At 45.7% G+C, this 144179-nt stretch overlaps 1 protein-coding gene across 18 annotated transcripts; it reads right to left on the reverse strand.

The window, feature by feature from the left end:
- Window positions 1–5386: 5386 nt before the first annotated feature.
- On the reverse strand, window positions 5387–111062 carry FGFR2 (fibroblast growth factor receptor 2). 18 transcript variants are annotated; one of them, XM_087432721.1, is made up of 19 exons: window positions 110659–111062; window positions 106436–106725; window positions 84680–84946; window positions 83736–83813; window positions 72988–73157; window positions 63265–63372; window positions 62062–62185; window positions 46124–46314; window positions 44857–45004; window positions 41046–41242; window positions 30975–31126; window positions 27951–28072; window positions 25574–25684; window positions 23727–23917; window positions 14459–14581; window positions 13808–13878; window positions 11748–11885; window positions 10047–10152; window positions 5387–7060 (listed from the first exon to the last, which is right to left on the reverse strand). In XM_087432721.1, the coding sequence occupies exons 2-19, from the start codon at window positions 106599–106601 to the stop codon at window positions 6908–6910; spliced, it is 2616 nt and encodes an 871-aa protein (XP_087288847.1). In that variant the 5' UTR covers window positions 106602–106725; window positions 110659–111062; the 3' UTR covers window positions 5387–6907. The 18 variants fall into 18 exon arrangements, with proteins under 18 accessions (XP_087288847.1, XP_087288843.1, XP_087288842.1 ...); XM_087432717.1 differs by lacking the exons at window positions 44857–45004; window positions 110659–111062 and adding exons at window positions 43331–43424; window positions 107383–108409; XM_087432716.1 differs by lacking the exons at window positions 44857–45004; window positions 110659–111062 and adding exons at window positions 43280–43424; window positions 107383–108408.
- Window positions 111063–144179: the final 33117 nt, after the last annotated feature.

The raw sequence follows: 144179 nt of genomic DNA on the forward strand, positions 1-144179 counted from the left end.
GAAGATTAGCCCTGAGTTAACATCTATGACAATATTCCTCCATTTTTTTGTATATGGGACACCGCCACAGCATGGCTGGTGAGTGGAGTATGTCCGTGCCTGGGATCTGAACCAGCGAAACTGGGCCGCAGAAGCAGAGCGCGTGGAACTTTAACCACTTGGCCATGGCGATGGGCCCGACAGAACAATTTTAACAGGCAGCTGCCAGTCTGCATACATGCTCCAGCCATCTTCTCCCATGTAAACTTCTGCAGTACACACTGCAGGAACAAGACTCGCCTGTAGTTGACCAGAACCCCTGATGAACTTCCCCACGGAACAGAAAGCGTGTACTTCAACCTTCCCAACCCTGTCGGGTAACTGATACTCATTTCACAACTCCCAAAGAGTCAGTGGACGGCCCCTGAACAATACACAATCGTAACCTTGGAGAACACTGCACCAGGCCTCCTCTATTTTTCCATGTGATATTTCCTTTTGTCACGGTCCCCACTTTGATTTGCTTGTAACAACATTGCACGCGGAGCCAGAGAGGAGCTTCCCTGCAAAAACCTTCCCGAACTTTGGTTCTGTTCTGGTCTGCCTTTTTGACTCTGGTACTTAAACCATTCACCAGCTTGGTCTTTACAGTTCTAAAAGCGTTGAACTGTCCCTTAAAGCTCATACAGGGCATCACCTGGCAGTGTTTATAGAGAAATGCTTGTTTAGAAAGGGGAACATAACAGGTTGAATGTTGTAAACATAATTTCATGATTTTTAAAAAATTTTGAGCATTACTTTCACTGACTTTAAACTTATTAAATGTTTTTTGTTTAAAAAGCAGGGGGAGGGGCCGGCCTAGTGGTGCAAGCGGTTAAGCGCACTCTGCTGCGGAGGCCCAGGGTTCGCCGGTTCGGATCCCGGGCGCGCACCGACGCACTGCTTGGCAAGCCATGCTGTGGCAGCGTCCCATATAAAGTGGAAGAAGATGGGCATGGATGTTAGCCCAGGGCCAGTCTTCCTCCGCAAAAAGAGGAGGATTGGCAGATGTTAGCACAGGGCCGATCTTCCTCACAAAAAAAAGCAGGGGGAGACACGGCTCTAGTGAAATTCACAACTGACTAGCAATTTCATGAATAAATTTCTTCAGAACTGACAATTATATATATATTATACATATATACACATACACATATTTTTCTTTATGTCTCTATATCTACATCTACGTCTACATCTATAATTATAGACAAATTAGCAGCAAATATTTAAATGCCATAGAGAGCAGGCAGTGTGTTCAGTGCTTCCCATGTAAAATCTCATTTAATTCAACAATCATTTGAGAAAAGGATCATTTGTCACCCGACTTACAGACCAAGAAAATGTTTCCTCCTCTAGTCTTTTTTTTTTTTTTGGTCAGGAAGATTAGCCCTAACATCTGATGCCAATCCTCCTCTTTTTGCTGAGGAAGATTGGCCCTGGGCTAACATCCGTGCCCATCTTCCTCTACTTTATATGGGACACCGCCACAGCATGGCTTGATAAGTGGTGTGTAGGTCCACGCCTGGGATCCGAACCTGCGAACCCCAGGCAACTGAAGCGGAGCACACGAACTTAACCACTATGCCACCAGGCCGGCCCTTCCTCTAGTCTTAATTTATAAATCCATAAGAGTCTCTGTCCCTTTCCAAGGACATCATGCTGAGGATTGTCACTTGCAAGGGATACAGGCAAGATTCAACAAAGTGTCCTCAACTAAGGAATTAGAGGAAGAGAAAGAGCCTAAAAAGACACAACCCAAAAGGAGGCAGTGTCTGAGCCACAGGAGGAAAAATCACTTACCTGCACATGTATTTTAAGCCTAATTCTGTCACTGAGCTGCTACATACCCTAGGGTTCAGCTTCGCAAACAAGAAGAAATCCACTGCCTTTTATTTCAAAGGTCCCGAGAGGATGGCAGGGCCTGCTGGAGTTTCCAAATGATTGACATTGCCCGTCCTCATAGCCACTGTCTTCTCCAGCACCTCATGTGACCTCTGAGATAGGACTAGGAGGCAATTTTGAGGAGCCCATCAAAACCCCAGAAACCCTGAGGAAAAGAGGACACAAGAAGGGCCCCATTCCAGAATGTCACTAAAGACGTAGACGGCTTCTGCAGTCCCTGCCAACCAAGTCACTTCAAGGCTTCCTGAGCATGAAATGTGAGAGAAGATAAACTTTGCTTTCATCTTTAAAAACATCGAAAAATAAATAACATCAAAATGCAGGCTGGAAGAGGGCTCCAACGTGCATACATAAGTAATGGTGCATTAATCAATTCCACTGGGTTGCTCAAGCTCACTAGACTTCATTTGGTATAAAATTGGGGAGATGGGATTAGAGATGAACCAAGCATCCCAGCCAGAAAAAATCTCCATCCCTTTGCATCACTCGGTAGCGCTTCTTTCCTGTCTCAGCCAAGAGGAAAGAGAGGGAATTCATCAATTTCTCAACCCCTCCACTCCATGAGGCTCCACGGGGGCTTCTTGGCTGTCTCGGCCATTTTAGAAGTGGCAAAGCCAGGCCAATTAATTGAAGTTAAGTATCTTGTTCTAGAAAACCCCATAAGGTGTTATGTATCTTGATCCATGATCTGAGTGGTATCTTCTCAGCTATTAAATTCTTAGGAAAACACTTCACATCCACTAGGATGGCTATAATAAAAAATACGGATAATAACAAGTGTTAGTGAGGATATGGAGAAATTTGAACCCTCATACGTTGCTAGTGGGAATGTAAAATAGTGCAATAGCTTTGGAAAACAGTCTGCAGTTCCTCAGAAGTTTAAACACAGAGTAACCATATTACCCAGAAATTCCACTGCGAGGCATACACCCAGGAGAAATGAAAATATATGACTACACTTGTAGTCTTGTACATGAATGTGCCTAGCAGCACCGTTCCTAATAGCCAAAAAGTGGAAACAACCAAAATGTCCATCAACTGATGCATGGATAAACAAAATGTGTTCTATATCCACACAATGGAATATGACTTGGCAATAAAAAAGGAATGAATACTGAGATATGCTACAACATGGATGAATCTTGAAAACATTATGCTTTCAGACACAAAAAGCCATATATCATATGATTCCACTTATATGAAATGGCTAGAATAGGCGAATCCATAGACAGAAAACAGATTGGTGGTTGCTGGGGCTGGGGGAGGGGAAATGGGGAGTGACTGCTAATTGGTCCAGGGCTTCTTTTTGGAGTGATGAAAATGTTCTGGAATTAGATGGTGGTGATGGTTGCACAACCTTGTGAATATACTAACAAAATCACAAATATACAAAAAAAAATTCTCAGGGAGAAGAAAACTAATACTGAGTACAGTCTGCCAGAGCTGAGCTAGTCTCCTACAGGTAGCCCTCATGGTGAGACCACAAGGCTGGTGATAGCCAGTTTTACAACTGAGGAAATGAAGGTCCAGATAGAATCCATGACTTTCCCAACATCACTCAGCTCTAAGAAATAAACCAATCCAATTCTGTCCCAATCCACCATCCATCATCTTTCTCCTGTTCTGTGTAAGGCTGCAGTCTTGTTTTTTTTGGCCATTTCCCAGCCACATGACTCAGGAACCTCAAGCCGAGCCTCAAGTTCCTAATCTGCAATAGCAGTGATCTCTGTACCCTGCCCTTCTAGGGCCTCAATTATACGGTACAAGCCAGCAGCCCAACTTCTTGTCTCCAGAATGGTGGTGTGGTCCTCAATCCACAGCTGTTCAAGTCTGTCCGATGTTTTACTGGTTAACTGCACATTTTAGTTTTCTGTGTGTGGGATCAAGGAACTTCCCACAAGATCTATGGAGGGAAGCTCTGCGGATGGAGGAGCTGAGTAGTGGATAAGGGCGCCCGGTCCCAAGGGAATCCACTGAGCTCTTCTGAAAGCCCTACTTCTCCACCCTGCTCCTCTATCCTCCCCATCCTGCCTAAGCCACCACCAGTTGGACTTTCTATGGTAGCCTCTTGAATATGTCCTTCCCACTGGGAGATAGCACGGCCAGGCACTACCCCTTCCCCACCAAGATGCCTGAGACTCTTAGTTCTTTGCAAATGAACTGATCTCACATCTCAATGACAGTCACACTGTGGTTCAACTAATTCCCATTGCTTTCCTTAGGTCTAGGAGAGAAAGGCCAAAAGACCCAGGACTCCTATCAAGCCCTGCCTCTGTCTAATTGGGGCAGGTCTCAAAAGAGAAGTATTTCCTGTCTTTCTCACAGATCGTATACCACCTTCTTTCCCTTGATGACAAATCTCTCTCTCCAAATAATTCTAAAACTAAAAGGGCCAAAAGCTAGTATAGGATTATAACCTACATTGTCTACTAAAAAGCCATAAACTGCCCCTTTAGTCTCCAAAGTATAGAACATGCACCATTGATCTTCACAGGGAAGAACCAGCATGGATGTGGAGCCCCAGCAGGTCCTTCCTCCAGCCTGGCCAAGGGGATCGCATGGGTTAAAATGCCCTGAGGGCTGCAGCATCATCATCCTGTACGTTTAGGATTGAAGGCTGCTTTCACATATCTTATTTTCTTAAATCCCATTCTTTTGTGGGATTATAACCTTGCTCTACTGATAAGAAACGGTAGCACAAGAGGTTGACAAATGCAGAACAGGACTGCAGGCCACTCTCTTGATGCCTGGTGAGACCCCTGCTCTACCACTCAAGGCCTCAAACACAACCAAGACCAACGATGGCGCTTTTTAACCCATGGCCGCATAAGGTTCTGAGAGCATGGCTGAGGTTCAGGAGAAGTCAGGCTATTGCATCTCCCTTTCCTGGCGTGGAGGCTGGCAAACAGATCTAATGAAACCTTAAGAGTCAGAGATTTGCACTTGCTAACAGGCGAAACACAATTTCCCTCTCCAGATTGTTGGTGGCATGGAAATAAGTAAAATTATTTTAAAATGTGTTCACGTTGTCTTTTTGAAATTTTGAAGCAAATTCTACTCTCTGTACATCACAAGGAAGCCAGCCTAAAAGGCTTCAAGGTCCCCAGATCTTCTGAACATCTCCCCTCTCAGTACCTCCCATCCTTAGAACACCTCCTCGTTTGCAAAGCCCTCGCCCATGTCATTCCTCATCATTTGCTCCTCTGGGAGCAGCCGGGGCCCAGAAAGGAACACAGACTCCCCGGGGACCCCAAGAAGCACCTGAGCCAGGGCTTGAATAAACCTCTTCTGATTTTCTATTGGATCGACCTGTCCCAGGTACTGCTGGTCCCGGCCAACCCCTCTGGCAAGTCACCTGTTTGTAGCAAACAACAAACCTTCCCAGCTCTGCCTTTTGTGCAATCCCACCAAACAGCACTGAGTCAACACCTCGAAGTACAGGAAACCATTTGGTAAGACACGAGGATTAAAAAGATAAGCTGCATGACATTTATTTTGTCTTGTTAACATTAATATCTGTAGAAACATTTTTATTGTCAGTATAAAAATTAACAGGTTTTATTAAATACTTTCTCCAATTTCGTAACACGTAAAATCAGTGTAATCTGCATTCATGTTGCATGGCTATAAGAAAGTGAGTAGGTGTTTTGAAAGCAAAACACAATACTTTAAAACGGAACGAACAACATGACGATATTCTGTCTGACATTGGTATTAGGCCAGATCTGTTGGTGAGGTCCTGCCAGAATTAGACGGAAGCAATCCCTAAAAAGATGGAAGGATCCCCACAACTATCAGCAGAACGACTCAGTGTTTCAATTTTCTATGATGAGACGTGAAGATCCTAAAAGGCTTCTCCACTGCCAATGAATCTGGAAGCCATTATCAAAATTCAGTGAAGAGAATACAGGCTAATCTGATTAATGTTCAACTCAGGGGCAGAAGGCCAGCTGCCAGAGAGAAGTACATTCTGCTATCCTCTCAACTAAGGTCCATCCTCAAGGAACGGATTAAGGCATCTTTTTTAAGAGGACGCTGGTACCATTTGTCTTGAGAAGTCCAGTTCAACCTTACAGGGGCCCAACGACAGAGCTGCATACCCAAACAAAACACCTTCTTATTAATGGGTTCTTTTAATATGGGCATTTAGATGGTTTAAGAACAATTATCTGACAGCAGAGTTTAAACACAAATAAATCAAAATTTCACTTTCTGCAAATTAGTCACATCCTGTAAATATTTCTTTTCAAAGGATCTGATAACTAGTTAAGTCCAAGCAATCGATTAACTAGTCTGATGCGCTGCCTGCATAGAAATGCCACTTAAATTACAAAAAAACACTATAAATGATTAATTGTTTTGTATATTACCAATTCATTAATAAATTAATGTTACACCATTTTCCCTGAAAGCAAAAGTACTTTTCCACCTCTGCTTGGTGAAAATTAAGAAATTCTGTGTAAGAACAGCATTTAGCAAATAGCTATTAAAAAAACAGAAACCAATTTTCTAGGTGCATTGAGACATCCATTTAAAATCAATACAAAAAATAATTCCTTGTAAATATATAATATATATTTATACATAATTTGAATATATTTACATACATCCAGCACCTATATACTGCAATTGTGCTCTGTAAGTGTGTGCTGACATATATTTTCTCCAATTATTACAAAATTCACAAGGAAGGCAGAACGTATGTTTGCCTTGAGTCCGGCTGGTCCACAGCCAGTACCCACAGTGGGTCATGGGCGCGTGGGGGCCCATGGCAGTTCATTGCCCCAGAAACATTCTTCTTCTCCTGGTGAAGATTACAAGTTCCAACTGTATAAATTCTTTACATGTGTGCCGATTACTTTTCCAATTATTTACTCCTCTGATCCATATATACAAGCGGAGACAAGCTCCTGGAGGCATGGCCTCCTTGCTCAGTGTAGCTAGGTTCCTGGTGCTGTCCTATTTGGGGACAGGCAGACAAGCTCATTCATGTTTTAACACTGCCGTTTATGTGTGGATACTGAGGAAGGCATGGGTCGTAACACAAGAAAACAGAATCATCTCCTGAAGAACATGAACTCCTTGTGTCAGGGTAACTAGGAGAATACTGTTCGAGAGGCTGACTGAGGTCCAAGTATTCCTGAAAGAAGGGAAGAGAGACGTTTTATTTCATCTTGGGTCAGGATAACAAGGTGAATACGGTTCGAGAGGCTGACTGAGGTCCAAGTATTCCTGAAAGAAGGGAAGAGAAGACTTTTATTTCAAACGCAGGCTCTGGAGATGTTGATTTTGGAGTTGGGACAGCCCGGGGGCACCCCTTGAAGGTTCAGAGACCCAAGCCCACCCTGGCTCCCACAAAGACCTCCTTGAGATTCCAACTCTATTAACTCGAGGCTACCTTTAACTTTTCTTTCACAACCCATCACAAATGATTGGCAGGTAGGGAGTGCTAAAACCTAGCTGGACTGTAGGCGCTGGGTGGTCAACTCTGCTTGCACAAATGACCTGCTTGCTCTGTGCCTCCTCGCTGGAGCACACAGTTCAAATCGAGCCCCAGCAAAATGAAAAAATGTAACATGTTGTGGATTCTCAGGCCCCCTTTAAATAGGTGAGACCATGAATATTTATTTTACGAATGACATTTTACTATTGTAGTTTCTAGGATAATTTAAGGGGAATATATCTTCATTCAGCGGGTAATTTCACAGATGTGATTCATTACTCTCAGAAGTTCTCCGAGTTGAAAATGTAAACTGGTTCAAAAAAGGCTTGGATATGCCCGTGTATGTTAAACCTATAATGGGCTGTTAAAAAAAAGTTTAGGAAAATAGAGGTTAAGTTTCAAAGTTTTAAAGGTTTGAAATTCAAAAATGGCTCTTCTGCTTCCTAAAGCATCCATTAGTGTTGCTGTCGGAGAAGAGATGGCCCAACATCCATTTCCTCTGACTTATGACAGGGCGCGAGCCCACTGCCTATTCTTGTATGTCCCAGGAGCTAAGAATGGTGTTTAACATCTTTCAATGGTTGAAAAAAATCAAAAGAAGAAAAATATCTCATGGCATTAAAATTATATAAAATTCACATAAAATGGAAATTTTAGGGTCCATCAAGTTTTATCCAGAACACAGACACATTCATTTACATATTGTCTGTGGCTGCTTTCTCGTCTCAAAGGCAAAGTGGAGTTGTTGTGACAGAAACCGTACAGCCCAAAAAGCTAAAAATATTTACTGAGTGGCCCTTTACGGAAAAGGTTTGCAGACCTCTGCTCTGAAACTATGAAATGATCTCTAAACTGGGGGACTTCTGGGTCTCACTGCCTCGACTGAGCTGCCACGTTGGGGTGGCTCTGCTCACACACCCAGAAGCCAACAACTATTCTATGACACGTGGTTTTGCTGAGAGGGGCCAAAAAGTGCAGACCACAGCACAACCAGCCTCAGCGCTATCAGAAAAGAGCCCACAGAATGTTGGCAACCGTACGTTTTAAAAGACAAAAAAAAAAACCAACCCACTATAATTTATCACCAGGGTTGGCAAGAGAAAGAGTCCCTCTCTGAGAATGGGGGATGTGTCAGTTCCAACAACATCAGCATTAACCGCACAACTGGAAACAAACACGCCCACCACATCAAAAGAGAACTTTTTGCTTACAATGATAAAAATGAAATTTTGTCCTAAATGGAACCATTTTTCTCGAGCATATGGTAATGATTTTCAGAAGGAAAGAAACTTCGATTTTTATATCCGTTAGACAACATGGCATTCTGCTTTTTTATTTTAGGATACTAGATGTAAATTTCAGTCTGAACGGGCCCACTTTAAATGTAAATATATAAATAAATAGCATTGAGCATGGACATAGGATCGTTAAAATGGGACTTTAGTGCTTTTCCTAAATGAAGCTATAAATGTTTGGATCTGATAGGGAAAAAGTAGGGATATCAGTGGATTCCAAGTCTAGGGTTAAAAGAACTTATACTGGAAACAACAATTTTGGCAGGAGAAGAAAGTTGTTTTTTTTTTCCCCTTAAACTGTTCCTTTCCTTTCAACTTCTGAAGGTCAGCTGTATTCATTTAAATGCAATCTTTCCCTTTATCAGCCACAGTCAGACACACAAGATAATGTTGCTGGCTTAAGGCTTCATATCACAACATTTGATTATCTTTTTTAAAAAATCACTCTAAAACTATTAAATGTATTATTTAAAAATAAATGCATTATTTTCCCTCTAGAATATCTGGGTGTTTTTAACCTTTTTTGGTGTTGTTAAGACAACTGTGGGGTTTTTTTTTCCTGTTTGAAGGCACACTGCTCTGTAGCTTCATTAAACATCTCAATTCACTCACTAACAATTTCTCTCTCTCACAGGTTTTTTCTGGCCTTGATGGGTTTATCATCTTTCCCGCTCAGATCATACTCTTTCCACGACCACAGAGACCACTCTATCTGCACGCAAAAGCGAATTCAGACAGTGAGCGACAGAAGAGTGCTTCTTTTGTTGGTGTAGATTATAAATATTTTATGGAAAATAAATATTTCAATGAAAGGTACAGGCTTTCACTTAAAAATCGTGTAAGTCATTCATTATAGGAAACTATGTTTACAGACACATGGATGGAGACCACAAGCCACACGCCATTACCAGACAGGGTCATGTAGGACTGTGTCATGTGTTATTAGAAGCTAGAATCGCAGAACTTCATGGCATCTGATCAACCTCATGGGCCACAGGACACCAGCAGCTCACACATTGTACAGGGCACAGAGTCCCACCAGCACTAAAACTCACGCTCCTTCCCAGGCAAATCCAAACGCTGCAGCTGGACAATTCTTTCCTCTCCCCACACACACAGACACACACACACCCTGGACCCACCACTGAAAAGCCACAGGGAGGGGTGGCCTCAAGTAGGGCCCCCAGTCTTTGGTTTCCTAAGTCAGAACTCTCAAAATATAGTTCTGAGAAAAATCAAGATTTGGGAGGAACACACAGTTTAACTCTGTCTGACCCCTGTGGAAAAATGATCAACTGAACCACAGACTCCAGCAAGGGAGACTGCATTTAGAAAGCTGTGCTGGTCTCCCGAGCAAGGACCGCAAGCTTTGGGACGGAGGTTCCTACCTCATTGGTTGTGAGAGTGAGAATTCGGTCCAAGTCTTCCACCAACTGCTTGAACGTCGGTCTCTGGGAGGGCACTGCATGCCAACAGTCCCTCATCATCATGTACCTGGAAGAAATGGGTTTCCCTGGTGAGTTAATTTCCTAAGCACTAGGTACACGGCTACTAGCCAGTGTTAATAGGCAATATGGAGATCCATCCTAAATTACGAAAATGTATCACAGCTTTCCAAGCAACTAAATTAGGAGGTGGTTATTCATTTTCCCAGAAGATTGACTGCTTGGTTCCTCTGAAAGGCACTTTGATTTACAAAAGCATCACTTTACCCAAAATGTTTTAGGAAGGTAGCTACACCATCAGGAAAGACACTTCTATATGCTTTCACTGCTGGCTTCTGGCAGCCCTGCAGCAGTGTCACATCACAGTGGTACCCCTCTTTCACGGCACTTCTGGATATTGCAGGAAGAGCCACACAGCAGCAGGCGGGTCTCCAGTCTTCCCTCCCCACACGCCCCTGCCGGGACCAGAGCAGCTCCACTTTTACCTGCCTGACACTTTGGGTTTTGTTCGAACTATTCTACTGGACAAAGGTTCCTCAGTTTAAAAAAATGAAGTTTGAAAACCACAACTTTAAGGTAAGGTTTTTATGAATTAATCTGCCACCCTGGGCTGCACATTAACTTCCTGATTAACTCTTGGAGAGGCCCAGGTTCCCAGGCCTTATCTTGATTATGGGTTTCGACAGACCCTCTGCATTAGAAAAAGCAATAGGAATGACAGGAGCACAATAAATGCCTTTATATAATAGACTATAAAATGTGGCCATTCATCAGACGTCCACTGTACAGCGAAAAGCACTCATGGGATTACTGATATAAAATCCCCATGAAGCGACACACAATAGACCGTAGTCTCCGGGACAATCACGCTTCTTAGTTAATTCTGGGGGGCTGGGAGGAGAGACTCCTTTTCAAAGCACTGATCTTACTGCACAAACGCATGTCACAAACATAACATAATTCCACTTAAAGTGTGGGGTTGGTTTTTCTAGAAACCAGCTCAAGGTTTTATAGGCAGATCTGGTGCTCTAAGGATGGCACCGGGACAAATTTTTAATCTCTGGGTAAACTATAGGTAACCAGACACTAGATCATTTACTCTGAGGAAACGTGGTCGAGGTCAATCTAGGATAGCAATTTTCAGTGGTCGCAAAGATGCTGCAGAAGCACCCACCCTTCACACACTGTCCTGGGGCCAAGCACAGCCAGTGAGGAAAGGCTGTGTCAGTTCTTTAATCCTACCCTCTGCGAGGGCAGCCCCCCGGTTTTCTAGCTTGTGTATGGAAGGCCAGAGGTGTCTTCCTGTCACTCTGAGGAGACAAGAGCAAGGCACAGCACAGTGGCCCAAGAAGACCACCCCACTCGCTCTGTGAAGTCAGGAGCCCTAGGCCAGGCAGCCTGACACCCTCTGTGATTTAAAGCCCATTCCATACACCTCAGAATGATGTTCCCTCATTTGGACAGTCATGGCTGTCAGTGTAGCTATCTATCTCAGTTCTGGGATTGAGCCCAGAAAGCTTCAGCAATCCTTCTTCTTAGAGCACGTTTAGAAAATCAGGGGCCTCAGAAAACCGAAATAAGTCAGGAAAAGGGTTACTGGCATGGTGGGTCCACCACGGCATCAGGAGAGACAACGGCCCTTACAGTTCGTTGGTGCAGTTTGCCGGCTTGTCCATCCTGTGTCCTTCCTTAAGCAGCTTAAAAAGTTCCTCCACGGGAATCCCTGGGTAAGGCGAGCCCCCTAACGTGAAGATCTCCCACATCAACACCCCGAAGGACCAGCTGCAAAGAAGGGAGAAAACAACAGCGTCACTAACCGATCTGAATCCAGAAACCTAAACAGATCCAGTTAAGAAAATAAACACCCACTCACTTCTACGTTCAAAGACAAATGACCTGAGGCCTCCTGCAGGTCATCCTAGATGCCCTTCCCGCCCCAAGGAGCATCCCCAAATGATGACGAAGTGGGGATGTCCCGATGGAATCTTCTATCAACAGACAAAAAGGTAAACCATCATTACTCTTTTCTTCTCTTTGGTGGAGATTTGGGGTTGTTGTTTTTTCCATCACTCTCAAATAAAGTTATTCGTCTTAAATGCAGTATTAGCAACGTGAAGATCTCAACTCCTAAGCTTCAAGGCTCTTTATGCTCCTGTCTGACTCGTCCACCGGCCTACAGGCCTGAGCTGGGGCTGTGACCTACCAGTATGGACAGTGGACAGAATAAGGCCAGAAAGCTAACTCTGCAAGGTACCGGCTGCCCAATGCGGCCAGTGGAGCATCTGAGGGCACAAAAGGTGCACAACTTACTAAGGTCATCAAGCCGTTGAGCACTGGGCTGGAATCAGCATGGAGGAATCCTGTGCCCCAGATGAGTTTCATACAACAGAAACTGAAAGCTTCTCACAGGGTACAATTTATGCCTGACCTCACAGAGACCCACAGGTGGACTTTCTGAGCCTCGTTCAGGAGACTCACAATTCTTGGGATAATTAAGCAGAGAATCCTGCATTTACCTATGTCATTGTGGCTTTGGAAATACACCCTTACTGACTCTATTAGGGTGAGTTTCAGAAATGAAACTGTCCCCAGTTTTGTGTGGAGGAAAGGCAGCAGCACTCACAGGAAGTTTGCTCGCTGCAAAAATGGGACTCAATGCCTTCCTTCTAGGACTGCCGAAGAGGACTGCTGTGACAGCACAGAACCAATGCCCACCCCAGAAATCCTCCTGCTCATGCAAATAAAAATAGCTCAACTGGGGCCAGCCCAGTGATGTAGTGATTAAGTTCGTGCACTCTGCTTTGGCATCCCGGGGTTCACAGGTTCGGATCCTGGGCACGGAACTACACACATCGCTATGAAGCCATGCTGTGGCGGCATCCCATATACAAAATAGAGGAAGATGGGCACAGATGTTAGCTCAGGGACAATCTTCCTCAGCAAGAAAAAAAATAGCTCGATTGATTTTTTTTTTTTTTTTTTACTTTTTATTTTAGAATAAATATAGACTCACGGGAACTTGCAAAAACAGTACAGAGAGAGCCTCTGTACCTTTCACCCAGCTTCCCACAATGGTAACCTCTTTCAACCAAATTTCTAAACCTAAAATTCCAAAACACCAGTTGAAGCTTGACCCTGAGAGTATTTTTAAGTGTATCATATTAGAAATATTACATAGTCTTCACTATGTTTCTGTAATGTTATCAAGGATGCTAAGACAAGATCAGAATCTTTTCAAAAGATCAACAGAGTGAGCAGGCCCCAAGATCATATAAGCAGATGGTGTCCTACTCAGCCTTCCCCTAGAAGGACAAACCTGGGATGGGGGAGATAGCAGAAACCACCCTCCAAAAGGAAAAGTTTCAGGATTCCTATTTTAAGGGAGCACAGAACATGCCAACAGCTTGGCACATCAGATAGCAGCTTTGTAGTTGTACGTCGTGAATAAGTTCAAGAGGGGGACTTCCGCTCCGGCAGGAGGCGGCTCGCGGTTCCACCTCCCATGCGCTTTGAAGCCAGGCAGATTAGTAACAGAGCATTGGTTACCAGCCTACCATAAAATCCGTCCTTTCTAAGGTCGGCTCCTGCATCGTCTATGAATGTGTGAAATGCAGCAGGCACCAAAGAATGAAGAAAGGCGAAGAACATCCAATACTATTGCAACTCAACCCAACGGAGAAGCCAGAGAAAAGGGAGTTACTTACACATCACTCTGATGGGTGTACACTCGATCAAAAAGAGCTTCTGGAGCCATCCACTTGACGGGAAGTCGCCCCTGTAGGTGTGGAAGAAATGCAAAAACCAATATATTAAAACCAGTTTACTTTAGCAGGCTCAACAGGGCTGTGCTCTGCTTATTTTAAGAGCTGACACTCATGGTTTTCACTGGTCAGTCATTAGAGCAGAAATAAGCTCCAACAGGGACTACACATAATGTGTGAGAGGCACAGATACGGGCACATTAATAAAACGTTGTTTCCTTGGATTCTCATTATCATCCATCTCCCTAGCACACAGACACACCCTGACCAACTTCTAGGCAAAAACTAACCCAGAAACTCCCAAGCTCTAATCCTTGCTAGGAAAGTTCTTGACAAAGAGTTTTATAAAGATCCTAGAGGCTGCTGATTATTCTATATAAGACTATTTCACATTTACTAAAAGTATCTTAAATATAGCCTAAATTTGCTTATTGAGAAGTTTGTACGGAATAAGGCAAAAGAATAGGAATGAAAGGTAGAGGAATGAGCCCTCATCAGTGCTTCTAGCTCTGAGCAGCTATCATCTTTCTTCTGGAACATTCCACACCACCCCACCCCACCCCACTTCCCGCGGTATCACTGCCATAGACTTACATTTGTGGTCTTTTTGTAATAGTCTATATTGTTGATATCTCTGGCCAGTCCAAAGTCTGCTATTTTCATCACATTGTTTTCTGTTACCAAAACATTTCTGGCTGCTAAATCTCGATGAATACACTGAAATAGAGAAAGAACGCATTTCAAAACGCTTCAAGAATAAAAAGGAAACATACTGCTTACAACGCAGTCAGAAAATACATCTTAAGTCGAAAACTGGCATTTCTTTTCTAATCAAAAATACATAAAAAACCAGGGCCCCAACCATTCCACATTCTCTTTTATCTGCAGTTGACCAACAGCGGCATCCTTCATACACGAGCTGTATAGATAGTCCTAAAATCTTTTATCTCAACACTTGCTCTCCTGCCCTTTACAGCCGAACTCTCAGAAGAGCTGGTTCAACTCCAGCATCACATCTTCTTCACCTCCTGGTCACTTCTCAAACACTCTAACCTATTTCCATCCCTCCCCCCCTGAAGTTTATGAAGAACCTCTTGTCAGACCCAAACAACCTCTTCCAACACCTCAATTTTTCCTCCCTGTAGTTCCGAACACTGCTGACTTTTTGCCCATTTTTGAATACTGTCCCAGCATTGAGTTCTCCCCATCTCTCCTTTTGGCCCACTCTCTCTCTCCCTCTCCCCACCCTCTCAGATTCCTTGGCTAGCTCCTCTCTTCCTCTGTCCCTCAAAATAGAGGAATTGTCCCACTGATTTTATATATTTCCATATATTCTCATGGCTCCAATTCTTAGGTACATACAAAAGATCTGCAAATTCCTATCTCTATGCTGACCTCTCTCCTGGGACCCATGTTCTCATTTTCAACAGGCTATGGGACATTTCCACACTGACATCCTTTGGCTCCTCAAATTCAAGGTCTCTACTTCCCTAATTCTTACCCTCTTGGTCTCTCTCTGTCAGAGGTATACACCAGAATTTTTCATACACTCCTTCCAAGTTCTGTTGATGTCAACCCCCAAGTCCCTCTCCAACTATCCACCTGCTCTGTTCCCACTGCTTAGTGCAGGCCATCATCACTGGCCACCCCCTCCCCGCAGATGGCCACGCCTCCTGCCTCACAGGTCTCCAGGTGTCCAAACTCAGCCCCATTGTATCTCCTACGCTTCCCACGAACTGTTTCTGAGAGAACTGGTCACGTCCTTTCCTGGCTTATATCATGGCCAATGCCCATCTGTCCACAGTCTCAGTCCAGTCCTAGCACAACAGAAGAAGTCCAGTCCTGGCCCACAGAAGGCTCACCCTGTGTCTGCCACACACACAGGGGCTAGATGCTCAAATGCTCCCTATAGGACAGCTGGTCTGTGGTCCTAATACCAACTCTTTGGTCTTGGAAAGTTCTAGTTATTATCACTTCTGTCTTTCCTTTCTATAACTGATATGCTTTTGTAAGCTGTTCTAAGTGTTTTAGTTGCATTTTAATACAGATCTTTATCACAAGAATTTATCATGATATATGGTAATTAGTGTCCCAAATCATCGCCCCCTATTTTTGGAAGAGGTAAGGCATAACAAAGAAGCAAGGCATAAACAATCTAAGCACACGCTTTTAACAGAGGTTCCTGGCAAAGGTCACTATCACATGAAGGACGGAGCCCTAGCCATCCATCGACAAAGGTGACATGGGCTAATCTTAGAGAGCCCTTCACGAAACGGCCAATTCAAAAAGGAGAAGCCAAACGATCTCTGAAGAATAAATTAGCAATTGTTTTTTCTGCCCACCCCCAACTATTCCTCGCTTTCATATGCTCCTGTGGCCCCCTAGATGGGCTAAGAACAGAAGTGGGGAAGCAGGAAAGCCCTGTGCCTGGCCAGACTGGAAGCAGGAAATTCAACAGCTCCCAGAAGCCGCCTGGGGATCGGCCGGGGCGGGAGCCGTGTTCCTGGTTTCGGAGGCCTCTTCAAATTGAACTTCCAAGCCCTGGGCCAAACTCTTCGGCAGTGTGCTCCCTGCTGACACGAGCTCTGTGTGTTTGGCAAGCTGTGTGGTCAGAAGAATCTGGCTTCCCATGCACTGGGCTCCGACCACACATTAGGGCTCCACTCGGACAGACACCCCGACAGCGACCTCTACCACCTTCTCGGCAAAAGCCAGACTCTAGCGCCACCCACCCCCCGCACCCCAGAGTGCCAGGAAACCCCGAAGCCCACCCTCTGGGCTGAACAAGAAGAGACTTGGAACTAATACCCAAGAAAAAGAAAATAATTAAAGTCAAGCCAAATTCCCATCATCGACAGAAATCTGAGCCGTTCTCCAGCACAGAGGGCTGACCATTTTACATGAGCAGGGCCTGGGACTGTTTGCTATTGCATTTTTTTAATAGGTGAAGGTCAATGGGTCACTAAGGGAAGGAAGACTAACACCCCTATGACACAGAGAGTGTGCTGGATGCCTCTGCACAGCTGATCGCATGAAATTCCCATGGCAACATATGAGATGGGTATTACTGTACCCACTTTACAGGCGGGGAGCAGAGGCTTGCTTTAAAAAAAAAAAAACAATAACAAAAAGCAAAAAAACCTGCTCAGGTTTAACACCCTGGAGGTTTAACTAGTTTTGGGATCTTGTAAAAAAAAGAAAAATTAGTGTACCTTGAACTAAAAATAACAAGGCTTTCAAAACTTGTGTAAGGCTCAAATACCCCATTACCTAATTTTTTTTTTGAGTTTTTATTTTTTTATTTTTATTTTTTTCCCCAAAGCCCCAGTAGATAGTTGTATGTCATAGCTGCACATCCTTCTAGTTGCTGTATGTGGGACGCGGCCTCAGCATGGCCAGAGAAGCGGTGCGTCGGTGCGCGCCTGGGATCCGAACCCGGGCCGCCAGTAGCAGACAGCAGCGGAGCGCGCACACCCAACCGCTAAGCCACAGAGCCGGCCCCCCCATTACCTAATTGTATTACTGTATACACCACGGTGTTTCTTTATTTGTGTGCCCCTCCACGCACACACCTGAAAGCTGCTGAGGACAGGCACTGCGTGTTCATCTCTACATCCCCAGCACTGACCACAGAGCCTGACCCAGCAAACATGTATTGAGCTGAATTCACAATCACACGCCATCAGGAATGAGCCAGAGACCTCACTCAACAGCTCCTTAAGCGGCTCTCTAACAAGCTCATCACTACCCACTGAGGGAACGGGGGTGGGGAGGCCAGGATCTGAACCTTTCCCTGCTTCTCCATCCATTCTCCACCCTCAGGAAGAAGCCCTCCATTTTTGGAAGCAGGTTCCTTCCAAGGGAAACATTCTTAAGATCTCCATCTACCACTTCAAACCTGTTCTACGGCCTTAATTGCAGGCGGCTGTCAGCTAGGGGCTCTGGAGCCCTGCAATGCCCTAAGGCAACACACCAGGTCTACCCCACCCTGCCTGCCAGACACAGGGCATCTCATTGGTCCTCCCCTCAGTCCACAGAGAGGAGGGATCACCTGAGAGCAGGAGAGGCTGGGAGCGGGATGGCTGGGTGAAGAACCAAAAGGCCACATCTCGGACCAGCCACTCTGTAGACCTCTAAGTCCCCATCTCAAAAATAAGGAGGGTGACTCAGACACACTCGGGCTCAGAGCTTTCCTGGCACTGGCTAACAGTCTTCAGCATCCTTATTCATGAAGTGGGGATTTAATCACACCTACTTCAGAGCTGTTCTGAGGTTATGGCCATACCGTATGTAAGATGCTAGCCCTGCACCTGGCAGACGTTAAGCTCTCAAAAAGTGACACTGATTAGTAATAAAGATAATTACTATCATCACAACACTATTAATAAGGGTATTTTCAGTCTGTCATCCTAAAAGGGATTCATTCACCCTATTTCAAAAAGTTCTTATTCTTAGTTCTCTCTCCACCACACGGAGTAGCTCCACAACAGGAAGGCTCTCAGAGCCCTCAGGGCTGGGGTGCGCTGCGGGAACCACCACCAGCTCCAGGAGCCAGATCCAACACACTGGCTTCTCTCCTCATTCTGAGCAGAATGACACACAGCTGACCACTCCCGTCTTCCTGAAGCTCCTCTGTGGCCTCTGTGAACACAGCCTGGGTTTCCTCCCGTCTCTGACTGTGTCTCAGCCTCCACTGCCATTTCCTGTGCTTTTAGCCAATCTCTAGATTTGAGAGTGTTCTTGGGGTTTGACTCCAAGCTTCCATTTCCCCTCTTCTCTGCCTACTCCCCCTACCATGTCCTGGTCCATGGCTTGAAATTACACCTTCCTTTGCAGGCTCCCAACGTGTGGCCCCGCCCTCAGGGCTGAGCTTCAGCCTGCAGCTTCCTGCTCGACATCTGCCCTTGAATGACTCTCAGACGTGTTCAAGACGCACCTTGGATTTTCCACCAAAATCTATTTCTGCCATCCTCATCCCCCAACCTCCTCCTAAAGTCTTCCTCATTCTGGTAAACTGCACCATCATCCAATTTCTCAAGCTGGAAATTCTTGATCCTTCTTTCTCTTCTTCCTATATCTAGTCAATCCATTAACTATCCTGATAGCCAAACATCCAAACATCTCCGAAATCAATCTACTTCTCTAGGGTCTTGGAGCCAATCACCCCAGCCCAACCACCACTGCCTTTCCCAGGACTCAGAGCTTCCCACCAGCCATGCGGGGATCAGCAGCAAGAGTGACCTTGAGAGCACAAACCTGATCATGTTACTCCTCTCAGTGACTTCCTAACGTGCCGAGAGCGTGGTCCAGCGTCCTTGCTGGGTCTGCAGGGCCCTGAAGGAGCAGGGCTTGTCTCTCTCCAGCCACATCTCACACCCTCCTCTCCACACGCTGTTTCCCTCCCTAGAAACTCTGCACAGCTCATCCCTGTGCTCACCGCCACCTTCCCTCCCTGACCACCCGCGTCCCCACTGCTCCTCACCCACACCCCATTTCCTCCACGGCACGTGTCTCAGCTTTTCACATACTTATTTTCGTCCCCACATTTATTGTTGATCTCCCCTGCTGTCACCCATGGTTCCTGCTCCAAGAGGTCAAAGACGATGTCTGTTCCAGCCACCTCATATGGAAGCCTGACCTAGGGTGGGAGCATCAGAATCAGGAATGCTCAGGAATGTTCATTAAGGGATTAACAAAATGACCAGGCCAGCCTCCTACCACTTTGGTATTAGCAGCAGCGCCCTGCTGAGTCCAAAAATGCTTCCCCCTCTCCCACAGAGGGAGGGCACAGAGTAACCAAGACCAGAGGGTCAGAACAGGCAGTCTGCAGACAGGCCACACTCTGCAGTGTTTTATTTAGGAAGATTTCAAAGTTACGGGAAAGGTGAAATAGTACAATGGATGTCCACGTCTGCCAGATTCACAGGTTATGCTTACTTGCTCTTTCTCTCCACGCTCAACCTCCCCATACATAAATACACACGCGTGTGCACACCTTTTATGGCTAAACCATTTAAAAGTGAGTTGCAGACCTCAATGATACTTGATATCTAAATACTTGAGCATATATCACCTACCTTAACACAATACCCCCAAATTTAACACTGATACGGTCATGTTATCTAACAAGCATACCTCATTTTATTGCACTGCTTTATTGTGCTTCACAGATATAGTGTGTTTTTTCCCACAAAATGAAGGTTTGTGGCAATCCTGCATCGAGCAAGTCTATTGGCATTATTTTTCCAAGAGCATTTCAAACTTTTTCATTATTACTATATTTGTTATGGTGACTTGTGATAAGTGACCTTTGATGTTACTGTTGTAACGGTTTGGGGCCACTACAAACCACGCCCATATAAGACAGTGAACTTAATCTATAAATGTTGTGTGTGTTCTGACTGCTCCATCAACCAGCCATTCCCCTGTCTCCCTCCCTCTGCTCAGGCCTCCCTATCCCCTGAGACACAACAATATTAAAATCAGACCAATTAATAACCCTACAATGGCCTCTAAGTGTTCAAGTGAAAGGAAGAGTCACACCTCTCTCACTTTAAATCAAAAGCCAGAAATGATTAAGCTTAGTGAGGAAGGCATGTCGAAAGCTGAGAGAGGCCAAAAGCTAGGCCTCTTGCGCCAAACCATTAGCCAAGTTGTGAAGGCAAAGGAAAAGTTCTTGAAGGAAATTAAAAGTGCTCTCCAGTCAACTCATGAACGCGAAGAAAGCAAAACAGCCTTACTGCTGATACAGAGAAAGTTTTGATGATACGGAGAAAGTTTTGATGATCTGGATAGAAGATCAAACCAAATACAACATTCCCTTAAGCCAAAGCCTAATCCAGAGCAAGGCCCTAACCCTGTTCAATTCTGTGAAGGCTGAGAGAGGCGAGGAAGCTGCAGAAGAAAAGCTGGAAGCCAGCAGAGTTTGCTTCATAATGTTTAAAGAAAGAAGCTGTCTCCACAACATAAAAGTGCAAGGTGAAGCAGCAAGTGCTGATGTAGAAGCTGCTGCAAGTTCTCCCGAAGATCCAGCTAGGATAATTAATGAAGGTGGCTACACTAAACAAGAGATTTTCAGTGTAGACGAAACAGCCTTATATTGGAAGAAGATGCCCTCTAGGACTTTCACAGCTAGAGAGAAGTCAATACCTGGCTCCAAAGTTTCAAAGGACAGGCTGACTCGCCTGTTAGGGGCTAATGCAGCTGGTGACTTTAAGTTGAAACCAATGCCCATTTACCATTCTGAAAATCCTAGGGCCCTTAAGAATTATGCTAAATCTACTCTGCCTGTGCTCTACAAATGGAACAACAAAGCCTGGATGACAGCACATCTGTTTACAACAGGGTTTGCTGAATATTTTAAGCCCACTGTTGAGACCTAGTGCTCAGAAATAAAAGATTCCTTTCAAAATATTATGCTCATTGACAGTGCACCTGGTCACCCAAGAGCTCTGATGGAGATGTACAGTAAGGTGAATGTTGTTTTCATGCCTGATAACACAACATCCATTCTGCAGCCCATGGATCAAGGAGTAATTTCAACTTTCAAGTCTCACTATGTGAGAAATACATTTCATAAGGCTATAGCCACCATACATAGTGATTCCTCTGATGGATCCGGGCAAAGTAAATTGAAAACCTTATGGAAAGGATTCACCATTCTAGATGCCATTAAGAACATTCACGATTTGTAGGAAGAAGCCAAAGCACCAACATTAAGAGGAGTTTGGAAGAAGTTGACTCCAACCCTCGTGGATGACTTTGAGAGGTTCAAGACTTCAGTGGAAGCAGTAACTGCAGATGTAGCAGAAACAGCAAGAGAACTAGAATTAGAAGTGGAGCCTGAAGATGTGACTGAATTGCTGCAATCTCTTGATCAAACTTAGATGAGGAGTTGCCTCTTACGTATGAGCAAATAAAGGGGTTTCCTGAGATGGAATCTACTCTTGGGGAGGATGCTGTGGAGATTGTTGAAATGACAATAAAGGATTTAGAATATTACATAAACTTAGTTGAAAAAGCTATGGCAGAGTTGGAGAGGACTGACTCCAATTTTGAAAGAAGTTCTATCGTTGATAAAATGCTATCAAACAGCATCGCATGCTCTAGTGAAATTGCGATAGCAATTTCACAATAGGAAGAGTCAATCGATGCAGCAAACTTCATTGTTGTCTTATTTTAAGAAATTGCCACAGCCCCCCCAACCTTCAGCAACCACCACCCTGCTCAGCAGCCAACAACATCGAGGCAAGACCCTCCACCAGCAAAAAGGTTATGACTCACTGAAGGCTCAGATGAAGGTAAGCATTTTTTAGCAATAAAGTATTTTTTAATTAAGGTATCTACATTTGTTTAGACATAATGCTGTTGCACTTAATAGACTACAGTATAGTGTAAACATAACTTTCATATGCACTGGGAAACCAGAGAATTCACGTAACTTGCTTTACTGCGATATTCGCTTTATTGTGGTAGTCTGGAACCGAACCCGCAATATCTCCGAGGTATGCCTGAATACAGTCCACATTCGAATTTCAACTGTTCACAAATGTCCTTTATTAAAGCTGTCCCCCCACCTCCCAGCCCAAACAGGACCCAGTCCAGGATCACACATGTACATTTAATTGTCCTATCTCTTAAGCCTCCTTTAATCTGGAACTGTCTCCCCAGCAGTTTTTGTCTTTTGTGACGTTGACATTTGGAAGCAATGTCTTGTCTAATGTCCCACATTCTGGATCTGATTGTTTCCTCATGCCAAAGACTTTTCCACTGGCAAACTCCCGTGTGTACGTGCACATGCCCACAGTCACAGATATCTGAAGAAGCCTTAAACTCCAGACTCTCTTGAAAATAAAAAACAAAAGAAAACAAAAAACAGACCATGTGGCAGCTCGGGCCATGTTCCTATGTGGCCACAGACAGCAGGGCTGAGGCGAAGCTACACCCCTCACCCCTGCCCCCAAATCCCTACACTCTGTGTGATGTGACAGGGGCTGCCTCATTCATCACATGACTGGCATGGTCACGACCCAGCCCAGGCCCCCAGGTGACAGAGGGTCCGGGTCCATGTGTGCTAGAGGCTCTCACTTCTCTGGGGACCTGAGAATTCCTGAAGCTCCATCAAGCTCCATCACAGGCAGAAACAGGCCCCATCTCTGCCCAAGGAGGTAGGTCGACACCTCCCCCTCTCCAAGTGTGGGCTAAGGAAGGGTGCCTTGTCATTCAAAATACCCCAGAGGCCATCTGGGCACCTGTCTAACTGCTTTCAGAATAACTTAGATGCTTCGAGTTCCACTGCACAGAGCATGCTCGGAATGCTGGCGACTCACCTCAGGGGACCTGGCCAACTTCTAACCGCAGTGGTCACCCCGCCAAATGAGACAAAATAAACTCGGATAACATCCAGGACTCCACGTTACTAAAATACCCCTTCACTTGATCTTTATTCTTAGACTATTTAATGCCGTTTCAAACTCAAAACTGTAAACACAGCACTCAGTCTATGTCCAAAAACTCAATAACCACAAAACGAAACCAAACATCACCAGAATTAGAGGCAGCACTCCCTAAACCAGCTGTTCTCTACCTGGAGAACTGAATCCGGGGAGGGTCACACCCAGCGCTGTCTCAGAGAAGAGACATTTTTCTACTCATCTCTGCAGTGTCCTTGTAGGTTTATGGGGCTGCTTCGGCTTTAAAGAGTTCGTTAAACCCTAATGTGAATAACGCAATAAATATTTTCCAGGTTGTCGAAGACATGCAAGGGCTTGATTTAGCAAATGAGCATGTCCAAACTGCCTGTTGTCTTCAAAGACATTTTCCACTTGAATCCACCCAACCAAGGAGAATGTGAAGGACTCACTTTTTGGGAGGCCAGGTACTCCATGCCTCTGGCCAACTGGTAGGTGCAGGACACCAAGTCCTTGAAGGTCATCTGCTCCTCGGGAACACGGTTAATGTCATAGGAGTACTCCATCCCAGGCGGCCTCCGGGCTCGGAGGTATTCACGGAGGTTACCTTTCGAGGCATACTCAACTATGACGTAGAGGGGGCCTATTGACGGAGAAGACAAGCTTGCTAAGTCAGTGAACCCAGGATCTCCCCTCGGCCAGCTCAATAAAGCAGTTTTACTTATCACAACCTAGTAATTTATTTTTTTACTTATTTAAACATACAGAAAATCATACACAAAAATATAACACCTACATTCTAATCTCCTCAAAATGATAACCGACACCTGCTCAAGACAGTCTCAAAAGTCTTTAAGAAATAAAACAGAGACACGGTGAGCATCCTTCCCCTCTCACTCCCATTCTCTCACCTATGCCCTCTTAGAAAGCAATGGCTATCACAAATTTGCTCCTTCCAGTTCCTTTTAACTATTTTACCTATATATATGTATCAACAAACAATATATTATTTTTAATCACATAAATGAATAATAAAGATAAAGCTCTGCCTCATTCTTCCCCTACATATTATCCTTGTAGAAGCCAGTTAGGCTGATAAAAATAAATCTAGATCTGAGGCCTGCCCGGTGGATTGTGGTTAAGTTCGTGTGCTCCACTTTGGTGGCCCGGGGTTTGCAGATTTGGATCCCAGGCACGGACCTACACAGTGCTCATCAAGCCATGCTGTGGCAGCATCCCACATACAAAATAGAGGAAGATGGGCACAGATGTTAGCTCAGGGCCAATGCTCCTCACCAAAATAAATTAATAAATAAATCTAGATCATTCCTTTTATCAGCTACACATATTCTGTAATATAAATACAGCCCAGTTTATTGATTCAGCCCCTATACTCGTGGGCATTTACATTGCTTCCAGGTTTGGGCCATAACAGTGTGCAATGAACATTCCTGTGCATGTTTCCTTACCCACTTGTGCAATCAGTTCTCCATGGTATAGACAAGGGGTTGGCGAACTACAACCCGAGGGCCAAATTCCGCCCACTGCCTGTCTTTGTAATTAATTTTACGGGCACACGGCCAGCTCCGTTCACGTCTGTATTGTCTGTGGCTGCTTTCTCACTACAACAGCAGAGACGAGCAGTTGCCACAAAGACCGTAAGGCCCACAAAACTGAAAACATTCACAATCACCCTTTACAGAACAAGTCTCCCGACTCCTGGTACAGACCTAAAAGGGAAATTGCTGAGGCAGAAACATAGGCATTTTCAAGTTTATTAATTATCATCAAACTGATTAGCTACCCAATGAGAGAAGGCAGGGGTCTCTCTCCCCTAAGGAAGATGACGTATCCCTTCACACTACTTTCTCTTCCTGAAGCTATTCTTGGGAGCCCAGCCACTTGCTGCCCACAGCAGGACATGGCTCCCTCAATCCCCATTTTGTCAACCAAAACATAGGATCTTATTTTGAGAAATCCCTCTTAACACTTACAAAACAAAAACAGAAGGAGACTGCCTTTTCCAAACACCCTCCAGGTTATGACCTAACCAGCAGGACCCTATAGGCCCTCATCCAAAGTCGCCCAACGCCCACCTTGCCCCAGTCCCCTAGGTATGGTTACCAAGTCCCCTTTACGTTCATGGCCGGGAACACCCTCCCAAGGGGATTTTAAAGAGAACTTTAAACATGTACTCAAGGCGCCCTAGGAGCAAGATCCAAAATCCCACCGTTTCTAAAATGATACTAACATTGAGCTGCAGATTATTTGAATGAAAGCATTTCTTCCTCTTACTTACCATCCTGAGTACAGGCTCCGAGAAGATTTATGATATTTTTGTGTTTTCCAATCATTTTCATCATCTCCATCTCTGATACCAGATCAGAAAGGTCCTTCTCTGTGGCATCATCTATGAAGATTAGCTACATTAAAAATCAGTTCATTTCCTCTAACCTGTTGGTTGCCACTGCTAGTTGCTGAAAACTTAGTTGAAACAGCATGAAATTGAATTTTAGAACCAGAAAGGACTTTCCAAATCATCTCCCCCATTTTATTGGTGAGGGGGCAAAGGCCCAGATGGGGAATTACCTTGCTCCCTGTTAAACAGCTAATTTGGGGTCAACAGGGTGAAAAGTCAGGACTAGAACACAGGCTTCTGACGCTAAGGCCACTTCTTTTCCAGCAAACCTCACAAACGTGGGGGTGTTTGACTCTACTGGGAAATAATTCCATCCTCTGGCAGATCTAAGGTGCCTGAGAAAACCACATCAAACTTCACAGTGCCTGAAAGCAAGTCTGGGGACATCAGAGAGGAGGAGGAGGCTGGGGGCATCACATCACCACAGACTTCTCCAGAGCAAGTGTGCTAACGCCAGCCCTTGTAGCCCTTAGAGCATTCAGACTGGGCACCCTCTAACTGTGTACAAAAGTGTGTGTGCATGTGCATTTTGAGCAGGTGAAAGTCGGTGCCTTCTTTGGGCTTCTCAAAGTGGGCTGTGATTCTCATCCTAAAAAAATAAAAGTTTTATAAACTTCTGCTCTAAAATTTCAAGCAAGAATGGCTTAGGTTCTGCAAACATGGGCTTACAGTTAGCTGTGCCCCTCTTCAAGCTAATTCAAAATGGAAAAATCTGGACTTAGTAAAAAAATGAAATAAGGGCATGTATAGGAGCCATGTTGCAAAGAGCTTTTTAGCTTCACAAAAGGAAGAGCGATACAATTGACTGGAGCGGAAAATCCACACTGACGTGCTTGGAGGACTGAGCTCCTGCCGTGCGGGGAAAGGGGGCACGTGTGTGAGCACACTGCTCAGGGAGTTCTCCTCCAGGCTCGGGGCCACCCTCTGGCCGTAAAAAAGGACACTGCACAAGGGCTCTGGGCTAACGTCCGTCTCCGTCCTGAGAGGGAAGGCCAGCCTGGGCATAACCAGTGATAGAACGCCCAGAGCTCCCTTTCTGCGATAAACCCAGGTAACCCGGAGCTCATAACCCAAATCAGAAGTTCTGCCGAAAGAGACTCCAAGTTTGGGCCTTCCCCACACAGCCCAGCACACCTGCCACACAGGAGAGCACCCACGGCAGGCCCAGGCCATGCAGGACACAAGCCGGGAGGCTACCTCTGTTGGTGGAGCCGAGATGCACGGGGTGAGAGGGCACAGTCCTCCCTGGCGGCAGACTCCAAGGTGGGGAGCAGCTTAAAACACCCTACTTTTCCTTGGGGGCCATTCAGATCAATAGCTACAAAAAAATCACCATCTTTTTGACTATTTCCACCCGCGACTTCCTCTCGGGGACGAGAGGAAGTGTTAACTTCCACGAGTTCCATGAGAACTCGCGAAGTGTTAACTCCTGGAGTGCCCTCGATGTGTCAGGCACCCCACATCCCGAGAACAGACCTCTCTGCCTCAACACGTGGGAAAAACTCAGCTTGGGATGTCTTTCTGAGATCCCTACAACAGGATATATAATGTGACCGTTTCCTATAACTCTTCTCATAAAAGAATACTGCGAGAAAAAGAAGTTAATGGTTAAAAGCTCTTTAAGCTCCCTGGACACAGGCATGAAGCAGGTTAATGTAGAAATGTTCAGATTCCCACGAACGCCACTCGATGTTTATATCTTGGGGTAATTGTTTATATGTTCCAGAAGGTTCTGCCCCAGCACCAAGCCTGGTAGGTCCCTTTTAGCTGTCTCTCCTACACCAGTGTCATTTCTACTTTGTTCCTTTTGCAAATGAGAAGATGTGGCCTCTTCTCCCTATGCCGCCTTGTTCCCTCCAAAAATGCCAATTTTCCTTTATTTGTGAGTTAAGCTTTGGGTCCGGAATCCAATATACCAACACTTGTCTAAATTAATCAGTGATGTGCAACATGATACTTTCTAAGCACATACAAATATAGAGAAAACAAAGAATCACAGTCATCCCCAAGAAGTCGAAAAATAACATAGTCTAGAAGGCTTCCTAACAAAACCGGCTTTTCTTTTTTATAAGTGCACACAGCTCAAGATAAATAGTCTGTCCAAGATGCTGATTTATACTGAAAACTTCTCAACCCCCGGGTCAACTATGTGCTCTCTGACCCCCTGCCATGATAGAGTTCACATGCCACAAAAGGAACATTCTTGATAAGACTTTCCACCCTCCTCCCACCCCCACCTATCCCCCTCCCCACTCACCTTTCAACATCTTCACGGCCACAGTGACTGCTTCCTTGGGCTTCTCTTTGTCGATTCCCACTGCTTCAGCCATGACCACTTGCCCAAAGCAACCTTCCCCCAGAGGTTTGCCCAGCGTCAGCCTAAATGTGTAAACAGGGGATTAGTGCACAGCATCTGGTGAAGGGGTGTAGCGAGGGACATTCCAGAACCAAATATAAAAATCTTTCAGCGGCCTGCATAAGCATGGAGCATTTATCATATGGAACTAATGAGACGGGGTACACACGTGCTTGAGTATTTTCTTAGTGACGTCTTAGAGAATGTCAATTACTGGTGGAACAGCTATTAAATTTCACATTTGTATTCTCGATTTATTTTCTTTATGGACAGTATCCTTGCTAGTGAGGCGGTCGGCTTTCCTAAGTGCTAACAATGAGGAGCTTTTGATCTTGAGCCAATCGAATATTTGTAATTTAGAATGTCTCAAAGAAAACCTTAAAGCTGTTCTTATTTTTTGTCTCTGTTAAGAGATGTCTCTAAAATCAGTATTATTCAAATACCAATGGATTTTATGGTCACATTCCTGACCAAGTTACACGATATAAATTGTAAAGGCATTTCAAGGAATATCTAATTCTTGAGTAAAGGAAAAAGAAAATTCTAGAAATTGGGGGGAACTTTTTTGGATGTAACAGTTTATAAAGCCTTATAACTATCCAGAATTAATAATGAAGAAACTCCAAAGTGAACATAAACTAAATTTCTAAGCCCAGGAATTCTAAGTACATCATACGAATAGTCACATATCCTCCTTGGGCATTCCAGAAACCAACAGACTGGAGAAGTCTTTGGAATACTTATGAATGTGGTTTTTTCACTTAAGCATAATACAGCAAAGAACTGAGCTGCCATTAGTACACAGTATTTATGGCACGTACACAATGGTTTGCAAAAGCTAAGCAAAGATTGTGGTCAGCATATGCTATGCTGAGGTCATTTGCTTCTATCCAGAACTAAAATTAAATTTAATATCTTGGCAGAAAATAAACATTTGCATTGGAAAAATGGTTAATTTATGTCCTATTGCCCCGCTACTCCAAGCATAACAATCCTTTCTTTGTATAACTTCTGCCTCCGATCTAATAAACTGCTTCTAAATAGCCTTCATTCATTGGAAATCTGCTCCACCTACGTTTGTGCTAAAAACACTGTTTTGAAATGCTTAGCACTCAGATTTTCCGCACTCAGGGTACCCCCGGGTGGGAGCTAACAGTTCGGCACATACAGACTCCCACTGTTGACTGCTGACTGCGGGTGTCACAGGTGGCAAAAACTAGGGACTGAACCTGAGAGCCGCAGTTTCTTAAAATATGATCACAGCTCCCCAAGTCAGTCCTATATACATAGGAATGTGCACGTGAACCCACCTACTTGTATAACCAAACCAGGGAGCTGGGAGGGCTCATGAGAAACACCCCCTTTCTCTCTCTACATTCTACAGGTAAAGAAACCATTCTTTGTGTTTTCTCTGGCGCCTCCCCAGTAAATGTTCAGTAAACAAGTCCTGAAAGAATGAATGAATGAATGGTCTTTTTACTATACTATACAAATGAGCTGGAAATTACTTGCATTAACACTAAGAGAATGATATCTGTACAATTATTTGGCTCTAATTTACAGTGCACATTAATAGCTCTAAATTGGCTGTTGGGAAACAAAACTGGTTGGAGTCATGTGAATCAAGATTACAAGCGCTGTGTAAGCTACCTCTCCGTCCCAGTAGAGCTCGTCATATTCAGTCTCTGGAAGAGCTTATCTGTGTATTTCCAAATTTGAGTATAGTTCTTTCTATAGTAACTAAACACTTCTCCGACAATGTCAGGGAGATACTGCAGATGTCAAGACAAATAGGCTAGCTATACAAAAGCCAGTCAAGAGTTTATTCCAGTTGATTTGACGCAGATGTATAGTCAGTGACTTCCACCTTCCATTACTCTCAAGCTATTCGGACTCTAATTACTATAAGAGGTACCCCAGAAGCAGGCTGACGGCCCTTCAGCGACCACCATACTTCACTTCTAAAGGTGGGTCTGGGGGTTGGTCCCTGCCTAGAAGATGGAGGGCTGGTAGCCCAAGATCTGTCCCCCTGACTTCACCTAGGCACCACTATCTTGCTGAGGTTCACAGTTCAGGGCTCCCAAGTTACCAATACATGTAGGGAAACGGAAGGGAGGGAAACTCACATGAGCCAAGAATTGTGCTCGGTACTGAGAGGTCTGTACCTTCATTTTATAGTAATGAAGTTCAGAGCATCAGGTAACTCACACAAGGTTGCCCAGCCACTGGCTAGCAGAGGCAGAATTCAAATCCAGCCCGACAGAGCCCGAAGTACATGGACTTGAAGCCAGACCAAGAGAGAGCTCCTGACCGTGCCCTCACCAGAGCCCAGCTGGTCATGCTTTCACTGAACATCTGATTGGAACACCTCTATGTCACCCAATAAGGAAAATATTAAGGGCCACAGGAAATTCGATGTCAGGACCATATTTGAAGCTTTTTTGCCCAATATTACATTAATAAACATTAAAAAACAGCAACATTGAGTACAGATTATTAAGGTAATTTATATTCTACACCTAATTTCTCCAAAGAAATGAACTACAGAAGAGTCATGTTCTAGTGACCAGAAGCTGGAATGTCAGATCTGTTTTTTAAATGGGATAATTCCACTTTCATTCCATTTGACTGGGTTTGAATTGTCTAGAAAGTAAAAAAAAAATGCTGACAAGGTACCATCTTGTTTGGGGACCAGCTATGGCTTAGTAGCTCTGATTTAAAAGAACTACTAAAGAGAGAGAGAGAGACAATCAATTCTTTTCTTTTCCAGGAGTTGGTTATTTAGAAATACAATCTCACTCACTCCTACTGACATCATCAGAGCAAGATCTTTGCAGTTAAGGGTCATAAAAAGAAACTGTCAATCCAATATCCCTGTTTAGACCTAAGCCTCCACCCAGGGATGTGCCCAATAGAAGTACTCACTTATCTCTTGGAAACTCCCATTTTGGATCTTCCGGCAGTTCGTACTCAGAGACCCCTGCCAGCATGGGGGTATCTGCTGTTGAGGAGAGGCGTGTTGTTATCCTCACCAGCGGGGTGTTGGAGTTCATGGAGGAGCTGGACTCGGCAGAAACCTGGATACAAAATGCAAAGACACAGATGTAATCCTGGCCCCACCTGAGAAGACTGGAAGGCAGCCAGAGCCCAGCCAGAGGGTCAACTCTTACAAAGGAAGAAAAGTGGAGGCTTGTCAAACTCATGGATGTAGGACCAAATCCATTGGATTCCAACTCCTCTGTCTTCCCATCTATGCAGTACTAGATTTCATCTAAATTATATGTTCCTAAGACCAGATTTTCAAACAACATTTTTAGACAGTGCCTTATCAAAATGTAAATCTTTCTGTCTTAACTCCTCAAGACAGTCACTTGAGGACACAGAGATAGACCCCACAGGCTTCATTATCGTCTTTTTGCTCTATCTGTACCGGAGTCCCAAATAATCAATATCACCATAGACCAGCTCAGATCATGTATCAATTCTTTGCTTATGAAATTCCATAAAAACTTATGAACAATCAGCCCTTCAATATTTTTTCTGTCCTTTGAAATGTAAAGCAGGATATCCCAAGGAACCTGCTCTAGGATTTGAATGTGAGAGGCATCCCAGTAGCTCCAAGTGCCTTTATTCAAAGGAACCTGAGCCCCAGGCACCTGGGGCCATTCTCCGCTTCTCGCCAGTCCATCTGGGAACCGGTTGATGCCCAGGCCATTCGGTAAAAATCAACTGCCTCTCGTCAACTTTGGTTTCAGAAACTAGTGGATTGAACATGGGGGACAAAGAGTCAAACACATCTTTCTTCACAATCACAGGGGAAGTTCCTCTCCCACCCGGCAGCGTGCAAGGCTTCAGTGAGTTTTCTCGTTTCCCCTCTGTCTGCATCTGATAAAATGGTTATTTCTTAAATATAACGTCTTCTCTTTGCTGGTTTCTGTGAAGGAAAACGTGTGCAGAGCCCACTTGAAGGCCACTGCTGAGGAGTACTACACAGTCTTGGCCCAGCCATGGGCTGCTTCAACACCACCTTCTCCTAAATCATAAACAAGACTTTGGCCCAAGAGAGTTGGATTATGGGGTTAAACAGGACCCGTCCATGCAGCCCACCTGCCACCTCCGTTCTGTCCCCTGCATGACTCCCCAGGTCAACCATACTCCCCAGCAGTGCTTACAAACGCCTTTTAAATCAGGGAGGCAAAGACCAAGTGCAGGTGAACCAATTTAGCAGGGATGAACTTGCACAGGGTGGAGCTTGGACCATTCCCACAGGGAACCAAAGACCTACACTTCCCAGGGAACATCCTATTCAGAAAGCCTTGATTCTTTCCTTTGGAAACCCAGATTGCCCTTAATGCAGGTGGGAAACCCAAGAAGATGCCCAAGAACAGATTGAGGGGGGAAAAAAATCATTTTTTGAATAGGAAGTTGGGAAAAAATCAATTTAAGAATAGGAAGTTGGTTTCAGTTTTAAATAAGAAGGAGGCAACTTTTAACACAGAATTTCTACTATCTTTTAAAATGTACACGAGTACATTTCTGAGACTTCTGAGAGGTCTTTGGCGGGGGAGTTATTCCTAAATTTTATCATGCAGATAGTATGAGAAATGTTTATTCATTGTTAGCATCATAAACAAAAGCTTTTTCAAAAAGAAACTGAGGAATCGTTAATTTTGGAGCTGAGAGGTGTCATGGACAAACTAGGCTCCAAGAGGCTGAGGCCTCACACCAAAGTGTCTGGGCCGCAGAAGCAAATGGCAGAAGCAAGGAGGAAGAGAGAAGAAGGTAAATGTGTGAATACCTATGGAATTCACCTCTGCGCCCCACTAATGATACAGATGAGGCAGGGGCCCCACCTTGGCCAAACAGACAACAACTTCAAAGACCCCATCCATAGACTCCACATGGGGCCCAATTCACTGGTAATGCACTGACATTGGCCGCAGGAGCCCTCAGAAACCAGGATCTTTCAGAACATTATCAGGATCTCCACATTCCCCACTGACCACATAACCATCGTGAGCTCCATCCACAAGGAAGGGCTCAGAAAGATTCGGGAATGGGTTTGGCCAAAGATGCTTCCCAAAATCTTAATGTTCTGCATCAGGGCCACGTGCTATGGATGCAAAAGGAGGCTGGTGTTTTCAAAGACAAAAATCTAGAAGATGCTCCCACAAGAAGAGGCAAAAATCACCGCTCACTGTAGTGAGAACTTGTGCTTGAAGATCACAAGCAAGAAGATTCAGAAAACCAGTACAAGTTAGCCTCCCAGGGAGAAAATACAAACCCCAAGTGGCCAAGGTCCGGTAGATTTCACAGCCAGAATAGCCCCTGCAAGTCCAGCAGCATAGCCCATCTCCACTGGACTCGCAGGGCTTCCAGAAATCCATGATCAATGCATGGCGTGCTGTGACCAATGGAGAGGAGGAGGAACCAACGGGGGCACAGTTCTGGGTGAAGAGGTATGTCCCTCTTCCCTGCCTTGTTCTCACAAATCACCACTCTCATCAGGGAGCTGACAGAACATGATGTGGGAAGGCCGCCTTCTTTCCCATGGTGAGGTATGAGAACACAGGATTTAAAAAAAGTTTCAGGAAGGATATATAAGAGACAGCAGTGGCCACCTCGGGAGAGAGAGATTAGGGGTTGAGGGAGAGAGTAGAAAAAGTCTTATTTCAGAACTTTCTAAACCATTTGAATTTCATTATCATGTATATGTATCTCTTTTACATTTAGAAAATGTATTTTTTCTAACAATAAAAATATTTTTTAGGGGCCAGCCCGTTGACATAGTGGTTAATTCACGCACTCCACTTCAGCGGCCCAGGGTTTATGGGTTCAGATCCCAGGCACGGACCTACACACTGCTCATCAAGCCATGCTGTGGTGGCATCCCATATACAAAGTAGAGGAAGATGGGCACAGATGTTAAAATGACGAAATCCTTGCTTTCACCCCTTCCCTGAGCCACCAGGCTGAGTTTTGCAGTATCTCTGCATCATCCCATGCAGGTACCCCAGTGACTGCCCCCAGTCAAGCAGCCAACCCTAGTTGGTGCCCTTCCTCTGCTAATTGTTGATGATGTAGGCCTCCTCGTAGGGTGGCAGCATCCTGACCAACTGCATCAATGTGGGGCTGTGTGGTCCAACTGTCGGGTCCACATCCCAGTTCTGACTCTCGCTAACTGTGAGAGCTTCACGAAGACATCTAACCTTCCTAAACTCGAGTTAAAGGAGACAGGAACAGTTCCTACCCCACAAAAGTTACTGGGAGGCTGAACCCATAAAGTGTGTAGTGCTGAGCCTCGCACCTGCTAAGAACTCAGTTAATATCTGCTACCCACACCACAATCGTTTCTCTTAGCACCTTTTTAGAATCATTTGCAGCCCAGATCCAAGGAAGCTTATAATGGGCACCTTCTCTGGGGAACCCAGAGCATTTGGAGCCTAGGGCTGTTCTGTGTGTGAGATGCTGTCACAGTGCATGCAAAGGGATGAAAGTAAGCCTGCCGGGGTCAGGGACTGACTGCAGAACAGGATATGCTTTACTGTGTTTGGAAGGTGAGACCCTCTGCTCTCAGCCAGAATGGGCTGGGGCTCCAGCGAGCAGAAGAACAAACCCAAGAAATATAGGATCCTAGAGTCAGAAGGCAGTCCCAGGGCAGGAGGAAAGCTGGAGCGTAAAAACGTCCTCTTGACAAATATGGCTTACAAGCTGCTTAGGAACAGAACAACATTAGTCAGAAGTCAACCGTTCTGCAGCTGACCTAGGACCCAAAAGGAACCTTTGCCCACAAACCTGTGGCAGAAGTTCACATTCATACACGTCTTCCCCCAGAGTGTTTCAACAAGGTTTCAATGTGAAAGCTTTTAACATGGAAAACCTTCACAAACTTTGTTGCTGTGATTAACATAAAAAAAAATTGTGTTTACAAAAAGGATTACTTATGGAAATTTTGTTGAGATTAAGTGTAGAGGTTTAGAGTTAATGTACAGATCTGGAAAATACTTCTGTAAAAAACAGAAAAGGAAAAAAGGTAAGAAAACGCCAAAAGTATAAGAAACTACAAAAGTCAATTGCTCTGTCTATGGAGGTATATCTTAATTTTACCTCCATGCATTTTTACTATGCTTTTAAAATCCCCTCCGGGACTGTAAAATATGACTGGCTTTCTCTTCACTCCGCTTTACTCCCAGAGCTAACGTGTTTCCAGGGCTTGGCACGATCCCTCACAGGCGATTCCACCGTGAACACCAAGCTTCCTTCCCCCAGATCCCGCCCCTCCAGTAATTCCCACTGCCCACCTTTGAATCCTTTTACTAATTTACTATTAGATTATCACTTTTTTTCCCGCAGAAAATCATAATCTCCCCTATCATATATTCTTTTTCAATTCCAGGGTTTCCTTTTTTATCTAATTCAAAAATATTCCACTGACAGTGATGATTACATTATTTATAAACAATAAATGCTAACACTCTAATAAACTGTCTTCCACTCCCAAAGCCTGGTGGGCACTTTTTAGCGCGTATTTTCAGTCTCCAATTCAGCTTCCTCACTTTCCAGAATCTCTTTCCCATGCATCATAAATCAAGCTTTTGACTAAATGTGCTGTCTGTATATTTCCACAATACATATGGGAGATTAAGCATGGAGGTAGGTTTTTTCCTTTTCTTTTTAAAGGGCCACCAAGAAATGGTGTTATCTCTTTATACTAGATTAGACTGAACAACCAGGGGACCTCAGAAAAGCAGGCAGAAACAAAGATGTCACAGAGAGAGGGATGAATATTTGTGTTTATTCCTGAGGACTACAAACACCCGAGACCACAGCCAGCTAGAGAAACCCGCTGACTCCCAGGCTGTGGTTTCACGCTCCCAAACCAGAACATAAGGCTCCAGAGTTAATATACTTTTGCTCCAAGCCCTGCCCACCACTCCCCGATGGCCAAACAAAATGCTTTCACCACCTCAAACCAGGTGGCTGAGACAAAAGGTTCAAGGGGTTTCTGGGGTTGGATGTATTTTTTTCCCCTCCATAATGAAATTTAGGTAATTAGGCAAGGTAGTTTATCAGATACTCGCTTTTCTCCCTTACCAAGTCTCCACCTCCCCCCACATCCTCCCAGGACTCTAGGAGTAAACCTATGAGAGCAATGGCTCACCAGTCCCGGACGGGCTGGTTCTTCCTGGAAGATCGCATCAGGCAAAACGCAAGTCAGATCTTAGTCAAACTGTCCTGTCGTTTGGAGGCTGAGAGGAGAGGACGGCCAAACAGAGGCCGGGGAGGGAGGGACCCTCACACGAAAGGGCAGATTCCAGTTAAGCCAACCATGACCACTCTAATTACCCAAATGTTTTCTGGAACCAGTGAGGTTTCATTAGACCTCTTGATTGACCGAAATATGGAGAATGTTCCGAGATCACGCTGTTTAGCTGCTAGGTAGTAAATGAGCTTCTAGAAGTGGAACGTCCCTTCCCGGAATCTGGGGTGTTTAATAACCATTAATACATGGCCCCAAGAGCTGGCTCCTGAATCATACACACCTGCCTCCCCGATCTTCGCCCTGTTCATGACATCCCTGGGAACATGCCATTTGCCTCAAAGATGTTGTTATAAAACATGACCTTGATTGCCCTTGACTTTTCTCCGGTTTTCAATCTACCGGTATCAGCAACCAAGAGGGTGAAACTAAAGACTGAGAAAAAATAGCCTGCAGCCCCTTCTGAGATGCTGATGGTGGTGGGAGAGAGTAGGCGCTGCACGCACGTGTGCATCTCCCCACGCTAGCTGTTTATGGAGACAGCTAAATCTCCATCCTGCCCTATGGAAACTGCTAGCACCAGAAAAAGAACCTAACGTACTCACTTTCTGAAAAACCGATTCAACAAACCCAGCACCACAAGCCTCCTGAACGCCCCCCCGCCCCGCCCCCGCCCAACTGATTTGTGCAAAACACGGACAGTGGAGCCCCCTCTTTAACTCGTGCATGTGCAAAGGCTGCTTCACAATGACCACGCTGTCCACTGGCGGCCCTGGAGACCTGTGTGAGAGCTGACAAGCTCACAAAGACACTTGACTGACAAACACCCCAGGACCACAGCCAGCCAGAGAAACCCTCTGACTCTGGCTGGTCCCCCTTTAACACGGTGGATGTGAAAGGAGTAGGAGCAGGTAAGCAAGTGCCTGACAGAGTGGCCGAGCACCCAGCACTGAATGTGGGGTTACCCCTGTCAAGCGAAACAGGGAGAAGCCCCGTGTCACCCACCTTCCTTCACCAAAAAGTTGTTTCTCTTTTCTCAAGCATCATAGCGCACACAGAGTCTCAAAAATTCATGGTTACTGGGAAATGATCAAGATTTCTTCTTAGGTACTGGAGAAAAATATTTTTGTCTCGGAAAAAAACAACAAACTGAAATGTCTGTCTTACACCAGTAAGTCCAGTACGGATTAGTAAATGTCAAGAAGGAAAAACTCACAATGGGATTAAAAAAAAACAACTTCTCTTGTTCTAAAAGGAGAACAATGACTGAGTTGAGTAAAATGCTGTGTGTATGCAAGTCAGGGAGGGGGGAGGATAGGGCCAAGAAGATAAAATTCAGACTCCATCACGAAGACACCGAATGCTACCTGGGCACAGAGGAGGTTGGGCAAACACAGCGTGAAAAGTGGCCTCGTAAATGCCTGGGAACAACTCATCCTTAAGACATCTGATTACAGGCTCACCTGTCGCCAGGTAAAGGCATGCTTGGCATCCCTGTGGTATTTTCTCTGTCATCAACATATCTGCTGGCCTTTCTGGGACTTTTCATTCCAGCTACAGTCCAATAACTCCCTTTTTTCCAGATACCTGATAGGCATCTCCTCTAGCAAAGGGGCCGTGCTCACTGACGAAATGCTCTTTGTGAAATGAGCATTTGTGAAATGCGTCCCATTTTGACATATATGAAGAGCAGAGGTATATCGGCATTCCCCCAAAAAAATCAATCTCCCAGAGATTTATTTTTCAGGGGACTGGTATTTGCCCACTTTCTCTGCTTCCCTTATACTACTTGACCCTACTGAAACACAAGGCAATTACATTTCAAATGCAGGCCCCCAAAAACCCTGGAGCCACTGGCAAATGTGACAGGCCACGTCTTCCACGGAACCTGGGTTAGACCAAGTCCTCAGAAAATCATGATGAAGGGAGGAAGGAGGGAGGGAGAAAAACAGGAGGAAGAACCCTAATGTCCCCTTCAGTTACACAGGGCAGTAGAGGAAAAATTACCAACTTAGGTGGATGCGGACAATGAAGAAAAGCCAGTCAGCCAGAAAGAAACGAAAACATGATGACTAGGGTTGAGTCAAGGGGATTTTGAAGGCATCTGCCTCTTTCATATTAAATAAAAAAGAGCTTGCAACATTTGCAGAAAAAAAGAGGAGGAAATAATTATGGGACAACGGTCTAGCTACACCAAATTACAAGTTTCCCCTAGAAGGTAGCATTTTTCCCTATTAAAAAAAAAAATAGGGGCTGGCCTGGTGGCATAGTGGTTAAGTTCACGAGCTCCGCTTCATTGGCCCTGGGTTCACAGGTTCGGATCCCGGGCGTGGACCTACATACTGCTCATCAAGCCGTGCTGGGCCGGTGTCCCACATACAAAATGGAGGAAGACTGGCATAGATGTTAGCGCGGCAACAATCCTCCTCAAGCAAAAAGAGGAAGATTGGCAACGGATGTTAGCTCAGGGCCAATCTTCCTCCCTGAAAAAAAAAAAAATACTAATAATAGAGACGGGAACATCAGTCCCTTTTTCAACTCCCTGGGGCCAGGTTCTCAAGACAGTGCTATAAGAACGGCCCAGAGGGGGCCGGCCCAGCGGCGTAGTGGTTAAGTGCACGCGCTCTGCTGTTGGCGGCCCGGGTTCGGATCCCAGGCATGCACCGACGCACCGCTTGTCAGGCCATGCTGTGGCAGCGTCCCACATAAAGTGGAGGAAGATGGGCACGGACGTTAGCCCAGAGCCAGTCTTCCTCAGCAAAAAGAGGAGGATTGGCATGGATGTTAGCTCAGGGCTGATCTTCCTCACAAAAAAAAAAAAAAAAAACAAAGGAACGGCCCAGAGGCAACTGGTAAGGAGGGAGGGAGGGTGGGGGAGGGGTGGCTATACCATCTGAAGGTCACTGAAGGCATCATCTAGCCGTGCCAGGCAAGCGGCCCCATCACTGCTTTCCTGGCCCCAAGAATGACAGTGGTGTCATTTTAAGAACAACAGCATTCTTGGTGGCAGGAGTAACCCAATGGGCAGCTTTTTTCCCTCGCTCTTAACACAGTTCGGGGATTCACCTGTGCTTGACATACATTCCAAATGGTATCCTCAGGCCCCATGAAGAAAGACTTGCTTAAAACATGGCTTCAAAGAAGTCAGCAAGGACTCATTCAGCCCGGAGTTTGGAGCTGAGTTGAGAACAGCCAGATCCGTGCCAAAACTGCCACTAACCAACTGGTTCCTAATCCTCCCTAAGCCTTGTCCAGAAAATGTTATCGCCACCTGAAGTCCCAGGAGGGGCATGGCTGGGATTAACCCAGAGCTTCTCAAAGTACATTTCAGAATCACCTAAAGATTTGCTTAAAATGCAGATTCCTGGCCCCATTCAAGACCACCTGAACCAGAATCTCTAGGGCTGAGACTAAGAAATCCTCAATTTTAACAAGCACCCTGTAAATTCTACTAAAACGCACACTGCAATAGAGCTACTGAATTAGCCATTGTACCCGCTGTTTCAAAAAAACACCTTTATCAGAACCAACTTCCAAATACTTCTGTAAACACTTTGCATTCACATCTGCCTTCCCTTTCCATCTTCAGGAAAACAGAGGAAAGAGTCGAAGCATTTCCTGTCCTAGTCAGCTTTGCAGGGCTTTAGTTTAAGGCAGAGGATGGAACAGGGCTCCATATTCTATCATCTCTCCAAAGCAAAATTAAACCACATACAAGCAACAAGTTACCACCAAAGACCAAGCACAAGGTTAAAAACAACCTATTGCGTATTCAACATGAAAATCATCCTACCACCAAATCCACAGCCGCACTTGTGAACGACTAACAATAACATAATATACGCATACAATTCTATTTTAAGAATCAGAGAGGTGGAGCCAAAATTCAATTTAGAAAGACATCATGGGCCAGTTTAAATCAAGTAGTAATTCAGATTCACCTCTGGGACAAAGGTTTCTGACGTCCATTTAAAAAAACAAATTAAAGAGAACTAGAGTCCTTCCCTTTCCAAATAGTGGCATAAGCCTGTCTCAAAAAAAGCTAACATCACAGGTGACACAAGTGGCCTATGCTCGGCCCTGTGGCTTAGCGGTTAAGTGCGTGCGCTCTGCTACTGGTGGTCTGGGTTCGGATCCCAGGTGCGCACCGACGCACCGCTTGTCCAGCCATGCTGAGGCGGCATCCCACATACAGCAACTAGGAGGATGTGCAACTATGACATACAACTATCCACTGGGGCTTTGGGGAGAAAAAGAGGGGAAAAAAAAAAAAAAAAGGAAGAGGATTGGCAATACATGTTAGCTCAGGGCCGGTCTTCCTCAGCAAAAAAGAGGAGGATTGGCATGGATGTTAGTTCAGGGCTGATCTTCCTCACAAAAATAAATAAATAAATAAATAAAAAATAAATAAAAGTGGCCTATGCTTCGAAGAGACCACTGCACTTGAGTCTCAAACACACAAAGGCATCGCCTCCCTGTGTTATTTCCAGTCCTGCTGGTGAGCTCTCTGACCCTGACACCACTGTGCTTTCTTGCCCTTGGAACTTGATTCGGTTGCCCCCATTGACACATCAGGACTCGACTCTCCAAACTCCAAACATTAACTGCATGGTCACCAAGAGACACGTGGGACACTCACAGAAGGAATGGCATGGGAGCAGAGGAAAAGACCCAAGAGCTGGCTGGGGCACAGGGAGGAGTAAATTTCTTCAAACTCTTTATCTACTTTCTGTTACCTGTCTCCGCAAGGGGATGCGCTTGGTCAGCTTGTGCACAGCCGGCTGGCTGCTGAAGTCCGGCTTCTTGGTCGTGGTCTTCATTCGGCACAGGATGACCGTCACCACCATACAGGCGATTAAGAAGACCCCTATGCAGTAAATGGCTATCTCCAGGTAGTCTGGGGAAGCTGTAATCTCCTTTTCTCTTACGGGAGCTAGATTGCAGATCACAGGGAGGAACAGATAAGCAGGCCACAGAGTTAGGATACCGGACTGATCCATCCTGACATAATTAAAGGGATCAAAGGGACAGAACTATTCCCATGGATGGGCTTCCTGGTAACTCAATGCTGCAGAATGGCATGGTCCATGGCCCCGCCACACACCTCTCCCAGGTGCAGGTGAATAACCAAGGGCTCCTCGCTTTACCACCAGGGCCCAGGTGGTCACTATCTCTAGCCTCACTGGGCCTCTACAATCCAGCGATATATCAGATGCCACCAAGGTAAAAAGGGCAGGCTACGAGGCCACATTTTGCTAGACATTTGGGCAGAATAGGACAGTCAACCACACACACAACAAAAAGGCTGTCTTCCACGACGGCCTCTAAAAATTCTAAAATATGAACAATGCCCACTTTTGTTTCTGAAGGGACAGTGACAAGGCCTCCGGCTTATTTGAGTGGGCTCTTCCAAAGGAAGATGCGACAGGGTGATTCCCCAGATGAACATAGTTCCATACGATAGGAAATAAATATTCATCTAGTAGGCTGGCCCGAAAAAGTTTCAAATTCCTTAATATAGTCCAGCATATTATTCAACCAAACAAATTCATTTAATAGAAAGATTGAATTGCTTATAACAGAGAATCATAATGTCCATACTACAAAAAGTTTGTAATATTCTTTAATCAATAGCCATTTAAATTTTTGTGTATCTGGTTACACATCTGGTTACATTGATGTTACTACAACTTTTCTCTTAAAGAAAATATAGAAATGGTATTGCATGCGAGTATACATATAATTACTTAATTTAGCACGTTCTTATATCAACTTCCAATAATATCTGCTCCTTCTTTAGTCCTCAACGGTCAATTTACAGGCAGTGTATTTCCAAACAGTACTTTTCTCAAACTGCATTCTTAGTTAATGCACTAGTCATGTCAGGCAAATTGGTCAAGAAGTGCCAATTAGGCACTTCCTTCTAGAATGCAGTACTGTAAGTAAAAGCAAGCTCAATGTAAGAGGCATCTAATTGTTTCAAAGCAAATATTCAGAGCAGACTCACAACAAAAGGAAAAATGGATGCGATGGTATTATTTAAAGCTTATACATTTTAATCAGAAAAATACTTGCAAGATAGTCAAAACTCTCGGCAGCACAGCACATGATGAAATGATCGATTCATTCTTACTAGATATAAAGTAAGCATGCAGGTAGGCACTGTATTCTAAAAATAAGGAATTAATAACTGGAGTGGAACATCATGAACTAGCAAACCATCATCTATGCAGTTTCACAAAGGAAATGACCAAGAGGCAGAGGCATCACAATAGATAGTGATTATCAAGAAAGTTTGGGATAGAGATGTCAGTTAAAGATTCAGACAGTAGCAATATTTAGGCAACAGGGCTTCGCAGATGTTGATTTCTCAGAGGGCAGAAATAACATCAGGCCCAAGATGGCAGGAGCATGCTTTGTAGTAAAGCAAACTGAGAATCCCTTCTATCGCATCATGCAGCAAGCCACCGATTCCCAGGGAGGTAACACACTGCTTCTGTACAGCCTACATTTCGAGGTGCTTCTCCCCAGGCACCTCAACATACATCCATCTATTTACATCTCATTAAAAACAGAAAGCGGAACAAAAGTAATAAAAGTACATATGGGATTGTAGCAAAATGGAATTCGAAATGAGAAAAAATTACTTTGAATTTTCCAAAGTAATTTCAACTTCTTCCTTAAAAGAAATGGGGATGGGTGAATTTATACATTGACTCAATGACTCACTAAAAATATAAGATCCCTTTGGGTTTTAAGGGTGAAATTTCACATAAATGTGAGTGTGGGATCTCATTGTAAGTGAATTTCCAAGGCACCCTTCTTATCCCTGGGGGATAATTTTAAACATTTTTTAAAAATCTTTATGTAAGGATAAAAGGGGCCATTTCTGAGAACAGAAGCTGTGTTAATTTTATAGCAATCAACCAAGAAAAGGAAAAAAACCATGGAGAGAAAGAGCAGTATATACCTGGCAGAACTGTCAACCATGCAGAGTGAAAGGAGATCCCAATAGAATTACCCGCCAAGCACGTATATTCCCCAGCATCCTCAAAAGTTACATTCCGAATATAGAGAACCTCAATCTCTTTGTCCGTGGTATTAACACCGGCGGCCTAGAAAACAAGGGAAGCAAGAGAGAAGGCTAGACAACAAGGAATGATTGTGGAGGGGGCCATGGAACCATGAGGCGTCGCACCGGAGGCTCCAGCGGGTGCTGGCCACCAGAAGATTCCGATTGCAACCCATCCACAAAGCCCACAACCGAGACACTGAGCAACACTGAGCAGCTCACCTCCACAGGCCCGTCACCACACTGGCTTCACCACCTAGACAGGCATGCAATCAAACACATGGAAAAATCAACCCACAGGAATCCATTCTTTTGCCCTTTGCTTTGGATTTGAGGGTGGTTTTCCAAAAGGATAGCACCCAAGAGGCTACGTTGGGTTCTGGTTCTGTTGGCTGCAGAGTCCCTCCTTGAGAAAAGGAGGGTTCGGCCTAAACTGTTGTGTTGTAAAACACACACTGCAGATAAGCCCAAGTGGACACCTTGCACATCCTTCCAGCTCTGTGGGAACCAAGCAGGATGGAAGGTCATGTTGGTTACCAGGGTCTGGTTATCTTTACCCCTGCATAACCATCTTAACTTACATTGCATTGAAAGAAAATGGAAGAAAGCATGATCTTGGTAGCAAAGAAACTGACTCTTTTTTTCTTCTTTAATATAAGTATTTTTTTTTTTTTAAGATTTTATTTATTTATTTTTTTCCTCCCAAAGCCCCAGCAGATTGTTGTATGTCATAGCTGCACATCCTTCTAGTTGCTGTATGTGGGACGTGGCCTCAGCATGGCCGGAGAAGTGGTGCCTCAGTGTGCGCCCGGGATCCGAACCCAGGCCGCCAGCAGCGGAGCGCGCGCACTTAACCGCTAAGCCACGGGGCAGGCCCAATATAAGTATTTTGAATGTGAGTCATGACAAACTAAGAAAGTCAACCTGCTGCCTTCAATAGCATCCAGCAGTACATTCATTCAGTAAGATGGACAACCCCCAAATGTGGGCTAGCAAAGTCAAGGACAGTATTTACTATCAATCGACAACCAAGGAAATGATGCTTTGTTGGACAAATACTATCGTGCCAATATTTCTTTAAAAATTTGGGGCAGAAGGAGGTATGAATTCTGTTGATGCACAAATGCCACCCATTTACTAGGCATGCAAGTGTGTACTTAAAATGGTGTTTAAGTGTAGTAATGATGGGAAATGTGCAGCCCAAACAAGATAAACCAGAAGGAACAACTTAAAAACTGGATGGAGGTGGAAGGTAATCTTTAGAAGAAATTAGAGCAAGCACTTTGAACATTGTGGGCATTTTTCCATGGCTGCTGGCATCCTGCCAGCTGCATCACCCAAGAAAGATGATTACAAATATACCAAGGCCACAGAGTTATCCTATAAGCTGCCTGCAGTCTCCCAAAGCACCAAGTCTTTCAGCTTCTATATCCAGCCTTCTTTTAAAAAAAACAAAAAAACAAAAACGTTGTTACCTTGCTGTTTTGGCAGGACAGTGAGCCAGGCAGACTGGTTGGCCTGCCCTATATAATTGGAGACCTTACATATATACTCCCCAGCATCCGCCTCAGTCACATTGAACAGAGCCAGCACTTCTGCATTGGAACTATTTATCCCCGAGTGCTGGAACAGACACAGGAGAACAATGTAATGGCCAACCGAGAAGGACTTCGCACTGTCTAGGGTCCCACCACCAACACACCACAAAAAAACAACCTCCATTACATCTAAACAGCAGCATTAAAGGGCTGTGGGTTTAGAAAGAACAAGTCAACTGGTGCACAGTGGAAGTGAGCCGGTGCTCTTGAGAGGGGTGGAAGGGTGTGATCAATACCTAGCAGAATGGATTAGCAGTACCCCAGGATGGTCATCTTTGTCCAGCTCTTTTGATCCTTGGTATTCTCAGCTGGAGAGAACATCTCATTGGTTGAGAGTTCTTGGTTGAGCGACCTATGGTTCTATGGGAAGACTGTTCTTTTTAAGAACATTCTCTGTGAGCAACTAAACGTGGGAGACATGGTGGGCAGTGGGCTAAGAAGTTGTACAGACTTAGCTGCCGTTTGCTATCACCATCCTGAAGAGCAAGACAGATCTAAAAAATAAAGAGGCTGATGCTATTAACACAGGGACTTGCAAGGAACCAAATAAGAAATACAAAGAGAAAGAAAGTTTCCTGTTCAACATTTCACGAGCACAGAAACATTTTCTAAAGTTTATTGTCTAAACCGCGTGTGAATGAATCTCAAAGACTAAGAGATTTCCTTTAAAAGGAAAACCTAAATTGTTTCTAAAAGGTGGCTACTAAAATTTGACCCTAACGTCATATTAAAACAACAGCAGCGTAACAATCAACATTGGCACAATGCCTAGAGTTTACAAAGCTCCTTCCATCTACTCTATCCCGTTCACTCTGCACAACCGCCCTGTGGGGGAGATATCATCATGGTCCCCACTTTCACAGATGTGCAGCTAAGCCTAAACATCTCCTCTAAGATCTCAGAGCTGATAAGTAGCTGAACTATTCTGACTCCAACTTTAGGGGTCCTTTCACAACCCCAAAGTTCCGTTCTGAAATTTTACTAGCAAGCCTAATGATCTGCTAATTCTCCAACACACTCTCTACTAGCCAGTGAAATGGGAGAATCATCTTCTCTCAAATTCAACAGGAAATCAAAAAACCTGTAGCCAAACCCATTAAGGAGATCGCAGTTGTCGGTACCTTCGGATTCAGAAAGTCCTCACCTTTAGAACCTTGAGGTAGGGCAGCCCATCAGGCCCATATTTACTGCCGTTTTTTTCCACATGTTTGATCCACTGGATGTGGGGCTGGGCATCACTGTAAACTTTGCAGACAAACTCCACGTCACCTCCGACCACGGTGGAGGCATTTGCTGGCAGTCCAGCTTGGAGGATGGGCCGGTGTGGCGATCGCTCTGATGGAGAGAAGGAAGAAAGGGGGAGCAGCGATGGGAGGGGGAGAAAGGAATAAATAAGTTGTGTTGTCCAGAAGGCTGTTCGTGAACTCAAGCCAAAAAGGCCTCAAGTCTGCTGGCTGACTCCTTTGAAATAACACCGAGGCCCAATGCATAACAAAAACGACTTCAAAGAAGACTGCTGGAGCACAACCCTTGTAAAAGGGTCTTATTTAGACCCTTATTTAGAAAACCGAGAGAAGAACTTATTTAGAAAACCGAGAAAAGAACTTATCATATCTCAAGTGATTGGTTGTCCATGGCCACCTAATGAACAAAGGAAGAGATTTTATTTTGACAATCTCAAAGACAAACGTCAGGGGAATGGGTGCCCCTTCACTTATTCCATTTGGGATAACACTGGAAACTCACCTTGACCATAGCTTAATGTCACAGGTAAGTGACAAGACTAACTTTAAGGTCACCCTGAATACCAACATGCTCCTCAATGCGGTGTCTCCCAATACACTTCGAAGATGCTCTAAGAAGACTTCCATCCCCTGTTTTAAAAAGAAAATAAACTAAAAGCTAAAGCCCAAAGTTATGAACAGATCAAATGAACAACTAACTGGTTTCATCTCTTTACCGTGGAATTTACTCCATTCATTCTTTGTTCTATTCATCCATTCATTTCCTTCATAAATATTGTGTTGCTGTGTGCCAAATGCTAGATGCACAAGTAGACATTCCTTAGCATATTGAGATGTGGCATCGAAAGAAACAAAGTGACATTGGTTAAGGAGGCCCCATAGAGGGTATGCTAGCAATTACTTCCCACTCTCACTCGTCTCACCTTTCTCTCTAGGGAAAAAGTCCTCAACAAAGACCAGCCCCCCTCTTATCTTACGCCTGGAAACGTTCCTCCCCAGTTTAGAGGTGGTCTCTGCAGAAATCTTGTAGAGTCAACTATGTCAAGGTGCATGAAAAACTACACACAAGGGTCTTCAAGAATCAAGTAACAGACCAGCCTGCTGTATGATTTTGTCCAAAAGGCACTATAATCACAAGCGGACTGGAACCTTCCTACATGGCAGCTCGGTCAAGAGCCACCCATACCCAATCATCTGTCCACTCACAGTTATCACCCCAGCCCCACATACCTGCACGTACCAGTCATCCTCCCGTCTCCCTCCCCACACTGTGGGTACCACGGCCTTTCACCTCCAGCTTAAAAAGTTGCCGAGGGAAACGACAAGATCCCAACCAGCCCAACACATCAAGGATGTCTCCACACTGCACCTGAGTATCCCATGCACTGGGCTGGAAACAGCAAACGAGAATGACAGATATCTAAGCCTTTCTATATCTGGGCCTTTCAGATTAAAATGTCATTTTTTGGGATTTGTTGGACAAGAGCCAGACCATGTGCAAATTGATTTTACTGCATAAGCCTGTCGCTGGTCTTTAAAAAATTTTTTTTAAAAAACGAAGAAAAAGTGCTAGTGGTTACTCTTAGCACATTTCATTCCAGAATCTCCCATCACTTCACAGGCACCTACATTTTCACATTAAAAAGATCAGGATTTCAGAGCCCCAAAGAAGGCTTTCGTTTGTCCCACTATCATCCACATGGGCTGAGCAAAAACCTAAAAGTTGAGACTCCTAGTTTTCGTGGGCAGAAAAATCTCAAAGCTGGGATCCCTTCTAACATCACCAGAAATCCTCACTCTCTGGCTGATACACCATCCCAGCGATGGGCCACAGCGAGCTTCCTGGTCAGGCCTGGCAGCCAGCTGGATACCACAGGGACCTGCGTGCAGCTGGCAGGGATGGAGGTCTGGTTTAACCCCAGCTGGCCCCATCCACGTGAGAACAACAGAGTTAAGTCCATGCACACACTCTCCTCACCAGGCCTCCTCTCAAGAGACTTAACAGCACGAGGAGAGCTGTCCTCTGGGCTGGATACTGCCAGCCAAGCACATAAACTATGCTTCTTTGTACCGATCAAATATTGAGGTGGTTTACTCCTTCCCATAGAGAAGTGAATTTTACGTATCAATTCTTTCTCTGGCTCAGTTTTCCAGTTTTACGCGCATGTGTTTGCACGTTCAATGATAAACATTTACAGTGGACCTAAATATTTATTCTTAGAAACAAAGGTACTATAAAATCTTAAATGTCATAAGCCAGATCAACTGAATTTCAAACCAAGTGCTCTTTCTTAAACATACTTGTTTCTATAAATCGTTTCACAAGCAAACATTGTCCATGTAATACCAAATAGCGATGCCCCGCGAACAATGAGTGCTTTCATACGGCCCAACATCTCTGGCCTGAGCCAGCCTTCAGCAGAGAACTTAGTCACTGGGACAACACTGGCAGGACCCGCTACAGAGCTGCAGTCTTGTTTTACTTGTGGTCAACGTGCTGCTGAGCTCCAGTTATTAAGTTATTCCGTGGCTATCCGGACTACTTTCACACACACACGCAAAAACCTTTGCAATGGTTTCATGTTATTGCATTTGCAAATTACAGCATACCAAACGCTACCCGCCTGCAGTCTTGAATTCATCCTTTCAAATTTTCTCACCTTATACAAAAAAACCTCTTAACCACCCCCTTCCCCCTCGGCCCTTTCTCACTTTGGGTACAAAAACTGCAGGCGAGATCGCTCTGTAATCGAAACCTTACACCGTCTTCCAAAACTTATTACAGCTGCCTTCAGCATAAAATGAAACCTTAGAGAATGTTATTTAAAATGTTTTTAAAAAGTCAGTAGGCCTCATGTTTCGTTTCTCCACATCAGGCTTTGATTTCCTTTTCAACCTTATTCTCTGCCCTTAAACAAGTCAGAGAACGAGGCCTGAAACATCTTGGAAGAGGTCGCGGGATGCCAGCGTCTGCTGCGCATGGCGCTCCCCCCAACATCCGTCAGCCATCACTCTGCCCTTGGTGTCCATCAGACCCCTAAGAACAGCGATCAGTAGTAAGTGGGACAACAGCACCTGGACTCCTGTTCTAACTTCTGAAAAATTGGGGTGAAAGCAGGGTGCAGATGGCAGCCGGCGGAGCAGGCTGGGTGGCACTCCTGCAGAGACGGGCAGAGCTGGTGGCCCCCTGTGGCTGGGCCCAGTGGGCACCTGAGAACCACTGCAGAAGCAGGGCAGTGACGGTGATAATGAAGACCCTCCAATGGCTAATGTGCTCTCCCCAGAACCTCACCAGGCCCTGGGCAAAGTGAACCCCTTGGTTTGCAACTTTTTTTGGCGGAAGGCTAATATAAAAACAATTGGCCAATGAGTTATCTCTGGATGAGAGAATAAAACCCAGAGCTTGGCCCATCTCCTGTTCTCCCATGTGATAACAAAAATTACATCTTGCCACTAGGAAGGATTTAGTTTTAGGCCAGGTTCTCTTAAAGCATGCTTAACTCGCAGATATTATACAAAACAGACTTTCCTCTTTACAGAGGGAGTGAAATAAACAGAGAGAAAACAGAGAAAGTGGCGAGCAGCTCACCTCTGCGTCTTTACCGCAATTTTTAAAAATATATATTCTGAGTTCAGCAGGCTGCAAATGTACAGTACCTGGACCTGAAACAGGATGAGAACCTTTAAAACAGCAATTCTGAGCTCCCTGTGTGAATTCCAAATTAAGACAGAGTGGAAAGCGGTCCAAAGGGTGGGGCAGCAGCCGACGGGACAGTTGGCTGCACTGCTGGAATGAGGTTCCACCAAATAAATGCGTAGTAAACACAGGCTGAAGTGCTCTAAAAAACACATTCTCTCCCGTGTTCTCTCTCTCTCTCTCTCACTCCCTTTCGTCAAGTGCTCCAAAGGAGTCCACTTTACTAATGCAGAAGGTCTGGCAGCTAGGAGTCTAAATATCGGGAGAGATTGCCCCAAACCCTGCTCTGAAGCTGGGAGCCACAACCACGAGGGCAGGGGAAAAACAGCCCACTCCATTCCAAGGGGTAATCACTGAGAACCAGAGAGAGAGAGAAAATACCTGAATGACAAAGAATAAATCTCTGTTAATTGACCATTGAAACTTTATAACATGCCAGTCCTCCTCTGGACATAACAATATGTTTGCTCATAAGAGATCTACAACTTTTGCTCCGACACAGCAAAGGCCATATAAAAAGGTCCACCGAGCAGAGAGGCCTCGTGTCTACAGGCTCAGTAAATTGCATCCTGGGATCAGAAGGAGACCAGGTTCTTAAATTACACCTATAAATTAATCAAGCCCAGAATTGCTGGTTTCCCAGCACACACTGGTCTTCTGAGTATTTCTCCCCAAAAGTTAAGCAGCGCTTGCCACAAAGATCCATTTCAAAACCGCCCTCTCCGGCAGCAAAATACCAAGAGACTCAAATCACACTGAGTGCCCGGGACTGATCTGGAAGCAGCCAGTCTCCTGCTCCTGGGCAGCCATCCATGTGAGGAGCATAGAGAACCCGCCTGCCTTGTCTTTAAATTAAAATCAAAATTTAATTACTCTTCCTCTAAAATGGCAGTTTCTTAACAATTCCAAGGGGCTGAATAGGGAAAGAACATTCTGCGATCTGGAGGACAAGGGAAAACAACCGAGAATTTTTTCTAAAGCCCAGCCTAGCTTTTTTTTCTAAAGAGGCGGCGGTGGTTGCTTTTGTTGCATGAAAACGCACTAAACCAGTTAGCATGAGGCATGGTTATTAGGGGAGGCCGATCAAAGCCCTCTGAAGTCTGAGGCAACCAATAACCCGCTAAAGACCTCACGCTAATTACAATTAGTGGAATGAGTTCATTGCCTTGTCAGGACTCCACCTAATGCACTCAAACCAGACAGGCTCAATCCAGTTGGGGTGTGAGGTTAGTTTTCCCTAAGCTTTCTCCAGCCTCCGGAGACTGGCACAAAAGGAGGGCAGAACTAAAAATGACCAGTGGGAAAAGGTAAGGTTGGGATGTAGGCTGAGAAGGAGCACTACCCTTTCAGAAGGAATCAAAGTACCCATCACTGGTATTTTGGCTTGACATCTTCTAGAACAGACTAGTGGGGCCTGGGATGCTGGACACTTGAAATTATTTTTCTTTAAAAAAAAGGGAGAATGCCTTTTTGTAGAAAGTGACTGGTTTGCTGCTCTTTCTCCATCCTAGGCTTAGCTGAGCCTCGTTTTCCTCCTGCCTGGACACTCGACTCTGGAAAGTCTTGCAGAACTGGGATGGAGATCCAGCTTCCTCCAAAACATACATGTTTCTCTGCAGAGAGAGCAAAGTCGGCGTGTGGAGCAAGCTTCTTTGGGGCAAGCCCAAGTGTCTTCCCTCCAGCACTGGGGTCCCTCAGTGACTTATGGAGGCTGCACCATGTGAAATGCTAGAAGCAAAACACCACTAATTCCTTTGTGCCTGCTCGATGAGGTGGAGAAGCCAAGTAAAGTGCTGGTTGAGGCGGACGACCTGGGAAGACCAGAGCAGGTGGAGGCAAAGTGCCTTCCCTAATTAAAGTCAGAGGATGTATTATTTGGCTGGGGGTTGAGTGGCTTCTACCAGCTGGGTGTCAATTTAGGTCTTCTTGGGCAAATTACAGGAGCAGGGCTGTGTGTTATTTACACCTCAAATGTTTACGATACCCTGAGCTCTATGCCTTCAAAAAGTTAAACCAGAACTGAAGATCCACTGGTGACCACAAAGCTACATTAAATTTAGGTTCAAAAATGCCTCTCCTTTTGTTAAAAGGAGACATGGTTTTGGGATGATGAAAAGTTCTGGGAACGGAGAGTGGGGATGGTTGCACAACATTGTGAACGTACTTAATGCCAATGAATTGTACACTCAAAAATGGTTAAAATGGTACATTTTATGTTATGTATATTTTATGACAATAACAAAAGGCAACAAAGGGCTGGCCCGGTGGTGCAAGCAGTTAAGTGCTTGTGCTCCGCTGCGGCAGCCTGGGGTTCGCTGGTTCGGATCCCGGGCGCACACCGACGCACCGCTTGGCAAGCCATGCTGTGGTGGCATCCCACATATAAGTGGAGGAAGATGGGCATGGATGTTAGGGGTCAGTCTTCCTCAGCAAAAAGAGGAGGATTGGCAGATGTTAGCTCAGGGCAGATCGTCCTCACAAAAAAATTAAAAAATAAAAATAAATACAAAGACTCCTATTTATAAAAAATAAAAAAGGCAACAATATCACAGAGTGAACAAGATATAGTTGTAGGGTCACAGAATACCTGCCTTCTCAATTAGTTAAGTATATTCATCTTGTCCAGTTTATGAAAGGAGAGCTTTTCTCTCTCCTGACACCAAGACTCTGCACAGGGTCCCTCCCTATATTGCGCACGGTTTTCACGCTGATGTAAAAGTCAGACGTCAGTCTCCTAGGCTCCCTCCAGAGGAGCTGGGGTAAACACAGCTGAGCAGTCACGCCGGGGAGCTACAGCCCAGAGGCCCAGCACCCTGCCACTTGCCACAGGGGGTGCAACATCTTTCAGGAATGCAGGATTATCAGCTGGTGTCTGCATAGCTGGGTTCCTTCATGGGAAGAGTATGCTGGAAACATCAAAAAAAAAAACAGTCCAGGAATTAAACATACCCTCTTATTACACAGGCTGAACTCTGAATGAGAATATCTTCTCTTAAACGATTTGCAAAGAAACTAAAAGAGAGCTTCTTTGGGAGTCCCCAAAGACAGCAGCACTCAGAATGAGGCTCTTTCAGTTGAAAATGTTTTGTTGGACTCTATCGAAAAGGATCTAGTTAGTCCACCTCTAGAAATTTGTCCTAGAAAAGTATTCAGCCAGGTGCCCAACAAATAGGTATATGTGAAGCTTGCCACTGTAGCCTTTTTTGTAACTGGAAAACAAAAGACATGTACAACCTCAATATCCACCAATGGGAGAACGATTAAATAAATTATACTATGTCCATGACAGAACAGCATATGGACCACCAATAAGAATGAATGAGATCAATATGTACAGACACGGAAAGATGTCCATGGTAATAATGTTGACAGGTTTCATCAACTTTCACCATTAAAAAGCCTTACTTCTAGAGGAAGTCTAGAAAAATCTATCATGCTAATCTCTGAGATGCCTTATTTTGCTCCTGGGGCGGCTCAAGCAGAAGCCAAAGCTTTCAGCCCATCTGAGCAAACAAGAAATGCCTCCCTTTGGTACTGAACCACCCGAGAAGTTGAACAATAAATCCTCATTTGTTTTCTCAGAGGCAAATGCAGACACTGAGAATAAAAGTGATTCTAGATACCCCCTGCTAGACACATCATCTAAAGAAAAGCTTCAAAATAGTCAACCAGCTCTCAAAAGGCTCCAGTTGGATTTCCACGTCTCTTCTCACTGTCCAGGCCAGATGGGATGCCTCAAGCGAGGCTGCAGCCCAGCCCACTCCCTACTGAACATTCAGTGATGGTTTCACACAGAGAATGGTTTTCTTTGTTTCTTTTGGCCAAAGCGTAAACTTTAAAGGACTACATCCTTCACCTTTCAGTCCCAGTCCAGAGTGTACACTGAACCAAACAAAATGAGGACTTCCTTTTTCAAATGAAGCACAACTTCCAAAAGATCCTTCCAGAATCATATCCAATGCCTGCCTCGCAAAAGATCACTTTCACCCTGATACGATGGAGACTATGTCTGGGGCACAATCTGACCTGTTGATTTGTACACTTATTTGAGATGGACAGAATTCCTACAGGCCTTGTTTGAGAGACTCCTATAAGTGGGAGGCTCTGGGAGAAAGAAAGAAAAAGTAGAAGTTCTATTAAGATCCAGGAATCTCCATCCCTATTTATCATCATCTCACTGTGGCAGTTTGGGGTCTTTCATGCTGTAACATGAGACTCCAAGACGGCAAAGCCCATGTGTCATTCAACTGATTGCCACGTCACCTCTAGGCCAAGTACAGGCTGCGCCATAGACAGGATTAATCATTACAATACGATAAACAGAGATCATCCCTGCCTGAGGGCTCTGTTCTGTACTCTCCCTCCAAACCAAGGTAGTGATGCTCTCACATTCTCACCTCTCTCCTCTCAGAAAGAATCAGAAAACTTTCCCCACAGGAACACCAATCACCCACCCTCAGCCACCTCTTCCCCATCCCGCAAGCTGCATTTGATCCACTGTGGTAAAAGATGTGACAGTGACTCCAGAAGCCACCTCTCCAACTCAAACTTGCCCTCTAAGTTGGAAGCACATCCCTGTTACAATACTAGGTCACTTCTGCCCTACCTTCTCCTCGACTGTGAAAATAAACCACACACAAAAACCATGAATACAGCAGTGGGGTGTTCTAAGGGAGGGGTAATCCATAAAAGCAAACTGGTAGATGCATCATTTAAAAAGGCAAGAAGATGGGGGCCGGCTTGGTGGCGTAGTGGTTAAGTTCGCGTGCTCCACTTCAGCGGCTGGGGGTTCACAGGTTCGGATCCAGACACGGACCTACACACCGCTCATCAAGCCATGCTGTGGTGGCATCCCACATACAGAAGAGAGGAAGACTGGCACAGATGTTAGCTCAGTGACAATCTTCGTCAAGCAAAAAGAGGAAAATTGGCAACAGATGTTAGCTCAGGGCCACTCTTCCTCACCCCCCCCCAAAAAAAAAGGCAAGAATATGATGGCATTTCTACCCTCACAGCTTAACAAGAGTTGGCATAATACTTCCCAACTGGGGTCTTTCAGTTTAAAAAGGTGATCATTAACTGAAGCTGTATGAATAAGTGAGTTTAGAGAGAAACATTGAAGATTGCTTGCTTCAGAATTTGCAATATGTTAAGAACCACAAATCCCCAAACATAAGTAACTCATTAAACTGCTTTTCTATTATTTCAATTCAGCACATACTGATAGAAATCTCACTAAGTTCTAGCCCATTACTGGGCGCTGTGACCGCCATCAATGAATTCACCTCTTCATGCCAAGCTTGCTTGCCCGTGCTCAGAGAACAGCAGCTCTCTCCCTGCCCCGTGCCCCCACCTGAATTATCTCCAGGTCTGGTGAAGAGACCTTCTTCTTACAAAACACTGTAAGATATTAACTTGTCTGTAACACTTCTACATCCTCTCTGCCCACACCATAGACGATGCCAAAGACTAGATAAGAGATCAAATATTAGCCCTCTCCCCAGCCACCTCAGCCAGGCCGCCTGCCAGAATCTAAATCAATAAGGTTTCCTTCCTCACCCATGGGGCAGAGAGCAATTGATACCTTGCAGAGAACGTGGCAAAAATGCTGATATTGCAAAGTTCTAACATGCCCCATCAATGCAGGCGTGTGCCTGCTCCAACCCCAGAGCTGGCACCCACAGACACCACGTGTTCTCCATGCCTGGAAGGAGTAAGTTCTTGCTGGTACCAGTCCTGCAGGAAAGCACTTATCTGCTGGTCAGTACATCTGGGGTGATGCAGCCACCCACCGACCAGCTTTTGCCCCCTGGAACCCCTGTTGTGAAACAGGTATGAAAAGCCACTCTGTAGCAACCAAAAGCTCATTAGACAGTAGCTACCAAAGGAAGTTTTGAAATCTCTGTCCTGAAGGAAAGGAAAAGATTGACCACTCCGTTAACCAGGGCTGGGCCTAATGTGCCTGTCTCAGTCTAGATATACAAGAGGAGGCGTGGGACCAAATAACAGCAACTAACAATCGCATGGTACTATTATTTACAAGCACTGCCCTCCTACCTCATCCTCCCAAAGGTGCTACAAGGAAAACGTGTCATCACCCCCATTTTACAGATAAAGGAACTGGGGCTCAGAGGTTCCATGATTTCCAAGGCCATAGACTAGCAAAGGATAGAAACAGAATTTGAACTGCCCTCCCATGTAATTCCCACCAGAACCTCCAGAGGTGCTACCAGGCCCGGAGTGGAGACACGGGAGGGTAGATGGGGTAGCAGGGGTGAGGAGAAAAGAAGGAAGTGGCTGCCGAAGCCACAAACCCAGCAGCAGGACTTTGCCACCTACTTGATTCCCTCTCCAGTTCCACGATTCTATATGAGCTAGGCAAGCCCACTGAAAAAGGCACTCGCCGTGACCTATTACCTGGCCTGGCACCTCAATCCGTTCTCAATAGAGGGGCTCTCTGCCTCCCTCCAGCTAGATTTCACAACTCTAGAGCTGGCATCAGACACCAAGTCTTGAACTTAGAGCAAAAAATGGAGAAGAATCAGTTGGCAGCAAGATCATGAACATGGAAAACCAAATGAGACTGGCCAGGAAGTCTCTAGGTCAAGACGCTTCAAATTCAGGAGCCCAAGGGGCTCTGTGGAGCTGAGGCCTGGTGAGGGCCAGGGAAAGGCACAAGTGCTGCAACTTGGAACCCAAGAGTCAGGTGTTCAGTGCATTAAAATGTCCGGATACACGGTGTTGTGTAGTTTAAACACTACCGACCACCACAGCCACCACCCCTCACCCCACAGAGGAAACAAAAGCTTTGTCCAGAAGCCATGGTGTGACGGAAACTAGGATAGAGAAGGGACTTCCATAAGGAGCAAGTGAGCAGGAATGATCCTAATTTTGACAGCTTCAGTAATAAACCAAGTGGTTAATTAATTAACAAGGCCACATTTCCTCATTTATTTAAAGGCTACTTTGTTCCAAACCCAAAGAGTCCAAAATCCACACTGGAGAAGTGTGGTCTGAGGGACTCTAACTTGCCTCAGTCCCTTCCTTCTGCTCAGGGATCACAGTGGAGCCTTTGTCTTCCCAGGACAGAGGCTGCCCCAAGCAGTAACCAATTCACGCAATTTCGCCTTCTCCCACTGGGCACGGGCTGCCAAAAGCTCAGTGCCAGGTGTCAACCCCACAGTCAGGCTTATCAGTCAGTGCTTGGAATAAAAGCCTCTTCATTCCCCCTCAACACACACCTGAGGGGGAGTCACCACTGGGACGGATTCCTTTGTGCTTTCAGGCTGTGTCCCATCACGTCCGGAGCCGAGTTACAGCAGATTTATGTCAAGGGCTAGACCACAGTGCCATTCTGGTCTGCCGCCAAGCAAGTCGGGGCTGGTTAGGAGACCTGAGGATTTCTACCCAGCCAGAAGGGATACTTGGCCCTGATCGGCTCCCAACCATCCACTGAGACACTGTCTGTCGCTTACAGCTCTTGTCCCCCTGCAGGACAAATTTCTGGGAAGTTAGATTGATAGAAGGGAAGGCATGGCTGCCTCAGCAAATCCAGAGGCATTGTTTCCCCCTCCACCGCACTCTGCACCCAACATATCCAATGCCAGGTGAAAAGCTCAAAAGTTATCTGATGGTGTCTGGGAATGCAGAACTGGACACCCACAAGGAGAAAAAGTTCATAATTCAAAGCCAAAGAAAGGGTCTGTATGAGTAAGAAGGAGCAACTGGTCTTTTGAACACTTCCATCTCTCCCTCTCATGTTTTTGTTTTTTGCGACAAAGAGCTGAACATGGAGTAGGGGTAAGAGCAGCCCTTTTTAGAGTCTTGCTGAGGCAGTCATTGCTGGTCCACACCACAGTAAACCCAAAACAGAGATGTCAGCCTGTGGTGCACGGAGCATTGCTCTAGGACTCAAGAAGACCAGATGGAAGTTCCAGCTCCGGAGTTCCTCCAAGTCCTCAGCAAATCACTAATCCCGCTGAATCTGAATTTCCTCAACCGTGAAATGGGATGAGAGGTGGAGGTGGAGGCCAACCCGATGACTTGGAGCCCTCAAACTCTATGATCCTCTTCTGCAAGTCCAGCAACCAGATCAGTCCTGGGACAGCCTTAATGACAGTATCAACCAAAGGTGGAAACCTCAGCTGGACACGTGAATGTCAGCCATTGGCCAGTTCTGTTGGTCCCAACGTGGCATTCAGTTTGCTTAATAAAACTTCTGATTGAGTCTAATAAAACCTATTAAAGATGCCTTCTAATTCACAAAAGAATCCAGGTTTGGAAGGGAGGAAACCAGCATTTGTTGCTGGCCACCTAAGTGCCAATTCAGTGTTTTCATCTGTTAACCCAACTAATTCCTCATAACTACTACAGTGGGTTCAATGGTGGCTCCCCCAAAATTAATAAGTCCGCGTCTTAACCCCTGGAACCTGTGAATGTGACCCTATTTGGAAACAAGGTCTTTGTAATTAAGTTAAGGATCTTGGGATGAGATCAGCCTGGATTTAAGGTGGGCCCTAAATCCAATGACAGGTATCCTTATAAGAGAAAGGCAGAGAGAGATTTGAGACATACACAGAGAGGAAGGCCTCAGAAAGACAGAGCCAGAGATTGGAGTAATACGTCTACAAGCCAAGGACTGCCGACAGCCACCAGAAGCTGGAAGAGAGGCATGAAACAGATTCTGAGAGTCTCCAGAAGGAACCAACCCTGCTGACACCTTAACTTCACACTTGTGGCTTCTAGAATTGAGAGAGAATAAATTTCTGTTGTTTCAAGCAATCCAGTTTGTGGTGACTTGTTACAGCAGCCCCTATGAAACTGATACAACCATCAGAGGTATGAGGTAAGTACCACCACTCAATTTTACTGATGAGGAAAGAGGGGCTCAGAAAAAGCTCAATTATTTGTCCCAATTCTCTCGGTGCCCCAGTGTGTGGGCTGACAGCCCTGCCACTCTCTCCACAACACCAGGCTGCCTTTAACATTAACGAGTCTCTGCTCCCTCATTTTCAGAGACAAGGAGAGTGAAACCAAAAGTTAAATGACTTATCCTAGGTTGCAGCTTCGAGGTGGCAGGGCCCCCGTCAGAATCCAGCGCTTCTGCCTCGTTCACTGATCAACTATGGCAAGATTTACCACCTCCCAGAGCCAGCTACCTTAGGGGAACCCATCTTATCATCGCCACAATTACCCAAATGTCCAGCTTCACACGAATTTTCCCTTGCAAGTAAATGGCTGAAAAGTAATGGTGTCAATTTTAATGAGGATCAAGCAAGCTCCTAAAAGGGCTCCCATAAACGAAAGCACTTCCCTCACACACAACAATGGCTTGCTGTTTAATTCCAGAACACGAGAATGTCACTTAAATTACATGGCTTTTACACTAAAGTGCTTATGGGAATGCCTTTCCAAGGAAGAATTTCAATAAAAAGATCTCACCCAGTTTGATGCTTCGTCATATCTGCACTACAAACCTATGTATCATAGCAACAAAAATAAAACCTCGGAGAATGTGAACAGGAACAGGACTTCACTTTAGCTGGGAAAGTCTCAGATTTTCTGTGAAACAGAGATGTTGCTGAGAAGCTGTTATCATGCAGCAATATATTACACTTGGACCTGTGGGCGACCAGAAATTCATTGTTCAAGGCTGAATCCCTTTTGTTTCCACTTGCTGAGATGTTCAGAACAACTGTCTGCCAACCCTGTAAGTCTGCATGAGACTTCTTTAGCTGACTCAATTCTTATTTTATTAGTGCTTCTCAAAGCAATTACTAGGGTTTTGAGCAAAGATGAGAGTATTTCACACCTCTGTCTTTCCTGAAAATGTCTTCTACTCCACTGACTTTTGGCTTCTATTTATAAAGAAGGTTCAAGGCTTGGAAAATTATTGGGGTTGAGCTTTAATGGATATTCCCAACCAGCATTGTGTCATTATTGGCCCACGTTGAGCTGGGCAATCTCCCAAATTTGTGACATAATCAGGCCTTTCTCTGCATTACTCCATACACTCCATGCTCCCTCTACATTACACCACTGAATCATACGCTCTTTTCAACAAGACTGATTGCCAGGGGATTAACATTAGACAGCACAATTCCATTATTCAGCAGCCCAATTCAAATCCAGCCCTAAACTCTAAGAGAGATTTCTGGGCTTCACAGAGATGAGCTGCCAGAAAGCTCAAAGGGGGGGTGGGGTGATGGGCTTTTGAATGTTTTACATAACAACTCAACCTAACCCCTGCGGTAAGCAAGAGCCCATGGCTAAAGTGGCCAAGATATGACTCCTGATTCCTGGAATGGTCCCAACCAACCTGAACGATTTGTAGACCTAGGCAAAGCCAAAATCCCCAAAGACTGCTAGAGCACAATTATTTTATTCCCACAATAAATTACTTATTTTCGAAATTAGGTATTTAGAACTTTTAGCCCAAAATCTCTTTCCTTAAATAGAAACACTTTCATGTCAAATTCAGGACATGTGAGGCCCAAAGTGAAATTCAAGTCATGTACTCTTTGATCAATGGATTTATGGTACATCGATGCCAAAATAAATGTTAACCATTTTCTTCTCATATTTGAGTGTTACTTCTCTTTGTGTTTGTTTTGTAAAATATCTATACATAGTAATTCCCACTAAGAAACATTCCACAAATATCTCTGTGAGAAAAGAGGGCTCTCAAACTCAGCCTTTTATACATATCCATAGGATCTACATCATACAAAAACCTATCAAATTTCACATTAAGGCTTCTGAATAACAAAAACAAAATGTTACAAATACTTTTTTCACTGAATACTTACATACAAATGGAAATATGCTTTCTAAGGCAGAGTTTCTTATGGATTTAATTTAACTTGATAGAAAATCTAAATCATTTTCTGTTTAATTTTCAGTTAACCTAAGACTTCAATTAACCAAATCTATGTAATTTGGTTAATCAAGCTTTTGGAAAGTTTTTTCATGGCTCTTTGGGCAATTCAAATATCTATGAGGTCTCTCTCTTCAAAAGAGTTTGTTTTAGTGGAGAGGAAGAAATGCCCACATGTGAAATAATACCAGGGAAACATGCATAAAAAATGATGGAGGAAAGCCTTTGTTTATAGATGCATAGTGGGTGGGCAGGAGTTTGTGGAGTTACAAAGGGTCACATTAAGGCAAAATGAATCGAGATGAGCTTTGACCTGAGACTTTAGCAGGAGTCAGCAATCTGCAAGTGGAAGTGGGCAAACTGATTAGGTAACCCACAGCAAGGACTCAAGAACAGGTGGCGATATTGAGAGGGAGGGTAGATGACAAGACAGAGAAAAGATGGCTTCTACAAAGAAAAGATCTTAGCCCACCACCCCTGCAACAATGAGACACACCCTAGGTGTAGCTCCACATGTTATCAAGACTCCGACAAGACAGAGAAACATCCTTTCTTCATCAGTTACGACAAAACCCATCATAACAGACCAGACTTGGGAAGAAATTTGAGTTTCCAGGACAACAGGCTATGTGATCTTAAGATATTTAATTAAAATAGCCTACCATCTGAGTACTTTGATTAAAAGGTATTCATAAGCCCATTAACACAGTTCCCTTTATACAAAAGAAATAGCTTCCAGGAACAGACATTGAACTTGTAGTGTCTTATGACTTTCTTCTAAGGGAAATAAAGGGCCCCTTGACATTAACCTTCCTCCAGCCCGCTGTAAGTTCAGTCATTATAATACTCTTTCCTTTACTCGTCGGCCAGCATTATACAGTTGCCCTTCTTCAGATAATATTGCCTCTCTTTTAAAAACAAAGTTCTCCAACAGCATATCTGTATCCTTTCCCTGCACACACTAACATTTTTCAGAGTAATCTCAGCTTCCAGAATGTCAGCACATTTCATACCACTTTTCACAAGATGACGCTTGGGAACCAAAAGGATCACGCAAAACACATAAAACCTGGCTAATCAGGAAACAGAACATTGTCAAATGACAGAAGAATTCTTCTCAAATGACAGCTCATATTTAGAAAAAATGAAAACGAACCAACTCTCCTTAAATCATGGGGAGAAACAAGTCTCACTTTCACGATTTCAAATGAGTCACACTACAGCAGGCCGGCATATGGCCGCCACTCTGGGAGAAGCAAACTCACCAACGACGTCGAGGTGGTAGGTGTGATTGATGGAGCCATACTCATTCTCTACCACACAGGTATAATTCCCTTTGTCGGATGGGACCACGCTTTCCATAATGAGGCTCCAGTGCTGGTTTCGTACCTGAAAAGATCAAAGTTAAAGGTGGTTATTTAACACACTTAGCACAGGATACCAGGTACTTTGCTTTCGTGATTTAACAAGAAGTTGGAGGAGACAAGGAAGGTAGAGAAGAGTCATCTGAATTCTAAATTTTCCTCATAATAACTATTCACAGTGGTGACAAATGAAAACAATAATTATCATCATGGTGAACATCTAGCAAAAGGATACTGACATGTTCAGATACACAAGAGTATGTGGTGTGGATCTGTCACTGTCATGGGTTTGCGAGTTCCTCCAGGAGAGGCCAAGTAGCCGGGGAATCTGAACACAGGCCTGCACAGTATCAGTGCCCCAGGACAGGTGAGCTACCAGGTCACTCATCCACTGGGAACCTCAGCCCCTATAGCACCAAGGAACCCTCTAGAGCGAACCCTAGTGAGCACTTACTATATGTCAGGCAGTGCTCTGAGCACCCCTTCCTGCCTTAGCTAATTTAATTCTCCCAAGGAGCCCACAAGGTAGGTGCTGTTACTGTTCCTGGAGCCTTCCAGTTTGAAAACCCCTCATTTCTTTCCCCACAGCCCTCAGATGCTGTCTGGAAGTCTCAAGAAGTTTCAGCTGGGAATGTAGGTCGCCCCCCCCCCCAACTCTGGTGCTGGCTGAATAGATGCTACATGTTCCGAGAGAAATACTCAGAATTCCAAATATGGGAGCAATGAATCCTTGGGAAACTTAAGTCATATAGCCATCTGTTTACAAACTCCTTGAGACTTTCCAAAGATAAGCAACACACGTGAAAATAAGTTATTGTGATTCCTCCTCACAGTTCTGTCAACATACAGACAGACTAGATTCTAATGGACCCACGTTGCTTTGAAAATATTTTAACAGACTCAAGTTTTCAAGCAAGGATGATTTTTCCTTACTAGGACCAAAATGCAGATTTCATCTTTTGGGTTCAAGGCTTTAATATTTCTCTCCTAATCTAAATCATTCTTTAAAGGTATTTTGGACAAGGCACTTTGGAGAAATGGAAAGAAAAAATAAAAAGCCAGGGCCTACTAATCTTAACTATCGTTTCAGGAATTTTAACTGACCTTCTGAATGATTCTCTGAGCACTGCGAGTGTTTTCTGCCTTAATCACATAAAAACCGATAATATCAGCAGAGCCTTCACAAGCACTTGAGTGATTCAAGGAACTGAACTAGAGAATAAAGAACATCATCTCGTGAATGTTCCCTTATAAAACAGGAGGGCAGAGCAGCTGTCTACTTTGAAAAGCAGAGGCAGCAGAGGTAAGGGATTATAAGAACATGCTATAGCACAACACTTTTCATGTCAGGCGTTCAGTTCTACACAAGCCATTACTGCAGAGTGGAGATATTGATGCTAAGTTCAAAAACAAGACCACAGCTCATCACTGACAGTCTTACGAAGGATCACAGGGGTGAAGGCTGGACTCCTTCTTAACAGAGCAGAAGCGCTGAATAAAGATTGAGTTCTGGGCAGACAGTTACTTTGCTTCAGCCTGTCACTGACCCACCTGCACAACCATGGAGGTTGTTTCAGAGTCTAACATCACGGAGTAGATGATGGGAAATGCAGTCTCATGGTCACAGGTGAAATGTCTGGCAGTAAAATGAATCTGAAGCCATCAGATCTACAAGGGAGAAAGTCTGTACTTGACATTGGGGAAGACTCGCTTTCTGCTCTTGGCTGGGCCACAGACTTGTAGGAGAACCCAAACAAGAGGCGAGTTCTCCTCTTAGGAGGGATAAGCACCTTCTATGAAGTGCCTCCTGAAGGAGGAGAAGATGTGCATGCAAAATTTTCTAGTGCAATGAGAATGCTCTATCTAAATCCAGACCCCCTGAGTGCTACGCTGGAGCCACATCCTCAGAGCACGGAAGAGGAAAGTACTAGCTCCTTGATTTAACTCGAGGTAGATGGGCCCACAATGAGACCCACCTCCTCCCCAAGCTCTCAGGGGTATCAGGAATGGGACTCTCCTGGCCTCCAAGGAACCAGTCACGTGGAGGGTAACTTAGGGATGAAGCCACAGGCCCTAACGTCACCAAGCCACGTAATCCAGCATTTAGCCCTGCTGTAAATGTTCAGTTCTTTGAGGCCCTGCTCAAATGTCATGCCCATAAGCCCTTAATCATGGCTAGCGCCTGTCTCTGGACCCCATCCAAACTGTCAATGTCTTTCTTGCGCCTGGATCCAGATTTGGCACATGGCTTATTCAAAATGGAGCTAAACCTGAACTTCACTGGGAGGGCATCGTCTGCCTCTGCCCAAGACATTAAATCTTGGCACATGCAGCTCGGCATACCGCTGCTGTTTTTAACCCTAGGGCATATGGTCAGCTCCAGTCTCTTGTTGGGGCTATGGCATTCCACGTAAGAGCCCTCTTCAAGGGCATGTGCTCCCTGCATATTTACCTCCTGGAGATGCACTACAAATATTAATAAGTTAATATTTATAAAATGCTTTCACAATGAGAAACACATTTACCAAACAAGGTGTTGCTGCCCTTCCAGAGACCTTGGTCCTCAATCAATACTGCCCCACGCAGTGCTGTTAATATTTATTTTCTCACACCATTGCTCCAGAATTTGGTTCCTTGACACATCGCCAATCCCAAATTTCATGAGCTGTGGCATTTTCCAAATGGATGCCCTTAGAAGCCACCAACAGTGGAACTGTTTGATACTTTGGTGGGGGACATCCTACCATTAATTAGTGGTTGTTGCTTAATGACAAGCTAAGAGATGACAAACAGTAGCTCCATGAAGATGGGGGACATAGGCACAGAGATTTTCGTGTTTTTTTTAAACACTCTGTTGCCATACCAAGATTCATTTTAAGAGTAAAGAAACTATCCTTCCAACAAAAGTGTAAGATGTCCTCTTCAACATGTTCTTCTAAATCCTCAGCTTTTGTGTGCTGTAAGTTTTCTGCCAGTTAGGTCAAATGCTCATAAACCATCTTTGCTTTCCCAGAAGAGGGAATGTAAATACCCAATAAACATATGAAAAGATGCTTAACCTCACTAAGGATCAGGGAAATGCAAATTAAAACAATAATGAGACACTGTTATTCACCAGCTGATTAACAAAAATTACAAAGATCAATGTCATTGAGTACTTGGTGAAGGTGTAGGGAATAGAGACTCAATCAGAGAACGGGAACGTAAATTGAGGAAAACCTTTTTGTAAAATAATTTGATAGTACCTATTAAAATTAGCAACACTTTTTTTCTCCTTTTTTTTTTTTTTTTTAACCCAGTTAATTCCACTTCTAGATATCTAGCCTACACAGAAAACAGCAGGATTACTTCAAGGCACATAACAAGATCATTGCTTTAAGCCCTGTTTATAACAGCAAAAAACTGGAATCTGTCAAAAAGAGAGTTATTAATAACATATAGTTCACCCTAAATGAATAGTTCATTGCAACAGAATAGCATACAGTCATTAAAAAGAATGAGGTATTCTTACATTCAGACCTGGTAAGATATCATTAATAGTTATTGACAAATGAATATAATGAATGAATAAAAGCAGGTTGAATACAAATATGTATATTCATGGTTCCATTTTGTAAAAAATACACACACACACATGCACAACCCTATAGGTACATAGAGACCTGAATCTACAAGCATGATTGTATAAACATAGCTAAAATCAGAAAGAAAATGTACCACATTGTTAGCAATATACTTTAGATAATTAAGCGGTGGGGTTACAAATGTTGTTTACATTTTTGTCATTTTCACTTTTCAAATTTAAACAGAAATCACACACACACAATACAAAAGTAAAATAAAACAGCTCCCTGTGCCTCCCTAGGGGAGCGGCTGCTCTGCAGCAGAACCCCTGCATCTGTAACTCAGGCAGACCAGACACGAAAGCCAGGGCGAGAGAAATCCCGCACCAGCCGACACATGCACAATTCCTTCTTTTCATTCCTGCCCATGGCCAGATCTTTGTGGAATTCATCATTATTTTTCATCTGCCAAGGCACAGAACAAGAGAGCATAAGGCTTCAAAACTATGTTCGCTAAAGACTTTTAAAAATAACATTTCAATACTGAAACAGAGCAGATTGAAGCTAATGGCCTAAACTCGCTTACTTGTTATACAAAAAGTGGATTCCACCAACATTCCACGCCCTGTCATTGCAAAGACAAAAGGTGGCCCAGACAGGTTTGTTCGGAATTCCTCTGCTACCTAAATCTCCCAAGGTGCACATTAAACCCTCAGCTACCTTCAGGTGACAACTGGGAATGCAGATTTAGTTTGGATGACACCAAAACACCTAGGTGAAAGGTGAAAGGTCAAAGACCCAGGCTGTCACCTGGATGTTTGGTCTCCACGTTGCAAAAAAAATCTGGACATTTCCAAATACCCAGGTGTTCTATAACAAGTGGAATAAACATCCAAAAGCTGGTTGGAAAGTTTTACTCTGTGCCAAGTCAATGAACACTGTGTCCATGTGATGGTAAATACTCGCAAGACTTCCTTCCACCAGCATCAGGGCCCAATTTATGGAGAAAGACAGCAATCCCTTTTAACCTTGGCCTTCCTTCATAAAGGCACCCCAAGAACTACAATTCAACATAGACCAGTAGTCATTAGGATGCATAAAATCTTTCTATCCCATGCCAGACTCCCATTGTCAGCAGGTTCCTGGGATCTCCAAACCATCCCTTTTGGATGTGTGTGCACGAACTGAGCTCACATGTGTCAAGGGCTGTGGCACTTACTGCTGCTTATCACCATGCAGATGTGGAGGCAAACACCAGTTTAATGCTTAAACTCCAAGAAGTTTGCTTTTCAGGAGGTGTCCAGAGAACAGGGCTGGGCAAGCTCTAATCCTCTAGGACCAGTGGCAGAAACTCTTCCCTCCACTCAGTCAACAATCAATGGATCTCTCTAGACAAAGTGGGAAGCGAATTACAAAATGCAAAGCTGTTCTCTTGATGCCCATTCCCTGAAGGTGCTCAGAAAGGTGCTCTGGAGGCAGACTGCCGGCAGGGCATCCACTGCCTTTTGAATTTAACTCTTTAAAAGTCTCATGACCTTCCTCAAAAAGCTAAACATAGTAACACCATATAACCCAGCAATTCCACTCCTGTAGACCCAAAGGAATTGAAGGCAAGGACTCAAACAGATACTTGTACACCAATGTTCATAGCTGTACCATTCACAAGAGCCAAAAGGGAGAAACAACCCCAGTGTTCATCAACAGATGAATGGATAAACAAAATGTGGTATATCCATATAATGGAATCTTATCCAGCCATAAAAAGGAATGAAGTTCTGATTCATGCTACAACACGGATGAACCTTGAACATATTAAGTGAAATAAGCCAGATATAAAAGGACAAATATCCTATGATACCACTTATATGAGATACCTACATCAGGCAAAGTCATAGAGACAGAAAGTAGATTAGAAGTTACCAGGACCTGTGGGGAAGAGGAATAGAGAATTATTGAGAGTTCCTGTTTGGGGTGATGAAAAAGTTTTGGAAATAAATGGCAAATTTTATGTTATGCATATTTTACCACAAAAAAAAATCTCACACAGGTCATGGAAGTTGGGAGAACAGCATCATGCTCCCAACCTTGCTCTCAACAGTACATTTGGGGCCAGCTGATATTTACATGCTCTTGGGAAGCCATTATCTTCTCTGTGTTTCTCCTTTATCATAACAGTGTTTTTATATAACATGGAACCACATTTGAAGAAAGCAGTTTAATAAGAGCATGAACTTTGGAGCAAAACCGCCTGGGTCCAAATGGCAGCTCCGCCACCTAGGAGCCATGTGACAAGCCTGATCTGTAAAAGGGACAAAAGAACAGTGCCTACCTCTTTGGGTTGAGCAGGGGACTGAGTGCCGTGTACATGGGAGGCACCAGGAGTCAGGACACAGGTAAGCAGGTGAGTGTATGTTGGTATCGGCCAACATACACCTGCTCCCTCAGCACAGACACTTATTCTGAGATTAAGGCTGAAACGTCTTGGCCGAGAAAAAGCTCAACAAACTATAAATATATTACTAAGTACATTAGTACTGATTTTTCCAAATAAACATGCTTTCAGGTTAAGCATAACATTTAATCAAAAGTCTCCAGAACAACATCTAAGTAACCTAGAAAATGTAAACCTAATTAACCTACCCATTCAAACAACCAGTTAAGTTGTAATCATAAGAAAACGGTTTTTTAAGTTGTCTTTTCTTGGACCTGAAATATACTTGGAAACTAACAGTCCACACTCCATAATGCTTCACTCTGCTGAGGGGCTCCGTGGAAATTCTAACCTCCAGGATGCCTGAGCAGTGGGCTCTTGTGCCAATTCCGGGGTCACGGTGAGGGAGCCCTTTATCCCGTGATCTCTCTTGGTTCTTACGCAGTTGGTAAGTGGCATGAAAGATGGTTTTAAGAATACTCTCCCCTCTATGCCTAAGTCATTGCCCAGGAATGAGGTGGGAATTGAGGTGGTCTATTAATTACCTCAGTCATCTTGTTTTTCTGCATTAAACTGTAATAACTGTTCAGAGCCCTATGAACTATCTCACCTTAAAGGGACCTCTTTATATAAAAAAAAATCTGCGCTGTTGTTTAAGATGAAAAATGGTTGATGCTGCGTTATGGTTATGCCACTAAAATCACAGTTTTTAAAGCTGGAAGGGATCATGACGTTTGAGATTATCTATTCAATTTCCTCATTCTCAGGACAGGTGACCTGAAGCACAGAGAGCTTAGACAACTCGCCCACTGTGAAGACTGAAGTAAAGGCCCAGGCATAAGGACCATTAGGGAGATGTGATTATGCTTCAAGTCAAAATTGATATTCACAAATAAATTAGTAACATCTAGTCAGCCTTTCCTACATACTAAAAAAAAAAAAAAAAAAAAAAAAAAAAAAATTGACTCTTAATCACCTAAGGATGGCTCAGCATGAGCTCTTTGATAAATAAGACTGAACCACACAATGCCACATAGCTCTATTGGTCACTTTAATTAAAATAAGCTTTCTGTCCCGTTTCATACTTCTCTTTGATTTTGTTTTGGTTTTGTGTGTTCCCTTCTCCCTTCATTGGCCACATATGCATACCATTTCAAAACAAGCTGTGACGCGGTGGGCCGGGGCCAAGGTGCCCGACCCATAAACAGGGAGACACCCGGGCCACTGGGGCACAGTCATGGTTTATGGAACGAGATTTATGAAGGAAAAAAAAAAAAATCACAGAAATAACACAAGTTTCTTTGTGGAAACTTTCAGGTCTTGCTTTCTGGAAAAATACATCTTGGAAAACTTGACACTTTGTTTCTTGTTAAAGTGGCAAAGCGACAGGAGTCAGAGGAGAGGGACAGTTAGATGCCAGGCCCTCCGTGTGTCACTTAGGTCTTGCTGCTTCTGGGGGAAGGGCCGAGGAACGGAAACTACAAACTATACAGTACAGTTTCCTCAGGTCAAATGTTCATTCAGAGGCACAGTTCTTTAAAAGTTTATGTAGGTAACAAAGAAAATTTCAGAGGGGAAACCTAGCATGGATGACCAAGCTCCTGACTCTGCCTTGTCCAGTCCCTGAGAGGGCCCTGTGAGCCTGAGGAGGCCCTCGCCAGCCAGGGAGCTTGGACCAGCGAGGGAGGCCCGCAGGCGGGTATGGCCTCTTTGACCTCCAATGCCTTCACGACCTGGGGTGGGTCTAACACACCATTAGCAAGGCTTATGCTTTAGGTAACTACATTTTCCCATGAGATAAGAGATCTCTGTCTTGCCCTTTCAGGTCCCAGAAGCCCCTGGGGCTCAATGGAATTTCTAAGAGTTTTCGGTATCCCCAAAATGAACGTCCAATGCCACAACTGTTGTGAAAACCCCTTACTGAATCCAGGTTGACCACCTTTGTATTTCACAGGGTGACACTCCTCCCCCAGGCCGCTCGGCCCCACTGCCACAGCCTCTTCTCCACAGAGAAAGCCCAGCAGGGCCAGAAACATGCCCTCGTCACTGCCAGCCTGCACACCATGTTCCAAAGGTGTGGTACTCTCCCTTTTGCCCTTTTTTTTAAAAAGCAAAATATATTTTAGATTTTTGTTCCCACGCACTCAAATTCCATTTCTCTTTCACTCCAGAAATGGCTCAAACATGAAACAACAAAAATACTTGGGTCATCTGTGCCTCCCTGGGGATAGGCTAAAGGTATTCTGCTGAAGGTTCCTCGTTTTGCTTTTAGAACATAGGTGCTCTTCATTTAGCGGAACGTTGTCGTCAACAATTAAAACTGAACTGCACCTGTTAAAAATCAAGCAGCATTTTCTCATTAGGCACCCTTAGTCTTCCATCATATCGTAATCACTAATTCAGATTTGCAAAAAGCTCCTTACCCATAATAACGATGCTGGTCCTATTTATTCTGAGACCAGGAGTTTCTGGAGGCTCATCAACATTTGTACTCATTTCCAAGGCTGCCTTAAGGAAGGAAATTAGTTAACCACCAGGATTTTGACCACCCTTCTTATACTTAAGTTGTATTTAAATAAATCATTGGAACTGCATCAATTATGTTTTCAGAGAGCATTTGGTGGTTAGAACAATCCCAGGGGCCACAATGTTAGTGGTTTAACTCTTCCTTTGCAAGCATCATCACCTAACGAAATCTTTGCCTATTCACCCTTAAAAAAAAATAAAAGCCAACCTTCCAATCTCATTGTACCTGGTCTGTCTAAGGACTGACCTAAGAACAGAGACAAATGCCCTCCTGCCTCCTGCTTCCACCACCAAGAGGAGTCGTGGAAGACAACTAAGTATATCTACTTCCACAGCTTCAAAGGCACCCACCCACCTTCCAGCAGATGCTCCTCGCAACTGTTTCACACACAAACCACCCAACACACGCTTTAAGAAATTTACTCGTAGGCTTTCCCTTTTCTCCTCTGGGTTTTGCCTTCTAGATATTAATTTTTCAACATTAAAACAAAAGTCAAGAATTTTTGCAGAAGAAAATAATCCTTTAAAGATGAGTAACTGTGTGTAGTATTTCAGGAAAAGGCTCCAGGGCACTTCGTGTGGAGAGAAGTCCCATTTAAGGACAGCAGTGGCAGGGCAGGGGCTCATGTGCCATCTCAAGTGATGTCGGCATGCTAAACACAGGAGAGGTGCACCAAGCAAAGTCCTTCCCAGGACCTCACTGCTGCCACCAAGAAATCCTCTCCCACCTGGTTCTTAAGGACCCGGCACGTGAGCCAAAGCATCCTCTACTTGACCCGCCATTCAGGTTTCTCAGATGGCTCCCAGTGATCCCCACGTCTCCTGACATTCATGCCCTTGGGTAATCTCCTCCTAGTGACTTGCTTAATAACAGAAAACAGCAACAGTGGTGGGATTGGCGCTTCCACAATTAGGTTACAAAAGGCTGTGACTTCTGTCTTCCTACCACTCTCTCTCTGGCTCTTCTCATCTGCTCACCCTCAGGAAGCCAGCCGCCATGTTGTAAGCTGCCATACAGGGAGGCCCACGTGGCAAGGAACTGAGGTTGGCCTCCAGCAAACAGCCAGCAAGGAACTGAGGCCCTCAGTCCAACAACCTGCAAGGAAGTGAATCCTGACAACCACCACATGAGTGAGTCTGGAAGCAGATCCTTCCTCAGTTGACCCTTCAGATGAGACCCCAGCCTTAACTGGAACCTAATTACAGTCCTGTGAGAGACCTTGAGACAGAAGGCGCAGCTAGACTGCACCTGGATTCCCGACCCACGGTGAGAAACTGTGAGATAATGAACGTTATTGTTTCAAGCCACTATGTCTTGGGGTAATTTGTTATGCAGCTAAAGGTAACTGATGCATCCATTCATGTTTGAAATGCACTGAAGAACTTCACAGCAAGGTCCCTTAAGTCTTCGTCATATAGTAAATTCTTCAAGTTCTCCCTTTCTGCACTAAATAATTTGGAGTTTCTATATCTCTCTTTCTGAGACACCCTTCCTTCAAACTCAGCCCAAAATCCTTACCTGATCTCCCTTATCCTTAGTCTCCCAAAAGAGCCAACGTCATCTCTCCCTGCACATCCACAGGACAACATGCTCCTCTGACCTCACCCATCAGTGTCCTGATAGTCAGCTGTTCTGTCTGCCTTCCCTGCTGGAAGAGGAGCCTCTGGGGCTTTGCCTTCCAGAGCCTAGGACGGTGCCTGCCCCAGAGGGTGCTCAAGCAACATTTGTTAAATGGCTGAATGAAGCCTGAACAGGCATTTATAGGCATATTCAGGGAGATGTTTGTCAATTTCAACCTTCCCAGCGAGTGATGAGTCTACATTTCACCATGTTTTGTAATGGGCTCTTCAGAATCCTTAAAGAGGCAGGACAGGGAGATTGCCTTTGTCATCTTGGAAGTGTTCTCTCTTAATAAGTAATATTTCATACTCTAGTCTCTAATCCAAGTCCATCCCCTATTCATACAATCCTGCTCAAATAGGGCAACTGTACTTAACGCTTCTCAAATTCTGCTGCAGTTCAAGTTTTACAGACTATAAAGCATACAGAAAACAGACTCTCAACTTTCGACCCTTCTGTTATTAAATTCTCCTCATATAAAGAACAACGCAAATGGGGACTGTACTTTAAAATTACATGCAAGTCCAGGGTAACTTTTTTGAAACATCCAACATGGAAATGATCAATTATGACAATTACTGATATTTTTTTAAAAAATTCCTTCTAGTTCCTGCTAACCTTTGACTACTTAAAAAATGAATAAATAAAAATTTAAGAAATAGAATATTCTGAAAGCTTAATTCTACCTTATAGCCTCCGATGCGATGCTCCTGCTTAAATTCTTTCCCGTTTTTCAGCCACCTCATAGTTGGTGTTGGATTCCCCCCAGCTGGACAGCGAAACTTGACAGTATTGGCTGCAGGGACGGCATGCAGTCGCTTTTCCATCTTTTCTGTGTTGGTCCAGTATGGTGCTCCTGTTTTGGAAAACAACATTATAATATATACAGATGGATAGCTTCATCTCCATTATTAAACTCCTAACAGGTAAGATCATTTTCTTTTGTATGTGAAATAGCAGACATTTTCAAAATCTCTGGGTAATATTTACATTAGGAAAAAATTGCAGAACTCTAATCCAGCTGGCCTGGCAGAAGGTCCCTGGAGATAGACTGCTTGTTAGATTATGTCTATTAACAGGGAAAGTGTTTGAGGCACCTTCTCTCCCTGTTCTTAGTGCCAGAATATAAGTTCATGTTGAATCATGTTTTACAATGCTACTTTATAGACACAGTGACTACACATACAATAACAACAGCTGGGTCCTCCCAAAACACATCATTATAGATCACCACACCTACGAGATGACCACACATATACACAAACAAGTGCTCAAAAGCCATATCAACTTTACACTGGAGCTTTAAAGAGTAATCAACAGTATAACTTATTATCCTAATAAGATAAAATAATTCAGGGAGGCATCATTAATTTCCCAGCACATTATATGACAAGCCAACAAACCATATCACTAAATATATTTTAATTTTTAAAATGGAAAAAAAAAAATTTTTCTCTCCAATGGTGATTGTGAATGCCATAATTCTACCACCACGCCTAAACGGATCACTTAATAGGAGGCTACCAATTAAACGTTATGTAAAGTTGTGCCTTCTATATGGCTCTCGAAATCATAGATACTAGTGATTTTTTTTAAACTCAATAAAAGAGATAAGTTTTTAAATTGTCAAGTGAAGGGCATTTTATCTAAATAAGAGCCATAGCATCAATCGGGAATACTACTGTAAATTCCTCATGCCTGATAATAACGGCTAATGATCGCTATTGACTGAGTGCCGCTTCTTATATGCCAGACATGGCTCTAAAAGCTCTTATATGTTTAACACATTAACTTTGACAACAATCCGACAAGAAAGGCACTATTATATTCCCTGTTTACAAATGGGGAAACTGAGGCACAGAGATGTTAAGTAATCTGCCCAATGCTACCAAGCCAGGAAGAAGCACAGCCAGAATTTGAGCCAAGGCAGTTTGATTCCCGAGCCCACTGTGTTCACCCCTGCTCTGGTCCACTGCTAGTAAGAACCCGCTTCTCCAAGGGGTGGGAATCCATACCTTCAACCACTCTGATGTGTGTGTGGCATCATGTGGATACCACCTATATCCCACCACCTTGACACATACATAAGCAGAAGGACAAAGAAGCAACAGCATGCCCTGATAAGAAATCCCAGCTCCGTCTTTCATAGCACGGCTATAAGAAGGCCAGGACAGTGAGCCTGGGCAAAAGGCATGCTGCCTCCTTTATTACTGCCCAGAACTGCCACTGAAACCTTGTACAGCAATTAACTTTTCACATGTATGTTTCTGTCTTAGCAAACAGATAATCAAAATCCCTGTGTTCCCCTAAAAGCACCCATCAATGAGGCCTTGAACATTCTAGAACATAGTAGAATACTGAAATTCTAGAAGACCGATTCATAACTCCTTATTTCTGATGAGAGTCAGACTGAGCAACAGCATTCACACTCCACAAACCAGAGGCAAAACAGGCCTAGGCAGGGGCTTTGTCTCTGAGGCGGATTTAGAAGTCTCCTCCTCTATTTGGTGGATGGCACAGCTTGCTCCCGGGGGGTAATGATCCCCTTCACTTAACGGCCAGACTTCCATGGCAGAATTAGGAGTTGGAATAACTGCATCCAAAACACCCACCCCTACTTGTCTCACCCTTGCTCGTGAAACCTGCTGTAAAAGGTGGAACTGGGATTTCTTAACAGGACACGCTGTTTCGTCTTCATTTTTCTGCTTACATAAGCATCAAGGTGCTGGGCTATAGGTGGTGTCCACATGATTCCAAGACAGAGCAAAGTGAGGCAAAACTGGTCAGTCATGTATACGAGAGAGAGAAAGGCCAGAGGGAGAAGGAACCGGGCTGCATTCTTCCCTCTCAATCCAGTTGCATCTGCAATGAGTAGACAACTTGGTAGCCATCTGGCTTTGGGTGTCAAATGCCCATAAACACACCCATTCTTTTGAGGGTTCACCAGGGAATACTTGATGCCTAGTTATCACAAGACTCCCAGGGCCTGGCATATATTGAAACAATGTCAATAATCTTTCATTTTAAAAGCTTCTACTTAGAAAAATCCATCCAGGGCCACAACCACTAAAAAGAAACCATTAAGAGCACAAAGTACATAATGAGCTTCGTCGCTACATAAAGAGTTTTATAAATCCGAGCTAAATGAAAAGCATACCTCATGCTGTCAGGTGTCTGTACTCATGTCATTTGTTTAAGTAAACACAATAGCCTACTCATATGAATTAGCTAAATATTAACGTAGTAACTCTTTCCCATAGCATCAATTATGGCTGAGCTGATCCTTTGGAATGTCTCCCCATTTTTACATAAAAGAAATCAATAGATATGTGCTTACATACCATGAGCCATGATTTTTATGTTCCCTAAAGTGTCAAAAAGTAGGATTTAGCTTAAGGAAGGAGGAATGTTGCTCCGTTCCTCTCTCCCTGGGCTGAGCCATCAGTGAGGCTGCAACCCACGCAGAGATCACCCCAGACCACGTGGGCCCGCACAGCCCCGGCCTGTGGCAAGAGCACACTGGTGTCCAGCACCTTTGTTTTGGCGCCTAAGGAATGATTTAAGGACAAGGGTGAAAGAATTTTGCTGGAATTTCTGGCAGGTAGCCACTTCCCTGGGGTGAAATTTCAATCATCAGAACTGCACCTATAAACTCTGCTGGTGCAAACCAGATGCACAGCCATGTGGCAGGGTATGGGCACCATGCTTCTCATCTAAAATCTCAGAGATCCAAGGTGGGTGGGGCTTGGTAAGTCTAATCAACACAGCACAAACTAATCACTTACATGGCTAGCTCTTGAAACCCGAATTCACAACATTCGGTAAATCGTGACTCAACAGAAAGGGTCGTGGAGCCAAGTTTTTGAAGTTCCCTGTGTGACAGTGATGGGCCACCCTCAACCCCCTGCTCAATCCCACCCCGGGTGAGTGCTAACATCACACATGACACCATACTTCCATGTCTAGGCCTTCCTTTAAGATGTCAAGCTCACAAATTTTTTTGATGAGCACAATGCTGGAGGGGAGGAATTATTTTATTTTACAATGGCTCTTCCTGAAATAAACTAGTTTCATGTGAAGCTTGAAGAACCTGGAAGGTCTAGAAAAATAATTATCCAGTCGTCCCTCAGTATCCGAGGGGGATTGGTTCCAGGACCCCCCCAGATACCAAAATCCACAGATGCTCAAGTCCCTTAGTCAGCCCTCTGTATCCGTAGGATCCACATCCGTGGATTCAACCAACCGTGGATGGTACACCGTAGGAAGAGCCCTACTGTGTTTCCTTCATCAGTGGCCTCATGTCCCCTGCAAACTCTTCATATCTTCAATATTTCCTGCTATTTTTGCAATCTGGACACATGGAAATGCCAGGGCCCTCAAGAACTACAACACAGCTGGAGAGAAACAGGGACCAGGCTCCTGACAAGATCCTCTTCCTAGGAAGGCCTCTTTCATTCCAAGGTTGCAAAAAGCATTAACGACTTTCATTTGAGAAGAAACTCACTTAAATTAATGATCTATAAAAGCAGAGATGACTATTGCACACAGTAGGTGCTCAGTATTAGATGTTCACTCAACAACTTTATTTAAAATGAATCTGCAAGCCAAGGCCACATCATGCCACTTGAAAGAAGTGTATGGCATCCATCTGTATACCTTCCCTGGCATAATATTAGGGATGTGTGAGGAGTGGGTTTAAAGTCACTTAATTAACAGAGGAGAAGTTGTGGTATAAACCTCTGATGGCACAAAAAATGAATTATACCCAATCAGGAGTAAACAAGTGACCTAGATAATAGGCGTGGATGGCCCCTTCTGCTCTGCCATCCTCGGATCTTCTGATGGAAGATGTACCAAAAGCACAATGCTCTCTTAGTCATTAAATACTAATAATGAGCAAGTTAAAGGAACAGTAAGACACAGCCAAAATAAATAAATAAAATCCCATCCTCAAGGTAGAGAATACATACTCATGATCATTTTCTACACTGAAACAGAGAGTGTATATTAGTAATAATGCTAAGTAGAATTTTAACTTAATACAGCAGAAGTCTCTTAAGATGTGGCTGGTTAAAGAGAGATTCTTAACCCCACAGAAACCTCTCTCAAAGTTCCCTCAACATAGCCTTTGTTGACCACCTCCATCCCACAGCAAAGAATCATCATTACTTCTCTGGGCCACGTCTCTGTTATTTATGTGTGTTTCCATCACTGGGATGTTTCTGTACTGAAATATATTCCTTTCGATGTCTGTTGACCAACAAGAGTACAGTGTCTGCAGAGCACAGCTTGAGATGTCTTCAGACTATAGAGGAGACACTCAAGCATTTATAGGATGGATGAATGGACAGACAGACCAGATAGACAATTATTAAAAGCTTGAGCCATAAAATGAGGGAGTTAAACTGAATGTTCTGATAAGGTCCCTCCCTGTCCTAACATTCTTTCCAGGTATCTATATTCTAGGCAGATATTGATTCTGTCAATAATGGTAGGGTTAGAGGATTTATTTTGACCTTGGAGTTTAAACTTAATGAGAAAACATGGGCTGTTGAGCCTGCCACCACAGAAACCATTACATATCCTAATACTGACATCTAAGGTTTCTGGTCTCCTCTCTCTCTCTCAAACCAAAAAGAGAGAATACAGCCCGGTGGTTTAAAGGAAAAACATGGAATCATATTACCACTGTACCAAAAGAGACCTCGGTGACCATCTGGCCCAACGGCTGATGTGATCAATGTCATCCAGAAAGGTTAAGTGATTTGATCAAGGTCACACGGCCAGAGGACGGGCTGAGGCTAGACCCAAGTCTCCAGCTCCCTAAGCAGTGCTCTTTCAACCACTCCAGGCTGCCCTTTGAACTCTCCCATGGTAATTAAGTCAAAAGTTCAAGATTTATGTGAGCTGTGGACGCTGATGACTGCCAACTGTATTTTTATTGATGCAAAAATTTAAAAAAAACACAGCCTGTTTCAGCTCCCAGATTAAGTCTCACAAACTCCCTAAAGCCCCACTAAGGCCTCTGTCTTAAGTCTATAATTAGGACCTTTAAAAATATCACTAATCAGGACATTTGAATGCTTTGACCTCTGATGGGGAGGGGGGTATCTCTGAGAGCTCTACCCCTACCCTTGCAGGAGACTATAGTTCATCTGTTTTCGGTTTTGCATAAACTAAGAGAAAACACATCTAACAAAATATGGAGACGGGAGTGAAGTTGAGACTATAGGGGGCGGGGGGCTTTATTTGAAAAATCTCATTAAAACAACAACTCGCTGACCAGTGGGGCATTCAATAAGAAATACATTAAAACAAACCAGGCAAGTTACCCACACGTGAAACGCCTGAATCCCCTGGGAGAGCAGCTCCCCACTGGGAGTTCCCAGGATCTGCCTTTAAAAGAGAAGTCCAGTCCTTGGTTATGCTGTTTGACCAGAGGGGAGGCCAAGAAAGAAAAGATACTCAATCCGGCCTACGGGACGGCACACCAGCCTGGGCCTTTGTGATAAAATTCTCAAACTAATTTATGATGAGGTTTTCATTATAAAAGAGGTTCAAAATATTTAGGAAGATTGTATGCTTTGTTTTTTTAATTTTTTTTTTTTCAATTCCTGGAAACATCAACACAACTAAGAAACCAACATTTACCAACTCAGATACAATCTCTACCAAGTAAAAATCCCATGAAAGCAAATGTGACTGCAAACTGTTATCATCAGTAGGTTAATCAACAAAAAGAGTTTGCAATTTCAGACCCAGTACCTTCATTTTCCCTAGTTCCTTCCAAAAAAAAAATTGCCTTCTCCCTGACATGGAGTATGGGCATCTGCAGGTCTCAACAGGAATGAAACCAAAATACAAAATTACCTTGTCTCTCACTTCACTCAATAGAAAGAACCACTCCAGCAGGAAGAATCTTGATACAGCTGTCTCCCTATCAATTCAATCAATTTTTTTTGTCAGTCAAGGATCTTCCCAGGAACTAAGTCTCAAGGTCTTCAGAAACATTAATGACTTAAACACAAGCAGGAGCTAATAAAAAAGTACCTCGAGAAAATGGACATACATGATTACTTATTTGCTGCTAGATAACCCATTAAGGTACCTAGTAAGTAGGGAGGGCAAGGACTAGTTAAGTTATGCTTTCCTATGCTAACGTATAAATTCTGCACCTTTCAAAACCCTCAACTTGGATGCATTTCAAAAGTTAGCATTTGAAATAGCAACTTTCCGTCCGGAGAAAGTCTGTTTCACAAAAGGGCATATGTAGCAGCATTATTTCCTGGCAGCCAGGCTTGTAATGACATCACGGGACTGTTCTGCTCAGGGAAACATCTAGCACTGGTAAGGTGTGAGGTCATCAACTAGTCAGCTGCTAAAATATGACCGGAGAACGCCCTTCACATCTGTGATGGAAGAACTCGACTTAAAAGGGGGGGAAACGTCAGATCAATCAAATCGGCCCCATTGCAGGGATTTTCAAAGCAAGTGCAACAGGATGTTAATAGAGGCTCTATTTTAAAAAGGGTCCTATGGTCAGTAAATTCGGAAAATCCCAGGAAAGGACAAAATTAAACACATGTTTTACTACAGAACTTCTCCGAGCTTGCATTATGCTGATGGACACTGTAAGTCTCCAAGAAAGGGTCACAGTATGAGGTATTTTCCAAATTCATTTCAAAATACAACTCATTTTTGGCAGGGAACCCTTGGCCTAGGGTTCCGAGGGATATTCTTTGAGAAACATCGGCTTACTCTCTTAACGGACGGGTCAAACCGGAACATTGCTGTTTTTAACGAGATCCATAAAAGATACGTATGATGACTATAATTCCACAAAATATTCCTTCAACATCCAGGCGAGTCCTTGCCCTCCAGAGCAGTCTACTGGGAGAGGCAGGTCTGACACACCACGTGGTACTGCACGTGAGGCAACAGAATAGAACACGTGAACACTCAAAATCGAGCCGCTCAGTCTGCCTGTGTAAATGAGGAAATCCTCTACAAAGGAGCCCACTTTTGAGCTGGGTTTCATATGACAAGGTAAGAGTGGAGATAACTTGAATATTCCAGAACATTTTCTATAAAAATCAAATCAGCCCTTGATGTTAATGGATACTAGTTTCATGGCCAAAATTCAACAATCGTGCCTTAATTTCGGACTGTTATTTTTGCCACTGTACTTGGCTACCATGCTTTTTGTATGCTGTACAGAATCTAAGAAGAACTCTACTAGGCAGATAAACTTGACCTCTTACAGTTCACCACAATTAGATAAACAATAATCTAGCATACCAGCAGAGGGAATAGCCTGCAATATATTTTTCAAGTCAGAACATGTAGAACTAACATCTATCCACCCAAAAAGAGAAAAACCCTTCCCAGAAAAGTCACTGTCAACACAGGGTCACTGGAACATCATTTGTTAACTTCACTGAAGAGGAACTTTCAAACACACCCAGTGGCATTTCTAGACAATCAGAAGGCACCGAAGGAATCAATCTGCACACACGAGTGTTTTCCAGGTGGCTGAAAATGCAAAGAATTCGATGCTTTTATAATTTTCCCTATTAATCAGGTCAGGCATTTGACACTTGAGGTGGCAAAAAATTGTTTTAATGGCAACATCCCCTTCTCCACCTTGCCAATTACCCTGGCCATGGCATTCCTCTGTCCACACAGGCCACAGCTGCTTAATCTCAGCTGCCCCAGGCTGCACCTGTGAATCAGACCAGCCTAATCACACTAACAGATGGCAGAGGCCAAGTAGCCAGCTAAGAACTGCTATCACTTTAAATCGCGTCTAATGTTTCACAGGCCCCAACCAGAGGCAGTCCCCGACAGCAGTATCTCCCTGGTACAGCTAACACCAGCCCTTAATCACTGCAGAGCACCCATTTCGGGGCAGAGTTGGTGTCATTTGAGAGCTAATTACAAAGAACTCTGGTTACAAGGTGAAGGCATGGCAATTCACTCAATGTGGGCTGGCATTCATTAAATGGAGCAGTCTACTCCCTGGGCCTTCTACACAGGCACCAGGCAGTCAGGACTGACATTCAGGATGAAAACCTGAGGTCCACAGCAGGTAATCCTTCTGAGTCAACAGAGAGATTCAGTTCACTCAGCCTATTTGTTCATAACCTATACCTTGCTGTTACATTGTATTACTTCCTGTGTATCCGTGGTAACATGCTATGAGGCAGGGTAACTGATCACCAGGACAATGCTGTTCCCAGGCATGCCAACACAAGGGAGCTGACGGAATCTGATGTTCCAATCAATACCAATGGCACCCACATGCGGGAATCACTTTAGAGCTGTAAACAACTGTGCAAGCAGCCTCACTCCACCCCCATCGTCACCCTGGGTACTGGCAGAGGGGCGCTGTGATTCAACATGCAACAGGCCTTCAACTGAATTGCAACTCTGCCTTTTGCTCACTGAATCACGAATTTCCAATCAATAAAACAGGAACAGCTCCTCTCCCCACCTTATCGGGTTGTTAGGGACATTGACTGAGCCAGCAGCCAGCACGGAGCCTGCCCAGAGCAGGCCCTCAATGTCATGGCCAGGGTCATTGCCTCCCCTGCCAGAACCAGAGAATTAATAAGAAGTGAGTGGTGTCTTCTGATGTACCAATGTTTTATTACTAAATAATAATAACCTCATTAAAAGATTGGTACAAATTACAGCAGAAAACACGTTCACTCACCTTATTTTCCACTGTTTTATGAACTAGATCTCTAACAGTCAACTCCTGCTCAAGGCAGAGCTGCATCTGTGAATCCCTAGGCCAGTGTTCTCACACTTGAGTGTACGCGATTCAGAATCACCCCCAGCTTCTAATTCAGTGGGTCTGGGGTGGGGCCCGAGAATTTTCATTTCTAACAAGTTCTCAGGTGATGTTGATGCTAGTGGCCCAGGCCCCAAGCTTTCTCTTACCAAAAGGTGAAAACTACATAAACCAAAATATTTCCATTTTTGCCCAAGCTGCTAGGAGACTCAGGGACAAATCCAATTCCCCGCTTAAGCAACACATTATCCCAGGTGCCTGACAACATCGATTTTCTCTTCTTCCTCTAAAAAGCCCAGGGCCTATTTTAATAACTAACTGTCTTATTATTTAGGCCTTGTTTAAATTTATTAAACTAAAAATCCTTTTGAGAAAATAACAGCCAAGCAAAGAACGCCACTGACCAACATCACTTTGGGAACATTCCAGCCACGTTATTGGAAAATACAACTAATGCTATATTTTATCTTCTTTATTTATTGAACAAACACAAGCACTTTTCTCAGCACTGTACGAATATGAGCTCATCTAATCCTAACAACCCCATCAGATACTGTTGTTATTCCCATTTTACAGTTGAAGAAACTGAGGCACAGGAGTTAAATTACTTGCCCAAGGTTACCCAACTCAGAAATGGTGAAGTAGGATTCAAACCCAGGCTGCCCAGCTCCGAGAGGCCATGTGCTTACTCACCAAGCAGAGGCCTCCTACATGTCAGTGCTCACTGTTAACTGCCTTTATTTTTTTTTTTTTTAAGATTTTATTTATTTATTTTCTTTCCCCCCAAAGCCCCAGTAGATAGTTGTATGTCATAGCTGCACATCCCTCTAGTTGCTGTATGTGGGACGCGGCCTCAGCATGGCCGGAGAAGCGGTGCGTCAGTGCGCACCCGGGATCCGAACCCCGGGCCGCCAGCAGCAGAGCGCACGCACTTAACCGCTAAGCCATGGGGCCGGCCCTTAACTGCCTTTAAATAAGCAAACAGCACTCGTTGGCCCCCTTTTATATCTGCAAAGTAAGGCACATTTCCTTATTTCTGCTCAGCATGCAAGAATATTTAAAAAGGCCAGGGTTTCTCAACCTCAGCGACTGACACTTCAGACCAGATCATGCTTTGTTACGGGGCTGACCTGTACAATGTAGGACGTTTGTTAGCAGCATCCCTGGCCTCTACGCAGTGATGCCACTAGCATCCTCCTCCCCCTGCTGAGACAACCAAACATTGCCTGATGTCCCCCGGAGGAGGGGGAAGGAGGAGAATCTCCCCAGGTGAGAACCGCTGGGTTAGCCAAGCACCATCAACGGTTATAAAGAAACCAGGATGTTACATGGTTCCACTAGCTTTATTCTCCAAATAGTGAGAAACCAAAGGGAAAAAGAAAACCAAGGCAAGACGAGTCAGAACTGCTTTCAAAAGCGAGTGGCTACTGACACGAGAAGAAAGGACAAACAGTAGAGAAGGGTGTACAATAACACTGGTTTATTCTCAGATTTGAAAGTCAGGAGAGTAGACACAGCAGAGAAAGGCGAGGGCCGCAGGACGCAGCATCCCGAAGAGTCGGTGAGAAGACAGGTTAGGGTCGCGACTCCCACCAGGCTCTCCTCTCTCGGGGACCTCCCGAGACGGCCGTTACTTACTCTTGCTGTTACTGTTCTCACTGACAAAATCCTCGGAGCCATCTGTGTCATCCTCGTCATCGCCGGATGAGATGGCATCTGTATTCAAAAGAACACATCCACGGTTGCGTTTTTGCAAAGCAAAAGGTCACAATCATCTACAACTTAGTTCTTCTGGATAGGAAATTCAAGAACCCAGGAACCCACGCAAAAAGTCTGAGGCTGTGTTTAGTTAAGACGGTTTTAATGGCTTAAATTTTCTCTCCGTGATGACAGTTGGTCTACATTATGATTCTCACTGTTTTCTGCTTTCACATTATTTAAACATGCTATAAAACTGGATATACTGGAACTGGATTTTAGCTTCAAACAGTATTCAAGTCCCCAACAAATTTAATGATTGTGATTGTGTAATATCCAAAATTCTTTCCAACACAACCTTTCAGCACTCAGGGTCCCCTTCAAGAAAGGAATTAGTCCCTAGCAAAACTTAGCCACTGTGTGGCCTTCTGACCATTTACTAACATTCTGAAAATAAAATTTTAAACTCGGCCACAAATGGGGCCTGTGCAGTCCCCCTCACTGCACAGAAGAAAAATCAAGGAAAGAAACTCTAATTTTAATAAAATCAGAAATCTTCAGCATCCAAATTTCAGTGTTATAGTCTAAGTGCTAAGGATGCCGGTGGTATGGGGAAAAAAAGGTGTTTTCACTTACATAAAAGTGTGCTGTCTTAAATGAAAAATGTTACTTTACACACAAAAATCCTGTCATTTTTAACGACCAGCCTCTGTGGTACACCAGGTCCCGTGGAAGAACTTCAAAAACAGATCAGTAACAAACTGTGAAGCTCTGTGCCTGGCATCCAATTAGCAGATCCCACTATGATTTCACATGTCCAATAAAATTTTACCCAGAAAACAGCTAGAAAGAAGAGCGAGCAGAGGGCTCGCAGGCCAACTCACCTGTGACATTCACCATGAAGTAGACAGTCTCACTGTCTACAGTCCTAGCAGCAGTACAAGCATAGAGGCCGGAGTCTCTAGGCGTGGCACCTTTTATCTGCAAGTATTCCCCAATAAGCACTGTCCTATTGCTGGGCCCCAAGTGTACCCCATCCTTAGTCCAACTGATCACGGTGGCATCTCTCAACAGGCAGCGCAACTCTAGTGACTCCCCGGGCGCAGCCACGTAAACTTCTGGTTGGGAGATTTGGTATTTGGTTGGTGGCTCTGCAGAAAGGTGGGAGAGAGAAGATGGAGAGAGATGGGAAGGAGGAAAAGGAGAGAACGTCCAACAAAGGTCAGGGGAGGCCCGTTCATTCCCAGGAGAGGCAGATCTTGTTCTGCAAATGGCCCGAGCAGGAGTCTGCCTCTCCCTGCACCCCAGGAAGCGGCCCTCGGCACAGCACAGAGCAGACTGGGCATCTGAAACAGCCACCAGAGGAAGCACCCAGCAAAAGCTTAGTTTCCACAAACCAAAGGGCTTTAAACATAAACCCAAAACCCAGCATGGAAGGATATCATACAAGAAAACTCCTAAATCGATTGCCAGTCCCAAGGCTGCTTGTGCTGCAACACCCAGGAAATTCTATTATTGACTTTTTTTATTTTTAAGGATGTTTTCCAACTTTTTATTCAACATAACTGCATGGTTGTGTGTCTAACACATATATTCACATACACACACACACACACACACACACCCTGATTATTTGTGCTAGACTTTGCCTGTTGTCACAAAGCCAAGCTCCTTAAAATGAAATGTCTCAAACGCAAGGGAAACTCGTGGGTCCTTCTACAAAACCGTTTGCCATCTGAGTTTCACGAGCCCTCAGGCTGAGATTAGAATTTTGCTGATCTGGAGACTTAATTCTGCACTGGATGAGCTGGGACATGTTGTTTTTCTTAAAATGATGAAAAGCCTGGAGGACTGAACACCGAAAACAAAGAGTAAAATGATCCAGGTAGCTGAGAGGTGGTCTCCACCACACTTAAATGGGTCCTGAAACGAAGGCACGAAGCCGCTGTGCACCGCATGTCGGACACTCCATGTTAAGCTGGATCCCTCCCTGCCCGCCAGGCCCCACCACACATCCTGGGTCCCAGCCTCCTCAGGCCTCTGCCTTTGTCTCCTTTAGGGCTACCCGCTCCCTCACCTCCTTGCTAAACCCAATTCTTCCTTCAAGGCCCAAGTAAAGCAGTGCCCTCCTGAACGAGAGCTGGCCATCAGTCACCCTGGCCCAGAGTGAAGCGGATCTCTCCGTCCTCTTTACCAGCTCCTGGGGATGGACCACATTTCTGATGAACATGTCCTGTCTCCCGAGGAGACACCAAGATCCTAGAGGGAGGCTCAAGTCTCAGGGCTCCTTGCGTATCTCTCCCCTCCCTGAGGCATACACATGGAAGGTGGCCCGTGTTAAACATGACCACAGTCCCCCAGTATGCAGGACAGGATGGGACCCAAGAGCACCCAATCCACGCAACCTCTGCGAATGCAGGTGAAAAGCAACTATGAGCCTTTAAGAACAGCCACAGCCACTGGCTGGGACCCACGAGGGTCCATGAATCGGCTTTCATCCCTCACAGTGAGAATTGTGAATGGTACCCGGAGTCCCAGGCCCAGAAAACACAAAGCTTCTGGCTCTGGGATGACTCCAAACTGGGCAGCATCACAAGGCAATTGTTTTGTCCTTTTGAGAGTGTTCTGGACAAATCTCCCACATAAGACTGAAATAAAATCGCTTCGTGTTTCAGTCCACTGTTGAAAGAACAGTGAGGGCCTCGTGCATCTGGTTCTAGAAATCCTCCTCACCACCACCATCAACAGCCAACACAGGAGGGCCAGGGCATAATATATGTGAGGTAGTCTTAAGTGTCAGGAAGAAGAATACAGCAAGATAGCAGCACACCCAGAGACGGTGGGTTAGGACTCATTCTAGAGCAGGAGTTGGCAAACTACGGCCCCCAGGCCAAACCCAGCCATTGCCTGTCTTTGTAAACAAAGTTTTATTGGCACACAGCCATGCTCATTAGTTTGCGTATTGTCTGGGCTGCTGTTGTGTTACAGAGTAGAGTTGAGTAGCTGCTTGCAACAGAGACCCTATGGCCTGCAAAGCCTAAAATATTAAGTCTTGAGCTTTACAGAAAGTCTGCCAACTCCTGTTGTGTAGGATGTTCAGAGAAGGCTTCTCTACAGAGAAGTGAAGGGCAAAGGGATGTTTGAAAGATATTGTTGGGAACTTAGTTGGAAGGTCTTCAGGCCATGCCTCCCAAGGCTGTTTAACTCCTACCTAATGGAGCTAAATTGATTGTAACTCTGGATCCTGAGCAGAAAAGGGAAAGAAAGAGAAATGTGGGAAAGAGGCTAAGAAAGAGAAGCAGAAAAAAGAATTTAGTTTGGCCCTAAATCTCAGACCATGTCCCACTTCCAGCAACCTAGAGTCACAACATCAGGGGCCCCAAAGGCCACCTGGTCCAACCCCTTTTACAGCTGGTTAAAGCAAGGATCAGATGTCATTCACATCCCATGTAACTAGCAACTCATTATTGAAATAGCACCCACAGTGTTAGAATGAATTTACATTGGATTAGCCTGGGTCATAAAATAATCAACATTTATTAGGACCACATCGTATGATCAGCAAGTCACCAAGATTGTTACGGAACCTGCTTTCCTCCGAGCCAGATCTGGTCATCAAGAGACTACTGAGCCGGGAAGCAGCTGGACGTAAGCAGCAATGCTTCCCTCCCTTAAAGGAGAGACTGGGGCTGTGCAGCCAACCTGCTTCTGTCTTGGCCCTCAGATAAGGAATGAGAAGCCATGTTCCTATTTCATGGAGGCAGTGGAATGCTCCAAGACTGTTAAAAATGATAAGCAAGATACCTGCAATGCTGATACAGAAAAATCTCTCTCCTGACAAAGGTGGAGTTATGATTTCTCCATTTTTAAAGAAAAGTATTTTCACTGAGCATCCTTTCCTTCACCTGAAATAGGTAAACCACAAAGTCTTGCTGAAACCAGGGGTGTCTGAGATGCTATCCAAATGTCACCAAAAAGACAGCACCACCTCCTGCCGGTGGTAGGAGGAGGAACACAGCACAGTGAGGACCACAAATACTTCAGGCTGGACACACAGGAGATGCCTAATAAATGGGTGCTGCCCTGCATGAGAACAGGACGAAGCCTTGAGTTCCAACTCCACTCTGTTCCCACTTAACCTCTCCGTCTCAGGTTCCTCCACTACTGCAGAGCAAGAATGCCCCCAAAACAGGGTATCACTTGTGAGGATCCAATGAGCCAACCTATATGAACCTGACTTTCCAACTGTAACTTGTTGAGCCCATGATAGTCACTACTGCTGTCACTCTTCAAGGCTGAAGATGCTCACCATGAGCTCAAGCCCCACTATTTTCAGAGGATAATCAGACATTATTTGGATTTGTATCTCTGTAGATACAGAACAATTTTACTCATGATGGGCTCCCATCTCAACGGACTGGTAAGATGACTTGATGTACTGTAAAGAGTGCTTTTTATTGCCAGTAAAACCAGGTCAAAACTGTCACCCAGTTTTCCAATTAGATGATAAGCTTCAAGGATAGTAAAATAACTCCCCAAAATACATCAATAAGATAATGATGTTCATCCCTAAAATTAAGCCATCTGACCTCAAAGTCTGAAATCAGAAACTACTGCCATGGTAAACTCAGAAAGCGTGTGCTCCTCCCTCCTCTAAGTGATCACTCCACAAGGCTCATCTTGGGGGGTCTGTGGCAGGGAACCCCAGCAGAACCAGCAATACCCCTGCATATGCCAGGGGGACTTCAAGCGCATCTTAGGAAGGAGGGAGAATGGGTGAACGAAAGCAATAGAAAGGGGGGAAAACGGAGGAAGAGTTCAGGGAGAAACAACACTAAGAAGAGAAGGAAGAGAGCAGGCGCGTCAGGGGGAGGGTGAGTGGGGCACATGGCGGGGAGGGGCGGAATGCCACACAGTCCCCTCCCAGGCCACCCAGAGGCTCCTGCGGCCCAGGTTCCTGCATCAAAGACATCTCGGACCAAGGTGTCAAGAAGATGGGCACTTGGCCTGGAACGCAAACAGCCAGCTCAGCGGAGGCAACTCTGTCCCCGTCCCTCCCGTGAGGCCATTCGGGGCTTTGGCTTCTCTCCTGTGCTTGAATCCTTCAGGTGACTTCCCTGCCTGCCTGCTGCAAACGTGCTCCCCAAGTGCTCGGCATACATCTCCCTGGCGGTATACCCCACATTGTTCTGGAGGAGCCAAGACAATCTGCCAATCCCCTCTGACATCAGCGATGCTGCGTCCATATACCCTAACTGCCTCTCTAATTTCGATCGCCTTCCACTGACACAGGCCAGTGCCTCCACCGGGCTCCACCAGGCTGCACGGCCTACTCTGTAAAATATGATGGTTGACATAGGGCAGAGTGTTCCCTGGGAGATTTAAACAATACCTTTTATAGCAATATTAACGTTTCCTGCATTTATTTTTTGTGGTTCTGTGGCATACTTTTAACCTTTCTTATGCAGAGGCCGGGAGAAATCCAGGAGGAGCAGACAGTCCAACATGTCCCTCATCTGTTCTTGCCAAAACCCAATGGGAGGAAGGTTCCAGAAGCTGCTTTGCTACATACCAAATGCTCTTTCAGAGGCTTCCACAAACACAAAACATGTCTCCGCATATCTTTCATAATATAAATTAAAATTCAAAAAGAAAAGAGAAAGCTGGCACGTACACCCTCGTGTTGGACATTCTTTGTCACTGTTACCTAAAATTGCTAAACAAACAAGGCGACAAGTTTACCTTCTGGGAGGGCGCAACACGCTTGTTTCTACTTGCTGCAAGCACAGGACGGGCGTGAACAGCTTGGCTGTGTAGATGTTTCGTTGCATCAGTCTGAACTTTCTCCCAGAAGTTTCAAACATTTGAGAAGTGCCAGCAGCATGTTATCACACAGCTTTCAATAAATTGACTACTCTGATACGAAAAAAATGAAAGAGATGGGCACCTCTACGGCGAGTCAAAAAGTGAACAATAACAGCAGACCTCTTTAGAGAGTCGGTGTGTAAATCCTGCCCGGAGCTGGGCCTCCCTCCCTCCCCTGAGAACCTCCTCGGGAGCTCATGGGAATTTAGAACTGAGGGGCCTCCATCTGGGAAGAGAAGGAAACTGAGGCAGGGGCCACCTGACTCCCCAAGTCCCTCAGCAGATCAGAGTAGAGGTCATGACCTCTCAGTGTGACATCATGCTGACGTCACCAGCTACGAGCTGCACGTGTTTACCTCTCAGTAAATAAACATGGAAACATATCTTTGCTGTAGTGAACAGAGCCCCAGGAGGGGAAAGCTTGTAAAAGTCAGAAAAAGCTGTGGTCCATGTGACTTCACTGGACACGTCCAGCTGAATTCTTCACCCACGTCATCGGGAGGAATTGTCTTGAGACAATTGAAGCAGATCTGGCAAGTTTGGAACAGTAAGCTATTTCAGGTAACACTTTATGCTGCCAAACCAGCGATAGCAGCACTTCAGACTGTCACTTTTTATAATGTTTGCCTATAAACTTTTCCCATGTGGTTTCTGAAATGGCGCCCAAATGCAAACAGAGAACAGATGGGAAACCCGCGTCTTGCCCTGTCCAATTGTTTCACGGAGAGCGGACGACAGATTTAAGCTGTTAAGGAAGAAAAAAGCAGCTTATGCCAATGGGACAACTACCTATGTCACATTTCACAAATTAAGCCTTTTCTGGGGTTTCCTCAGGACGCTGTCTTTTCAAAAGTCAAGATTATCAAAGCTAAGAAACAGGAACCCCAGCTTCAAGGATGCAGTGGGGTCACCCCTGGAATATATCACCCCTGAAAGGCCTCTTCTTTCCCTCTAAGAAAGTCAGGGTGTTCAAGCCCTAAACACGTTCCTCCGGAAAAAGGAAGAAAGGGAGAAAGAAACCCCTCACCAGATTCCTCTGGTAGAGAAGGAGGGAAGCAAGAGAGGGAGGAGAAAAGGAGAAGGAGAGAGCACAGGCAGGTTGCACGTAAATGCAGCGGAGGCATGTCCTGTCAGGGGCTGTGCTGCAGGGAGAAACCTGGATCCCCGGGGCCTAGCTCAGGGCTCCCGCAGGAACCAGAACCCCAGCATTCGGGGCAAGAATAGTAAAACAGCCTTGGTTTCCTGGTGCACCCCCAAACATTCTGCCACCTGAACAAGAGAAATAAATATCACTGCTGTGGGCTATCAACGTCTTGACAGAAGAAACACACAGAACAAAGTTGCAAATGTCACAGTATCCGACGCACATGGCGAGCAAGTGGCGGCTGATCCTGTCTGCTCTGGTCAGCCTCGACTGGCCCTCCCCGTCTTGAAGATGGCCTGTAGTGGCCACGCCACAGGCCTGCTAAGAAGTTTTAATGGGCCAATACCCAACTTTCTGTCCATAGGAAGGGAATACAGAGTCCCCTCGGAGACACAACATTCCTAAAGTATTTTTTACAAGCTTGAATTGAGGGAGTCTGGAAAGACAGACAGACACCTGGCATTCAGCACAGCTTTTTAGGGACCCTTGATGTTTTACAGCACAGGGGCTCTGGAAGAGCCAAGTCCCCACTTTTCTATGGCACAGTTTTAGTCTAGTTGGCATCAAAACTTACCAACAGAAACATACAAAGGCACTAGGGTCCCCACAAGGAAGTCAGACACAACAGCCCCTGTGTGCCCTCCCACGGGGGCTCTGCAGACACACACACGATGAAGACAACAGCGGCAGAGCCGGCCGCTCCAGCTCAGACATCCTCAAAGCTCCTCCTGTACAAGAGCAGACTTGCAGAAGATAAAAATCCTGACATCAAACAGAGGCCTTATAAGGCAGAGGTACTACTTGTTCTCTAACGGGGAGAGGGGGAGACAAATATCCTGCACAATATAAAGACGAAAGTTCTCTACCTCAAGAAATACTGCCAACATAAAAACGGGGGACAAAAAGAAGCCAACACAATGAAACACAGATAAATAAACAGGCTGAAAGGCTGCAGTTTTCTCTTTCCAACCAATTATCAGGGTGTCTTATAGACACACGTCAGGGCTTAAAACTCTCCTTGTCGGTATCACGGAGGGCCACAGCAAGCACTAATAGCTACCTCTGCCCCAGTACCTTGACTATTCCAGAAACTCTAGACTGGCTCACATTCCTCATGATCAGATGGGATGACGGCTAATGTTTCCAATACAGTAACCATTAAAAATTATAGGGGGCCGGCCTGGTCGCACAAGCAGTTCGTGCACGCGCTCCGCTGCAGCGGCCCGGGATTCGCCAGTTCGGATCCCGGGCACGCACCAACACACCACTTGTCAGGCCATGCTGTGGCAGCGTCCCATGTAAGGTGGAGGAAGATGGGCATGGATGTCAGCCCAGGGCCAGTCTTCCTCAGCAAAAAGAGGAGAATTGGCAGATGTTAGCTCAGGGCCGATCTTCCTCACAAAAAAAAAAAAAAAATAGATATTTAGGTGCGTCCCTCATATAATTTAGGTCTGTCTTTCAGAAACATGGTGAACAGCTCTCCAAGTCTGAAAAGAAATTATGTTGTTGCCCATGAGAAAATAAAAAGGTAGAAACAGTAAAATGCCTAAGAATGCACCCATTTCAGAGTAAGTCACCATTATCGTCCAATATTGGCACCCAAAGTAGAAGTATTCACCCCCTAATTTGTCAGCACCCCTTCTCCTTTTGATCCTGATGTTTTAGGCTGTTAATGATAGTGTTCTCCGAAAGAGAGAGAAAGGCACAAAAGTCATGGTTTTCTCCCTGGTCATAATACTTGAATCGAACTCTTCCATTCACGAGAGCAAAATCCCCACCGGACCACCAGGACGGGAACGAGTGCCATCTGCATAAAATCCCTAGATATTGGCAGCTTTGCTTGAGCAAGAACTTCAAAACTGAGAGTTGTTCAAAATGCATTTCCCAAAGAGACAGGCCCTTAGATTATCGAGTGCCCAGGAAGCAGCAACTGGCCCTACAAGTTATGTCAAAGTAGCCCGCACCCCCTGGTCGGATGTACAATGAGGAGTCTATATGCTCAGCCGCCTGGTCATCCAGGCCCCGAGCCTCCTGCCTTCTGGAAACACACTTGCCAGACCCGGCGGAGGAAGCTGGCACTTCTCAAGATCTTCACGCTGTTCTAAGGAAAACCACATCATCAAAAAGCTGGCCCCGGCAACCCAGTGAGACCACTGGGAGATCTCTCTTGCTCAGCGGGAAGAGTTTGTACTCCCTGTATCATCACCAGCAGGAAGGGAATTGGGGGGCCGGGGGGGTGCCTCACAAGGAGGTAAAGGAATGAAGGAATGAATGAGACTTGCCTGACTTTTATAGACACAATCTTTTAAGGTCAAGAGTGTCTTTGCAGAGGTGTCACCTGTAAAATGAATACACATCGTCTCCGGTTCTGAAAACCTAGTCCTCTGCCCCAAAAATGTTTTCGTGCCCTGAGTCCTGATGACAGCAGTCAGCCTGAGGCAGCCTCTTCACTGTATCAAGGGGGAAGCCACCTTTCCAATCAGATGCTCCAATTCCCGGAGCTGTTGCCTGAGCCCTTCATGGTACTTTAGCCTTAAGGCTCTGGTCTCATTTCCGTCCCCTCCCTGGTGACTCTTCAGATAAGGCAAGGACAAGTTGCGGATATCAAAAGAACAGACTTGGAACTGACCTGAGTCCCAACTCTACCACTTACAAACTGTGACCCGGGACAAGCCCCTCGGCTTTCTAATCACTTCGTGTTTCTCCACCTGCCAATCGGGAACAATAACGAACGAGACAGTGCACAGCAGGCTCCTGCACAACGGCCGGGGCACTGTAAGAACTCAAGTGCACCAGCCGTCAGGAGGCCCCGCCAGCTGAAGTCAGTGTTCCTCAGCTGCAGGAGGCTAAGCACGAAAGAGGGGAAAGCCACTCACCAGGTCTTCTCACCGTGGAAGGATGGGGATGTTAGAAAAGAAAGGGAACCTTCTCTTATATTTCTAGAGCCCCTAACACATAGTTTGGTGCTTAACAGTCTACAGCGCCATTCTGTTTTCTGCTTGTGTGCTTGTATGCACACACGTGTGTGAACAGACCGTGTGCAGAAGAGGAACGTGTCGTGGAGGTCTTCTTCACCTTCCGGGAACCTCCTCCTTCCCTACACCTCCTCTAACTGTGGGTATGCTCAGAATTCCACTCCTGGCTCTTCGGGTCCCTTCCCTACATTCTGATCTCCTCCATCGCTGCAGCTTTTCCCATCCCCTCCACGCCAGTGCCACTCAAGTCCCTACTGGCAGGTTCCTATTTCTATCTGCCCAAGGGAACACATTACCTGGATGTCTACAGAGGTCTCATCCAAAACAAGCAAACGACTTGCAAACTCCTCCTCTCCCCACTGGCCTCTTGCTGACTGGAGTCACCACACAACAGCAACCCAACCTCCCGTCAGCTCTAGAGGCCCTCTTCTCCCTCCTGCCTCCTATCCCATCAGTCCCCACCTCCCCGCCACTATTAATTCTCTCTCTGAAACAGCTGAAAAGAAATAAGGGCAAGATTTCACCCCACAGGTCCACTCCAGGCCTCTACCATCTCTCCAAAAGATCTCTGCGTGCCCCCTAACCCATCACCCCTGGTCCACCTCCTGTATCCACCATGGACCACCAGACATCTTCTGAAAAGCAAATCTGACCTCCAATAAAAAAAAAAAAGGCACAGACCACTCCACACTCTGACAGGGGAAAACCCAAAGAACATCGCCCCCACTAAGGCCTTGGTTGCTCCTGGTCCCAGATCTCTCTCCACCCTCTCCCTGACACCCCACGCTTATCTGCCTGCATCCCCTGTCCTGCTATACTGCCTGGCAAGCTCCTATTCAGCCATCAAAGCCCAGCTCCATTATCATCTCCTTTGTGAAAATTCCTCTGGTTCCCATGAAGACAGACAGCATTGATCCCATCTCCAAAACACCACAGTCTTCGTTTATCCATCTTGTACAGACACAACCAAACAGTCTGCCTCCCCCACCCATTCCAACTGAGAGCTTCTCGAGGAGGGGATCAGCACAGTGTTTCTCAGACTTTATTTATCATAAAGACCACCGAGGCAGCCTCCTGGCCCCACTCCCGAAGCTTCTGGGTCAGTAGGAGTGGGCTGGGGTCTGAGATTCTGGATTTCCCACGAGTTCCCAGGTAATGCTGGTGCTGCTGATCCAAGGGCCACATTGTGAGAAGTTCAGCTCCAGTGTCCAAGGACAGGAGTGTGAGACCCACTTCTGCAGCAATGAACCATGTCAACATGGCAGGCAGCCCCTTCACATCGCCGAGCCCCAGAGCCCTGGTTTGCAGAACAGGAAAACACCTCCGGGCTAGCCTGCTGACAGTCAAGGTCACAAGGACAAAACCAGAGGCTGCCTGGAAAGGCCTTTATAAACCTAAAGTGGGGGGCACATTTGAGAGAAAGCACCCCTCACCTTGGTGGGGGTCCCAGCCTGCCTGCGGCCCAGCACAGGCCAGCATGGGCCTGGGTCCTGGTTTGTAGATTGTGACTTAATACTAACTGATTGGTAGATTGTTTTTTTCCATCATGTGGGAACCTCAATTTGCATTCTTCTGACTTTAAAACGGGGTTTTCTTTCAAATGAACAAATCTGTGACATCATATATATGTAAGTTACTTAACTGGGGATTTCTGGAATGTTCTCAAATGGAACTAAACATCTAAGGATTTTTGAGAGTCGTCATTATCAACACCCATGTACAACACCTGTTTGATTAGTTTAGTAAGGGACGAGGCCTGTGGCTTATTAGAATACCATCTATTATTCATCCATCCAATAAATTTGAGATACCCGATATTTACATGTGGGACAGGGTAACCCCCAGAGAAGTCCCTTGAGAAGAGGATCCCAGCAGGGCTCAGAGATGACTTACCGCAGCCCCACAGCATGCTGGGAAAACCCTGAACACCAAACCACAGCTCACAAGCTTGAGGACCTGAGTCACAGCCAGTGGGGTAATTGGCCTGCTTTCCAGAGAGCATGCCCCAAAGCTAGCAGTCTGACTACCTTCCAGAAGCAAGTTTTCAGGGATGGTCACCTTTCCACAATTGATGTTACCTATGGCTCCTAGAAGCTGCTGCTGGGATCAGCTCACGTCCCTGACATACATAGTCAATAAACGGTGCACAGTCAAGTGAATACATTTGCCTTATAAGTCCCTTAAAGGTCAGATGGATGTCCAAGTCCTATTTGACATTTTCCCCCAAGCCTCTCCCTCAGTAAGAACTTTCTGAATACATGAATACTTTTAAAGTGGCCTCAGACGAAGGAAAAGGATAAAAGGAAGGAGGGGGGAGGTTAAGAGTTATTCCACGAGGGCAAGGCTGCCTCCTGCTTTTTAAACTCAGGACCTTTTGGGAGTATTGTTCAGCAAGTTTATTTAAAGGGCTTGGCCTTTCTTCTCTCAGCAGGACCCCAGCTCCAACACTCGTTCAGAGCCTGCAGATGTGTCCCCAGACTGGTCAACCAGCAGCATCCCAACGATTTGCAAATGAAGGGACAGCAGCTGGATACTAAGAAACAGATGGCCCTCCTCATTTGAATGGGTTTGATCTGGCAGCTCAGGCCTCAGCAAGTTAGGGCCTGGCCAGCGCTGAAATCGTGTTCAGGCTGAAGGCACAGATTCATCGCCCAAGGGGTCTTTAGCAAGCAGCTGGATCAGTGACCTCTTAGAGAGGTTTCTCTAAAGGCAAGTGTCAGGCGTGGGGGCAGGGAGCCCCTGCAGTGGGCGGGGCACCTTCCCAGCTGGTTTTGCCCCACAGGACCCAGAAAGGCAGGTCGAAGCCACAGGGATCACTTTTCTCTGCTGATTTGCAGAGAAAAGAAAAATTCCCCCTTGGGGGATCCTGTGCTAGAGGACTGAAACCACATTAATTCAGGAAATTCCAAATTAAGATAGGCGCCACCACGGTTAACCTTTCTCCCCTGCCCTAAGCCGCATATTTGCATAGAGGTAAAAGGCTTCTTGAAAACAAACTGTGAAGCGTCCCCACCTCTCAGCAGAGCCCCTTTCAAAACCCTCCAAAGCATTTGATCTTGCAAGGGTTGTGCTCAGCTCCCAAGCATCTCGGACACGGGCATACCTGGTCCTTTCTTAAACTGTGCACCCCTTCAAGACTGCGCACCCCTTTCCAAGGAGAGGAAGGGGCCTCATTCGAATCTCCAAGTCCCTGGGTGAGGCCCCCAAGAGGGGAGCAGAATTGGCGTTCACTTACCCAACCCAGGTCCACCTGGCTCCACTGGCCACTCTGCCCTCAGGCCATCTCCCTGCCTCCACATTGGCCTGGCAAGAAACTGCAGCTCCAGAAAAGTGACAGTCAAAGAGCAGGCTGAAATGACAGACTCAAGTGCAGGCTGGGGGCTGTCTGGACCACTTCCTCACTTGCCATAACTTTACGGGTGGGCACCTCTCAGTAACAGGTGAAACCGGACAGCAGAGAGGCCAAGCCCTGGACTATTCTCCAACTGGGCACAGAGCAACTTCGCCGACACAGCCGGCTGGTACTGACCAGGGCCAATGCAGCAGGTTTGCGGAAGAATCAGGTGAGGGCCCACCTCCTTGAAGACCAGCCTCAGGAAGCGCGCAGGCCCGCCGGCCTGGCCCGGGCTGCTTCTCCAGTCCCGTCACACGCCCTTCTGCTAAGGTTCCCCGAATCCACTTGAGACAAGCTATGGTTCTCCCGCAGAGCACCTGCAATTGGAACAGGCCCCTCATTTGGGTTTATTTGACAAATGTCTGTCTCCTCCCCTCAACAGGCCCTGAGGCTGTTTTTTCCTTGCCATTCTACCCCCACAGAACCTGGCCGGCAATAAGGTTCCAAAAAACTCACTCAGGGGAACAAACTCAAAGAAGCCACACCAACTATCCTGCAACCTGGAAAGTGTGCTATACCAACGACCTCATGGTCTCTGCCCAGCTCTGGAAGTTGCCATCACCCCCTGGGCTGCAAGGTTGAGAGGGAAGCTGCAGTCTCCATCCAGGCGAGCAGGCCACAACTTGCCAACACCAAAGCCCCCTCTGAACGCCCGTGACCCCTGGGCGCTCTGCACTCACTGTGCAAGCGACCAGTGCAAAGTCCAGCTGAATAAACCAGGCTCAAATCACCTCCGCGTCTAACTAGAACCACTCAGAGTTCTTTTTTTTTTTTTTTTTTTTAAATCACCAAACTGAACTTTGTTTGCTTTAAAAGTGGGCTCTACTCCCCAGCCTCTTTTTCCCCTGGGGACAGCCTTCCTAGCCAAGGCTAGAGGAAGCGTAGGTGTTGCCGCTTCTGCCCTTTCGTTCTTGGAATTTTTTATTTATTTTTTTTGCTTTCCTAGTCTCTAACATTAGAAGGGCCAGGTGGGCCTTGGCATTGGTCACTACCATGACCGCAGGTTGCAGGAGCCCCAGGCACACGGGTCTGCACAGGTAGGGGCCTTGACCCAACCACCAATCAGAAATGCTGGGAAGAAAAGTCTGACGTAGTATCAAAGTGACAACCGAAAAGGCTAACATTTAGTAGGACCCAGGGCACACTGCCAGAAGCATTTGGGACAAGGAAAAACTGGGGATGGCTCGCTCCTGCTCTTCTGAGCAAATGGGCACAAATCAGGCCAACCCTTCCTGTCCTGAACTCCTGCCATGTGACAGCCTGGGTCACTAACTGGTACTCAGAGCAGTCTCCCTTGGTCTCCTGGGCAGCAGAGAGGGTTAGCTTCTTACTAGTAAGCTGCATTCCACCAGAGGTCATTCTAGAATCACAAAGTGATAATTATTGGGCCGTTTTTATTGCCTGTGATTTTTCTTCAAATAGTTTTAGGGGAATAGGTGTAAAGATGTGGGAAAGAATGACAAATTTAGGAAAGAATGAGAGAGGCACCACAGCATTCCACAAAAGACCCTCCCATTCAGGAAAGAAGGGGCAACTGGGAAATCTTTGTTGTACCAATAAATTCACCCAAAAACCTGGGCCCATGCTCACCAACTGCGGGGTCTTGGAGGAATCATTTCATCTCCAAGAGTCTCAGTTACCTTGTCTATAAAAATGGGAAGAGGAATACCTGGGGTTGGCTGGATTATTAAGATTAGAGATAACATACATCAAAGTACCTAGCACTGTGTCCACTTAATAAATGGTAGTGAGAGTTATCATTACCATCATCTTCATCATCCTCATCATCCTCATCTCAGGGAATGGGCTAAAGGAACATGACCCCATCCACTGACACCTCACCCCCCTGCTATCAAGTAACCCTCACTGGGTATAACATGCAAATGATTGCTCAGCCCCGCCCCCTTCAGTACCGTGGATCCCATATCAATTTCCTCAAGCTCCCTTCCGCGCAGACTGGAAGCCCAGCGACCTGTGCACTAGGAATGCCCAACAGGCTGACCAGGTGAAGTCCCTACAGGCAAACCTGGCAGGGATGATCCTCACATGCTCCCTCACTGGCCAGAACAAAAACAGAGCATGCCACACCCCACCTCCCCCAGCCAATCCCATAACCTTCTCTCCAGCATTCTTCACAGGGCCTAATGACAATCCCTTGGAAGCCTCACACACAAAACTCCTTCCTTGCCAAAATATATTGTTCTCATGAAGTCCATATCCCACTGTTTGTCCATAGCTGCAAACGACTTTTTTCCACAGGGAAAAAAAAAATGTCAACCCTGAACCATTCGGACTGCAAGCAGCAAGATGATAAAAAGGATTGGACTAATCCAGGATGTAGAGGTCCTTTCTATTTTAATTAATGTAGATGCCAGCTCATCAGAAGACTTATCATTGTATATTGTTGGGTAAACATCCCTGAAATATTGGTTTTAAATCCCATATCAGGTCTTCACTTTGACAAGGAAGTGGGTGGAGTACAGAGGAAACAGCTTTTACTGAACACCCCCGATTGGCCAGGACTGCATCAGGGGCTTCACATCCCATTTGCATTTAATCTCCATACTCTCCCTTTGAGATAGATATTATCAGCCCCAATTCAGATAAAGAAAGGGAGGCCCAGAGAGGTTATCTAACTTGTCAAGGCCCCAGCACCAGCAGATAGTGGAGAGATTCCAACCCAACTTGCAAAGCTTCCAAGGCCAAGTTCCTTCTGTGAGTTTACGTCCCCAGAAAGCACATCACACACCATTCAAAATGATTTTATTCATTTATTTGGAAAAAAAGATGTCAGATGCCAAACTTAGGTTAATTGTATAGGGAATTCTTGATCTTTTAAAGATTTGAGTGATTTTAAATTTGAAACATAACATTTAGGACATATATTCAATTGTGCGCCTACCTCCCTACCTCGGTCAGCTAAGAATGCAGCACATTTTGGTGGAAATCCAGAAGGCTTAGCAGGACAGGAAGGAGGCGCCTTGAAGGCAGCCACACTCCTTTGGGGCAACTAACAAGCTGAAGTTTAGGGGTTTTCAAAGGGTTTAAACCATAAATTCACCCATTGCAAAGATCTCTATATTCTTTTTATAAGGCCTCCCCACCCCACCCCTCCACATACACACAAAGTTGGCCTTTTCAATGTCTTGATATTTTTAAAACATTGCAATCAGTCACGTATGGACAATCTTAACAGTAAACTGTCTCGTAAAAAGAGGTCACATATAGTAACACAGAAGGAGTTCTAATGTTGGAAAATAATCATGACAACTTATACAGAGTTTACTTTATTAATGTGAGAGCTCAGAGTTGAGTTCTTTCTTTCAAGGAAAGGTGCTATATAAATCATACAAATAAATACATCCCTCGTCCTCATTCCTGAATCAGTATTTTCCTTATAAGCTATTTTTTGCCCTCCTCATAAAACACGTTCACCGTAACCCGAAATTCTATATATGTGCATTCCATTCAGAAATGACTTGGAATTTACCATTCTTTAGTTGGACAAGGGGTTAAAGGAAAGAGTATGCCACAGCTTAGCTCCCTGACTCAGTACAGTCAAAAAGAATCTGAAACTTTTAATATTCACATAAAGCGGCAAAAATCCAGAAGAGGGCGTAATCTCTCACGGTATTCCAAAGTGGAATAAATGACAACAGCTCACACCCAACATCTTAAAACTTCATCATGGTGCAAGTTTCCCAAAACCAAAATCACTAAAAACCTAACGCATGCCTATTTTACTTGACCCGCACTCTTCAAGGATGACTGTGGTCCATCCCGATAAGTAAATATCCTTTTGTATGAATATATAAATGGTAAAAGCTTGAAGTTATATAAATGGAGGCCAGTGAAAGCCTGCAACCACCACACAGCACTGAAGTGGCTACCATTTTGGATTTTCCACCATGCCCTATTAAAGGGGTAGTAAGGGATCAAAGCAAGGAGGAAAAAAACTTGGGAAAAGTGTGGCCTTTTTGTAAATTTCAGAAGGAGACATTTCCAAGACCTGCAAGACCATCCTGTGAAGCGGCCAGCAGCTTGTGCAGCCAGACTTCTTTAAAGAACTTGGCCTCAGGCTCCCTTCCTTACACCTCCTCACATTCCCAGTCCAAGAGGGCCAGAGTGCACCTGGCTGCGTGCTCCAGGTCTACCTGGGTTAAGTAGGAAGAATTGGCCAGTGGCCAGTTTGTGGACACTCTCAGGCTGCCAGAAAGCCTTAAGGCTTCCCACGAAGATAAACATTTTCCCCAAAATGGAACACGAGTTATACATAGCTTTAAAAACTCAAATTATTCAAGAGCCTCTGAACAGGTCAAAGCTGAGTTCTCAGGGGCTTGCTCATCTTGGATGTGATGATGCTGAAGCAGAACTGCTCAGAAACCCACCTCTTCGGCTAAGGCCAGACACTACGCCCTTACATCAGGCTCACTATTCAGCCACACAGAGCCCTCAACACCATCACCATCAGTTAAAAGAAACTACACTAAGAAGGCAAGCCAGAGAGAAGGACGTGGGGCAAGGGTGTAGTATGGTTAGCCATATCAAGCATTCCAACGCCAGGAAAGCTGGAAAAGCCGAGCCACAGCTAAACCTCACTTAGGATATAGCAAAAGGATAAAAAGCATGCAAAACCTAAGACTAAAGTCATCCTTCAAGGAAAACAACATAATAATAAAGACCATGGACATTTCTGCACAGCTGCGTAAAACCCACCGGGTCAGAATCATTTGTAGGAAAGCCTGAAAAACTTTCAAAAATAATTTCCAAATTGCCTACCAAGACAAATTACCCTGCCCAGAATCACACCAGCTCAGTGGAAAGCAGCACACCAGCTGTATTGCCTACCTAGTTGAACACACTGGCACCCAAAAATCAATTTCCCACGTTTTCCTTTAAAGACTAAAATTAGACAGCTTCAACGTAAATGTAAAATTAAGCCAGACTTTGATGAAAGGGGGTTGGTAGCCTTTTAAACTACAGACTGGAGGAGGGAGGGCTACTGCACACATTTTATTGAGAATGTGACCACTGAACAAAACTCTCCCTGTTTCAATACTACCCGAGTTAGTTCATAACCATGTAATTATTCATTAAGTCTGATATTGGAAACATCTCATATTGGACTGCTCTGGTTATTTGAATTCTCACCCTCAACCGGGTAGAAAGACTTGAAAGGAACAAGTCTTCAGCTATGGCCTACTGGGGGGCTTGTCGCACAGAAGGTGCTCAGTGTTTTAACTGGTTAAAATAAACAGGCAAAACACATATACTCACATCAAATTCGGATCATAGGGAGCCAGCACAGAAAGTATACAAATACCAATTCTCTGGGCTTGCCAGATTTTTGCTCCAGAAGTAATATTAAACACAGCTCTTTGTCTACGAATTGTGAAATACTTTATATACTAATAAAGAATGTGTACTTCATTGTGTATTTAACTGCATAAGCCTGCATTTGGTTTAATTGACCAAGAATAAGTCCTTGTTCCTAAGCTAACTATCAAGTTACAGTCAACTCTTAAATATTAACACTCATATTGAGGAACAAAGATGCAGATAATACAAAACAGAAGATTATTTTAAATCATTCACTCTTGGTATGCGGATATATTCTTTTTTTTCTTTTCTTTTAACTTGCAATTAAATGCGTATGGCTGATATTATGGCATTTACAATACTTCTAACAAAGGACTTAAACCATACTGGAAAAATCTGACTTAGGGAGGTCTCCGTGTAGATCCCTCACTCAACCCCTCTGCTACTGAACTTTGGACCAACTCAAATTGGTCCAAGACAGCATCCCCCCCTCAGAAGGTTGCCAAAAGACAGGTTAAAAAAAAACATGCAAACTACTTTTTTCCCAGGTTGTTGCTTTTCCGAATGACACTTTGTGAAGGGTGGGAAAGTAATTAAGGGTTTGGGGTTGGAAAAGCCCTTTTATTTTAGCTCCTACTGGGCTGGTGTAAACAAAGATGTCAGTTAATGTCAACAATGACTTAATTAACAAGAGTAGGTGACAAGTCAGGAGGAACTTGAAAGTAAGAGTCACCTTTTCCCCAGGGTAATCAAGCTTGACTATACTTTAAATAATTAGAATATTAATCAACAGAACTTGGCATTGAGGCCTGCCCCTCTTTGAGTCAATAACTGAGTTTACACTCTTCAGCTGGACCCCTACAACAATGAATGACCATTTAAAAATATTCATTTTTAAACTGGAATATTTAACTAAAATCTTCTGGAAATTGTTTTCTTCAGTCAGTTCTGTAGACCTAACTCCACTGTTACCACTTGAGAAAGTGTCTAGAAGACAAATAATATGTGATAGACGATGTGATATGGTGATAGATGATATGATACGATAGTATATAAACCCAAGACAATTGGAAAAGGATCCTCTAATATTAAGGCTCAGGCTCCTTCCTGGAATATAGTCATATTTTTCTCTAGACACATTCTCCTCTGGTCCAACCCAATAGACATTATCTAAATTGAGCTTTCAAATTAGTAAACCAAAAAGTCTTCCAAGATAAGAACTTGTGCAATAGAAGGTCAAGGTTGAACTTACTATTAACCAAAGTGATGGTTATATTAACGACGAGGACAGACAAGGATGGACAGACACACACACACCTCTCCGATTCGACAGGACCACAGCCTAAATTGGAGCTGCCCTAGTTAGTCAGCTTCCAGTTGTTAAAAACTCCTTTCTTATCTATAACTAGATTACCTTCCTAATAACCTCTGACACCTATGCAAAATGCCTGCAATGGAAGAGCTCCTCTTAGGGCTCAAATCGGTTGCCAATATTGGACAAGGGAAGTGCAGACACTACAGAGAGGGAATACAGCTGCCTGGAAACACGAAGGGCCACCTCCTCCTCTGTCAGAGAGCAACTGTCTCCAAAACCTAGATTTTTCCTAACGTTGTGGCCACTGACACGGCCAGCCCACAGGTCTGGGAAGACCCATATGGCCAGCTCACTGGGAACAATGACGACAACACGAACTGGGTGCTTATTGGATGCTATTTGCTCTTTACACCCAGGTCAAATTAAATCTCTTAACAACTTTTCCAGGTAGATAATCAGAAGGCTTCTGAAGATATTAATATTCATAACATTAATGAAGAGACCCTAAAGAGCACCTTATCAAACTCTCAAGTGACAGAAACGGAAACTGAGGTCCAGGGATTTGTATTCTTTTCCAAAGCCTCCTTTTTGCAAGGTTTTGCACCTTCCTCTAAATCTTTTTTTTTTTTTTTCCCAGCATCTCACAACCCTGGATGCAAATCTCATAGAAGCTATGAACCCAGAAAAATGCACAAAAGAACATTCACAAAATATTACCTGCAATTTCAGGGAATTCATGGTCCTCACCCCAAAGCCCAAGAGCATCCACAGATCCCAGGTAGGGAGGACCCACTTTCAACAATACTCATATTGTTAGACACAGATCTTCACACAAGGAACTGGGGGGACTTCATTTCTGGCCACTTTTCCCCTGTCTGCCTCCCCCCTTTCTCGCTGCATGTACACACGTATTCTAAACTTTCTTCAATAATTAAATACGATAAAGGAAATCCTCCAGGACGATTTTACACTTTATGTTGAAATAAGCTCCAAGAATGCTGCCCTGAAAGTCTAAATGAAAAATGACAGTTTTCTCCTACCCGGGGCCGCTCCTGAGCTCACGCTGTAGGAAACCCCAGCTCAGCCGCTTCGGTTTGTGCTGAGCCGCACACTCAAGGGAAAACCAGCAATTAGGGAAACATCCATTTTAATTATTAGCAAAATTAAAGAAGTACAGGCATGACTTTCAGAAACTGGGAACACATTCCCTCACATTAAGCCCTTTTAAAATGCAGCACCATTGCAAATACATTCCCACTGATGTCACAGCACATGTCACAAGGAGGCAGTCCCATAATCGTCATAGTGAGAGCCTGTTAAAGCCTCAGACACAAACTCCTACCAGATTTTCTTCCCAGAGCCGTGGAAGCCCCTTGTGTCACCACACTTGTTCATTATAAAGCCTCCATACCTCTGTGTACGAAAAAGCACACCAGCCTCCCTCACACGATTGCTTGATTGCTTTGGATAACAAGTGCCACTGTCCGGAGAAAGATCTGCCCTATCCTTTCATGACTCACGCACAGGGTCTCATTGGAGGCCCCTCTCCCAGCACTCTCATCTCGGATGGGAACACAGCTCTCCATCCCATATCGTCCTGGACGGGCCTTCTGTCCTCTTCTAGCCCAGGGTGCAGGGTGCTTTTCCAGAACAGCTGAGCTGACCCAGACCACTCAGGACCACAGCGGGCCCCCAGAGCTAAGCAGGCACCAGGTGGGCTCTCAGCAAACAGGTTCATTAAGTGGTGATGAGTGTTGGGATCTGCCGTTTTATTCTCAGATTACCACTCAAAAATCACCCAGCTACCAATATGGCCTACTGATGACAGATTTCAATGCTGCAGCAAGTGGAGGCTTGGCTACCGTCGTCTCAGAAGGACCTGGGAAGGAGGGTCCAAATCTACCCGGCTAAATAATTCAGCCCCGTGTCGTGCTCACAACTGGCCTGATGCCTTTAAAATTAAATTTCCAAAGCTGAACACCGACGCGGGCTCTGTTAGATCTGGAAGTTCTCAAAGACGTGGGAGACGCCCAGGTACGTTCCTTTTCAAATTTACCTAAAATAAGAATCTGCTGCTGGGTGGCGTACTGCTCAAGTATTATGAATGACAATGTCTAACGCATCTCCGTGCTGAACTTCAGAAGCTTCTTTTTCTCCTTAGACAATGAAAATAAAATGTCAGCATTTCAGATGTGGGTAATTTCCCTTAGTGGCTCCTTTTGTCAGAAAACAGCAAATCTTTGCATTGTAAGCAAGACTCTCCCACCAGTAAGAATGCTGCTGCAGGAAGCTATGGGTGGCACTCATCTCAAGCCCCCCTCCTTCTAGAGCTCTCCTGGGCATTGGATAGAGGTGAACTGCTGGCTGTCTCCCTCACCCAGCACAGAGAAACGCACACACCAAGAAACCACCAAACTATACCACTCTGCCTGCAGTGTTACAGCAAAGACTCTCATAATCTCTGATTTGTGGGGAGCAGAGACCACTCTCTCTTGCTTTTAGAAGACCCATTTACAATGCTGATAGCAAGGGCAGCTGATTCTAAAACAGGCCTTGACTTCAGAGCCACTTCCCCAGACAAATCCCAAAACAAACTTGGTACCCTGAAAGCGAAATTGAATAACTTACCTTCCGGCTCTAACGTGGTATCTTCAACTAAATTGAAGGAGGGCCGGGCCAGGGACAAGGTTGCCATGGTGACCACAACCAGGCAGATGAAGCGACCCCAGCTGACCATGGTTACGGTGCCAACGCCCCGTCCTCTTCCATATCTCCATGTGGACGTTAATCCCATCTGCACACTTCCGCTACGAGCATGGACTGCCAGCAATGCCTTCAAGCCTGCGGTGGGCTCAGGAAGCAAGGGGCTGCGGTAGCCACTGCCAGTCCTGCTGCTGCTTCTGCTGCTGCTGCAGCCTCTAGAGGAAAGAGATTCGGCAAGTCGGTGAAATCTTCCCCAATCTCAATTCACTGATACCCAAGTGGGCTAAGAACAGTTTTTCAGCCTCTCAAATATGCACAAACAGGTCTTTTTCATTATCTGCAAATGCTTTCCATCCGCACCTCTCAGTCCCAGGTGTCTCCACCAGACCGGTCCACAATCTTGTTAGGCTGATCTTTTAGAAAGCATACTTTAAAGAAATAGAGATAAAAAGAGGAGCTACAGGACACAGACGCACACAGCCACTTCACTTAGGCAAAGAGTACTCTCTTCTCCTATCCACTGCCGCCTCTACCGCCCTCAAAACGCAGAAGCAACGCGACCTTAGTTTCAAGGGCAACTACAAAAGCCAGTTAACAACGCTCAGGTTGGCATCACCAGCCTCGTTAACTTCTGTGAGGCCAACTGGGCTTTAGAAAGCTGACCAGTGGAGCCAGCTGCTTACAGACTTACTTCTCTGGGGCTGGAGCTGAGTGGTTTTCTCCACCCTCACTGTAGTTCTGAGGAAGAAAGGAGACTAGCAAAATAAAAAGAATCCCAGGAAGGCTACCAAAAATGCCCACCCATTTACACCTGTCAAGATTCACTTTCAACGCAGAAATGTATTTCAATCTTTCACCAATCAGCCACTTACGAGGAACGAACGGATCTACAATCCATTCAAAGCAGCTGATCCAAACAGATTCGAAGCCTGAATTCCTTTCCACTGTGACTAAATGGCAGTGCAGCCCTGGTAAAGATCTTCACCCTATACAGAGCAGGTTAAGAAACTGAGCAGACGCAAACTCTGATGAGTAACGCAGGAGTTTATTAAAGATGAGGATATGTAAATTACTGTCACGGTACGTGATTGGGCTAGTAACTTTCAATACGCTAACCTATTGGCTAAAATTTCAGAGTAGAAATTTTACAAGGGGGCGCTCAAACTCACTATTCTGTTCACCCATTTGTTCCAAAGGCAAAGAGAATTTTCCAAGCTTAAAATATTTAAATAACTTTAAATGTCTTCAGTATCCTCAATTACTAAGTGTAGAGCCTAAATCCATAAACGTTAGAGAATCTGATTAAAACAATCACAGATTCTGTGAACTATATGAGTGAATCATATTTTATAAGACTGGGGGTGGGAGTGAGACCTTTAATATAAAAATCTCTAAACCCTACACTTTTTGCATGCGACTTGATGTTTCAAATTATGACACAGGATTTCAACACCGCCTGAGCCTCCCCAGAACTACATCAGGAAAACTGCTCCAAAAGCCTTGACTAAGGATTAAAATGGGTAAGGGGGAAAAGTGCACCATTTCTAGAGGAGGAATAAAGAAAATCTCTGCTTCAAACAAAGCACAGGTGAAAGGGTGTGTGATTCACAGCAAAAGCAAGGAAAGCGTGTGTGTGTGTGTGTGTGTGTGTAGCACCCTGTGTTTTCCCACTGCGTGAAGGATTTTTTTCCCAACTTTTCTTTCCTCTTAAAGTTAAGAGCCTCAAAAGATAATTCTGTGTCTATTTCTACATACACGTGGGAGGAAAGTATACCAACATTCTCATTGATTCACTAAGCATTTCTAGCATGCATGGGAATTGTCTGCCCCCCGACACAACTCCAGGAACAATCTTAAGTCCTAGCAGGAGATTTCGCCCCAGGCTGCCTCCCCAGCCGCCTCACCCACCTGCCTCAGCCCAGAGGAGCCTCCTTTGCTCTAGGCAGAGAAAGGTGGGCAATGACCTCCGCTCCATCTCAAGGCATTCCCTCCCCCATCAGCCTGCACCAGAAACTTGAAGTATAGCCATTTCCAGGTCCAGGCCCCACAGAAGACCCCTCCCCAAATCTCTGGAAGGCAGAGGCCTAAGGCGGCAGGTCTGCACAACTCCTTAGCAGAGTGGACAAAAATATGAAGGGACCTCCAAGGCAGGATAATTAGGCCCTGAGGCGCAGTGTTGGGAACACAGGCCCAGCATGCTGCTGGCGGCCACAATCCCGGCTTCCTGCCTTCAATACCATAATCCTTCCTGGAGTCTGAGCCTCAGTGAAAGCCCCAGCGTGTTTATTTTTCCCCTTGAAAGGGAACTCTCTTCTCAGCCTGGGCGCAGGAGGAGTTGTCACCCTCCCTATGATGGATGGCTCTTCATGGCCACTCGCTCCTCTGGTCCATTTTCACCTCGGCACAAGCCTGCCCTCAAAGATGGGCAAAGTGACAAGCGAGAGAGCCTAGCTGGGGAGTGGTCACCAGGCCAGATCTATGCTGGGTTCCTCAACTTACCAGAACATTCCCAAACCCCCCATGCTCCAAGAAGGCAAGCCAATACAGTACCCGCCTGAATCGGGCTTCCACCTCTAAGAGGTTATCTGTCCTCTGCTGGCTTGGAGCTTTGTTCCTGGGTAGATTTCACATCAGGAAAGTCAACAGTGCCAGGCAAGGTTGGGGATGCCCAGGTACACCCAAGGGGCAGACCTGTCTCCTGGTTCACAGCCTCCCTACTGCTTTCCCTTCTCCCCAGAGCTGAGCAGGGGAGGGAACTTTCAAGGGGTCAAACCTAGGGAAGAATTCCTCAACATACTGAAATCTCCAAAAAGACAAAATACAGGCTGACCCAGGAGCACAATCTCCCTCCCATTAACACTTCCAAGCCAAAGAGTACTCGCAGTAGCTTTGGGGAGCTCCCCACCACCAACAACCCGGTTTCATTGTAGCATTTCTTTCATTGGTTTGCCCAGAATATCCTGTTTTTCTCCCCCTTCTCGGGGCGCTAAAGAGCTCAGAGAAATCTGCATTTTAATTGACATTCCAAGGAGAGGGAGAGGGAGAGGGGCGGCTGATTGCTTTTCTATTCAAACTAAACAGGCTTTTCAGATGAAAATGAGTCGAGGCCAGTGGAAGATTTACAGGGATTTGGGACCAGGGTGACAATGGGGTTTTAAATGTTGATAGCGTTTCACACCAAACACATAATGGTGCCCCGAGTGTGAAAGCAGGTTTGCCTTTACGGGTAGGTTTTATTGAACTGGGCGAGGGGAAGGAGGGCCGGGAGAAGAGTCTGCAAGGGAGCGGGCTGCGCGGGAGCCGCGGAGGCTGATCGCCCAGGGCCGGACCTGCGCCTGGCCCTCTGGCCGCGAGGGACGGAGCCAGCGTCTCGCAGGGCCCTCGGCTGATTCCCGGCGCGGTCCCGTCGCTGAAGGAATGAGCGCGCAAGTTAGAACTCGCCTGCGCTTTCGACATCTCCGAGCTGCTGCAGGCAGAGCAGGCAACGAACTAGAAAAAGTCGGTCCAGTTCGCCCCCTAGCCCCAGGCGCGCTGCGCTCCCTCCAGCGCCGACGGCTGCTGCGAAAGGGGAGAGGCGGCACTGAAATCGCGGAACCGGAGCAGCCCCCTCCCCGAAGGTGACACCCCCGAGCCTCGCCAACCCTACAGAGATGTCGCCGGCCCCACCCCAGCGGCTTCCTCCTGGGGAAGGGTCCCCCGCTGGGGCCTGGATGGGACAGAGCGGGCACTCCTCGGTCCCCGGAATGAGGCACCCCGAAGATGCCCCTCCGAGCCCAGAACCTGCGGGGCTGTGCCACCAGCGAGGCAGCCTCGCCGCTCGCCCGCCAGTTCTGGGGTCGCAGGATCGCGCCGGGCCGGCGGGACTGCGCCGGCCGGAGTTTGACAGGGAGGGGGGGTGTCAGCGCCAGAGGCAGATGTCAGCATCTGGATGGGGGTGGCTGAAGCAGAACTTCCCAAACGCCAGCCGTCAGCACGCACCCACCTCCCCCATCACCTATGCAACCAAAGAGGGAGGACAGGGAGCAGCCTCCACAGTGCCGGTGCCCCGCGCCCTCCGCTCGGGGGACGGCGCACCCGGCGTCCCGGGCTCCCACGGCGCCCACTGTCCCCGCTGGCGAGCTCCCCGAGGCGCCCGACACGGCGATTACCTTGAATGGCAACGCTCCTCGGCGATCGGTTCTGTCCCCGTGCCCGGCGTGGGTCGGGATGCAGCAAGCGACGAGATCGGGGGAAACCAACAAAAAATGGTCCTGGGGTCCTCGCCGGCGTGGAGGCTCCGAGGCTTCACGCGCACCCCGGGCTGCGGAGCAGCGCGGGCATGACGCCCGCGGGCTGCCCTCGGCTTGGGGAGCGAGAGGAAGAAAAGACTCAGGCTTGGCGTTTGCTCCACCAAACTTTGCTCGAAACTTGCGAACGCTCAGAGCGCGCAGGCAAGCGCGGCCTCGGGGGCCCGGGGCTCGCGGCCGGGCCCCGCCAGCCTGGAGAGGAGTCGCCGCGCCGGGCCAGCTACGCCGCGCGCAGACCCCGCGGCGCCCGAGCTTTGTGGCGGCCGCGCTCCCCGCTCCGCACCCGCCGCCCGCCCGCTCGGCTCTCCGCCGCGCTCTCCGCTGCCGCCGCCGCCGCCCCCTCCCGGCGGGTCACGCCCCCGCTGAAACCCGAGCCGTTTCCTGGACGGCGGCGCCCGCTCTGCCAATCAGCGCCGCGCGCCCGGGCCGCCCCGAGCCCCGCGCGGCTCCCGACGCCGGCGAGCGGCCCCGAGACGCCGGCCGGGCAGGCGAGGGGCCCGGCCACCCTCGGGACGGAGAGATGCACAACATCCCCTGTGAATGAGGCCTGGTCCCGCGCCCCGCGCCACCCACCCTGCCCTCCCGTGGGAGTTAGACTGACCGCCGGTTCGCCGGGTGATTGCGTTACATTGTTTTATTTCAAGCCAGAAAACAAATGACAGAATGCCTGCCCTACCCCTCAAAGACTTTCAGATGCGTCTGCGTGGAACTGGGGAGAGATGTAACGCAATTGAAACTTGTGGAGGAGAGGCAGCAACTTGGAAACGTTTGCAGGACTGTGCACTTTTCTGTCCTTCAAAGCAATAGCAATGAGAGAATAGAGGAGCATTTATGGCGGCCCTACTATGGGGAGGGCACACTGAAGAGGTTGTTGTTTGCAATCGGTACAACCACCCTGCAGAATAGTATTCCCAGTTTCTGATAAGGAAACTGAGGATGAGAGAGGTTAAGTAAGTTGTCCAGGGTCACACAGTTAGTTACTGGCAATGCCTGCCTTTGCATCCGCTCTCTTAAAAAACGTCAAAAATGGCAACAAAAATAAAGTGTGTTGTTTAGTAATATATATTTGGGTTAATAAAAAGACATTCAGAAGATTCTAAAGACCCAACTCTGCTATCAATCACTGTATGACCTTGAGCAAATCAATTCCTTTCTCTGAATCTCAGATTCTTCAACTGCAAAATCAAATTCCTCAACTGAATGCCAAGCTGTAACTGGTTAAAGTTCATATTTTCCATTTACCTTTTTCACTAGGCTGTGTCTCCCGGATAATTTATTTTTTAATATACTTTCTCTCCCTCCTCACTCATCCAGCTCCTAAGCAGTCATGCTTAAGTCCAAGACAATAAATAGATAAAAACCTTAATTATTTTTCCTTAGAAAAGGTCATTAAACCCAGAAGTGCTTTAGAATGCTTTAGAAGCCTGAAGATAGATGGAGCAGTGAGGACAAAACTGACCTGGAAAATCGACTTTTTCTGCATTTAGAAACGCAGTTGCTCATGGGTCGCCGACCCTGCACACTTCATAACATTTACGAAAATATTTTTCCAAGGTGCCACATCATTAGAAAATCATTTTTCTTCACAATACATGGTGGAAAACATCTATGTAAATTACTTAAAAGCCAGGAGTAACAAATCCATTGGAATGCTTCAGGCAAATAGCTATGAAATTATATTTTGGAAATCAGACAGCAAAAATAACAGTCTGATTCTCAGGCAAAATTATCCATATGCTTGGGGGAGGGGTATGTTTTTGGTCAAGTCTTCTAACCTGGATCAGTCCCAGAACCTTTTAAGTAACTGACACTTAAGTCTGGTAACCCTTAGCCCCCCACTCCCACCTGGGTTGTTATGGACATACCAGTACCTTTTCAAGTTCTCAGACCTGGGGGTCACAAAAAAAGATGTGGCTGAATGTCTGCCTGCTCAGAGGCTGTCACTTACATCTTTATATTCCCCACCAATGGGAACCTCGAGTGTCTCAGGACAGATTCCTTTCCCATCCTGCGGTGTATCCATCAGCCATTGAAAACGCTGTTAACACATTCTCACATAAATTACCGGTGCAGGAAGCCGTCGTCCCTATCCCCATTTATCAATAGCTTTATGTACGCTGAATAAAAAGGAAGCCTTCTGCTGAAAATGACAAATAAGAACACCTACTTTAATGTCCAGATGCAGTTTGCAGAATTTATTCTTTATAGGGTTGAAAAGACACCAATCCATCAAAAGCCCCTTATTCCCTGAAGAGTGTTCATTTTTAAGTGAGCGAAGCCCACAAGCCTACAACAGCAAACTCTTCAGTTTAGAGTAAAGCAAAAGCATGTTTGGAATTTTTTTTAAAAACCAATGCTGTCATCATATTTAGGCTTCAAGTGACCTCAGAGAGTCTAGGAAAGCTTTCACACCAGCGAGGCTTCTGAATGGGAAAATAATCTCTTTGCAGTTTTTTTCTCTTCCCTCTTCAAGTGGCTGGAACCCCTTTTGTCAATGGCCTCCTGTGAATGGTGTTGCTAATAAGCCTATTAATGAGCTTCCACAGCCGAGTGTGAATAGGTAAATAAGCCCCAATCTGTTGAGGTTCAGGGCCGAGGGCAGAAAAAGCCAGCAAGAACTAAAGGTGACAGTTTGAACTGAACGAAGAGCGCCAGCACCAGGTTTCAGCTGAAAGAACCGCCAGACAAGGCCACATTCACAACCCCTCCAACCCCCCACTGGGGTCCCTATTCTTCACAATTTTCCCCCCTTTACAAAATGTCTTGAGTAGTCACCCTTTTTTTTTTTTTCAAAAGCCCTCGAGACGCCCTTCTTTTTTTCGCTCTAGTAATGATATATCAATGGAAGGAAGAAAAATGAGGACACCAGAACTCCGATGTCCCCAGAAGTTTCAAGCAACAAATGGAGCTGCTGGCCCCATGGTTCCAGGAAGAGAAATGGGAACCCTCGCTGCCACGGGCCTCTCTCCTTTAAAGATTTGGGATTTCTCTTTTAATAATTTGTTTTTTTAATGGGTGGCTGTTCCTTCACTCTATGGAAAAGTTAGATGAATAAAGGCTACTGATATCTAAGTGCTAAGGAGCCCTTCTAATGTGCTTCTGAGCTCCCTGCAAAACTATGAATTTCATTCTTTAAGCTGAATCTCAGTAATGTCTGTAGCATAAAAGAAGCATCTGAAAGGAGAAATATAGAATAGTCCAAGGACTGTGGTAAGAGCAGTTACCCCTGGAATGAGGGGAGGGGCTGATCCCCTGACAGCTCAATCCCATCTTCAGGGAGCTTTTGGCATTTAACTGAAGCAAAATCATGGATCCCATCATGGAACATCATCAATGATTCTAAACTTAGAACTGGGCCTGAATCTCAAAGCTGACTTCCCTGGAGACAAAGTCCTTCTGGAAGTCCTGCCTCACTTGGAGGTGAAGTAGCTTTGGTTCCAACAGGCAGGGTGCGGCTCTCTTCACTGGGTGGCTGTGTGACCATGGGCAAGTTACTTAAGTTCTCTGAGTCTTCCATTTTCTCAGGTATAAAATGAGGGCAATAATAGTACCTATCTTGTAGCTATTTAATAGGGTCACTAAGAGGATTAAATCAGTTCAAGTGTGACAAGCATTTAGACCTTCTTATTCAGATGCTCCCCGTGGTTCTAGAGAAAGTCTTTGTGCTCGTGGGAAATGCAATGTTTTCCTATGATTATTATTAGCCGTTGTTACTATTCCCACCTCCTGGGCCTGTTGAAAGGATTAAAGTAATTCTAAGAGCCTAGAACCCACTATCGCCACCTGCATATTATTATGGACCTGGTTTGAACAGAGTCTGGAGCCATTACTGCCGAATTCCCCATCCCCACCTCTACGCCAGCTGAAAGGCCTGGCCATGCCTACCTGTGACCTTCCCGAGATGGAACGTGGCTGGGAAAGGCAACCTGAGTCATACAAATGGCCATCCAAATGGAAGGCATTGCAATGCTCGTTGTTCTGGGGACCCACTGCTTCCCAGAAGCAGTCTGTGGGGGTGGCGAGGGAGGTAGACGGGTTGGTGCTGGGTAGAAGATGCTTTTAACACTGGTTGCACAATTGATCCCCAAAGAAAGGGCTTCTTTAAAAACATGAGGAGCATGTGAAAAAAATTGCCACTATGCCTTGCTCTGACAGTTTATTGGATTTCCAAGTGGCTTGAGTGACATGGGTAGGTCTTCCTAATGAGACTGGGCCCAAAGGTGAGGAAGTGTGTGTTAAACCATCATGTTGACTTTGCATTTTACGGAGGAGGAAAGCAGGGTGCAGAGAGGGGAAGTGACCGGCTCAAGGCCACCCCACTGATCTCCTGGTCAGGCTGGAGTTCATTCCAGTGGCCACCAGAGCAAGTCAGCCACTTTCACTGTCTATGCCAGGTGATTCGGCTCTTTCTGGGTGATTCAGCTCAGTACAGAACTGAGATATTTTGAGTAGAATTCATCGCCACCCAAAATGTTGGTATTTCCAAAGAACAATTACCCACTCAGGGTTCAGCCCACTTCTCTTTCTTCAAGTAGCTCCCAGAAGAATTTGTGTTAGGGTTATTATTGCTCTTAATGTTTCAAAGAACCTTCAAGTTCAGGCGCATAAGATTGTTGGACATCTCTTTTGCACACCTACAGTTTCATCAGCTGAATTTTCAGTCTTCAAAATAGGGGAAGAATTAAGGGCCAACATTTGTGGTTCATTAAATGATTCTTATCAGTGATATTATAAAAACAAATAGAAATGGAAGATTTTGAAGAATTGCTAAGGCTTGCGTTTGAGAAATTAAGATTTAAAAATCCGCCACACATCTACTATTTACAACTGGGTAACCAGGTCTGTTACTCAGAATGCAATGGAGGGGCAGTTTGGGAACTTTGACAGCATTCTGGTTCAAGAAAAGCAAAAATTGCTATAAAAGATAGTGGGAGGGGGAATAATTAGGGAAATTTTACTCTGGCCTCAACACTGTCCCCTAGTGCCACCCCTGCCCCCATGCTGCAAGTTACTCCCCAGCATCTGCCAATCTGAACATGTGAAGGAAAACTGATTGGTCAATTCACTGGTTGGCAAAATCAACCAGATGTAATGTCTACAATGCCCAAAGTGCAGGGTATTTGACAAGCAATGTTGTGCAGTAGAAACAGCACCAGGCCAGGGTACCCAAGACCTGGGTTTTCATCCCAACATTGTCAAGAACTATGTGGTTCCAGGACAGGCACTGAATATGCCCTCCTTCCTTGGCCTCACTCTCTTCTGCATAATTGAGGTCTCCCCCTTTTAGCTTAAAAGGTAAATTTGTCTATGATCTCCAGCCCCTCCCATCTCTGAACATTCCCTGCCTCCAGAGAAACTGAGAAGTTTGTCATTTACCCATCACTGAAGAGTGACCAGGTTACAGGAAGTCAACGTCCACTTTAAAGTATTTTGAAACCCCAGTCAAGGAACCTGCCGTTGACCCCTGTCTACTGGTAACGGTACCTAGCGGAAGCATCTTCTAATCCCTGGCCCAGTGCTGCTTAAGGGCAATTTACGGCGTGTCATTGCTTGGCTGCAAGACTCCACGCCCTCCCTCCACCCCCACCCTGCACTCCACCGCCACTTCCACCACCACCACACCTCCCAGCGGACTGGGGAGAAAACACACAGGTGGTTTTAGCCAATGTGCGGCAAATTAGGAAGAGAAGAACCATAACGTCCTATTGCCACCTTCTTTTCCCTCCCCTCCCACGCCCACCATCCCTGCCTAGAGCTGAGCTGTCCAATATGACAGCCAATGTCATTATTTCAAGTTAAATTAATTAAAATTAAATAAAACTTAAAGTTCAGCTCTTCAGTGGTACCAACTACCTTTCAAGTGCTCAATAGCCACATGTGGCTAGGGCCACCAAATTGGACAGCACAGGTATTATAGGAAATTGTCACCATCACAGAACACTGTATGGGACTTGCCTGGAGTGTGACCCTGCCTTCTGCTTCCTCCTCCAAGAAGATCTCCTTAGCCAGGGGAGTCCCCAGGAACTGCTCCTGCCTTTCTCCCCGCAGCTCCCACACACTCTCACATGTCTTGTGGTACCAGCAGGGTTTAGGGACAGGAACTGTACTCCTCAGAATGGGAAGAGTGCCAGAGAGACCCAGGATAGGTCTTTGTTGGACAAATATAATATTACCGTTGACTGAATGAAAGTGAGTTTGTGCCTGTAGCATCACCTCCTGATTCTCGGGCCCCCTTGAAGCAGCCCCAGTCTCCGTGGGAGTTTCTGTGGGCCCTCAGGTCCTCTCTGCAAGGGCTGCAGCTCCCTCCAGTCCTCAGGAATTCACTGCTGTATGCTCAGAGCCCTGAACCCAGAGGGAGAAAGGCTGGCTGAACCGAGATGGCAATGCCCTTGCAGAATGCCCAATGGAAATTGACCTTGGACAAGTGTCGGGGAGAGGAGTTAATTGGGGACCACGAAATTATAACACCCAGAAAAGCCCAGCTTGTGTCTCCCATCTCTGGACTTCAGGGCCTGGGACACTGCCTGGTTAGCGGTGGGCAGTCTACTGAGCTGCCTGTGTGCCTAACTGGCCCTCGATAGAAACTTGTTGATTGATGGTGATTGTAACTTAGCCTCTTCGGGAGTTTCCTAAGGAAAGCGTCTGGGTACATTTACATAGGGTTTTGCACCTAGTCGATGAGGTATATTTAGAGGTTAGAGAATAAAAGCCATTTTAGAGCAAGGCTGACCTAGCAGCGCAGTGAGAATTACTTTTTTTTTTGCAATGACCCGATTTCCACGGTGCATTCCTCCCTCTTTTCTCTTGGTTTCTGCGTTTGGTTTGTTACACTATTTCCCGAGGGTGTCTGTTTACTTGGTCCAAACGTGAAAAGAAGTTCACTTTAATAAACCAAAGGGGAGAAAAATGATGCTGCCAGGATCCTAGTAAACTTAGGGAAGGAGACCGAGAATACAGAGCAGGACGCATCGTAAAACCACAAACCCAGTAACCCTTTTAGAGTCCCAGAGCTCTTGTATTTTGTCCCCAGGCTGGGGAGACAAGCCATCGAGGGAGAAGCGATTTCTTTAACAGATTTCTAAGAGCAGCGTTGAGCAAAAATGAACTCCTTCGCGGGGGCCGGATGCCGCCATGGCGCTCGGGCCCGCCGCCCCGGGAACAGGTGGCTCCAGGTGAGGGGGGCCGGGTCCCCAGGGCTCTCTTTGTTCTCCGGGCTCGGCGCAGGGCGGCGCGCGGCGGGCGCCAGCGCCCCCGTGTGGCCTCGGGCGTCCCGGGCGCGCGCAGGGCGGGCGGGCGGGCGGCGACCAGGGCGTGGGGAGGCCCGGCCGGGATGAAGGAGGGGGCGGCCCAGCCCGGAGGAGAGGCGATCCCGCCTGCGCCCGGCCTCAAGCCGAAGCCGTTCGGGCTGTGCAGGTGATGAGCGGGCAGTGTGGAGGCGTGTCCGCAGCAGGAATGCTGGCCCTCGCTGAAGCACAGCTGGGACGGAATGTCTTGCCCCGATGGCTGGGGCTCGGGATCCTGCAGGGCGGGGGGTGGCAGCAGCTACCTCAGCCTTCCTCTCTGTCCACAGTGTGGCCTGCCCTGGGACTGCGACCCCACATTCCAGCTTGTGGCGGGATCTCTCCCCTTGGATCAACAACAGGCCTGGGAACCACCTCTGCCTCCTCGCCCTGACACAGGCTTCTACTGCTGGCCCCCTACTGAGGCTTCTGGCCCAGGTGTCCACCCGGGCTGGCCCCCTCCTGGCCAGGGGATTCCAGCTCCCCTCCCACCAAGGCCAGTCCATGTCCAGTTGTCTCTTGAAAGCCATGCACCCCATTCTTTTTGGTATGTTTTGTCCTAGTGTATCGCTGCAGCTGCCCTGGATCCCTAGGGACCTTTAGGGTTCTGGGGCAGCTTCTTCTCTAGTCTCTCTGCTCTGCCAGACTCCCTGGCCAGAAGTGGGGACCACTGTCCTGCTCTTCCATCAGGTCACTCAGAGCCTGGGTGGCTCCACATTTGCAGGAACCATGGTAACTGCTCTCAGCACAAAGTGGGTGCTTGGTGGCAAATATTTATTAGGTGCTTGCCATGTTCTAAGCAACTGTGATCATGGCCTCTAACGGATTATTACCTATCAATTACAAAGACCCATGAGGTAGGTACCACTATGACCCCCATTCTGCAAATCCGGCAGAGGAAACATTAAGAGCTTGCCCAAGGTCATAGGTCACGTGGGAGGAAGCCTAACATTGGAGCGTGGGCTTTTCCCTTATGCTGTCAATGTTCCCTGAGCAGGTGGGCGGCAGGGCAAGGTCCAGGTGGGGCAGCAGCTTCAGCTGGTGCATGGGAATATAGGCCCATGGGGCCGGTTCTTCTGATCCTCTCAGAGAAGTTGGCCATCCCATCCAGATCGTGGCCATTGTCTCAGTTTTTAGACATTGGCTCCTTTTTCAGTTGGTCTATGGGTCCACAGGTTGCATCCTCTGTGTCCCGTAGTGGCTGAGAACATGGGATCTGGAGTCCAGCTCTGCCTGCAATGGGCCTCACGTCTGCCCTTTCTTCCCACTTCCTCATCTGTAAAATGGAGTAAAACTAATAGCTGCTTAGCAGAGTTTTGTGCAGATCAAATGGGAGGCGTTAGGTAAAGTGTTCACAGCAAATGATCAATACATGTTAGCTGGTATCATTGTTTCCAGACTAGAGGCATTCAGGCCTTGCTCTTTGTAGCCCTATCCTAACCCTGGCCTTAGTTTCTGCTACTTCTCTTTGCTGTGTGACCATGGGCAAGTTACTTGGCCTTTCTGAACCTCCGTGTCCTTATTCGTAGGCTGTGAGTAGTGGGTGTAACCATGTTCAAGATTCACGTCCAATAGTGTTGATTCCAGTAGAAGCTTAAGCTGTCTAGGGCAGAGTATTTTCTCACTCTAAAGGTCCTCTCAGTATCACATAGAAATTCATTCCAGTGTTGGCTCATCTTGACAATTGGCAGATTCTTCATTTTATCCAACTAAGGCATCATTTTGTCCCATCCTCTGGGGACAAGGAAAGGACCCATCCATTTTCTTTGCAAAAACCCTCTGTGTGTTTCAAAACAGGAATCGAGACCCTTGTTAGCCTGGTCTATTCCAAATAAGACACCACTTCAAAACACCACTGGATTAGGGGCACCAAATTTAACTAATAAAAATACAGGACACCCAGTTAAATGAGGATTTCAGATAAAAAACAATTTTTTTAGTATAAGTATTCTGCAATATTGCAGACTAAATATTGCATGGGACGTGCTTATATCAAAAAATTATTCATTGTTTATCTGAAATTGAGACTAACCTGAGTGTTCTACATTTTATATGGCAAACCTACACTGGGTAGAAGCCACTGCCACAGGTTGACTGGTTGGGTAAGTGCAAGAGAGGTGGGCATTCTTCCCAGAGAGCCCTGGGAACTGACTGCCTTTCCTTCCATCCTGATCTGACACCGGGAAAGCCCCCACTAAATATGAGGGGGCAGGCCTGTCCAGAAACTCTGTAATGCTTTCCCTGGGCTTGGTTTCCAGCTCCATTGTATGGCAGACTTGGGCCTATTTTGAAGTAATTAATTTACATATTTGAATATTTGGTGATAATGATAATAATCTACTAGAAAACTATGTTTCTTCCTGAAGCGGTAACCACAGTTTACTCTACGCAGTTGGGGATGATATGATGTTTGGTCAACAAGTGTGTATACGAAATGTGTCTGTGGTCAGTTCCCTGGGCAGAATCTTGCCATAGTGGACAATCTCCATGAGACCCCAACCATGTAAGGCACCAGACAGTCTCCCCATGAGGCAGACAGAGGTCATTACAAGCAGGTCCTTGGCAGCTGGCCTCTGGTGCCTGCCCTCCAGAAGAATCCTGGCCGCCATCCCATTCTCAGAGCCCAATGACCATGTCACCAAGGAATGGTATGTCACTGGCCTTCCTGATTCCTGCCTTCCTGCCCAGGGTAGGCATGGATCTAGGAGGAACTGGCCACAAAGTCTGTGACGATGGCCCTGTCAGCCGTTGTGCTTCCTCACTCAATCTCTGCCATCCTCTGGGGAGTTGGTTGATGGGCAGAACAGAACTTTGGTCCAAGATGGAGGCAGACAAACCTCCTGCTACAAATACACCCCTGGCACACGAGGCCCGTTTTTCTGGCTGCTTTCCAGGGCCAGCCCCTGCTGCTCTACCCGGCTCCGGTTCTTAGAGCTGGCTTTCTGCTCAAGCCTGCTCAGTTCCCAGCCACTTCTCATGACACCACCAGTGTCAGTACCACCCTATACCAGCCTGGGAGATCGTGGATCCCACTGCCTGCCCTTCTTGTCCCCTCTGCCAGCCTCTGTCACGTCACATTAAGTGACACTCTCTGTATCTGGCTCACTTTACCTATCATCCACCTTTGCCACAGACTCCCTCAGCTTCTGACAGGTAAGTCATGGACGTTGGTTTCAGTCAGCCCTGGGTTCGCATGCCAGCCCCTCCTCTGAGCAGCTCTCTGAACTTGGGCAAGGTTACCTAACCTCTCTGTGCCTCTGTTGCTACATTGTCTTATAGATGGAGTATTAGTTTCCTATGGCTGCTGTAACAAATAACCACAAACTTAGTGGCTTGAAACAACACAGATTTATGATGTCAGAGTTCCGTAGTTCAGAAGTCTGGGTGGGTTCAGCTGAAATCAAGGTGTTGGCACAGCTGTGTTCCTTTCTGGAGACTCTGGGGGAAGAATCTGCTTCCAGGCTCATGCAGATTGTTGGCGGAATTTGATTCCTCGTGCTGGCTGTGGAGCTCAGGTCCTGTTTCCTGGCTGGCCATCAGCCAAGATTCTCTCTCAGCATCCTTCATCTATTTTCAAAGCCAACAACAACACATCAAGCCCCTCTCCCACTCTGAATCTCTCTGACTTCTCCCTCTGCTGCATCTGTTCTGCACTAGCCAGGGAAAGTTCTCTGCTTTTAAGGGCTTACGTGGACCTTGGATCCACTCAGGTAATCTCTCTATTTTAATTCTCTAATAACTTTAATTCCATCTGCAATGTCCTTTACCAGATTCTGGGCGTTAGAGAATGGATGTCTTGAGGGTGGGGCGTTATTCTGCCTACCACAGATGGGGTAATGACATTGTAGGGTAAACAAGGAGTATGAGTGTCCTAGGGCTGCTGTAAAAATGTGCCACGAACTAGGTGGCTATTTATTGGAATTTATTGTCTCACGTTCTGTTGTCTAGAAGTCCCAAATCAAGGTGTCAGCAGGGCCATGCTCCCTCTGAAACCTTAGAGGAGAATCCTTTCTCTTTTCTCCTAGCTTCTAATGGTAGCTGGCAATCCTCGGCATTCCTTGGCTTGTAGATGCATCACCCCGATCTCTGCCTCTGTCATCACACGGCCGTCTCCCTGTGTGTCTGTGTCCAAATTTCCCTCTTCTTATAAGGACACCAGTCATACTGAATGAGGGTCTACCTAACACCTCGTCTTGATTCCGTCTGCAACGATCCCATTTCCAAATAAGGTCACATTCATAGATACCGGGGTTAGGACTTCAACATGTATTTTGGGGGACTCAATTCAACCCAAAACACAAGGTTATGCTGGAAAAGCACTTAGCACGGGGCCTGATCTCTGGCTGGTGCTTAACCACCAGAAGCAGTTGGCATCGTGCGAGTCTAGCCTCATCCGCTCTGCACTGTGGGCGTGGAGTGGGCTGGCCAGTGCAGGTGGTAAGAGTTCAAGAAGTCGTGGCTCCTTCCTCCTGCCTTCTGACTGTCCTTTCCCATCAGCTCAGCTTCACTTCCAGCCCTTTCCTCAGGCTGCCCCCTTGCCCGTGACACCCTCTCCCTTCTTCTGGGGCTGTCCAAATCCACATCTTGGCCACTCTTCAAGCCTTACCTGTTCTGGAAGGCTGCCCCTCAGGTGCAGCGCCCGTTGGCAGGTTGGCTCAATTAACTATGGAGAATGGCGAGGCTGTGCTGCCCTGGAAATCCTGCTGCTCAGCTGGCTGGAAAAGGAGCTCCTATTAGGAAACGCAGATAGAAAGTTCAACCCTGCCAGGGAGAAAGGAAGATAAAGCAAGGTGCTGACTCAGTGGCTGAAAGGTTCAGAAGAAGAGTAATTTTCAGGCAAGAAATTGCACACTCAGTCTATCCTGGTCTGATAATAATCCATCTTGTAAACGTGAACGGCTCTTCCTAGAAAGAAAAACAATAACATCCAAACATTCTTGCCAAGTTAGCCTTCCAGGGGACATAATTCTTTTGGGGTCTGCATTACATGCAAGACTCTGGGTATTGGCTGATTACCACCCTTGCACTTTTATTATTATTATGTTGGCCTGCCTTAAAATGCAAAGGAGGAAAGGCATGATAGATTTCATCAGCAGTCCAGGAATCTCACTCCATTTTTTCAGTACCTCCATATTTAATAAATTAGAATACGTGCAAATCCAGAGCAGTCCCCAGCCACAGGCGAAGTTTAGTGGGGAGCGAAGGCCTCAGCAGTCATTCTCTAGGATGACTTCCAAACATTTTAGCATCCTGACCTCTCCTCATTTCCGGAAGCGTCCCTAAGCTCACTTCCCCCAGCACAGATGGGAATAGAGCTGGGAGGACGAGGGACAGCTGTCGCTGCTGGGGGAATGGAAGAGACAGGCGGGCTCGTTTGGGGTTGAAAGATGCCCCAGAGGGAAGACACCATTTCCCCTCAAGACACTGCCCCCAGAGGCCCTCACCTTTGGGGCCTGGGCTGATCATTTTTGCATCGCCAGGGTCTAGCACAGGGCCTGGGAAAAGTCAATATTGTTTTGTTGAATGAACAAATAAACTAAGACCTAGTAGTGATTTGAGGCCACCAAAAAAGATTCTGGAAGCTACCCCCACTTGCAGTCGAGACCTGGTCTCAGCCCCACCTGGGTCCCAGAATACAGACTCTCCACCTCCTACAGGCAGCACCCCAAGGCCTGGCCAAGGGCAGAGCATGCAAGAAAATGCAACCACCTTTCAGCTGCAAGGCGTGCAGTCCTGCAGGCTGGAGCTGCGAGCCACGGCCGCATGAGGTTGGGGGAGCCATTCGCAGCTGTTTATATGATGTGTATCTGGTGAATAAATAAACTTCATTTTCCAGGGCTGCCAATCTCTAAACATGCAGCAATATACATTCGCTCAGAAACTTTAAAAAAATAAACAAATGTGATGTTTGAATCTTCCTAGCGCCAAAGCCCTGGGTCCTGAGCTCCTCGCCTGTCAGCTGGTTAATAAACCTAGTTTATGGATCCCCTCCTAGGGGCCTGTGTGGAAAAGTTCCGCTCGGAGGAAATGCTCCCTGTTAGGATGTGGGGGAGGGAAAGTCCAAGTGGTCGATCCTTCCAGTACCTCTCCCAGCTCAATCAGGCAGGCCACGCACAAGCCAGGCGACTCTCCAAATGATCCAGGGGGGTGCCACCTGCGTTCGCTGCTGCCAGCCTCAGCTCAGCCTAAAGCAGGTGAGGTCAGGTAAGCAAGGTGAGCAGCGACCCGAGATTTTTAAGCTGGGACCGCCTCTTTACTGTGACTCTGAGGCACCTTAGACAGACATCTGTCTACCTCCCCTGCCTCAGTTCCCTCGTGGGACATGCAGACAGGAGGAGGAGGAGGGAGATTTGCTTCCGGGCTTCACCTCCTCTCAATCTCAGGCCGGAAGAAGGTACTGGAGATTTCATCACCTCCTCCCTTGATCTGAGCCCTCACGAAGACCGTGCTTTATTCCTGCAGTGCCAGTTCACAAAGTGCATTCCCACAGCAGCCCCCTGCAGCCCTATAAGGTGGCCACTCACTCACTCGTTCATTCATTGGTGCCTCAGGTTCTTGAGGACACGCTTGGGACCTGGCCCTGCTCTTGGTGCCTGTCACATGATGGTGAGCAAGACAGTGGCTGCTTTCAAGGGGCTTACAGTCCAGGGGACACAGAGGCCAGGTTGTAGGAAACAGAAACCCAGAGAAGTCTTGGGAGATTTGGCCAAGGTCTCACCTAGCAGATGATATAAGAGCCCCAGAGTCTGGGTTTGATTCCCGGATGGAGGGTCTTCCTACCATTCAGTGAAGTCACAGCCTCTCCACACTTGAACTTAGAGATCACAGTTTTGTGTTAGGAAAGGGGAGGGGGCAGGTGGGGAGAAGAAAGAAGAGAAAAGAAGAGGAGAGAAGAGGGGAGGGAAGGGGAGGGAAGAAAGAATGGGAGGAGGAGACGGTTTAAATGGCGCAGGCCCTGTTCCCCCCCCATTCTAGGTGAGGGCCTGAGGTGGGAGACAAGAAACACTGTTCCCTCCGTCAGGCTCCTGAGGGCCTGTCACAGTATCAGCACCTCACAGCCCTGAGGTGAGACTCTCGGGGTTTTTTTTGACAATATGGCCCCAAAATGCAAACTGACCACTGCCTCTGGCATTCAAAGAACTAGAGCTCAGCTCCAGCCCCAGCCCCAGAGGAAAAGCTGGTGGTGGAGGACTGACTGAAAAGCCCCTCTCCAGAGATTTCCAAGGGTAATTTTGACTAAAAGAGGTTTTTGCCTTCAGTGCTAACCTAGACCCTAACCCCACCCCTCCATACACACCCAGATGGAAGGGGCCACTATGCCCCAACTCCCAGAAAGACGTCTGGGCCTGCTACGGCTCTCGATTTAATTTCACCTGACTTCTCGTACACGACCAGGAACGCTGCGAGGTGGTGGGTGCCGCCAGGGTGCCCTGGTCTTTCCTCGAGACCGAGGACCTCATTCCCTCAGCCACTGTGAGAGCTGGCAACCATGACTCTCAGCCGGGCCCCTCGTGGTGAATCACCCTCTGCTGAAGAGAGAAACTTCTCTTCTTCCCAGGTCGTGCCACCTCCCAGGGCAGCCCATGTCCAATGGCTGGTCATTGATAGGGTGACCAACTCATTTGCTACTGAAAGGCCCATGTGTCAGGAGCTCCTCAGTCCTGTGATGGTTGGTCGCCCTCGTTGTTGGGTGGGGTGGTAGCCCAGAAAGGCCTGGCCCCTCACCCAGTGAGAGACAAGTCTGAAGGGCGATCCTAGCTCCAGAGGCGCCTGAGGGTTGGCTGAGGCCTTGCTGTGACCGTATCACAGTTTGATTTCATGGAGTCTGAATTCCTTCACTCCCCATGGATGTGGTTCCCAAGGACACCCACGAGGTAAGCTTCCCGTGTACCTGCGAGTCAGTTTCCCGGGAACCCAACCTAAAAGACAACAGCAAAAGCTGAATTTTGATTTGGCAGCGTGGGCTTGTTAGGTCCTACAACACACATCACAGGAGGCTCGCTCAGGGGGCGAGAAGGCAGGCCAGATCCTGGTCCACTGTTCCCTTCCAAGAGGCGTCCCATTCTTCCCTCCGTGCCTCCCATACAGGCTTATTTGACATGAAAGTGGATTAACATCCATTTATCTCTGAGGCCTCCATGGCATCCCTAGAATTGACAGAGACATCTGGGGTGTTGCTAAAATGGGACCCCCAGAGCTTGGAGACAGCTCTAGGCCCAGGGTACCCCAACCCACCCCCAACTTTCCCTCCTGTCAAAGACGAATAAAGACAACCTTTGGTATTTCATGGCCATAGGCACCAAGTATCTGCTTAAAAAAGCATCCTGATGTTGCTGGCTGGTTGGAGGTAGAGATGGGGAAGATACTTAAATACCATGCAATTCGTATCACAAAAATAGCTTGAGAAGATGGCCAAGGGAAAGAAGGGCTTCTTGATGCCAAAGTGAGGACAGGATTGCCAGGTGACACTGGGACGGGAAGGTCACGCTGTGAAATGCAAGGTGGATGGCAAGGCCTACGAGGGCCCCTTTGGCTCTAACATTGAAGAATTCACCATCCAGGTGCACTTTTCAGTGGAAATTTATATCCTGGCCAAACACTGCACTTCATAAGAAATGGGGAAAATCCATACCCAGCCTTCAGAAATCTTGTTAGCAAGCCCACTTTGTGTTTCTCAGTTATCCTGTGTTGTCTAACAAACCGTCCCAAAATGCGGTGGCTTAAAACAACAGCCGGTTGTTATCCTCACAGTTGTGTGGGTTGACGGGGCTCAGCTGGGGGGTTCTTCTGCTCTACGGTGATGTCACCAGGGGCGGCACTCATCTGGCAGCTTAACTGGGCTGGGATGACCACTCTCTCATTCACTCCCCTGGCCAGCAATTTGTCCTGGCTGTCAGCTGGGAGCTCAGGTGGGCTGTCAACAGAAGCACCTCAGTTTCCCTCTGTACGGCCACCCCACAGAGCTTCTCACAGCATCGCACTGGGTTCTGAGCAGGAGCATTCCAAGTAAGTGAAGGCAGAAGCTGCAAATCTGTTCAGGCCCAGCCTCAGAAGTTACACAGCATCACTTCTGCCACATCCTATCCATCAAAGCAAGTCAGGCCAGCCCAAACTCAAGGGGAGTGGAAAGCGACTTCATGCCTTGATGGGAGGAGTAGCAAAGAGTTTGTAGCCATCGTTAGTCCACCACAGGTGCCACTGTCGGGATGGAGAATGACACTCCACTTTGGCCGCATGGTTATGGTACTAAAGACACCAGTTTGTGGGCTGAGGACTCACAACAGCCTGGGCAGGAGGATCAGTCACACGGCTCTCCTGGATTGACACTGAACTGGCAGGGAGACCAATGGCTGGTGGCACAAAGTCATAGAAACAGGAACATCTCCATCTTTCTCTTGTGGGTGAGAGTGGCAGGGGGATCATGGCTCAGCTTTGAAGCCCCATTGTCCTGACCTATCCATTTTTTCTTTTCTCCTTTTGGGTTTGGATGTTCTTGATGCAAACAGAAAGCCCTCATTGATTGCAAATGCCTACTTTAGTCTACTGCTGAGATCAGACCACCCACTTCCTCTCTACACTTTTCGATCTCAATCTCTAACCACGTTTTCCAGCACCTGTTTTCTCTGTGACAGGGCTGTGACCTAAATAAAGTGGAGCTTAAGCCTAGGGTTTAATTCACGTGTAGTAAATTTACATCTACCTAGATAGAGAGCATGCAGGAAAGAGAGCGAGACACGCTTGCTTTCATTTTTCAATTGATTTCTCCCATCTCTGCCTGATTTCACGTACACAGACTGCTGATATTACTTTAGCCCAGCAGGGATCTCTGAGCTGGGCCCCGAGGACCCCTGTACACCCAGAAGGCCAGTGTGATCAATTCCTGGGAAAAACAGGGGGACAGGGGGTGGGTGTTAGAAATAGCTTTAAATGCCTCACAAACGAGTAATGTGAAAACACCAGATTTCCAGAAAGTGATTTCTCATCCACAAGGCAATTCCAGAGCTCAGGAAGGCAAAGCGGCAGACTGCAGCCCAGGGGCGCTGGACAGCCACGGCGTTCGCGCATCTCCATTCTCCACTGGGACCAATGGTGCAGCCAATCAGCTGTCTCAACATCTTCTTCTACTTTCTTTTGCAAGGTGTTCCCAAAGCAAATTTAAAATCAAACTAAATGAAACAGAAAAGATGGTCAGTCTCCACAGCAATGCACCTCCGGGAGGTAATTGGAGCGTTTGATAAAAACGTAATAACCAAGAAACTCCAGACAAGTTCCCCTGACTTGTAGATTTGTTTATTCAGTCGTTTAATCAACATTTATCGAGCACCTGGGATGCCCGAGACAGCAGCAAGCATGTCATCTCGGGGCTTGCGGTCAGGTGGGAATGCAGGTGTTCAATAAGTAATTACAAGTAGGAAGAGGGCCATCGAACAGCTCCTTACTGCAAAAGCAAGTCATGTTATCTGCTCTGTGTATCAATAAAAGGTCACAATTTTGATTCTGCAGCTATAAACCAAAGTTCTTTCTGAAAAAGTAACACCTGGAAGAGAACTACTGCGTCTGCTGCTGCGTTTTGATCGACACAGTCCCACATGTGACGAAATGACCCCACCACCAAATATCAGACAAAGCTTTGTCTAAATTTCACACCAGCAAATGGACACTTGACCACAGGGAAAAACAAGCCGCTCCTCCGTGACTCACCCCTAGAGCCCGCCATTCCAGTGACTCACTGTCTTAGTGGGTTCGGGCTGCTATAACAAAACTACCATAGACGAGGTAGCTTAAAAAACACACATTTATTTCTCACAGTTCTGGAGGCTGGGAAGTCCAGGATCAAGGCAGCTGAGGCACTGGCAGATTGGGGTCTGGTGAGAACCCACTTCCTGGTTCATAGACGGTCATCTTCTCCTGTGTCCTCATGTGGCAGAAGGGGCAAGGGAGCTCTCTGGGGTCTCTTTTATAAGGGCACTAAGCCCATTCACGAAGGTTCCACCCTCATGACCTCATCACCTCCCAAAGGCCCACCTCCAGATCCCATCACATTGGGGATTAGGTTTCAACATATGAATTTTAGGGGACACAAGCTTTCAGTCTATAGCACTTAGTAATGCTTTGCATTTTTCTTTTACCAAAAGACAACGCCAGCCTGGGGAGGTGGAGGAAGAGCTGGGCCTCTCCCAGAGGACGGCAGTTCTCATCCCAGCTCAGCCACTGGGGACAAAAGGCAGGTCACTACCCTTCTCTGCCTCAGCTTTCTCATCTGCAAAATTGAGTGGGAAGGACTGGTTGATCATGCTTTCACTGAACAGTTCTTCAGAAGCAACGAGGAGGCAGCTGTGGGGGGACGAGGTCCCCTGGGGTCAGGCACCTGTCCCCCAGCCACACAGCTGTCCTCGGGACACTTCTGCTGTTACCTGTTTATCTGTGTGGGCGAGGGAAGGTTGTAGGCCCCAGGGAGGACCCCGACTGCTGGCCCCATTGTCTATGCCCTGTCTGCAGAGTGGGATGGGCTTTGGCATCACTCTGCCAAACTCTGAGCCCCCTTGTGAAAGGGGAGAAGCGGGAGAGCTTTGTGCCCCATTTTAAAGAAGGCAGGGGGTCAGAACAAGAAGGATGGAGGTGAGGAGGTGCCCAGCCAACCCCCAGAGTGGCCCAGGAGGAAGACCCTGCCCTCAGACAGGGCACCGGGTTGGGGACCCTGGGCTGGGCATCCCGAAGTGTCTCCTGATCTGGAACCCCAGGGCAATGAACTTGAGTTACATATGTCATCTAAGTTGGGTTTCTGCATCAGATTTCATCTACAAAAGAGTTTCCCTGCTAAAATAAATGTGAGAAGCACAGCACTAGGTGTCAATCTGTGAACGTCACACATTTCTACTAATGGCAGTTTTTGTGACAAAAAGTGACAATTAGTTCACAGGCAAGTGAGGCTGACAAGTACTGCCTTTAGGAAACTCAAGAAGACAATAGCCAACCCCTCAGCCAATCCCCCTCCCTCTTTCCTTCCTTATTCCTCTCTCTCCGTATTCATTCATTCATTCATCCAATCAGCCAACCTACTTATATTTTTTGCGTGCCTGCCTTGTGTGGGTTCTGGGCAAGGGCACAAGAGCAGTGAATTAGACACTATCTTTTTTTCCCCGTAAAATTTACATTCTGGAGACAGACAACAAACAAGTAAATAAACATGACAATTACAGATATCAAGAAGGGTGTAAAAGAAAAGAAAGTGATGGAAGTCAAGAGTACCAGAGGGCTCGTCCTTGCTGGGCTTGGAGCCCCAGCCCTCTGCAAGGGGGCAGCCACAGTCTAAGGTCCCCACTCACCCCCAGCAGAGCCTCTCAAGCTTTGCTGTGCACACGGAGCGCCTGCTGATCTTGTAAACATGCAGAGTCTGATTTGGTTGCTCTGGGCTGGGGCCTGAGATGCTGCATGTCTGACCCGCTTCCGCATGATGCTGACACTGCTGGTCCAGGGACCACAGAACGCAGAGCACTCCCTGCAACCTCGCCCAAGCGGCTTGTCCTTTAGCGGCCCCCCTAACACAGGGGCTGTGGGAGAGCTCAGAGGGGTCTCAACCAGTTGCCAGGACCGTTGGGAAACTTAAGCAAATAAATTCATCTTTGCCTGAAAAAAAGTCCTATTCCAGCTGGATGTGAGGTCTGGATGGACAGCTGAACAATGGAAGGCGGGTTTCTGACGGGCCCGTTTGTGTGGACTGAAGCCGCGAGATGCATCTCTGCATTCGGCCTTCTTCCTCTCCTTGGATCTGCCTCTTTTCATTCCTGAGTCTCTGAGAGCCGTACTCTGGCCCCAGTGCCCTGGGGTGCGGTGGAAGGAGCACTAGTTTGAACTTGATGACACTCAAGCCCCGGCTACTTCACTAACAAGCATCCAGCCTCCTGGCCTTGGTGGCCCACCTGTGCATGGGCCAATAACACCTGCTTTCCATCAGAGGAAGCAGGTATTGTTAACATAATGAGCAGGCAGATATAGAAGCCTGGAAGAGTTTACCCAGCCTTGAAATAGACAGACCTGGACCCTGAGTTGGGGATTTGAACGAAGCCAATTGAGAGTCAGCGTGACGTGTAGTTCTAGGGATCCAGGGCAGTGTAAATGAATCTGCAGCAGTTAGAGAGAAAGACAGCGGTCGGGAGTCATAGAGAAGCCTTGTACAAACATCACGCAAAGTCGGTGTCTAGAACAGTGCCTGACACACCGGGGGCTCTCCTTAAACGACCGTGGGTGAACACGGAACCTACATCTCCCACCGTCTTCACCCTCCTACAGGATCCCTTATTTTTTCCTTTTATCTCAAAGTCCCTCGGTTGAGCATCCAGTTGTACCTGAAAGGCTGTGCTGTCTCTTTAAGCCACTGCTCAGTCTTCCTGATTTTCTTTGGCATCAGGGTTGGGCATCTCTGGGAATCTGACCCACATCTGCATATGATAAAGAACAATTATCAAGCTGAAACATGCCTGCACCAAACACACCTACTTAATTGGTGCTTTACTTAAGCTAATGTTGCACATGACTTTGGCCTCCCCAAAGCATCACGTTGAAAAGGCAAAACTCGTTCACCGCACGATTCGTTGAGGCCTGGACAGGCCGTGTACGCACCACACGTGCACAAAAGCCTCCAGTGGGAGCTGTGGGCATGGGCCTAACTAATGATGTTTTTACTTATCAGCAACAACCAACTTCACATGCAGGGCTTTTTGAACTTGTTTCTGGAAACCTCTTCTGAACCACAGGACTAGAACAGAATAACAGGCAGTCTATAAATATTTGTGGAGTGACTGAACAACATTGAGGTAGTGAAGCCTGGTGGCTAAGAGGGGTTGAGACATTGGCTTCAAACAGATCTAGGATCTGGGTCTGGTCTCAGTTCTGTCTGACCCTAAGTTCTCTAAACTTGTGTCTTCATAATCTTAAACAAATGAAAGTAAAGTGAATAAATGAAATCATATTTATAAAGCACATTATCCAGCAAGTAATAAGTACAGGAAAAATGTTAGCTATTGAAGGTGACCATATACAATATTGCCCAAACAGGGACCATTTTGGTAGCTAACAGGGGCTATAATAGTTACCCTAAGACAGCAGGTGTCAACCAGGACTGTCCCAGGCAAGCAAAGTCATGCGGTCTCTCTAGTTAGTACTGTTTAATACAGGAGGTCCTTAGACATCACCAAATCTAACCTGTTTGACACATGAAGCGAAGGGAGCTGGTAAGCCCAGGGGAGGGTAAGAGTAACCTGAAGTCACACTGCCTATTAGAACACAGGTTCAGGGTCACACCAGCTCAGAGCCCAGGTTCAGTGTCACACTGCGAGTGCTAAGCTCCTTGCCCTCAACTCCATGAGCATTGCTCAGAGGCACTGTGAGGAGGTAATCTCTAACTGTCACTGAGGTTCCGCAAGGTCCCAGTTTGCAAAAGATGACAGTGAACCTCAGAGAAGTTAGGAAACTTGCCCAAGGCCACAGAGCAGTAAGTGCAGGCGCTGGACTGCAGGCAGTCTCCTTCGAGCCCAGACTCTCTTCCACTGAAGTGTGAGGCATCGCCACGTGGTTTCTAACATCACAAGTGGTGAGTGGCGGTTACTTTTAGTTCACCCATCTTCTTCTGGCATATTTCAGATCTCACCGATTCATCCTGATTATTGGTGCACAGTGCAGACATGCTGATCAGAATTCACTACTCCTTCACTTTGCTCCCATATGTGTCTCTACTGTCATATAATTACTCGTTGATTTGTCTGTTTGTAGAGACTACGTTCTGCAGAGAGAGATGCTGCCCCTAGCATAGCAGTGGCATACTGACTCGCAAATAGAAGTTTGCTGAATGTTCTCCGTATCAGTCACATTGCTGACAACCCAATAGGAACCAACAACGACCCAACTTCACCCCTGTCAAGACATGAAAATTCTCAGAAAGGGCCCAAAACACCCCTGCCCAAATGTCCTACCTCTGGTAAAAAATGCCAAGTGACAGCCCTCCTAGTAAATAACTCAGACTGGTTCACACCTAATAGGTTTCCTCATTCAGGTCTTTTTCCTTCATGCACATTTCCATTGCTGTCTCAAATCCTGGAGAATCACTGTTTATCGCATACGTGGGATGCAGCCAGCTCCTCCTGGTCCACAGGAGCCAGTTGTACCCCTCTCTTGCCGAGACCGTGTCCAGGGAAGTCACAGGGGTAGGTGGAGCTTGGCTGTGGCGGGAGTATTTACACTGCAGAAATCTACAGACGCTACAAATCAGGACTTGTTTTTTTTCTTGGAAAGCCAGTGGTTAAGCGTTTACCAGCACACCACTGCCTGATGGCACATGTCGTAATGCTCTTTTTCCACTCAGTCCTCCGATTTCTACCAACTCTCTCAATTCTTCTGCCCTTTCCTGGCAATTGTGGGCAGTCAGCACACCGCTCTACAAAAGACGGAGGTCTCATCCAGAACAGGATCTTTTACAACCAAGTTTCCCTCCCAAAATGAGTGTGTTTAATATGCTGCTTGTGAAAATGTGTTTACAGAATTTCTTTTAGATCTCTGCCTTACACATGCCTTTACTTGCTAAAAAATTATCCACTTCCCCTCCCCTCCCCCCACCCATGTCCCAAACAAAGTGTGATCATCACATTTTTTAATCTCCAGCTTGCCCTGGGTCTTGTCAGGGGTCCACATATGGACTGAGTTTCTTTTAAACAGGCTAAAGTTTCTCGGCTCTCAATTCAGTCTTGACAGATCTGACTGGGGGGAAAGGTACCCACCCCTTCCAAGCGAGGCTGCCAAGAAGTGGCTCGGCAGAACCCCCCCAGCTGAAAACGTCTCCTTCTGAGGAACACTGATTTACGGAACTAAGTTGCGGCCTGACTGTTTAAATGGCCGGTCACAGACTGTGGCAAACCTCTGAGGCTGAAATTTGAGCTGCTGTTTTGCAGCCTACGTTGGGGTTTTTAGCAAGCCTGCTCTAATCGTGAAACGCTCATCTTCTCAGCACTCCCTCTCATTTTGGTGAGTTTCCATGCCGGAGGGCTCTTGGGGTAATGATACAGAAAGAAATCAACATTTCTTTACCATGGTTTTCAAAATCAGAGATAGAGTTTAACCTGTAATAGCAGTCTTCTATAACTCCACCGCCCCCCCTGCCTGTTCCCGACTCTGTTAGAGATGACGGTTTGGGGTCCCGCACATTTCCATGAGACGGTGCAAGCCTCTTCAAGCAATGAAATGATCACTCCTTATTAATTTAGCTGTAACTCAATTATTTTGGAAACAAAACACAGAGACTGGAAAATTTTACTAAAAATAGTAAATCATGGCAGTGGAATAGTTGGTTTCAAGACAATTAATTATGCAGCAGTAATGGTCTTAATCATCTCTAAAGGAAACTATTTGCTCATAGCACTAGAAGAAATCAAGCAAGGCCCTCATCAGGCAGCCCATGGAGGGCTGCTTGCTTCTTATCTGGTCTTATCGAGGGAGTGCCTGGTGGAACCATGGGAGGTGGAAGCCATATTTTGCCCAGCTGGGTGTCCCAGAGGAGGAAGAATTCAGACAAACTCCTTCAGTTGTTTTCTCCCTGCAGTGGGGAGGAAAACCCCAACACCTACCCGATCTCCCCTGCTTGTCACTGAGCCGTAGCCCTCTGCAAGAATGCACGGGCAGGCAGACTCTGCTTTCAGGAATTAATGCGTGTGTAAAAATTAGGGACCCAAAGTGCACACACCCAATAGAACCGGTTCAATCACGAGTGTTACCACAGTTCTTCACCATCATCTGGTTTCAACCCTTCATTACGTAGACAACTTGCATTTATTGAGTGCTTGCTGCATGCCTACTCTTGAGCACGTCTATTTTATTATTGCGGTAAAATGTACCTAACATAAAATTTCCCGTATTAGACATTTTTAAGTGTACAGTTCATTAGCATTAAGTTCATTCACATTGTTGTGCAACTATCATCATTATCTGTCTCCAGAACTTACTTCTTCATTATCCCAAACTGCACAAATCTACTCTTTAATCCTATGTGATAGGTTGTTATTATCCCCATTTACAGATGGGGAAACTGAGGCACGGAGTGGTGCGGTAACTAGTCCAGTGTCCCACAACTCAGAAATGGCTCTGACTAGGTATAAATACAGACATTGTGGGTCTGGGGTCCACACTCACCCCACACCTCTGAGTAGATGGTGACCATGAGAGGGAAAGGGACTCAGCCAAAGTCACCCAGTCTGTGGCAGAGCTAGACCCTCGACATCACCATCTCTTTCTGTCCCACCACTCTCCCTCCACGAATGACACCTTGAATTCAGAGACGCCTGAATATGTGGGGAATATATAGTTTCTGAATTAGTGCTCTGATGTAAAGCTCTGCCCCCCTTGCAAAAAGCAGCATGTTTTTCTGACTTGAAACCACGGCTCAGCAAACTTTTCCTGCAAAAGGCCAGACAGAAATAATTTAGGCTCTGCCAGACATACAGTCTCTGTGGGAACCACTCATCTCTGCCATTGTAGCACAAGGAGCCACAGATGACCCGTAAGGCAATGGGCATGTTGTGTTCCAATAAAGCTTGACTTATGGCCACTGAAATTGGAATTTGACATTATTTTATTGTGGTAAAACATACATAACATAAAATTGACCATTTTAACCATTTTTAAGTGTACAGTTCAATGGAATTAAGTACATTCACACTGTTTTGCAACCATCACCACCATCCATCTCCAGAACTTTTTCATCTTCCCAAACTGAAACTCCACACAAATTAAGCAACAACTCCTCATTCCTCCTCCCCCCAGTCCCTGGCAAGCACCTTTGTACTTTCTGTCTCCACGAACTTGACTACTCTAGGTACCTCAAGTAAGTGGAATCATACAATATTTATCTTTTTGTGTTGGGCTTATTTCACTTAGCATAATGAATATTATTCTTCTTCTGACTTTTTCAGTGACTTCAATATGTAAAAACCTTTCTGACCTCACTAGCTATGCAAAAGCTAGATCTGACATGTGGGCCATAGTTTGTCAACCCCTGATCTAAAGAAGGTTTTCAAAATGCAAGTCCCACCCTCTGCCCTTTACAAATGCTTGAAGTAAGGCACAGAGAGGCCGAGCGACCTGCCCACAGTAACACAGCTACAAAGTGGCCCTACTCAAACAGGAAGCTGGGAATCCACACCCCCAGTTTGGTTCGGGAGCAAAGAAGTCAAGTTCGGATCCCTGAGTTTTTTCACTGAAGCTGGTTCCATGCTGGGTGACTGGGTTAGAAGTTACCCTTGTTGCTGGTAAACACACAGAGGAGGTCTCTACTGGCTTCCCATCCTGGAGACGGATTGGCACAGCATTAGACACTCTACTCTAGAAGAAATGTCAAGTATGCACTTGTCCTTCTGACTGTCGTTCAAGTCAAACAAACCCGGCCAGACAGTGAATAGTCAGCTTATTCACTCAAACCTTCCTTTCATTGGGACATGCATTACTTTTATATACGGTGACTTGCCAGATGCTTAAAAGGCACATTTTAAAGAACAACAAACACTCCCCTGTTCCTTTCTGGTGGCCAAGGGGATCTTGGGTTTACAGCACCAGGCTCTCAGCAAACCCAGCCTTCTTCTGGCTTTCTTCTCCCCAGTCAGCCAGAACTTGCCCACGTGGGCCTTTCTTCGGGCCGCTGTTGATGGCGGGACCGCAGGCAGGGGAGCCAGAGGGGGCCCACTGGAAAGGTGGAGGGCGGCCTTACTCCCGCCTGCACAGCAACACAGAGCACGCCAATTGCTTGAGTTGGGCTGTGAACGCAGCCGATATCCTGCACTTCTAGGTCAGTGACAGCGAGAAGGGCAAGCAGAGCTTATGTGCAGGAAAATAAATAGTTCAGGTTCATTTTCAACAGCTGTCTTTCAAAAGCTGGAAACAGAGAGCATAGGGCAAGGGCAAAGGCATCACAATCTTCTGCTGTCTCTTTCAGATGGTTCCACCACTTCCTTTTCACACCCTCCCAACCCAGGGGTCGGGATGTCAAATCTCTAAACAGAGGGTGTTTGTGCCCAGGATCTTGGCTTGGCTTCCGTGGTTTGGGGGTAGCCTTCCCTCTGTGACATTATAAAGTGGATCCTTGGAGTAAAGTGTCCCCTGGGCCTCCGTTCAAGCAGAACACTGGCTTTCCTGCTTTCCGTTTTCATTTAACTACTGCATCCCTTTTGGTTGATAGTCCTGGCTGGTCCTGTGGAAACTGATAAGGAAGTACTGTTGTGAGCCCCTGCCTGGAGTTCTACCCTCAGGAAAGCCTATGGGTAAATGTGATTTTGGATCAGTTTTTCACACGTTGTAACAAAGAATCCTTGTTTACAACAAACCTCACCCTTGAGACAAAAATGAATGTCTGGGAAAGCCCTATTTCTTCAATGATTCTGGTTAATCGTAACTTCCAAATCAGATGAACTGCATGATCAATGCAACCAACTTTGGGGAAACAAATCCATCACCACCATCATCATCACCATCATCATCATCACCATCATCACTATCACCATCACCATCATCATCACCATCATCATCACCATTATCATCACCATCATCATCACCATCATCATCATCACCATCATCACCATCACCATCATCATCATCACCATCATCATCACCATCATCATCATCACCATCATAACACAGAGGTGTAGGAGAAGCAGCAGCTGCTTCTGCCAATTTGACAGCTATAATATGAATATGTCACACAACCCTGTAAGGCATCTATTCTGTAGGAACGCTTCTGCAAGCCAAGTCCTGTGTTGGGTGCTCAAGGGATCCAGATATGAGACTAGCCCTCAGAGGGGTTGCAGTCCAGGAGGGGAGATGATACCTGTACAGTAATAACCCTAACAAAGCAAAGCGTACTAAAGAGCAGGCAGGTAGAGTGCTTTGGGGGCTCAGAGAAGGAGGAGATTGCCTCCAGCCTGAGGAGGGCTAAGTCAAGAAAGGTTAAAATCTGTAGGCGTTCAAGTCTTCAGAGCCCTTTTCTGGCAGCTGTTGTCCTCTGACCATCCCTGGTTTCTGGACCCTGGCTGTTGCTTTCTTCCTCATGACCAAGCTTCCTCAAACCTCACTGTCAGTGGCAGGGCCCCAGCTCATTCCCTTGGCTCGGGGCTCCCAGCTGACTTCCCAAGTTCTCCATGACTGGAGCATCGCCTTGCCCAGGAGGGATGCCTCAGGCATCCCAGGAATGGAGTCCAGACCCAGAGCCACATCCCCCAGGAGACCGAGCCTACACCTCCTGTCTGCAGGAGTGTCGCAGGCACCCAGTTGGGAAAGGGCTGCCTAGGCAGGAGGGCTTGTGTTGGTGCCTGGTGGCAGCTCCACCAGCCTGGCTTAAAGCCCTGGTCCCCTGAAGGACAGTCCTCATCTCTCTGATCTCTCCATCCACAGGGCCTAGTAGGTAGCAGGTGCCCCAGAAAAGAGAAATGGTTCACCACAGGTCACCAACATCCTGGCACTGCGGGGAGAGGAAAGCAAACTGCAGTGGAACCAGACTGATCTGAACCCTCAACAGAAAGAGGAATGCAGGAGAGTCTAACCTTTCAGGCCAAGTCTCTAGCTTCTCCATTTCCATTGTGATTAAATAGAAACTTTTGTATATTACTCTATATGCTTCCCAAAGGTTTTTAAGGAGGGTTTTGACAAATTTGGTGGCAGAAAAAAATTAAACTTTTGCACAAGGATCATAATCAAAATTAAAAGTAAAATCAGCAAAAAGATTTATAAAATATAAAATAAAGGGTTACTGTCTTTACGACACAAGCAACTATCCCAAAAGAAGAAGAAACAGAAGCACGATTTTTAAAAATAGCAAAAACACAAAGAGGCAGTTCTTAAGGAAGAAATAGAAATGACTGATATGTATTAAAAAAATCAACCTCCCTAGTAATCAAAGAATTTCACATTAAAGCAACTTTCAGACACAATTTTTCACCTATAAGAAAGTTTAAGAAACCAAAGGAACGCCTTTTTAGCAATTTGTAGGGACAGGAACCCCATGTACTTCTGGTAGGACGGAAATTTGGTCAGTCTTCCTAGATGGCAGTTTTTGATATATGTCAAACATCTTTTTAAAATGTGCTTAGCATTTATCCCAGCAACTTTACATGGAAAGAAGTATGGGCGTGCACAAAAATTTATTTATAAAGCATGAATTCACACATTATGGATTATAACAGTGAAAGACAGGAAACCACTTAAATGGCCAAGAATGAATTAACTAAAAATAAAGAGCCAAATAATAAAACAGTACAAAATCATTAAACGTTAGGAAGAAATTTAATGACATGGAAAGATGTTCACAGTAAATTAAATGAAGAAAAGCATATTGCAAAACAGTATGGTATTGTGACGTTATTGTAAAAAAAAGAAAAAAAATCCCAACCAGTGTTTCTACAGAAAAGCATCTGGAAATATGTACTCTAAGGTGTTAATGGAAGTTGTTCTGAATAGGTGGAATTGTGATTTTTTCGTTTTCTCTATTTATTATATTATCTGATTTTTCTGCAATGATCATGTATTTTTTATAAAGAAAAAGATTATTTTAATAATAAAAACATAAACACAAACAAGATTAGGAATAATATTTGCAGCAAAGAAGAAACATGTTGAAAATAGCAAAGGTAGAAAGAGCACATTTATATACGAATGCATATAAATAGAACATTATATAACAGACATTTCAACAAAGATTAATATATTACTAGTTAAAGATATGGAAAAACATTCCACATCATTAGTAATGAAAGAACTCCAAAATTAATAAATTAAAGGGAATAATTCCTTAATTTCCAATTAATTAAAATGTTTAAGTTTTTAAAAAACATTTCAGTTTTTAATTGAAAAATGTTATACATGCACTTTATAAAAAGAGTTTAATCAACAGGAAAGGTTCAAAGCCACACCTCAAACCCCACCACCCAGAAATCATATGTATATGAAATATAGAAATAAAAATATATAAAATATATATATAACATTTTGGGTTTTTTTTCTCTTTTCAGTTTCCTCAGTCCCCAAAATAGTGTCTGGTGGGCCGGCCCCGTGGCTTAGCAGTTAAGTGCACGCGCTCCACTACTGGCGGCCCGGGTTCGGATCCCGGGCACGCACCAATGCACCGCTTCTCTGGCCATGCTGAGGCCGCTTCCCACATACAGCAACTAGAAGGATGTGCAACTATGACGTACAACTGTCTACTGGGGCTTTGGGGGGGAAAAAAAAAAAGGAGGAGGATTGGCAATAGATGTTAGCTCAGAGCCGGTCTTCCTCAGCAAAAAAAGAGGAGGATTAGCATGGATGTTAGCTCAGGGCTGATCTTCCTCACAAAAAAAAAAAAAATAGTGTCTGGTACACAGAAGACTCTAAATAAATATTTGTTGAATAAATGAGCTTAATAGTATCATATCATAATGCCATTTTAAAATAAAAAGAATTTAAATTAATTTTAATTTTACGGAAGGTAAAAAAGATGAAGAAATTTCTGAACTTCAAATGTTTGTAGTCCACTGATTTTCCAAAAGAAATATTAGTTCTTATAGATTCCTCCAAGTTTAAAAAAATGGTGATTAAAAATCACAAAGTGATTGGAGTCATTAAGATTTTTTCAAATTTTTGTTTTAACTTTGATTTCTTATTCTTAAAAAAAAGAGGAACCTCCTAGTTTTTGTTAAGTGTATTATATCTCCAAGTTCTTAAATTTAATTCATCTTTTTGGTTGGCTGAGCTCTTACCCAGAGGAGCTTACGGGTGCTAGAGGGCCTGAATTCTTGCCTGCTCCAGTGTCTGCCTGCTGCTCTCTTGCTTGAATGACAACTTGCATCGGCTTAATGTTTTTGGATTTTGCCTTCTTTGCTTCACAACACTCTAGACATTGCTCCATTGTCTTCTCTTAAGGAGTCTGGGACACCTGACTTTTTTCCCCTGGTACGCTCCTTCTGCCTGAATGTCTGAGAAGCCTTTGTTTATCCTCCAAGTTCAATATCTTAACCAGGATACAGCTTAATGTCAGTACTTACATATTTTTTTCCTGTTGCTGTTTTGATCTAAAATTTTGCACTTTATTTCTGATGATTTGTCTCTGAATGTATTTTTCCCTAGTTCGCTTGTTGGGTCCCTAATTCAGAGACATCAATTATCATTATATCGGATCATCTTTGTCTTCCATTGCTATCATCTCCTCTAAGCTACTTTGATATTTGCCTTTTTCCTGTGCATTTACCATGAATAATTTCAGCAACTCTTCCTTGTCAATAATTTGATTTTTCAGTGATGTCTTTATTATTCCTTACTCCTAATGTATTAAGTCATCAATATTGTTTTTTAAACTTAGTGTTATTTCCTTTGTTCTGAAATCTTTTTAAATCTCATTCTATTATTTTATGTCATCTCACTTTTGAGGTCTTGTCTTACTGAATTTATAGTCTTATTAAGTTCTACTATTCAAAATGTTGAGAGCTGGTTCCTGGAATATGTTTTCATCCAGGACAGGACTTTCATCTATTTTTTTGCTAGTTATGTTCCCCTTTTCTTGTTGTTGTTTGCTATAACGTGTTTGCATGATTGCCATTCCATGTCTTGTTTTGTTCTAGTTTATTGAGTGCAGCTCTGTATGCTTCTATTTACCCTGAATAGTGGGGGAATTTTCCATGACACCCTTTTCACATTATCTGGGGTTCAATGTCTTGTTGGCTACAGTGTGGTGGTGGGTTTTACTAAACTCTTCACTTTTCTATAATCTGGGGATACAGAGATAGGGAACGGGCAGGTCATAGGGTAGGGAGCATGGCCAGTAGCCTTCTCTTGGAAACCTGGACTCTGCTCTCCCTTTTGGGATGCCACTAAATGTCATAAATCAAGGTCTGTTTCATGCAGCCAAGGCTGTATCACACTTCTGTGGGTTTTGGCTTCCTGCACAATGGTAAGCCTTGGCAACACCTCCTCTCCCCCAACGTTTCAAGGTGACATTTAGGGCCTTCCAAACTCAAGGGATTTTTTCGCAGGGCTACCTACTCTTGCCTTTTCTGCCAGAGAACCCATTTCTCTCTAAATTGAAGAGTATTAGTAAAAATGCTGAATTTCATCAACCCTCTTTTTTTCTTGGAGAGAGAGGTTTGGCTCAGGAACTACACTACATCAGAATTTTCTGGCTCTTTACAAGGTCGTGATTTTTCAAGACACAAAGGTAATTCCTTGTTTGGTTACTATTTGTGTTTGTTTGCAGTGTTTTGCTTTTTAAATTTTTGTTTGTTTACTAATTTGTTTATTTCATTAGGAATTGGGAAGGATATATAATCTTCTACCCTCTTCACCCTCCCTACCTTCTTAAGCAGAATATACCAAACATAACTTTTCTGATGACCAGGGGTCTCCTTGAGATCATAATCATTGAAATGTTCCTTAGATGTGGCTGCCAGTCCAGGTGTGAAGTCGCTGTAGGAGGTAGAGGAGTGAGGATCCTACTATAGGACCCAGTCCTTGACGCTGGTAGTGTCTCGCTTCTCTCTCATAAAGGTGAGATTAGCCTGTAATGCCACATGCCCCTCTGACCAGTGGGAAAACCGTACTTCCCATAAAACCAGATTCATTGGAAAAGCCAAGAGGAAGAAGCCTCTTTCCAAGGGGTTTTCCCGTTGCCCCAACTCATCATCTTCACTCCTGCTCTCAGGGTCCTTTGATGGGTCACCACTATTGAAGACTGATCAGTGCTGCTGGCATTACTAAGTCAAATGACAAAAGCACTTCCCTGTCGGCTTGCCATCTCTCTTTCCTGTCACAGTACTAGCAGGTAAGTCCCACCATTCTGAGACTCTAAGATGGAGGCTCCATCAGTTGAGGTTTCTTGGTAGTGAGCAATAGGGAGCTACTCTGGCTAACTTCAGCAGAAAAAAACTCATGTGGAATTATGGATTGCCCCACATATTCAAAGAAAGACTGAGTATCCAGACCCACGAAAGAAGGGATCAAATCATCTCCAGGACCCTGAGAGGGAGGACACAGAGGAGAGTCCTTTCTCGGCACTGCCGCTGAAATAAATCAGCTCCAACCATCTTCGCCTCCCTGTTGCTCTACTCAAGGCTTAAATTCACGGAGAGAGGGTCTGGTTGGCCCACCTCTTGACCAAGTGAGAGCAGAGCACTTCGGGGAGATAGTTCTCCAAAGCAACACCAAGTTTCTGCTAACAAAAGAAGGGAGCCTGGACGCAGGGCAGGCAGAATCCTCAGCTGTTTATAAACTTAGCACCAGAAGTTGATGATTCTCCCCCTGGCACACCACCGGGCCATTTTTCCCTTAGAAAAACATTCGACTTTAGTGAAATATGAGACAGACACATACCCAAAAACAATAAAAATTGCACCTCAGTATGATATTATGTGATGGGTCAACTTTTCTGAGAAAATTCTAAGCTATAATAACATTTTATAGTCTGAATAACACACTCTGGAGCTTAGGTTAAAGCAGGGAAGTGACTTTGAAAGGAGAGATAAGTTTAAAACCCACCAGCCTTGTCTTTTTTTTTTTTTCATTTTAAACAAAAAGTTTATTTAAACAACAAGACGCTTGACTTGAAGGGAAAACTATCTAGGATTCATTTCTTTTAGAGTAATTTATCCCTACTTAAAGACAGATTGCCCTACATGTAACAGCTACATACAAAAAAGTTATAAAATTGTCTTTGGTTTTACAATGATAAACGAAAAACATTAAAATTCTCCAATCGAACAAGGTATGCAAGGATTTTTATGTTGTCCTTTTTTTGTTAAACAGTGAGAGCAAAATAACTTACCGGAATATAAAGACAAGAGCTGAATGAGCATGCCACTACTGGAGAAAGGGGGTATTTTCACAGAACCAGTATTTTTCCCCATCCCATCTCCATTTGATGTCAATCAAAACATACCACTGGCCATTTAGTTTTAAAAAAAAATGCAATATGCTTGTGCACATACACCAGTTACTTTAGGTACAATAAAATAATGGGGAAGGGGAAAATGAAAGAATAGAGGAAACTCTACTGTAGTAGTCAGGTTGTGGTAGAACCAAATTGCGGTTTTCTAATTGAGAATGTCTTGGTCT

The sequence above is a fragment of the Ceratotherium simum genome, chromosome 6 (assembly GCF_057802395.1).
Source record: "Ceratotherium simum simum isolate JZ-2026a chromosome 6, ASM5780239v1, whole genome shotgun sequence".
NCBI lineage: Eukaryota > Metazoa > Chordata > Mammalia > Perissodactyla > Rhinocerotidae > Ceratotherium > Ceratotherium simum.

Excerpts from the sequence above, each read along its gene's own strand:
- FGFR2 (XM_087432715.1), bottom strand. The coding sequence starts at position 107,408 with ATGGATTGTAGATCCGTTCGTTCCTC. Across the intron at positions 106,726-107,382 it reads TGTAGATCCGTTCGTTCCTC|AGGCTGCAGCAGCAGCAGAA; the intron begins GTAAGTGGCTGA and ends TCTTTCCTCTAG. Across the intron at positions 7,061-10,046 it reads TCACTCTCACAACCAATGAG|GAATACTTGGACCTCAGTCA; the intron begins GTAGGAACCTCC and ends CCCTTCTTTCAG.